Raw genomic sequence first — 144,179 nt, 5'->3', positions numbered from 1 at the left:
GTGCCATCATTTAGTTTAAGTTCAGTAGCACATGCTTCCAGATGTTGCTCTATACAAAATTTTTTAGTTTCTAAATTTTTTACACTGTGGAAGCTTTTGACATATATGGCAACTCCTCCTCTCATCGTATTATCTCTACTTACATGTGCAGCTAATTTCTACCCATTGATGCTAACCTTTTGCATATCAGTGACAATGTGATGCTCAGACAGTCATTATTACATTCTCGGTTTCTATATCTTCTAAACAAAACAGAAGCTCATCAATTTTATTCTTCATCCTCCAATATTTTGATGAAATATACTAACATTATTTTTCACTTTACTTTTGTGAGTATCTTGAACTTTTTTAACATCTTTAGTACTTGCCTGGCTGAGTTTCCCACTGGACACTGATCTTACACTACACACAACATTCCTGATTGACCCAGCTCTTGGGCTACGCTACAGGCTAGGCTTTCATCACAACCAAGACTTCAGGACAACATGGACAGACAGTCCAATAAAACACTCTGACAAGTATTTTTTAGTAACTGCATAACAAAATAATTGGCAAATAAGACAGCTAAAACAAGAGGAGAACAGAATTTTCATTATTTACTTTCAGTTTAATACACATTTCTTTTTCATCAGTTTTAAATTCAGAAAACGACAATATTTAACTGAGAGACCAGTAATTTCTATTCTGGAAATAGAACATTACTGATGTTAATACACACAGCATTCCATACTGACATAGAGCCTTGGCAATGCTACAGGTTAGTCTGTCATCACAACCAAAATTTCAGAGCAGGATGGACAGACAGACCAATAAAATAAACTGACAAGTTTTCATCAATAACTATGGGGCAGCCTATTATCTTGTATGATTCGCTATATATATATACAGGGTGTTTCAAAAATGACCGGTATATTTGAAACAGCAATAAAAACTAAACGAGCAGCGATAGAAATACACCGTTTGTTGCAATATGCTTGGGACAACAGTACATTTTCAGGCAGACAAACTAACAAAATTACAGTAGTTACAATTTTCAACAACAGATGGCGCTGCGGTCTGGGAAACTCTATAGTACGATATTTTCCACATATCCACCATGCGTAGCAATAATATGGCGTAGTCTCTAACTGAAATTACCCGAAACCTTTGACAACGTGTCTGGCGGAATGGCTTCACATGCAGATGAGATGTACTGCTTCAGCTGTTCAATTGTTTCTGGATTCTGGCGGTACACCTGGTCTTTCAAGTGTCCCCACAGAAAGAAGTCACAGGGGTTCATGTCTGGCGAATAGGGAGGCCAATCCACGCCGCCTCCTGTATGTTTCGGATATCCCAAAGCAATCACACGATCATCGAAATATTCATTCAGGAAATTAAAGACGTCGGCCGTGTGATGTGGCCGGGCACCATCTTGCATAAACCACGAGGTGTTCGCAGTGTCGTCTAAGGCAGTTTGTACCGCCACAAATTCACGAAAAACGTCCAGATAGCGTGATGCAGTAATCGTTTCGGATCTGAAAAATGGGCCAATGATTCCTTTGGAAGAAATGGCGGCCCAAACCAGTACTTTTTGAGGATGCAGAGAAGATGGGACTGCAACATGAGGCTTTTCGGTTCCCCATATGCGCCAGTACTGTTTATTGACGAAGCCGTCCAGGTAAAAATAAGCTTCGTCAGTAAACCAAATGCTGCCCACATGCATATCGCCGTCATCAATCCTGTGCACTATATCGTTAGTGAATGTCTCTCGTGCAGCAATGGTAGTGGCGCTGAGGGGTTGTCGCGTTTGAATTTTGTATGGATAGAGGTGTAAACTCTGGCGCATGAAATGATACGTGGACGTTGGCGTCATTTGGACCGCAGCTGCAACACGGCGAACGGAAACCCGAGGCCGCTGTCGGATCACTTGCTGCACTAGCTGCGCGTTGCCCTCTGTGGTTGCCGTACGCGGTCGCCCTACCTTTCCAGCACGTTCATCCATCACGTTCCCAGTCCGTTGAAATTTTTCAAACAGATCCTTTATTGTATCGCTTTTCGGTCCTTTGGTTACATTAAACCTCCGTTGAAAACTTCGTCTTCTTGCAACAACCCTGTGTTCTAGGCGGTGGAATTCCAACACCAGAAAAATCCTCTGTTCTAAGGAATAAACCATCTTGTCTACAGCACACTTGGACGTTGTGAACAGCACACGCTTACAGCAGAAAGACGACGTACAGAATGGCGCACCCACAGACTGTGTTGTCTTCTATATCTTTCACATCACTTGCAGCGCCATCTGTTGTTGAAAATTGTAACTACTGTAATTTCGAAAGTTTGTCCGCCTGAAAATGTACTGTTGTCCCAAGCATATTGCAACAAACGGTGTATTTCTATCGCTGCTCATTTAGTTTTTATTGCCGTTTCAAATTACCGGTCATTTTTGAAACACCCTGTATATATATATAGCGAATCATACAAGATAATAGGCTGCCCCATAGTTATTGATGAAAACTTGTCAGTTTATTTTATTGGTCTGTCTGTCCATCCTGCTCTGAAATATATATATATTAGAGGGAAACATTCCACATGGGAAAAATATATCTAAAAACAAAGATGATGTGACTTACCAAACGAAAGTGCTGGCAGGTCGATAGACACACAAACAAACACAAACATACACACAAAATTCAAGCTTTCGCAACAAACGGTTGCTTCATCAGGAAAGAGGGAAGGAGAGGGAAAGACGAAAGGATGTGGGTTTTAAGGGAGAGGGTAAGGAGTCATTCCAATCCCGGGAGTGGAAATACTTACCTTAGGGGGGAAAAAGGACAGGTATACACTCGCACACACACACACACACATCCATAAATTCTCGTCTGTAGAAGGAAAAAAGGCGGACATTGCTTTGATACCGGCGGCATCAGTAATTCGGTGAGTAAATTCGATAAAAGGCAATCATGATGTCCGATTCATTCACATCCTCTGTGCTGGGATACAGGGGCCCCTACATAGCGGAGGGGACGTTTGTGTGTGTTGAAAGCAGGAAGGGTAACATGCGATAGAGGCTGTGCCTCGTTAGGTCCACAAGGGAGACTGCATTCAACGTTATTCTGCGCTATTTTCGTAAACAGGTTCTGTTAGGGTAAGAATTTTCTTGCATACAAGCAGAGACATCAAGAAAAACGAGCATTAACAATTTCTGGGACATTATACAATTTCCGTGAGGTCGGCTCAGTTCTTATTTTCACATAGTCGTGTGACATGAGTATAAGGTTGAGAATGTTGTTAGAAGTGCTTGCGACAATCGGCCCCCGTCTGTGCTTAGACAGTGATCTATTTCCAAACAAGGAGAACGCTCTTACTATTAAGGGTGTTTTCAGAAGCGTGCCACGTTGTGGCGTCTGTGCTTTGAAAATAGGTATTCGCTCCCGTACGATCGCAGCATAACACTTTTATAGACCAAGATAGGTTTAATAACATAAATTCTTGTCCTGTTGAGAATGGGCTTTCCGATCATGATGCTCAGCTAGTTACAGTATATGACATAGCTCCATTCAGTAATTCAAAACTATCCTCCAAAGTTGTGCATTCAGTTAGTGACTCAACAATTAGAAATTTCATAGAAAATCTTCAGCAGCTAGACTGGGATGTGGTGTACAAAGAACTTGATGCTAATTTAAAATATAACTTATTTCATGATACACTTGTAAGAGAATTTGAAAACTGTTTCCCCAATAAAGTAGTTAAATCTAATTATAAGAAACCATGCAAAAAGCTTTGGCTTACCAAAGGAATAAAAATATCTTGTAACCACAAAAGGGAACTGTATCTAACAACAAGAAAGAGTAATGACCCAGAAACAGCCAAATATTATAAAAACTATGGTGCTACATTAAGAAAGGTCATTAAAAAGTTCAGAAGCATGTGCATCATGTCTGAGATTAAAACCTCTGAAAAAAAATCAAAACAATTTGGAATATTATTACAAGGAAGACAGGGCAACCAACAGTGCTGGATGTCGGCATCACCATCAAAGCGAATGGAAACTTGATAAACAACAAGCCGGAAGTCGAAAACATTTTGAATAATCATTTTTTAAATGTTGTAGAGAAAATAGGATCTAAATGTTCATTAGAAGAAGCAAGGCAGTTAATGGAAAAGCCCTTACCCACACCATTTGATACAATTGAAATTCCACCCACCTCTCCTTCTGAAATTAGGAAGATAATAAACTCTCTCAAGAATAAAAGCTCACATGGAATTTATGGCATTTCCAGCGGGATAATAAAAGCTGGTCCCCAAGAAATAAGTGGGATTCTTAGCCACATATGTAATAGCTCTCTGAACAGGGTATTTTCCCAGATAGACTGAAGTATGCCATTGTTAAACCACTGCATAAAAAAGGGAATACGTCTGATGTCAACAAATACTGCCCAATCTCTCTTCTGACTGCCTTATACAAAATTCTTGAAAAAGTAATGTATTGTAGCTTCACACCTTTGTAAAAATAAAGTTTTAACAAAATTTCAGTTTAGTTTCCAGAAGGGTTTTTCAACGGAAAATGCTATATATACTTTCACTAATGAAATATTAAATGCTCTGAGTAACCAGAAGTCACCCGTTGGGATTTTTTGTGATCTATCAAAGGCTTTTGATTGTGTAAATCACGGAATACTTCTAGCTAAGCTTATGTAGTGTGGTATGAATGGGACAGTGCTCAAATGGTTTAAATCATACCTAAATGGAAGAGTGCAGAAAGTTGAAATAAGCAGTTCACATAATACATAAAAAACTGATGATTTCTCAAACTGGAGAACAATCAAGAATGGGGTGCCGCAAGGTTCGGTCTTGCGTCCTCTGCTGTTCTTAATATATATTAATCACTTGCCATTCTATATTCACGAAGATGCAAAGCTGGTACTTTTTGCTGATGATACAATTATAGCTATCACACCCAACAGACAAGAATTAACTGGTGAAATTGTAAACGATGTTTTTCAAAAGATCATTAAGTGGTTCTCTGCAAATGAGCTCTCGTTAAAATTTGACAAAACATAGAATATACAGTTCCACACAGTAAATGGAATGACACCATTGATAAATATAGACTTTGATCAGAAATTGGTAGCTAAGGTAGAATATTCAAAATTTCTAGGTGTATGCATTGATGAGGTGTTGAACTGGAAAAAACACACTGAGGATCTGCTAATACGTTTGAGTTCACCTACTTACGCTATTAGGGTCACTACAAATTTTGGCGATATACATCTGAGTAAATTAGCTTACCACGCCTATTTTCATTCTCTGCTTTCGTATGGCATCATATTCCGGGGTAACTCATCATTGAGTAAAAGTGTGTTCATTGCACAAAAGCGTGTAATCAGAATAATTGCTGGAGCTCATCCAAGATCATCCTGCAGACACTTATTCAAAGAGCTAGAGATCTTCACTGTATCCTCACAATATATATATATTCACTTATGAAATTTGTTATTAAAAATCCAAACGAATTCAAAAGTAATAGCAGTGTACATGGCTACAACACTAGGAGAAAGCATGATCTTCACTACTCAAAGTTAAATCTAACTTTGGCTCAGAAGGGAGTAAATTACAGTGCCATAAAAGTCTTTGGTGACTTACCTAACAGCATCAAAAGTCTGACAGATAGCCATATCACGTTTAAAAGGAAATTAAAAGAATTTCTTAATGGCAACTCCTTCTACTCATTAGATGAATTTTTGGATATAGTAAGTGGATAATTTTCCCAACCCCCACAAAAAAAATAAATTAAAAATATTGAGTGTCATGCAATATTTTGTGTAATGTATAGACACCTTTTATTAACCTGACACATTCCACATCATTATGAAGTGTTGTGTTGATGATCTATGGAACAAGTACCAACCTAATCTAATCTAATATAAGAAAGTGGTCGAACAGATGAGAAGGATGATAGTGCCCTCTGGTGCCAGTACTGTGTACTAGCTCAGTTGGGCTCTGGACCTCGTGGCGAACACACTGGACGACTGTAGTGCCTCAAATTGTTGAGATACAGACTGGTGCTCGATTTCGACAGTTGGTGATTAACAATCACGTTTGTAGAGTCTTTTAGTGATTCACGTGTCTGTAGGCTGTGTAACATGATCCCAAGCATGTCAGAGGGTGTGTTATGTATCTGTGTAATAAATATACTCCATCCCTAAATAAATTGTTCCAAAATAAATAAAGTACACTCCTTCCTCTCTGCACCAGCCCAGTGCAGGCTGAGGCTTTCTTCCACGAATCCCGAGGAGAAGGTGGCGGTCAGATAACTTAGGTTAGCCCAATTTTCTTAGGGTAGCAGAGGTAGCCCAATTGACCTATCTTCCCGCCAAAATTCAAACTTCCCACCAGCTCCTAGGATGAGGTGGCAGGTTAGTGGAGGTAGCCCGAGTGACCTATCTTCCCGTGATTTTCTTAGGTTAGTAGATATAAACGTGGTGTGATGAATTATCCTGTTTTAATTTGAACTTCCCGCCATTTTGGTGAGGGAGGGAAGCGTGGCACTTTCCCGCCAAATTTCAAACCTCCCGCCAAGGGTGTGTGGCAAGGGGTGTGGCACTTGCGTCATCTGGAGTCTACCTACTTTGGGGTGACGTCCTGGTCTGGGGTGAACTACTTTGGGGTGACGCCGGCCTTGGGGTGATGTCCCCCTTCGGGTGATGCCCCCCTTGTCACCCTACTGGCAGGATGTTAGAAAAGGAAGTATCAGAAAAATCTGAGTCAGATCCAAGAATTTAAATTATTTTGTTATGCGAGTGCATTCTTGTGGTTGGTTGGTTGGTTGTTTCGGGGAAGGAGACCAGACAGCGAGGTCATCGGTCTCATCGGATTAGGGAAGAACGGGGAAGGAAGTCGGCCGTGCCCTTTGAAAGGAACCATCCCGGCATTTGCCTGGAGCGATTTAGGGAAATCACGGAAAACCTAAATCAGGATGGCGCATTCTTGTGTTTAAAATGTTTATTGAAGGCTGTTTGTCACCAGTTTTCTGTTTTATTCTCCCACCCAATTCCACTAGTTTATATCGTGGTTACGCCCTTCGATTTCACATTCATAGGGACAAATCGTGAGGTTATTCTCCAGAGCAGATTCTCAGAGCAAAAAAGTATTCACTGATAAAGTTTGCAGTTTCATACGAATGAAAAATTGGAAGCGTATTCTCCGACGAGAGAGTTTCCTCCCCCCTGCCTCCCCACCTCCCTGAGAAGGTTCTCTGTGTGTGTCGTCCGCCGTGTCACGCACAGAATGCACGCATAACGCCAGACTTCATTCAGCTCGCTCAAACAGGCTAATCATTTAGTGTACAAAGATGGAACTGGGATCAGTGTGTTCTGGAAGAGTTCCACTACGATCGATTTCACTTTTACCTGGGGCAACGAACTATTAAGACGATTAATGACAATTTAGAAAAATGCGTTTTCTGCGACCTTATCGAATTAACGATATGCGGGAACCTCTTCTGTTACTGAAGTTAAGTGAACACATTATGTAAATGAAATCTTAAAATTACTCGATTTTTCATCTACTCCAAACCGGAACTGTGGCAGAGCTTACTAACACGAGATAATTTTGATTGAATACGACGCGGAACGATCTGCTCGCGTGTCAATGACGCAAGCGATCGCCTGTGGGGTTCGTTACGAGAAACAGATCGCTAGGTTTGTAATCAACCAGCTGATAATTCTTCTGATTCGCCTACATTTCTAACGTAACAAGATATTAGATTTATGCTGTGAGAAGACATGATTATGAATATGCGGAAATGTCAGCCGCACAGTTGTTCTGTGTATACCAAAGTCTTCTCGTACATCACTTTGAAAAAATGTTTTAATTTTCACTTCGTTTGGAAGGTCACCCCTCTCTTTTTTCATGATTTTCTCGAAGGAAATGCGCCAGGCAAGTGATGTTTTTTATTGGGAAACCCGTATAAGCTTCAATAGTTTTCCTCTTCTTTATTTCTTCGGGTTACGTATACCTTCATACCTTCCAGGCAATATAAACTCTGCCTTTACCGCCAAAAAGTCGGTAAAAATTAACCTCAACAGAACTTACTCAGTTTGATGTATGATACAGAGATCACTTCAAATAACAGAGAATGTTCTCGACTTGTGATAGGCTCCTCTAGTTTTACTGATACGAAATTTCTTTGTTTTGAGCGACCTCCCCCACCCCTTTACTCAAGCTGAGGACGTTCTCGGACGGTGTGTATCGTCCAACTCGCTGGGAATGTTCTCCAAAGTTTAGAATATATAGTAGACTCTCCGTCGTATTCATACGACGGAAGGTCGCGATTTTGTAAGTTGCACCAAACCATGATGACGCACACTCATTGAGGTAATTCGGCTCAGAAAGTTTTCCTACTGGTTGGCAGGCGATACCGGACTTGCAACAGTCTGTTTCAGAAATTGTTACGTTATTCACTCTGAGGCTGCAAATCGAAATGTATAATTCTATCCCAAATACAGCAACACTACTTGTGACCAACGTATACCCCACAGGATGCAATGTACTTTTTTCCGAGGTTTATACCTTATACCTGTGAAATTCTGCGGGCTTTTGGCCGAATCGCGTGGCACCAAGACTTACTTAGGGTCTTTTCAATTAAAGGTGCCCAACACTGGATTGTCAATCAGCAAAAACGTCGTGTTACATAGTGCTTCCGTGTTTATTTCTGTTCCTTTTCTCTTTAACCTTCAATCCTTTCACTTTGGGTTGTCGAGATCAACTTCTCTTCCATTTCCCCCACCATCGGCGTCCCTGCAACAGTGCCACTATCACTCCAGTCTCACGACTGGAGAATTGAAGTCGACGTCTGAGCGAGATCTCTGCCACGACTGGAGTTTAGCGAGGAATACGACTGAGCAAGTTCTGCCAGCCCGAATTATGCACAACTTTTCTCCTGTTTTTTAATTTACGATTTCCAAAGAGCATTTACAATTAATTTTCAAAGTTACTACGACCCCATATCGTGATTAAAGTATTTTAAAGAGAAAGCTTGTAATTCATTTGGAGTTGTGAATAATAACAAGTCCAACACCACACTGCATTCGAGCACTGCAGATGGGGGGCGCCACGAACTTGTAAGTCATTTTCAGCCAGGTATCGCGATACTTTTGACCACATAGTGTATGTGAAGGCATCGTCAAGATCTAAAATGGATGTTCCAGCATCCAGAAAGTGCAGAATTGTCCAAGTCTACGACAGACAGGTAGCAAATATGTTTTCCAGTCATTAAACAATCGAACCACAGAATGAGCATCAGTACAGTAGTTACAAGCGTAATGAATTTGATCTGAAAATATACTACGGAAGAAACTGGTTGACATGGCCAAAGATGAATAACATGTCTATGTTGGACAATCCATGTTCACAGGAAGGTCATAGATACATAAAATCAAACATCTTTGGAAGAACTATGTTATCTGTGAATACATTTATAAATAAATTCATCTCTGGAAGAACAGTGTTATCTGCGACCGCAAGGTGTAAACAGTATGTTTGCAGAACAAGAATATGACATCATCCGGAAAAGAATACTCACGTTGTATACAGGTTTAAATGAGAAACACGTCCATATGTCATACATACCATGCTACAGAGAGCTGCGAAAGTTTGCTATTAAAATATTTTGCGTTGTAACCAATATGTTGCAGACCACTAGAGTGTCAGGCCTGTGGCCTGAATGCCAAAGTTGATAGCGAAATGAATCAACATATTAGTAGCTCAAATTCGCGCAGTCTGTACTAATTCAGTTCTTGGAAGATGAGAACCCAAGATTATGGGACAGTACTGCACTGGCGTTGAGGATGAGAATTACATTGGCACAAAGACGATAAAGACACCCCATTTAATGGTAGATTAACAGAAAAAAATGAATAAATTCTAGTGTCCGATTTCACCCCTGGCTTTGACCACAGAGTGAGGATTCAGATTCACAGAATTTATTTTCTATTGTCGACATACATTGCCACATGTGATCTCGGGGTGGCGCAGGTTACTCCATAAAACGTTCTATAAATTTTGAATGCCGCCATATCGTTAGTACAGATAGGTTCCCTTCGTATGTGTTGTGTATTTGGGACAGGTGTTTTGTAGACACCTTGCCAATTGGAATTTGATACCTAGAATAAACTATTCTCACAGCATAATGAGCGGGCAACACGTCACAGAAGCGTCACATCAGCATGTATTCACACTGTCTCTCACATCATGTAACGTCAGCTCACTTAGTCCGTGTCAGAGTGTAGTATTGCAACTGAGGAACTACGGTCATTAATGGCCAAACCAAACCTCATAACGTATGTTCTTGATCAGTTTTGTTTGTTGAAATACTGAGACGTGAAACAATATTTCAAAACATCGACATTTCTGTGCTATGGAAAAGAGGGCGTCTGTTCTGTTATTGTCATACCTGAATAATTTTTCGCTTCCAGATATCTCACATTCCTTGTGTTAAAACATCCAGTGGAAATACTTCTAAACATTTACAATTTGCCACGAAAACAACGTACAATAACACAATAAAGATTAAGAGGATACAAAAGCACAAGATCAACTACTATAACACGAGCGAGCGCCGCAAAATAGGTTAACTTACGATGATAGCAGACGATGATACCGTCGACACTTCCTTGCGGGGAAACTTTGGCCTGCCGTGACGTGACGTGACGGTCTGTTTATGACTTGTCTGAATGCCGCCATTTCAAATGGATTGCGGAATGTTATGACTTGACATTACAGGGCATCACGGCCAAGGTGAACTGGTCTTAAAAAGAGTCATCCAGAGATCATGTGACAATTTCGGCTTAATGTTGACAACATGCGCAGCACGAAATGCACACTCCAGAGTTTTCTACTCTGTGGCTTTGACCGACGTCATATCTGAGTCACAGACGCTACTTAGAGGCGACATATGAAGGCAATGAGATTTATTCCTAAATCAAAGAAAGATAATACACATACATACAATAACATCCCATTGCAGCTCACGCGATTAATTACATTGTCACAAGTTACATCGGAAAGAAACTGGGGTAACAAAAAAGAAAGTAACAACATAAAAAACGTACACGCATTAAATAAATTATTATCACAGTTTAAAGGAGCAAGTGAAAGAACCATAGCTGGCCTTCAAAGTCCACTACAATATCACTCGTAGTAAACTCGTACTCTACATCTACATGCCGGCCGTTGTGGCCGAGTGGTTCTAGGCGCTTCAGTCCGGAGCCGCGCTGCTTCTACAGTCGCAGGTTTGAATCCTGCCTCGGGCATGCATGTGTGTGATGTCCTTAGGTTAGTTAGGTTTAAATAGTTCTAAGTCTAGGGGACTGATGACCTCAGATATTAAGTCCCATAGTTCTTGGAGCCCTCTACATCTACATGGGCACTTACAAATCACACTTACGTGCTTGGCGAAGGGTTCATCTACCCACCTTCACAATAATCCTCGATTATTACAATCACGAACAGGGCGCGAAAAAACGAACGCCTATATTTTTCCGAGCGAGCTGATTTCCTTATTTTATGATGATCGTTTCTCCGTATGGAGGTCGGTGTCAAAAAAATATTTTCGCATTTGGAGGAAAAACTTGGCGATCGAAATTTTGTGAGAAGTTTCTAGAACAACGAAAAACGCCTTATTTTTAATTATGTCCTCCCGAAATTCTGCATCACGTCTGTGTCACTCGCTCCCCTATTTCTTGATAGTACAAAATGTGCTGCTCTTCTTTGAACATTCTCGATGTAGTCCGTTAATTCTATCTGGTAGGGTCCCACCCCGCACAGCAGCGCTCCAAAAGTGGACAGACAAGCGTAGTGTAGGCAGTCTCTGTAGTCAATCTGTTGCATCTTCAGCCAGTAAAACGCTATCTTTCGTTCGCTTTCCCCCACAACATTTCCAGTGTGTTCTCTCCATTTTATGTTGTTCGTAATTGTGATTCCTAGGTCTATCTATATCTGGATCCCGCTCCAGCTACTGCCAGTTCTGGGTGCTGACGAGTCCTCTCCATTTGGCTTGGTCCTCCCACCACTTTTCTTCCTCCACATGCTGTCAGGTCACACCTCTCCTTTCCACAGATATTTTCACTCCCGTTTTCCACCGTGTTCTTGGGCGCCCTCTAGGTCTTTTTCCATCCATCTTTAGTTCTTCCATAATTTTGGGGAGTCTCTGCCCACACATCCTCTTAACACGCTCGTACCATCTTAATCTCTTTTCTTCAGTTTCTTCTCTCATACATTCTTGTTGAAGGTCCTTTCTGATATCTACGTTCCTTACTCCGCCCATTCTTGTTTTTCCCATAACTGCTCTGAGAAATTTCATTTCCGCTGCTTGCAGTCTGCTCCAGACCCTTCCTGTCATTGTCCATGTTACTCCTCCATAAGTAACAATAGGGAAGTAATAACTCTTATACATAAGGAGTTTTGCTTTTTCTGAAACTTTCTTATTCCATATCAGGTGTTTTATTGTTTGGTATAAACTGCCTCCCTTCTGTAACCTCCTACTAATTTCGTTGGTTATTCTTCCATCACTAGATATTTCACTCCCAAAATAAGTGAAACTGCCTACCATTTTGAGGGGTTCTCCATTCAAAGTAATACATCCGTTGATCCCTCGGTCTCTTCCAAATACCATTACTTTACTCTTATCTTTATTTATTTTTAATCCCTACCTTTTCATTATTTCCTTCCACACATCGAGTTGTAACTGTACATGTACCACTTTATCACCCCATATTACCATATCATCTGCAAAAATAATCTTTTTGTCTTTTTCTTTTACTATATCTTTAACGCCCTATTCATTTCCTCCATCACAACATTAAACAGTGCAGGAGATAGAACACTTCCTTGCTTAAGTCCTTGTCTTATTTCGAAGTATTCAGAGTTTCCCAATGATGTTCTAATTCTACAATAGTGTCCTTTGTACATTGTCTTCATTACATTAATTTATCCATCTTCTATATCTATTTTCTTCATTTCTTCCCAGAGTCTTTCCCTGGTAAGTGAGTCATATGCCTTTTCTATGTCGATAAAAACCATTATCACCCTTTTGTTATATTCACAACTTTTTCCTATCAGTTGACAGATAGAAAATATGAGGTCAGTTGTGCTTCTTCCTTTCCTAAACTCATGCTGTTCTTCACTCAGCTCCTTTTCTATCTTTTCACATATTCGATTTAGTAAAATTCTTTCAAAAATCTTGGCTGTATGATTCATAAGGGTTATTCCTCTGTAGTATTTAGAAAGCCTTTATTGCCATTTTTGAAGATGGCAACAATGTCTCCTCTTCTCAAATCGTCAGGTACTGTACTATTTCTCCATACACTTGATAGTACTCTACACAGCCACTGCATTCCCAACAGACCTGCTGCTCTTATCATGTCGTCAGGTTCTGCGGCTTTCCCCCCATTCATCTTCTTCACAGCTATTTCCATTTCTTCCTATATAATTTGTCCTAATTCTGCTTCCCAACTTCTCTCAATTTCTCCATTATTTGCTGTTACCTCGTGTACCTGCTCCTCAGCGTTTAACAGTTTCTTAAAATGTTTTTTCCAGAGGTCTTTTCTATTCCCTGGATCTTCAACCACAGTAACTTCCTCTGTTTCCATCTTTACTGGTACTTCATAAGCCTTCCTTTATTTTTCATCATTTTATAGAACATTTTCTTATTGCTCTTCACATTTTCTTCAAAATTTTTTGTAAAATCTTCCCATGCCTTTTTCTTTGCTGTTTCCACTATTTCTTTGCACTTCTTTTCCTCTTTATATTGAAACGTCCCCTTAGAACAATTTATACACGACTGTGCTGATAAACCTCTTACACTATTTGCTTTTCAAACAGCTGAGCAAAACTGAACGTACTCATTCACTAAAGTGACACACAATACTTTTAGCGCAACGCAATCTGACTATCAAAGATCCCTGCAAAAGAATGGCCCTGAGTAACTTTAACCTATACCTTTCACAAATCACTTACCTCACAAAAATCTTCGTTACTCGAACTACTGCAATACAGCGAGCGCCACTATTGCCAGCTAAATAAAAGATTCAAACTACAGAAGGCACTAACTACTGATAGGGATAGTTAGCAAATGAAAGATATTAATAGAGAACAAACAATGTATTTACCTTAATAGTCATAATATATATAACAGTTCATGACAAATTACAAAACTCCGCCATCTCTCTCCTCACATCCACCACTGCTGGCGGCTCACCTTCAACTGCGCAACGCTACGCGCTGTTCACATCCAGCTGCCGCTGCCTAACACTACAATGGCAGACAACAATGCAAACTAGCCACAGACTGCACACAGCACAGCCAGTGATTTTCATACAGAGCGCTACGTAACATTGCCTGTAAGAAAACATAAACAGCCTACTTACATGCTCCCCAAAAAAAAATTTTACAAAATATTTTTGGGCAGTGGCCAATAATGATTTGATAAAATTTTTCATAATTACAAAAACAAAGATATCAAATGCACACACTTATTTATACAATGTTGGTCAAAAGCTAAAATTTTCTCACAGTCCATAAAGACAGTCCAGATTGTTCATCACAGTAAAATTTCAGTGTTTTTTTCTAAGTCTGAGCAGTAAAAGACAATGCACATGGAAGTAGTGGATTTCCATGCAGTCTTGAAGAAGTAGTGTTGTCCTTCCAACTGAAAGACAGTGCTGACTCTTGACATGCTGACGGGTAATGGGGCACAACAGAGCAAACCCACAGCAGAGTCAGTCGAAGTTTTGAAGAATATTGGTAGGTAGGTCATCACAGAGCAGACCCACTGTAGTCCTAGTAGAGATTGTGGTATTGGTGGGCCACCAGAGGTGTAGACCCACTGCAGTCCTTGTAGAAATTGTGGACAGGCCCACTGTAGTCCTGATAGAGAGTATGGTATAGGTGAGTCAGCAAAGGTGTAGACCCACTGTAGTCCTTGTGGAAATAATGGTACTGGTGAGTCATCATAGGTGTAGACCTGCTGTAGTCATTGTAGAGACGGTCAGCAGCCATCTGTTGCGACTGTGCACGTGCACAATCACCATTGAAGAGTCTTGCGGACAATATAGCAAGTCCATAAACCACCACTTGTGCACTCCCAAAGTTTTTTGGAATTGTATTTAGAACCAGCAATGCTGTTATCCAGTCCCTTGCTGAATTATTAACACACGTGCAAACACTAACAGTCCCAACTTCTTACATATTGTCCATATAGTATGACCAACAGAAACGTGTGCAGTGAAATGGTACTTACAAGTTACTTAATTTGATTAACTGGTGTCAATTACAATATTATAACATGAGAATACAATTACAAAGGTACAAAATACATCATTAAAAACATAACAATACAGATAACATTTGTAGTACAGGCTTTACAAAAGAATTGAAAGAACATATACATCAGTGTTACAGGAATTATGACATGAGTACATACATAAAAAATCAGAATAACTTGCGAAACATCAACTTCACACATGAGCATTAAAACAGAATAAATAATGTCTAAACATCTTTACAAAGTAAATAACAGAGTATTAGAAAAAGTCTACAATATAGCTCTCATCAGCTAAACACATAAAGACAGGAAAAACACAAATACACAAGGGTACACAAACATATAGCGGAATAACACAAAAGGAAAGGACAGGGTTTGTTTTACTGCAGTATTTTGCATGGAGATCTCCCTTCGTTCATCATTATTCCCAGAAGTCCTATTTAAGCTTGCTTTTTGTATTCTGTTCACATCCTCTGTCAAAAATAGTTTTTCTCCACTGTACAGTATCTTTTTTTTTTTGTTGCCCAAACCATTTTCATATAGCTTCTCAATACATTTCTTCCAAGTCATCATAGTTAGTGTCTTATATAGTCTACCCCTCTTAAGCTAACTTAAATCTACTGAGCTCAGATATATATACCAAGGGACGAGGCAATGCAGCAGCATACAACAAATCAAAACAAACAGCAATGACAAAAAAATGCCAATTTGAAAAGCAAGCAGCAGTAAATCTAAATTAACAGATAAAATGCAAAATTACAACTAATATGAGCCAATGTGCAGCAACAAGAAAAGCTTAACAGAGTAATACAAAGTTAAATTTAGCAGCACTATGCCTGGCAAACAGCAGCAGGAAACATGACAAATCTCAAGCAGAAAAAATATTACAGTAAAGACAACAATGCAGAAAAGGGAAATGTCTATTCACATCTTAATGTCTATGTAATTAAAATGGTGCACCACAACAACTTATTGTAAAAAAAAAATATTACCATGTACTTGAAAAGAAAATTATGTGTCCAGTTACTGTTACTAGTCCCTTCTTATTGTTCTTTCCTTTACAAGTGCTCCTTTTTTTTAAAGAATGTGGATTACAAAATTATTATTTAATAGATCTGTTGACAGAAAGTGTTCATATTAGCAAATGCATTTTATTTTATAAAACTAATGCTGCAACACAGCTGGAAACCAAATATTAAACAAAATGAGCAATCTCTTAACTACAAAGACAATAGATGTAAAATGTTTCTAATCATTTCATTAGGCATTCTAGTTAATATCATATATTACGAGCTCCACAGTATGCTTTCAACAAGGAAATGTCAATAGCGAGGATAATGGCCTCCCTTTTTTTTTCTACCTGTGCTTCCGAAAGGCACTAATGGCTTTTTTTCAAGGCGGCTGGCACACCTGGCCGCTCACAACGCATTACGTGCATGTGGTCACTTAACTTTCTTACGGAAATATTTACGACAGCAGTTTCCGCTACAGTGACAGTCTCATATACAAAATATTTCACAGGTCAAGAATTTGCGTTACAAATCTGTAGAAACAAAATGCTATTGATATGACAGTGTCCAAAAAATTTTCGCCTGCATTGTGATACATTCACGCATTTACACACATTTCATAACTCTTAAAGTACGATTCTTGGTTTCCAACATCCTTTTTCAGAAGTCAAGAGTCCCTAACTTCCATTCATTATTCATATACATATAAACACGTAATCACATTCCTCATATATGGTACCATCATCTTATTGACATAAACATACCTCAACAGCAAAATACACATCATCATCGTAAAAATATCATAACAGCTCAGTCAATTCTCAAAACCGTCGTAGCTTCCTGCAATAATTTCAAAACCTAAAGAAATTCTCTGCTCATGTCAAAAGTGTCATCTTCCTCAAACGTACCTTAAATATCATGATCTCATACCAAATACATCATTCAAAGCTCTCATAGTATCACAATGGTTCTGAAAAAATATGAACAGTTCACAAAGTACAGACAAAATACAATTTCTTAAGTGTGAAGTTATCCAACGGTGTAATTACGGAAACATCTGTCACTGATGTAGTAAAAAAAATGTTTATCTCTCAGTTAAATGATCAGATAGCTGTGTAATTTGTTTTAGAGAAATATGGTACCGATGTGTAAAGTTGTTTAAGCAAATACCATATTAGCTAGGGTTCCTTGTGCTTGCCAAACACATGGTACACAAAGTAAGCATGTACCCCCCTGAGGATTAATGTAATTATACCCTCAGGTGTTACAGATTACAGCAATGGAATGAAATGTTATCACGAAAAACTTTCTTTGTAATTCAAAAATCTTTAAAAATAAATGTCTTAAGTACAAAATTAATCACTGAAATGCGTGTCCTGTAGCGCTAAAGGTGCATCTTGTTGTAAGATAATCTCTGTGGAAGTATCGTAGTTATTTTCCTCCGAAAGCTAAGTTCTGCAGAAGCCAATGTACTTACCTCATGATAAACAAAAGTGAAATGCTTGGCGTAGAGATATCTTAGTTATTACGCTTATTGTTGTGATGATGAAAGTACTGTGCTGTAACGTATTGTTGTGCTATGGAAAAGGCTGTCTCCTTGTAGCTATACCACAAAAGTTACTAATAAAACATGTTTTGCTTTCCAGAAGAATTCAGAAAAACCGTGCAGATATAAAACAGATACTCCAAAAAAGCAACAATGTAAATTGTGTCACACTTTAGTAGTGTTGTAATATAATCGTGTAGCTGTCACATAAACTAACCACTGTGTCATCTGGTATCTCTCAGAAAGTACTTTAAATCCAGAATGTATTTTCAAGTGAACCAAAATGTTGCATTAAAATCTCATTAGCAGTACCAGGTATGTTCTAAGTATGTGAGCCTTATAGTCGTTACGTAATCGTGCAACTAACAAGCAAGAATGCACACACACAATAACACTGTGACGTCTGTTCACAATAACAATGCATTCGTAATTTCTGTTTAAATAAGTTCTCTTGGTTCTTGACTGGATATTTAACTTCAAACATTGTTACTGTTGCATGGTAACAGTTTCTAAAGCATACTAGTAACGTGAAGTGAAACGTTTTATGGCAAAGACAAAGTTAAAAGCAGATTATCTTTCAATAAACGGTTTTACATGTGAAATGTGGTGTAAACCTTTACTCTTCCTACTACGCAGAGTTTCAACTTCAACGCAATTATCATGTGGTATACGTCGGATTCTGTAAGGTCCATTGTAAACTAGAAAGAATTTGTGACTCAAGTGTTTCTTCTTATGTGACAATGAATGAGCTTTAATGAGAACTTTCTGACCAATATACAATTTCTTTGCATTTGCTTTACCGTGTAGTTTTCTCCTTTTGTCTGCTGCAGATTTTATATTTTTAAGAGCCAAATCAATTAGGTCTTTGTGTCGAAGTTTACGTGTATTCGGGAAAGGTACAAGCTCTCTGATTCTGTTCGGTGGTTCTTCATTCTTCAGTACAAGAGTAGGTGGTAAAGCAGTGGAGTCATGAGGCATTTCATTCAGCACGTTTTGAAATACACTCCTGGAAATGGAAAAAAGGACACATTGACACCGGTGTGTCAGACCCACCATACTTGCTCCGGACACTGCGAGAGGGCTGTACAAGCAATGATCACACGCACGGCACAGCGGACACACCAGGAACCGCGGTGTTGGCCGTCGAATGGCGCTAGCTGCGCAGCATTTGTGCACCGCCGCCGTCAGTGTCAGCCAGTTTGCCGTGGCATACGGAGCTCCATCGCAGTCTTTAACACTGGTAGCATGCCGCGACAGCGTGGACGTGAACCATATGTGCAGTTGACGGACTTTGAGCGAGGGCGTATAGTGGGCATGCGGGAGGCCGGGTGGACGTACCGCCGAATTGCTCAACACGTGGGGCGTGAGGTCTCCATAGTACATCGATGTTGTCGCCAGTGGTCGGCGGAAGGTGCACGTGCCCGTCGACCTGGGACCGGACCGCAGCGACGCACGGATGCACGCCAATACCGTAGGATCCTACACAGTGCCGTAGGGGACCGCACCGCCACTTCCCAGCAAATTAGGGACACTGTTGCTCCTGGGGTATCGGCGAGGACTATTCGCAACCGTCTCCATGAAGCTGGGCTACGGTCCCGCACACCGTTAGGCCGTCTTCCGCTCACGCCCCAACATCGTGCAGCCCGCCTCCAGTGGTGTCGCGACAGGCGTGAATGGAGGGACGAATGGAGACGTGTCGTCTTCAGCGATGAGAGTCGCTTCTGCCTTGGTGCCAATGATGGTCGTATGCGTGTTTGGCGCCGTGCAGGTGAGCGCCACAATCAGGACTGCATACGACCAAGGCACACAGGGCCAACACCCGGCATCATGGTGTGGGGAGCGATCTCCTACACTGGCCGTACACCACTGGTGATCGTCGAGGGGACACTGAATAGTGCACGGTACATCCAAACCGTCATCGAACCCATCGTTCTACCATTCCTAGACCGGGAAGGGAACTTGCTGTTCCAACAGGACAATGCACGTCCGCATGTATCACGTGCCACCCAATGTGCTCTAGAAGGTGTAAGTCAACTACCCTGGCCAGCAAGATCTCCGGATCTGTCCCCCATTGAGCATGTTTGGGACTGGATGAAGCGTCGTCTCACGCGGTCTGCACGTCCAGCACGAACGCTGGTCCAACTGAGGCGCCAGGTGGAAATGGCATGGCAAGCCGTTCCACAGGACTACATCCAGCATCTCTACGATCGTCTCCATGGGAGAATAGCAGCCTGCATTGCTGCGAAAGGTGGATATACACTGTACTAGTGCCGACATTGTGCATGCTCTGTTGCCTGTGTCTATGTGCCTGTGGTTCTGTCAGTGTGATCATGTGATGTATCTGACCCCAGGAATGTGTCAATAAAGTTTCCCCTTCCTGGGACAATGAATCCACGGTGTTCTTATTTCAATTTCCAGGAGTGTAAGTGTAAATATCTGTCCCAATGCTGATGCTTTCTGTGACAATAAAGTCTGTAAAGCTTAATTATTTCTTTCATAATCCGTTCAGACAGGTTACAATGTGGTGAGTACAATGAAATAAAAACAGGTTTGATTTTATGATTCCGAAGCATGCGTGACCAAACAGCAGATCTGAAATGACTTTACTAACGTGTCCAACTTCACGTAAGAAATTTTTAACAAAGGCGTTGGATATGGACCGTCCAGTGGCTTTACGTAACGGAGTGAAAGAAACAAATTTTGAAGTAAGTTCAACAGCGACTAGAACGTACGAATATCCATTCGATGTTCTGACAAGGGGTCCCAATAGCTCAACAGCAGCAAATTCTTTTAATTTGAAGGAATAATAGGAAACAACGGAGCACGATGTGAGATAGTAGATGGTTTCGCCTTTTGACAAAGTTTACAAATAGACAAGACTCTTCGAATTCGCTTTTCCATATTGTTAAAATAACAAGTCGTTCGCCGAATATAACATTTTCGTGGACCAAAATGTGCGTAGCTGAAATGAATGTACCAAATGAGCTTATTAACAAAATCGTCTGGAATGCAAAGTACCCATAGCTTGTCATCAACAGTGCAGCGTTTGAACAGTATGTTGTTTCTATGTAAGTAGGCTGTTTCACTAATTACTGAAATGGGACTGCCAGAGTCAAGTATTGCCGTAAATTTTACGTCATTTACAGTAATGTGAATCACAGGATATGCAATGTTGTTATGTTTTACGTCGTGTTCCTGGAGTAAGATGTCCCTAATGTCTTCCATTTTTACGTAATTACTAGCTACGGCAGCTGCATTGTCAGTTTCATAAGTACGTTTTGTGGCTGCCAGCGGTGTGAGTCATTGCCTATTGTCTCTTTGTTGGCGCGCGTCGTTATTGGAATTTGGAGACCTAACTTCTACAAATTCACGTTGCCCAGAGGGCCCAGCCCTGTTTAAACCCCGCCAGTTCTGATACAATTCAGGTCTGTCGTTACGATCATATCGTCTGTCGTCATGTCAGTAGATTCCATAGTTTCTTTCTTGTCAGTCACGTGGTGGAGAATTTCTCCCTGAGTCGTAACTGCGTGCTGGACCGTTGCGTCTAAAGTTATTCTGTCTCCCTTGATAATAATTATTTTGGTTGCCATATTGTCTGTTTCTCTGATTGTCTCTGTGATAGTCATTACTGCGGAAAGGTGATCTTTCCCTGTAACTATTACTCTGCCAGTGGTTGTCATATGGCTGGTGTCTGTTTTGGTCACGATTTTCGTTGTAAGAATAGGTCTTGTCGTGGCCATTTATTGTTTCTGTTGTCACGGAATTGTGACGGATGTGACCTGTAGTGATTGTTTTCCTGTTTTCGCATCCCGCGACTGTCTGTATCAATTTCTAATTCTTGTAAGAGTCCCTGAAAAGCTTCAACGTCGTCTTTGCAACGTCCTGCCAAAATAATATGCTGTAAATGTTCAGGTAATTTGATTAAGCAAATGAGGATGAGTTCTGAGGGGCTGTATGGGTTTGACAGGTACTGATTCTTGTGCAACATGTCTTCAAAATATTTAACAAGAGTGGAAAATTCAGATTGTTCAAAGTGTTTCATCATCATGATGCTATGTTTTACTCGGTCTTGTGTATCTTGTGACCAATATGCCGAGAGGAACGCATGGTAAAATTCTCCTTCACTGTGACAATCGTGAATGACCGATCGCATTCTTACAGCTGGTTCATTCTCCAAGTAGCCACACATAAATTCTAACCTGTGCTCCAATGACCAGTTGGGAGGAAAACAATGAGAATGTCGTTGGCAGAATTCTTAAACGTTTTGAATTTACGTGTAGTAATGAACAGCTTATAGTCAAAATCATCATGTCGGCGAGTAGCATGCCGGTCATTGTTACGTCGTGTCGGCGGTTCCATCTCAAAATTCGGTGCACATTGCCAATTTCTTTCATAACTTCCGAAATGCCCTGTGTTATTATTTTGTGACTGTTCCGTATTTCTATGTCCCTCTTCCCGTATTGGAGCGCGAGTGTCCTCTGAAACAGTGTTTTTACGTCATTACAGACTTTTTGACATTTCGATTCAACGTTAAGTAACTCAGTAGTTAAATCTTCCCGTGTTTGTTCAAGCGTGGTGTCTAACTTTTGAAGCTTTTGCTGTGTTTGTCTCTGATTTTGTTCCATTGTGTGTAACTGTTGCTGTGTTTGTTTCTGGTGTTGTTCCATTGTGTCTAACTTTTGAAGATTTTGTTCCATTGTGTCTAACTGTTGCTGTGTTTGTTTCTGATTTTGTTCCATTTTTTGCATTAATTGCAATAATAATGTATTAGTGTCTGGAATCTGTTTCTCTATGCTTTTTGGCAGTGCGTTTTCACCGGCAGCATTCACATTTTGACAAGCAGAAAATGTGTCTTGACTCATTTGAGAAAAGGGTGAGGACGCAAAACCTGAATCTACAGTATTTGCAAGATTGTGTCCTGTCATTTCGGATTCCTGAGGCGAGCTGTTGCCGACCGATCGATCGATAATGCTTCCGTGTTCACTAATTGTTTCACTGCCTACACCATTATTTGACGCCCGCTCCATTTCCCTATGCACAGTTACCAAATTACTACTTTGAATATTTGTTAATTCATTACATGGTGGCGTTAACACACTGCTTTCGTCTTCACTGTCATTTCTCAGTTTACTTTGGAGCCTAGTATTACGTTTTTCACACGCCATTATTGTCACAATATTTCACACTATAACACCGAAAAACACAATTTGAAGAGCAAAAATAAGAGAACACATTAACATAGAACTGAAAATAATATTTAGTTAATTGCAGCTGCGAAATACTTGTTGCAAATCTACATGCATGCCGCAACTGTTTTACTGTGCAACAATGAAAAACCACAACTACCAAGGAAATTCTCTCTATAATTACGCGCTAGCAATAAACAAAAGCTACACTAAATACACAAACTACAAGAAAAAATCAGAAGATTCCAGTGAGTTATCCTAGGCTAAGGGTCGACATATGAAACGTCCCCTTAGAACAATTTATACACGACTGTGCTGATGAACCTCTTACACTATTTGCTTTTCAAACAGCTGACCAAAACTGAATGTACTCAAACATTCACTAAAGTAACACACAATATTTTTAGCGCAACGCAATCTGACTATCAAAGATCCCTGCAAAAGATTGGCCCTGAGTAACTTTAACCTATACCTTTCACAAATCACTTACCTCACAAAAATCTTCGTTACTCGAACTACTGCAATACAGCGAGCGCCACTATTGCCAGCTAAATAAAAGATTCAAACTACAGAAGGCACTAACTACTGATAGGGATAGTTAGCAAATGAAAGATATTAATAGAGAACAAACAATGTATTTACCTTAATAGTCATAATATATATAGCAGTTCATGACAAATTACAAAACTCCGCCATCTCTCTCCTCACATCCACCACTGCTGGCGGCTCACCTCCAACTGCGCAACGCTACGCGCTGTTCACATCCAGCTGCCGCTGCCTAACACTACAATGGCAGACAACAATGCAAACTAGCCACAGACTGCACACAGCACAGCCAGTGATTTTCATATAGAGCGCGTCGTAACGTTGCCAATAAGAAAACGTAAACAGCCTACTTACAATATCTTATATGACCCTCGTCATTTTTGGTTTTCCACCACTTTCTCTATGCTCCATTTTTTCTTCTAACCGCTTGGATTGTGGTATCATCCCACCAACTTGTCTGTCCTGCTTTTTCTTTTCCAAATGTTCTACCACATACTTTTTGTGCTGCTTCGACTAAAGTGTCTTTGAATAAACTCCATTCTTTTTCTACATCGCAGAAATCTTTTTTTGGAAATTTTTGTGTGATTAATTCTCTATAATTGTCAGCACGTTTACTCTCCTTCAGTTTCTAATTCCATATCCTCATCACTGTCTACTGTTTCTATTTTTCACACATTGATCCATTTTCCATTGTCCCGCCAGTAATCTATGGTCTCCATCTGCACTCACACTAGAAATTATCTTCACATTTGTTACTCTCTCTCCCCATTCCCTGTCTGCTAGGATATAATAAATTACACTCCTGGTTCTTCTATCTGAACTATATCTGGTGATAACATGACTTTCTATCTTCATAAACTAGCTGTTTGCTAGTTTCATTCCATTCCTCTGGCACAAATCCAGGAGTCTTTCCCCCTCTTCATTTCTGCCTCCATATCCAAAACATCCCAACACTTGCTCAAATCTCTTTCTGTCTTTGCCTACCTGTGCATTAAAATCTCCCATCACTATATTCACACTGTCTATATGGTTCTCTAACTCATTTTGAAATACCTAGGTATTTAGTTCAATTTACGAACTTTAGATTTGAATGATTTATCGTCTAAATAAAGTTTGACAGAGTCCTTTTCGCACTCATGTAGATGAACTCACATTTTTCATCATTTAGGGTCAACTACGAACTTTTGCACCATATCGATCAACTGCCAACTTTCGCACGATATAGATATATTTTCTAAATCGTTCTGCAATTTTTTTGATCTTCTGATGACTTTACTAGATGGTAAATGACAGCATCATCTGCAACCAACCTAAGAGGGCTGCTCAGATTGTCTACTAACTCGTTTATATAGATAAGGAACAGCATAACCATGGGAAACACTGGAAATGACTGCTGTTTCACTCAACAACTTTCCATTAATTAGTATGAACTGTGAACACTGTGACAAGTCTTTGCAATAGCACTGCAACTATTGAGAAATAGTCTACTGCTAAGAAACACAACGTCTCTCTCTCGACCTTGTGTTTCTCGTGGAATATAATGTATCCATACAACTTACAAGAATGCAGCTGACATCTTTCACAATCTCGTCTATTTCCAAACGTAAACTCCCAATCTCTTTGAAGGTACAAATGCCGGAATATTGGTGGCTGACTAGTACATCACCCAACTCTATTACCGTTTGTTGTTTGAACCAGTCCCCTACATTATCAGCTTACTGGAAACTATTTGCTGGCAGCATGTATGGTCCTATCTTAGATTGGTGTAAACTGCACCATACTCAATTTACTGACATATAAGCTGTGCAGCTAGAATGTATTTTCAGTTTTGATCTCAGACTGAATTTACTTCTGTGTCTCTAGCACACATACACTTTTTGTTTTGAATTACAACGTCACATTGGTAGCAGTACTTATGTCACATCATGCTCACATCATCTGCAGTCATCTTACTAGTTTGTTTAAATAAAGGGAATTGAAGAAAAACCTAATATGCTTCCTTTCCCGCAAATCTGCCATGCTAGTCGTACAAAACAAGCTACCATCAAAATTTTTCAAATGGCGCTGAGCACTATGGGACTTAACATCTGTGATCATCAGTCCCCTAGAACTTAGACCTACTTAAACCTAACTAACCTAAGGACATCACACTCATCCATGCCTGAGGCAGGATTCGAACCTGCGACCATAGCAGTCGCGCCGATCTGGACTAAGCGCCTAGATCCGCTCAGCCACTACGGCTGGCGACTACGATCTCTCAGAGGATTATACACAACTGTGCACAAGAGTAAGTCAATTATTATCCACAATTTAGTCATAGTTTTGTTTATTTTGGTACTACTGTCGCTTTACATTGATGATGCATGAGTTGTTTATTTATTGTTATATGTTTGCAATTATCAACCTGCTAGGTTAGCTTCGTTAATGCTGCTGCGCTGTTAATCATGGCTGCTCCCTTTCTATTTGCACCAAAGAAGAGCAGTATTGGGACAAAGGGAATACAGTGCCACTCTGCATTGTTGCCATATATATGCAAGATGGCGGCGATGACGTCATCCAAGATAGCAGCGTATAGACTTGGCAACAGGGCATGAAGTCATACAAGATATCGGCAATGACGTTATCCAAAATGACGGATTTTGGTGGGAAGTTGGAATTATGGCGGGAAAGTGAAACGGCCCCCTCCCCGAGAAAAATGTCGGGAAGTTCAAATTCCAACAGGATAATGCATCACACGGCGGTTATCTCCACTAAGCTAAGAAAATCGCGGGAAGACAGGTAACTTGTGCTACCTCCACTAACCTAAGTCACCTGCCGCCACCTCTTCCTAGGGATTGGTGGGAAATGGACTACGCCTGCAATGGGATGCTGGAGAGATGAAGGAGTGTACTTTATTTATTTTCGAACAATTTATTTAGGGATGGAGTATATTTGTCAAAGCTATACAGAACACATGCTCTGACATGCCACACAGCATACATACTTCCAAATTACTCCTAAATAACTCATGTATAATGATCTACACTTGCACTTCCTAATTGCAAACTGTCAAAATAATGCATTGCACAGCCCACAGACATGCAAACTACTCGTAAATAATGCAGTACATTTACGTCCTGAGAGCCAAACAACTCGTAAATTGTCAAAATAATAATCCATCTAAAATACTCTGCAAACATGCTTGCTAATCGTCAAGTATCGAAATCATGCACCAATCTTTATTTAAACAATCACAGACAGCACCACCATCCAGTGTGTTCGCCAGGAGGTCCGCACTCCAGCTGACCTAGTACACACTACCGCCACTGGAGGGTGCTTTCCGAGATGACAGCCATTACATCAGCTGATGATGCAAGTACAGTTATCCAAGATGGCTTCAAACAGTGTGTTCACCACTAGGTCAGGAACTAGTACTCAGTACCACCACCAGAGAGCGCTGTCATCCTTTTCATGACACAACCCAAGATGGTGGGGATAAATTGGGGGAAAATGACTCTGCCTGTGCGGGACATGAGTTTTTATTTTGCAAGCAGTGTCTCCGCTATGAGATCTAGACTCCAAGTGAACAGTACACATTAGTGTCACGAGAGGGTGCTGTCATCCCTCCTGTGACGTAATCCGAAATGGTGGTCTGCAGGGGGAAAATGGCGCGAAAATGACTCAGCTTGCGCTGGGGAGAGTAAGGAAGGAGTGCACTCTGTTTTGGAATATTTTATTTAGGGATGGAGTATATTTATCACACTGACAGAAAACACACACTCTGACATGCCTGGGGTCACGCCGCACAGCCCAATGAATTCTACTCTGTAAATGATGAAAGTCTATATGAATGCAGCTTGCCGCTAACTTGGTGTAATGTTTTGTCTGTACAGAAGTGTATCTGTCGCCTTTATCGCTCTTTCACCCTCACACATAAATCGGTACAATAAAGTCAGGGCTTCATGTGGATTTTTGGGATAAAGCTAAGTGGAATGAAGAATTCCAGAAGAATCAGGTGCTTGTTATGACGGCACAGATCTTATGCAACATTATAGTCCATAACATTCTTCCACAGCCCACAGATCTGTAAACTACTCCTAAACAACGCCCTCCAGACACGCAAACAACTCCTAATTTACCAAAACAATTTCAGTACAGACATGCAGACTCCTCCTAAGTAATGCAGCACAGTGATGTGTAGACATGCTCAGTACTCGTAAACTGTCCAAATAATGAACAGGGCAGCTCACAGACTGGCTCGCAAAATAATGCAACAGACACACAATCAACGAGCAGACACTGCCCGCCACCCCTGTCCAGTAGAGTGCACAGGAGGTTAGCGGCAATCCCCGCTAAGTGATGCGGCCGTCAGCTGTCAAACTGCACACAGGTGCCCTCAGGCAAGAGGTCGCGACATCCCTTTCATACTTGACACCAGAGAAATTCCTATCCAAGTACGTGTTCAGCCAGACACAGGGGCTGACACGACTGGGTGAGAGCGCAGCCGCAATCCGGTGCCGGACACAGGTGAAAGCTGCCTCTATTTCCGAGTATACAGTCACTGTTATACCGACCTAACAGAACTCCAAGGTGCAGCCCCCATATGCGAGACATCTGTGGACAGCACTTGTCTTTACTGCTGATGACAGAATAGCACAGGCTGCTTCCTCCTAATGGAACACATTAGCTGTGTTCAGCTGTGCATACCCGCCCCAGCATGTCTGGCACCTCACCGTGAAACGTTCGCATGGCGACTCGCCATCTAAAACGTTCTCAATGTTATTCTTACATCACATGGCTTTGTAAAAAATAATAGCCAAGCCAACCTCTCGGGAATTGGAAACGAGAGAAAATTTCTGACTGATGACCTAGGATAGAGAGAATACTAACTGCTGAGACGCTTTAATTTTCCACATCAGTTGCTGCTGAGAACTGCACACCGTACTCGTTTGAAATTAAAACTGCATCATATTCGTCTAATTTTGATTCGGTTTGTTAAAGAAAACTGCTAAAAACAAGTGAGGAGAGTTGTTCTCTGAGGAAAACCGCAGGTCTGCGGCTCTACGTCTGCATTTAAAGTGTATACGGCAAGGCACCTGATGGTGTGTGGTGGAGGGTAGTTTGTGGACCGGTGTCGCTTCCCCCTTTTCCTGTTCCAGTCATGTATGGTTCGCGGGAAGAGAGATTACCGGTAGGCCTCTACAATCTTATCCCGGTGGACTTTTCGCGAGATATACCCAGATGTGGACTCTGACCACAATCTATTGGTTATGAACTGTAGATTAGAACTGAAGAAACTGCAAAAAGGTGGGAATTTAAAGAGATGGGACCAACATAAACCGACTAAACCAGATGTTGCAGAGAGTTTCAGGGAGAGCATAAGGGAACAAATTCGACAGTAGGAAAAGGGAGAGAAGGAAACATAGTAGGTGAGTATGGATTGCGGCTAAGAAATGAAAGAGGAAGCCGTCTGATAGAATTTTGCACAGAGCGTAACTTAATCATAGCTAACGGTTCAAGAATCATAAAAAAAGGTTGTATACATGGAAGAATCCTGGAAATACTAAAAGGTATCAGATCGATTATGTAATGCTAAGACAGAGATTTAGGAACCAGGTTTTAAATTGTAGGACATTTCCAGGGGCAGATGTGGACTCTGACCACAATCTATTGGTTTGAACTGCAGATTAAAACTGAAGAAACTGCAAAAAAGGTGGGAATTTAAGGAGATGGGACTTGGATAAACTGACTAAACCAGAGGTTGTACAGAGTTTCAGGGACAGCATAAGGGAACAATTGACAGGAATGGGGGAGAGAAATACAGTACAAGAAGAATGGGTAGCTTTGAGGAATGAAATAGTGAAGGCAGCAGAGGATCAAGTAGGTAAAAAGACGAGGGCTAGTAGAAATCCTTGGGTAACAGAAGAGATACTGAATTTAATTGATGAAAGGAGAAATTACAAAAATGCAGTAAGTGAAGCAGTCAAAAAGGAATACAAACGTCTCAAAAATGAGATCGACAGGAAGTGCAAAATGGCTAAGCAGCGATGGCTAGGTGTAACATAGATACTGCCTACAGGAAAATTAAAGAGACCTTTGGAGAAAAGAGAACCACTTGCATGAATATCAAGAGCTCAGATGGAAACCTAGTTCTAAGCAAAGAAGGGAAAGCAGAAAGGTGGAAGGAGTGTATAGAGCGTCTATACAAGGGCGATGTTCTTGAGGACAATATTATGGAAATTGAAGAGGATGTAGATGAAGATGAAATGGGAGATAGGATACTGCGTGAAGAGTTCGACAGAGCACCGAAAGACCTAAGACGAAACAAGGCTCCAGGAGTAGACAACATTCCATTAGAACTACTGACAGCCTTGGGAGAGCCAGTCCTGACAAAACTCTACCATCTGGTGAGCAAGATGTACGAGACAGGCAAAATTCCCTCAGACTGCGTTAGAAAAAAGTGAAATAATCAACACAGAAAACAATGCTGTACTGCTTCATTTTGTTGTGTGAATGTTGAGGACTCTAATGGCTCGACACATTTACATAATAAAACGGTCATTTTGTTTGTTGCTTAGATACCTTTGGCCCCATGGTGCTATCCACCACCAGATTGATGGTGCCTGACTAAATAAATAGTCGGAATTTCATTAGTTTTGCTATAGTTTTTAACTTCTACGTTTTTATTCACACAATTGTGATTGACATTTTATTGGACACATCGTTTCTGGAATAATTACAGGGCTTGAATTCTCTCCAGTGTCGAGAGTCGCCCTCTCCAGAGCAGGCGAGCCTCCAGCAGAGCTCCGTGGCCACTGGGGCGACACCCGATGCCACCTGCCGCGATACCCCCTTTGCCGCTGAGCGCTCAGCCCTGCCAGAGGAAATCCAGGCCTGGCCGCAAAGCTACTCCGTCGGGAACAGCTCTCAAGTCTAACTCTGAAACGTATTCATAAGCCTGCGACTTATCCAGTATTCGCTTTGACTTACTGTCTCGAGAACAGATCGTTCATAAGCTTCAGGAGTTAGATCTCAACTACAACTTTCGGTGTTTATATCGAAGCACTGGCCTGGACGAAACAGTCGGTCCATAGACATGCCGTCGTCTGTCGCAGAGCAACAGCAGACCAGCAACAAAGCTACGATCATTCTTGAAAATGTCCTCCCCACATGGGGACGAAACGTCGTGCTTTAGAGTGAAATCCCTTCGATCACGGCATAATAGCCCGGAATATTTAATTAATTATGACAATTACGGGCGTGGAAGTTTACATTTTGCAATCAGATTAAAATGTTGGCCCTGAATCTTGTTAATCCTTATCTTTGGACTTACAAACGATCACTTTACCAGAACTGTTATTGTAGTTATAGAGCAAAGGAACATAAAACGTAAGACATCTGACTTTGTGTTACAACAGTTTGAAAACTCACAAGATAACAGCTGTATGAAATCATTTGCTGATTAGAAACCTCTGAAATTACATGATATTTTCACAGATACATTGCGACAGTCACTGTGCATTACAGTGGACATGAACTCTGATGGTAATTACATTTGTTGGCCTACCTGTGCGAATGGAACGTTCGTCTGCTCTGCAACATATTACTATTAAGGTTGGTTGGTTGGTTTGGGGAAGGAGACCAGACAGCGTGGTCATCGGTCTCATCGGATTAGGGAAGGATGGGGAAGGAAGTCGGCCGTGCCCTTTCAGAGGAACCATCCCAGCATTTGCCTGGAGTGATTTAGGGAAATCACGGAAAACCTAAATCAGGATGGCCGGACGCGGGATTGAACCGTCGTCCTCCCGAATGCGAGTCCAGTGTCTAACCACTGCGCCACCCCGCTCGGTCTACTATTAAGGTAAGGATGAAACTGTCAAAAACGAAATTTCATTTACCGTGCTTGCGAGCGACGTGCAGTACAAGAGGCTATCTTATCAGTTTTCATAAAAATGTTTCTGCAGCGAGTATGCAAGCGTATCCATAAAAGTCAAGAACGAAATATGAGGAACTGAAGTTAACGACTGATAAATGAGGACAAAGGCTCCAGGTACAACTACGCTTCATTAAGACTGGGAAGGGATGATTATACGCATACCAGAGGAAACACGTGGTGAGGGCCGTCGGTACAGAGTCGGGCTGAGCACAGCACTGCAGCACGGGGGCGCCTAAGCGAACACTCTGCCCGCTCTCCATCATGTGCGACTGGAAAGGGGAAAACTTGTAACAAGTGTTACGGTGCCAAGCACTCTCTGCCATGCTCGTCGTAGTGGTTTGTACGTCGATTCAGATGTAGATATGACGGTGAAGACTCGGTTTTAACCAATATCTCAAGTATGTCTACGTTGTGACGCCACAGTTGTCTATAGTGGTGTGGGGCGTTCAGCGATCGGCAGAACAGCCTACACAGGGCTTCTGTGGAGTACATGTCTTTCGTCTGTGTATCGTTCCAGATGCTGGTTAGACGGGCAGGAGTTGTCGGCGCCACGTACGTTGTCACTGCTGGACGACCCACGTAAACTCATTTGAAAATGCGAAGTAATACTACGAGACTCGAATACGTGTAACGCAACTAAAGCATAGGCAACAGTAAAATCTCGGAATCGTCACATATTTCTAACATTTTCAGTAATTTGCTACGTGACTAAACTAATTACAACAATTCACACTACTGTCTTAGAAAAAATCATTTGCAGTAGTGTTATCAACGAAATACCGAGGCATACGTAATAAAACGGAATTACGTTTTCTGTGACCAGAGACGCCGCACAAAACAGATTTCGCAACAATATAGTTCCAGCTTGGCTGCGGCTATTGTCTTATCGCTGACTGAATACAGAGAAATTCGCCGGAACGTATTACGTCTCCGTGTGTGGGAAAAGCGTCGCAGACATCGACACCTTCCCTGGCAGTAATGCGGTCACGGAGAAAAAGGCGGTGCAGTTTTTCGCCCTGATATCGATTTGTTACTCGAGCTCAACGCGGCAACGACACGGACAGCTTCTGACGCAACAATGTCGCCGCGAGCAGCTCCGTTCCCAGCTGTAACGGAATTCTCGGCCCACAGCTGTTTTCGCGGCAGCTTACAAACTCCGTGTCATTTTAATTGTTCGTTCGTCTTCTTGACTCCCGCAAGGCGTTCGATACAGTTCCCCACAGTAGTTTAATGAACAAAGTAAGAGCATACGGACTATCAGACCAATTGTGTGATTGGATTGAGGAGTTCCTAGATAACAGGACGCAGCATATCATTCTCAATGGAGAGAAGTCTTCCGAAGTAAGAGTGATTTCAGGTGTGCCGCAGGGGAGTGTCGCAGGACCGTTGCTATTCACAATATACATAAATGACCTTGTGGATGACATCGGAAGTTCACTGAGGCTTTTTGCAGATGATGCTGTGGTGTATCGAGAGGTTGTAACAATGGAAATTTGTACTGAAATGCAGGAGGATCTGCAGCGAATTGACGCATGGTGCAGCGAATGGCAATTGAATCTCAATGTAGACAAGTGTAATGTGCTGCGAATACACAGAAAGATAGATCCTTTATCATTTAGCTACAAAATAGCAGGTCAGCAACTGGAAGCAGTTAATACCATAAATTATCTGGGAGTACGCATTAGGAGTGATTTAAAATGGAATGATCATATAATGTTGATCGTCGGTAAAGCAGATGCCAGACTGAGATTCATTGGAAGAATCCTAAGGAAATGCAATCCGAAAACAAAGGAAGTAGGTTACAGTACGCTTGTTCGCCCACTGCTTGAATACTGCTCAGCAGTGTGGGATCCGTACCAGATAGGGTTGATAGAAGATATAGAGAAGATCCAACGGAGAGCAGCGCGCTTCGTTACAGGATCATTTACTAATCGCGAAAGCGTTACGGAGATGATAGATAAACTCCAGTGGAAGACTCTGCAGGAGAGACGCTCAGTAGCTCGGTATGGGCTTTTGTCAAAGTTTCGAGAACATACCTTCACCGAAGAGTCAAGCAGTATATTGCTCCCTCCTACGCATATCTCGCGAAGAGACCTTGAGGATAAAATCAGAGAGATTAGAGCCCACACAGAGGCATACCGACAATCCTTCTCTCCACGAACAATACGAGACGGGAATAGAAGGGAGAACCGATAGGGGTACTCAAGGCACCCTCCGTCACACACCGTCAGGTGGCTTGCGGAGTATGGATGTAGATGTAGATGTAGATATCGACGAATTACAGACCAGTGAAAGATTTTTTCCTTTCTATTGTCAAATCGCAAGACTGTTCTCTCTGGATAAAGGGAGAGAAGACAACGCCGTTTCAGTCAATTCCCGAAGCACTGGAACATAGAAACAGAATATTTAAACGAGTTTGTCAAATTGCTTCATCGCTTTGTTTGTAAGGGCGACGTGGCTTGATAGCGTCCCAAATGAAGCAGTACACACAGCGGGAGCTGAATGACAAGCACAAAAATTAATGAGACGTCGTTAAACATGGTGATATCAGGCGGTTCTATTTCTTTCTCGTCTCAATATGTAGTTACAAGAGTAACGTAATCTGTGTGGCGTCGTGATGTACGTGCGCGAGCGGTTACGCATAATCTGTCGGAACAAACAGGTGCTACCAGTTTCTTATGACCAGAAGACAACGTAGCTTCATATGTCACCAGTCTTAACTAAACTAAAACCTGCTAAATATTGCCTCAAGACGGATATGTGGATAAGCTCGACAAAACTTTACTAGCAGCTGGAAGTCGAAGCACCATTCCGAACGAAACAAGAAAGTCGTAGTATGCGTCATTCACAGAACTGCTGTGAATACCAGAGACGCTTTGGTACATAAAGTCAGTATACTAAACAGAAATTAAAGATTTCAGTAGTGCACAGTAGTTCTAGCATAGCAATTCTGTTCGCACTAATCGCGCCAGTTCCTAGTAGTTTTCTGCTATGGACTAGTCAAGCACTTGAGTGCGTCACCACATTTCATACGAGCGGCTACTAATTATACATTTCTCCTCTGCCGTCATCAAGGCTACTACGGTTCTGTTTAAGTACGTGGCCGGAATGTGTAAGATGTCGCAGCGGGAAAAAGTGACTGCAACGAAAATAGTTTGGCAACAGAGATTGCGGGATTCGATTGTCGAGGCTTGTCACCCGGCGTATTCCAAACGATGGATTACATGAACACCATTTACACGTTTTAAAAATGTGTTAAAGCTGTAGCAAAATAAAAAGTACGACCTTAAAATGCTTAAACTTGATAAACGTTGCGAGTTGTTGTAGTGATAAAAGTTTAAGGACAAGTTCTGTCGATTGTAAGGGCTTCGCACGTGTGGCGTTGCAAAGTAGGTCGTATTGAACACGACGCCTGTGTCGGTGTCATGACGTCACGGGTCTGTACCATGGAACGAGGGCTGCCGCGGCGTGTACGGAATGTACGTAAATTTTCTCAAGCAGGTGTCTACACTTGCATATCGCGCGTCTGCAGGGCTGGCTTGGCGAAGCTGAGTCGGCACTGTATATGAGTGTGGACGAGTGTGCCAGCGCTGCCAACACAGACGTTCAGCTGAGCGGCGACGTGCTTGACGCTGACCTTTCGTTTACCTCGAATGAGAGTCCGCACGTTCGAATGTTGCAGGAATCACAGCTGTGCGTGGCCGCCCGGCCGCCACACGGGACATCGGACGGGTTTGCGCAACTTCGCTGTGAAGACGACGGACGCCTCGCGCGCCGACTCCCCGTGCTTTTGTTCACTGCCAGGTCTCCGTCAGTGGCGGCTCTGGGCTGGGAACGCGCCTCCGTTCCAGACGCCATTTTCAAGTCTGCGTATCGTACCACCACCTGTCGCAACTCCATGAAACTGTGACGGCTGAAGCCGGAGTATTCCTCGATTCCCACAATATATTCTGCATCTTTTTTTCAAGCGAAACTGGCGGAGAAAAACAAATGTGTTGCATTACTTACTTAACGCCTCTGGTTAACCCTAAATTACAAATACTGTAATTACTCCGAAAGTACTAACTAGATTTTGAAGAGCGAAATGCTGTAGACTTGGTCTCTTTCAGAACTACGATACTAACAACAGAAACTACAACATTCCTATTGCAAAAAGCGAAATTGATACCTATATCCCTGCGATTAATATAACTATGAAAAGAGACTATACGTCGTTCACTGAAGCCTTTCTCACAGTGTTTAATATGGAGGCAAATCGTATTACAGTATCTTAAACGAGTCCAGAAATGTGACTTGTGGTGCTCAGCTGTATCACTGTGTGTCTTGGGATGAATGATCAGTGTGCTGCAGGTGGCTTCACTCGCTCTATGGCCGACTGTCGACAGCTCCACATGTGAGCGATCCTTCGGTGATTGGAGGCAAAGTGACTCTGGCGCCGGAAGGCTGCGGCCTCTGTCATTTAATCACTAACACGTATTATGCACTTTGCTTTCAAATCCTCACGACACAAAAGACAACCAAAAAACCCAAGATCTGCGGAGTACATGACATTCCCTCAGAGTCACTAAGATGCTTGGCTACGCCAGCCAGGATAAAACATTCCCCCCCTGTTGTGCAAGACATATGAGGCAAGCAACGTATCCTCAGACTGCAAGAAGAATGTAACGATTCCTGTCCCAAGGGAGGCAGGTGGTTACAGGTGCGGAGACAACGAAACTTCACTTACCCGACCCTCCTTAATTCAGATATGTCGCTCATCTGAATAACTATATAGTATTGGATACTACAGAGGGAACAATCGATGGTAACAAACATTAAATTTAAATACAGCCACTGGCATACAGAGATCCAAGCACAGTGGCAGTTAACAAGTGAACATCGAGTTGTGTAGTTTCCTCTATTGGCCCATCCGTTGCGAGTATAGAGGGCCATCAAAGAGAAGGAACGTGCTTATGTCCACGGTCAACAAGATAGTTGTCTTGCAGAGGATGGATAAAGTAGAACTGTTGAACAAAATTGTTGTTTAATTTGTTGTTGGAGCTTCAACGGTGTCACATAGGAAGAGGAAACGGAAAGAAATTGAACACCTTTGTTTCGAAATGGTGAGTCCTTATGGGGATATTACTTCCTTTTGTTCTTCGGCCAATGTAAACAATTGAGCAGGGACACCTGTGTGGTCCTGATGAGCACAAATAATGTACGAATACGTCTGAAATTAAATCCACCGGTTATTTCACCGTATAAAAGCCACTGTACTTCTTCCGTATCTTGGCAAAATTTAAGTGAAAATAACTTACAATTTGTGTGTTGCAATGAAAATAAATTTAACGTGTTTTAATGGCATTTAACCAATGTGTTCTAACTGTTTCTCTCATTTCCGGTTTACCCCTGTCCCACCTACATACACTCATGCGTCCGCACGACTGCTGTGCAATTCACACTTAAGTGCCTGGCAGAGGACTCGCCGGACCGCCTCCGCACTCTGTCTGCACCGTGCCCTTCTCGAACACCACGTGGATAAAACGACCACTTAAATGTGGTGTGTTGTCTCTTAGTTTACCACGGCGATCATTTCTCCCTGTGTAGGTGGGCGTCAACAAAATATTTTCGCCTATCATATCCGTGTCACACTGGCCCTATATCGCGATAACACGAAATGAGCTGCCCTTCTCTCAAACTTTTCGGTGTCTTCCGTCAGTCCTATCTGGTAAGGGTCCTATACTGCACAGCAACACTCCAGAAGAGAACGGACGAGTTTCATGCAGGCATTCTCTTCACAAGACCTCCTGCATCTTGTAAGCGTTGTGCCAATAAACGCTGACTTTAGTTAGCCTTCCCCGCAACATTATCGATGTGATCGTTCTAGTTTAAGTTGTTCGTAATTGTAATCTCTAGGTATTTAGCAGAATTGACGTCCTCCAGATTTGTGTGAGGTATCGTCTAACAGAAAACTACCGGATTCCTTTTAGTACTCGTGTGGATCGTGTCAACTGCCGCTTCTCGCATCAGACAGATATTTTGTACTTTGCACCTTCGTGCGGCGAGAGTTTCAAATTGAAAACTTTTGTTTATCGTAACTTCACACAAGCGGATTTTTTCCGATAGCGTGAGAGATGTTGAATTCTTGGGCAGCATTTATACTTGCTTTGGGCTACATGCGGCTCGTGCACTGTGCGTTGGACAGCCCTGATGTAGATTAACGACAACAGTGGGCGTTGTAACACATTCTTGGGTAACGCCAGGTAGAACATCTGTTTTAGTCGATGAAATCACGAATCCAGTCGCTCAACTTGGACGGTACTCCGTAGGCGTGCAGTTTGATTACAAACATGGTGTGTGTTCCAGAATCCTGTAGCAAATCGACGTCAGTGATATGGGTCCGTAATTCAGCGGATTATTCCTGTTCCCCTTCTTATGTACTGGTGTGACGTGTGCCGATTTCCAGTCTTTAGGTACGGGTCTCTCGTCGAGCAAGCGATTGTATACGATTGCTAAGTACGGGGCAGCTACATCTGGAAACTGGTTGGTGTACGATCTGGACCTGAGGACCTGCCCTCATTAAGTGATTTAAACTGCTTAACTCCTCTGAGCATCTAGACTTCAAAGTTTCTCATATCTGCAGCTGTCATTGACTCTAATTCTGGAATATTTACTTCATCATCTTCGCTGAATTTGGGAAACCGCTTACAGTGACTGTCATAGGAAACATCAGAATTCCTATCGCAGAGTGCGGGTGGTGGCTGTGTCTTTGGGCTGGTGTACTTTTACTACGACCAAATCTGATTTTCTGCCAGTTTTCGAGACACACTTTCTTTGTGGGAACTGTTAAACTCATCTCGCGTAGAAATTTCCAGCTCCAGTAAGGACATCGGCAGTCATGATTTTGCGTTTTTTCTGTGTTGCGACGTCCGTACCACACTTCGTAGTTTTCATGCACCAACAGAGTACCTGTGAAGTGAAGATGTCCATGACCTTAATTATTAGAAAAGGCAGTTAGTCCTGAGTACACATTACATTTTTACCGTTTCTGTTTGATCAATGTAAACCGTATGTGAATCGTCTGATAAAGAATAGTGCCATCAAAAGGATGTGAAGAAAGGCGGGAGAGACGTCAGACAATTTACACCGAATAGCTAAAAGGGTTGTGACTGAGACGATACCTCAAAGTAACTCGTACAAAAACTTTATAATTCAGCCCAGTTAAAATCTCAAGCACTTTGGAATTACTATAAAGGTCCCCTAAAGTTTGGGGAACTTATCTAGAATCGACTGGAAAATCACCTACTTATCCATGTCAAAGACGATGGAATACACAACATAACCACGGGACCTGTGCGAAACATGCTCGCTGTTACAGTTTTAAATAATGTCAGAATTTCGAATAAGTTTAGTCATTGGTGTAAGGGTAGTTGTGGGAACAAGAGGAAACATTTTTTGCATTCGGACTGTTTGTCCCGGTTTGTACGAGTGGCAGAGGTCAGGGACTGTCAGAGCATCCACGTAACCTGGAACTTCCTCTCGAGAGACATTTTCAGTTACAGTAAGAACGTTAGATCATGGTGGCTGTAGGTAAATCAGAATTGAAGGTGGCAATGGCAGATATGTCTGTCGTTTCAGAAGGTATACTCGATTAGGAAAGTCAACTTGTACAGTGGCAGATATAGTGGATAACTGCAGCGGTCACAGACATTATCTGTTACTGGGCTGTATACAAACTGTCCAGTTAATAAGTGCTTTACAACAAATAAAATTATTTTTGTAGCAAGGTGGTATGAAGAGGGAGACTGTTATTCCTGTTTAATAACTTAGCTTCGTAGGCTATAGGTATGATGCTCGCCATCCGCCACACCCTTTTGCGTGTGACAGTTGAAAGTCTCCTTTAAGCTCCGCAAGTAGCAAAATTTTAGTGCAATACTAATATAGAATGACAGGAGCCGGTTAAAAAACTTTCTAACGATACCTCATTTACCCCCGTACGATTAGTATGCGTTGAGAAAAAGAGATGTTGGCTTGTCTACTAGTATGAAAAATATGTCTTAATTTGAGGAAGAAATTTCTTAGGGTTTAAGTTTTGGAGCACAGTTTTATATGACCGTGAGACACGGACTGTCTGAAACCCAGAACAGAAGAGAATAGAAGCATATGAGACGTGGTGCTACAGAAGAATGTTGATAATTAGGTGGACTGATAAGGTAATGAATGAGGAGGTTCTCAGCAGAGTCGGCGAGGAAAGGAATATATGGAGAAATTGTAAGTAGGCTGTTTATGTTTTCTCTATGTAAGTAGGATGTTTATGTTTTCTTATTGGCAACATTACGTAGCACTCAATATGAAAATCACTGGCTGTGCTGTGTGCAGTCTGTGGCTGCTTTGCATTGTTGTAATACTCGCTATTGTAGTGTTAGGCAGCTGGCTGTGAACAGCGCGTAGCGTTGCGCAGTTGGAGGTGAGCCGCCAGCAGTGGTGGATGTGGGGAGAGAGATGGCGGAGTTTTGAAATTTGTCATGAACTGCTATATTTATATATGATGATATCAAGGTAAATACATTGTTTGTTCTCTATTAATATCTTTCATTTGCTAACTATCCCTATCAGTAGTTAGTGCCTTCAGTAGTTTGAATCTTTTATTTAGCTGGCAGTAGTGGCGCTCGCTGTATTGCAGTAGCTTTAGTAGCGAAGATTTTTGTGAGGTAAGTGATTTGTGAAAGGTATAGTTTACTGTTAGTCAGGGCCCATTCTTTTGTAGGGAATTTTGAAAGTCAGATTGCGTTGCGCTAACAAAATATTGTGTGTCAGTTTAAGCACAGTCGTGTATAATTGTTCTAAGGGGAAGTCTCGTGTATAAATTGTTCAAAGGGGACGTTTCATATGTCGACCCTTAGCCGAGGATACCTCACTGGAATCTTCTGATTTTTTTCTTGTAGTTTGTGTAATTAGTGTAGATTTTGTTTATTGATAGCGCGTAATCATAGAGAGAATTTCCTTTGTAGTTGTAGTTTTTCATTGTTGTACAGTAAAACAGTTGTGGCATGCATGTAGATTTGCACCAAGTATTTCGCAGCTGCGCTGGCAATTAAGTAGACATTATTTGCATTGCTATGTTATTTTATTTTGCTCTTCAAATTGTGCTTTTCTGTGTTGTCGTGTGAAATATTGTGACAATTATGGCGTGTGAAAAACGTAATACTAGGCTCCAAAGTAAACTGAGAAATGACAGTGAAGACGAAAGCAGTGTGTTAGCGCCGCAGAGTAATGAATTAACTGATGTTCAAAGTAGTAATTTGATAATTGTGCATAGGGAAATGGAGCGGGCGGCAAACAATGGCGTGGACAGTGAAACAATTAGTGAAGAGGGAAGCATTATCGATCGATCGGTCGGCAATAGCTCGCCTCAGGAAGCCGAAATGACACGACACGATTTCGCAAATACTGTAGATTCAGGTTTTGGATCCTCACCGTTTTCTCAAATAAATCAAGACACATTTTCTGCTTGTCAAAATGTGAATGTTTCCGGTGCAAATTCACTGCCGAAAAGCACTGAGGAACATGTTTCAGACACCAATGCATTGTTATTACAGTTAATACAACAAATGGGACAAACACAGCAAAAGCTTCAAAAGTTAGACACAATGGAACAAAATCAGAGACAAACACAGCAAAAGCTGCAACAGTTAGACACAATGGAAAAAAATCTTCGGAAGTTAGACACCACACTTGAACAAACACGTGAAGATTTAACTACTGAGTTACATAACATTGAATCGAAATGTCAGAAAGTGTGTAATGACGTAAAAACACAAATTTGTGAGCATTTTCAACCTATTTTTTTGCGGCATGAAAATGCATTACAGAATCACGAAGCAGCCATAAAAGAACTGCAAACCATTGTTCATGAAAATCATGAGACCTTGTGGGCTAAAATTGACTCAGTTGCATCTACGGATTCGGTTACACAACTTGCAAAAACTCAGGAAAACTTAAAGGACACAGTAGATTCGATTTCAACACAAATGGACACTCTGAAGCTTGGTTCAGAAAAACACACTGAGGAAATGTGTTCATTATCAGAGAAAGTAGTTGAACTTTCGGATCAGCTAAATAATTTATCTACGAAGGTAGATGATAATCTGAATGACACAAAACCGGTAGTCTTTAATAACACAGAAGAGAGCGAACAAATTAGGAAACTGAAACAAAATCTGAATCAAATTGATACGCAACACCAAAGAGAAATCCGGGAAGTACAAGATCAGCTAACACAGGTAATACAAGAATTACGTATTTCAGAGGACACTCGCGCCCCAATAAGGGTAGAGGGACATAGAAATACGGAACAGCCACAAAATAATAACACAGGGCATTTCGGAAGTTATGAAAGAAATTGGCAATGTGCACCGAATTTTGAGATGGAACGGCCGACACGACCTAACAATGACCGATATGCGACTCGCCGACATGATGATTTTGACTATAAGCTGTTCATTACTACACGTAAATTCAAAACATTTAAGAATTCTGGCAACGACATTCATCCACAAGCATGGCTCCATCAATTCTCTCATTGTTTTCCTCCCAACTGGTCGTTGGAACACAGATTAGAATTTATGTGTGGCTACTTAGAGAATGAACCAGCTGTAAGAATGCGATCGGTAATTCACGATTGCCACAGTGAAGGAGAGTTTTACCATGCCTTCCTCTCAGCATATTGGTCTCAAGCTACACAAGACCGTGTAAAACATAGCATCATGATGATGAAACACTTTGAACAATCTGAATTTTCGAGTCTTATGAAATATTTTGAAGACATGTTGCATAAGAATCAGTATCTTTCAAACGCATACAGCCCCTCAGAACTCATCCGCATTTGCTTAATCAAATTGCCTGAACATTTACGGCATATTATTTTAGCAGGACGTTGCAAAGATGACACTGAAGCTTTTCAGGGACTGTTACAAGAATTAGAAATCGACACAGACAGTCGCGGGATGCGAAAACAGGAAAACAATCACTACAGGTCACATCCGTCACAATTCCGTGACGACAGAAACAATAACTGGACGCGGCAAGGCTATTCTTACAACGCAAATCGTGATCAAAACAGACACCACCCATATGACAACCACTGGCAGAGTAATAATAGTTACAGAGAAAGATCGCATTTCCGTAGTAATGACTATCACAGAGACAATCAGAGAAACAGACAATATGGGAACCAAAACAATTATTATCAAGGGAGGCAGAATAACTTCAGACGCAACAGTTCGGCGCACAGTCACGTGTCAGGGAGAAATTCTCCACCACGTGACGGACAAGGAAGAAACTACGGAATCTACCGACATGACGACAGACGATATATTCGTAACGACAGACCTGAATTGCATCAGAACTGGCGGGATTCTAACAGAGCTGGGCCCTCTCGGCAAGGCGAATTTGTAGAAGTTAGGTCTCCTAATCCCAGTAACGACGCGCGCCAACAAAGAAACAGACAATGACTCACACCGCAGGCTCAGAGAAAAATAACATTGACGCTAACCTTGAGCAAAATTCCAGTATTCTTTACGGACGAATACCGCATGATAATTGCATTCAAGTTGAAATTCTGCGTACTAGGAAGAGTAAAGGTTTACACCATATTTCACATGTAAAACCGTTTATTGAAAGATAATCTGCTTTTTAACTTAGTCTTTGCCATAAAATTTTTCACTTTACATTACTAGTATGCATTGTCAGACTTAGAATCTGTTAACATACAACAATGTTTGAAGTTAAATATCCAATCAAGAACCAAGAGAACTTACTTAAACAGAAATGACGAATGCATTGTTATAGTGAACAGACGTCACAGTGTTATTGTGTGTGTACATTCTTGCTTGTTAGTTGCACGATTATGGAATGACTATAAGGCTTACATACTTAGAACATTTACCAGTACTGCTAATGAGATTTTAATGCAACATTTTGGTTTACTTGAAAATACATTCTGGGTTTAAAGTACTTTCTGTGAGATACCAGACGACAGAGTGGTTAGTTTATGTAACAGCTACACGATTTTATCACGACGCTACTAATGAGTGACAATTTACAATGTTGCTTTTGCAGTGTTTCTGTTTTATATCTGCACAGTTTTTCTGAATTCTTCTGCAAAGTAAAACATGTTTTAGTAGTAACTTTTGTGGTATAGCTACAACGAGATTGCCTTTTCCGTAGCACAACAATACGTTACAGCACAGTACTTTCTTCATCACGGCAATAAGCGTAATAACTAAGATATCTATACACAAAGCATTTCACTTTTGTTTATCATGAGGTAAGTACATTGACTTCTGCAGAACTTAGCTTTCGGAGGACGATAACTACGACACTTCCACAGAGATTATGTTACAAGACGCACAGTTTAGCGCTACAGTACACGTATTTGAGTGATTGATTTTATACTTAAAACATTTATTTTTAAAGATTTTTGAATTACAAAGAAAGTTTTCCATGATACATTTCATTCCATTGCTGTAATCTGTAACACCTGAGGGTATAATTACATTAATCCTCATGGGGGTACACGCCTACTTTGTGTACCATGTGTTTGGCAAGCACAAGGAACCCTAGCTAATATGGTATTTGCTTACACAACTTTACACATCGGTACCATATTTCTCTAACACACAAATTACACAGCTATCTGATCATTTAACTGAGAGAGACCAACATTTATTTTACTACATCAGTGACACATGTTTACACAATTACACAGTTGGATAACTTCACACTTATGAAACTGTATTTTGTCTGTACTTTGTAAACTGTTCATATTTTTCGGAACCATTGTGATACTATGAGAGCTTTGAATGATGTATTTGGTATGAGATCATGATTTTTAAAGTACGTTTGAGGTAGATGACACTATTTAAATGAGCAGAGAATTCCTTTTAGGCTTAGAAATTATTGGAGGAAGTTACGACGATTTTGAGATTTGACTGAAGTTTTATGATGTTATTATTACGATGACGATGTGTATTATGTTGTTGAGGAATGTTTATTATGCTACGTATTTCTCACGATGAAATATTGAAGAAGTATCGACGAATATGTATATGTATAATGAGGTAAGGAATAATGAGTAGTGTTTAGGGACTCTGATTTATGAAAAGGATGTTGGAAACCAAGAAACGTACTTTAAGAGTTATGAAATGTGTGACTGTATCACAATGCTGACGAATATTTTTTTTGGACACTTATATTTATAGGATTTTGTTTCTACAGATTTGCAACGCTAATTCTTGACCTGTGAAATATTTTTATATGAGACTGCAACGGTAGCAGAAACTGCTGTCGTAAATATTTCCGTACGAAAGTTAAGTGACCACCTGCACGTAATGCGTCGCGGGCACCCAGCTGTGTCAGACGCCTGGAGAAAAAGCCATTATTGCGAGCCCTTTTCAGCGGCCCAGGTAGAACAAAAAAAAAAGGGGAGGCCATTATCCTCGGAAATATTCTTACATCTGCAAACCTGATAATGACAAGTGTCTTTCTACGAGAATTGAGAGCTACTGACTTACGAAATGCCACATAGCTATTGAATGATGTTTTTATGCTTTGGTTTGCGTAATTGCTTATTTCATTTGATATCTGGTTTCCAGCTGTGTTGCAGCATTGCTTTTATAAAATGAAATGCATTTGCTAATGTGAACACTTTCTGTCAACAGATCTATTAAATAATTATTTTATGATCCACATTCTTTAAAAAAGGAGCACTTGGAAAGGAAAGAACAATAAGAAGGAACTAGTAACAGTAACACATAATTTTCTTTTCAAGTACATGGTAATATTTCTTTTTACAATCAGTTGTTGTGGTGCACCACTTTAATTACATAGATATTAAGAAGTGAATATACATTTCCCTTATCTGCATTGTCGTTATTGCTGTAATATTTTTTCTGCTTGAGCTTTGTCATGTATAGATATAAGTTTTATATTTTTTATATTTTTTATATTTGCTGCTGCTGTTTGCCAGGCATAGTGCTACTGAATTTTAAATTGTGTTACTCTGTTAAGCTAATTTTACTACTGACTTATTTTTCTTGCTACTGTACATTGGCTCATATTAGTTGTAATGTTGCATTGCTTGGTAATTTATATTTACTGTAGCTTGCTTTGCGATTTTCCATTTTTTTTATTGCTGTTTATATTAATTGTGTTATGTGCTGCTGCATTGCCTCGTCCCTTAGTTTAGCATCTGAGCTCAGTAGATTTAAGTTAGCTTAAGAGGGGGTAGCCTCTAGGAGAATGAGTTGCGATGAATTGGAAGAAATGCATTGAGAAAACAGGTTTAGGTAGGATTTTCTTGGAAATAAATGTTGAGGTAAGAAATGTGTGAACATATATATACAGAAAGCATGCTTAGATAGAATTTTTTTGGTGGAAACAAAGGATGAAATAAGAGGAAAGATATATTAAGTTTTGGGTTGGACTGCAGTACCAAATGTTACACTGAAAACGAACCCTGTCCTTTCCTATTGGTGTTATCCCACTATGTGTTTGTGTACCCTTGTGTATTTGTTTTCTTCCTGTCTCTGTGTAGTTTCATAGAATTTTTTCTTCTTTTAATATTAAGCTACACTCACCATGATGAGGAATACTGTTATCCTCGAATATAATTGGCATTAATAATATGTTATTTACTTTGTAAAGATGTTAGACATTATTAATTCTGTTCTGTTTAATGCTCATGTGTGAAGTTGATGTTTCAAAAGTTATTGTGATCTTTTATGTATGTACTCATGTCATAATTCCATTGATGTATATGTTAGTTCGATTCTTTTGTAAAGCTTGTACTACAAACGTTATCTGTATTATTATGTTTTTAATGATGTGTTTTGTACCTTTGTTATTGTATTCTTATGTTATAAAATTGTAATTGTCACCAGTTCATGATATTATTAACTTGTTAGTTACATTTCACTGCACACATTTCTGTTGGTCATAGTATATGGACAATATGTGAGAAGTAGGGACTGATAGTGTTTGCACGTGTGTTAATGATTCAGCAAGGGACTGGATAACAGCATTGCTGGTTCTAAGGACAATTTCAAAAACTTTGTGAGTGCACAAGTGGTGGTTTATGGACTTGCTATATTCTCCGCAAGACTCTTTAACGGTGATTGTGCACCTGCACAGTCACAACAGATGGCTGCTGGCTGTCTCTACAAGGACTCCAGTGGGTCTGCATCTATGATGACCCACCATGCCATTATTTCTACAAGGACTGCAGTGGGTCTGCACCTCTGGTGGCCCACCAATACCGTAATCTCTACCAGGACTACAGTGGGACTGCTCTGTGATGACCTACCTACCAATACTCTTCAAAATTTCGACTGACTCTGCTGTGGGTTTGCTCTGTTGTGGCCCATTACCTGTCAGCATGTCAAGAGTCAGCACTGTCTTTCCGATGGAAGGACACTACTTCTTCAAGACTGCATGGAAATCCACTACTTCTGTGTGCAATTTATTTTACTAATGAGACTTTGTGAGAAAAACACTGCAATTTTACTGTGATGAATCAGGACTGTCTTTATAGACTATGAGAAAATTTTAGCTTTTGACCAACATTGCATCAATAAGTGTGTGCATTTGATTTCTTTGTTATTGTAATTATGAAAAATTTTATCAAATCATTATTGGCCACTGCCCAAAAATATTTTGTAAAATTTTTTGTGGGCAGCATGGGGGCTATGTAAGTAGGCTGTTTATGTTTTCTCTATGTAAGTAGGATGTTTATGTTTTCTTATTGGCAACATTACGTAGCACTCAATATGAAAATCACTGGCTGTGCTGTGTGCAGTCTGTGGCTGCTTTGCATTGTTGTAATACTCGCCATTGTAGTGTTAGGCAGCTGGCTGTGAACAGCGCGTAGCGTTGCGCAGTTGGAGGTGAGCCGCCAGCAGTGGTGGATGTGGGGAGAGAGATGGCGGAGTTTTGAAATTTGTCATGAACTGCTATATTTATATATGATGATATCAAGGTAAATACATTGTTTGTTCTCTATTAATATCTTTCATTTGCTAACTATCCCTATCAGTAGTTAGTGCCTTCAGTAGTTTGAATCTTTTATTTAGCTGGCAGTAGTGGCGCTCGCTGTATTGCAGTAGCTTTAGTAGCGAAGATTTTTGTGAGGTAAGTGATTTGTGAAAGGTATAGTTTACTGTTAGTCAGGGCCCATTCTTTTGTAGGGAATTTTGAAAGTCAGATTGCGTTGCGCTAACAAAATATTGTGTGTCAGTTTAAGCACAGTCGTGTATAATTGTTCTAAGGGGAAGTCTCGTGTATAAATTGTTCAAAGGGGACGTTTCAAAATCAATGACAACAAGAAGGGACAGGATGGTAGGACAGCTGTAAAGACATGACGGAATAACTCGCACAGTACTAGAGGGAGCTGTAGAGGGTAGAAACTGTAGAGGAAAACAGAGACTGGAGTACACCCAGCAAACAGTTGAGGACCTGGGTCGCCTGCGCTACTCTGAGGTGGAGAGGTTGGCACAGGAGGGGAATTCGTGGCGGACCGCATCAAACACAGCAGTCAGAAGAGTGATGAGTGAAAAAATGAATAAATAAACGGTACGGAGTGTCGAATAGTGGTGAAGAGAGCGATGATGATACTCAATGACAATGACTCAGAAACGGCAAGATGTGAAGGGGACGTCAGACAAGAAGTGATAACTGATTACAATGGTTCCGGTTCGGCAATTTCGTGGTCCGCTAATTGCAGTGTAGGTAGGAGTAAATTCCGTTCGACACGAAATCTAGATGTAAAAATTTCTTTGGAGATCCTCCACAATCGTTTAATAGCATCACTTTTTTATGGGAGCTTGCTAGCAAAGATGGCGAGCGAGACGAACAAATGTGCTGAACATTTCATAAACGCACACGCAGGACACATTAAAACAGCGATCGTGTGTTCGCAAATGGGTAGAAAAAAGTATTGGGGAATTGTAATCTTTATTCGATATCTTATTCCTCTCAGGGATTATTTAAAGACTGAATTTTGAAATGTACTGTTTGAGGTTCCTTCATTTTAATGACAAGAGTGTTTATTCAAAATGACCCTGGTATTCCCGCTGAATTGTGTGGATACAGATCTGTCATTGATCATCTATAGAAAACATTTGAGGAGGCTTTTTACTCCCGGACACGAGTTATGCCATCATAAATCGCTGTTAATTGTGGAAAGGGCGGGACGTCTATCAATCTCGCTTTGACATTAAATAGTTTCGCTTGTGTAAAGCAGGTAGCGATTCTTTGTGACGCTTTGTAACTTACAGTGGAAAAGACATTGTGTTTAAGCCACAATATAGTGAATATCCTCTAGTGTCTAAAGTCTTAGCTTCACGGATGTTTTAACAATGGATATACATTGTCAATATTATTAATGAGCGGTTCGATTTTCTCGTTTCTAAAAGCAGTGGCTGCATTGGAACTGTTAGTATTAACGGGAAAGAAATGCCAACAGCTTCGAAGGAGGCAAAACTCGAGAGAGGTAAATGTAAGACCTCTTACAGAGGGAAGCTGATGGCAGTGCTGTGGCGAGACAGCAGAGACGTGTACACGCTTCCCTGTGTTTACAGCGGCGAGCTGCGGCAGACTGAGGAGATAAAAGTGCAGTGGAAACCTGCAGTGACCCTGGAATGAACGGACAGAACGGCTGGCGTTGATTCAGCTGACCAAAACAGGACCAGTTATTCGGCGACGAGGAAACGTCTTAGAAAATATATATGCAGCGATTTGGCCATTTCATGGACGTAGCAGGTCTGAATGCGTACCTGTTGTACAACCAACTTGGTGGAAAATTCCAAAGAGTTGAGTTTCAAATGAACCTCACAGAAAGAGGCAGTATGGACGTCAGTTGATCCTCTCAGCACGGAACCTTGACAGGTGTCAGAGCCGACACGTCTGGTGGGACGACATCTTCCAGAATCACGCATACGACCTTTCCGCGAAAAATCAGGCGCCAACGCGAAAATGCCGTGTGTGTTGCCAGTCAGCAATAAGCGAGAAGAAAAGCACGTTTGTATGGTGAAGAGTGCGAAGTTGGGGTTTGTGGAACACGATGCTTTGAACTGTACCATACAAAAATTATTTTGTAATTAATTTGTTCGACAGAGCTGTACATGCTCTGATTCCACCGATATAATACTCCCTCAGAATATCGAAACAAATACCAATTATATTTATTTTTATAAAAAGATCGTTATTGTGGAAAGCTGGAAACTATTTTCTGATAACAGTGGCCCGGTCTGAAAAACTCGCGCCAAAGCGCCGGCCGACGTGTCGCGGCTCTGCACTTTACGTGGGGCGAGGCGCGGGAACAGTGCTGCCAACGGCAGCGGAGTTGCTTCATATCCACGGCTTTCCGCCAGAATGCTGAAATTGTAAAAAAATATGCTTGTAATTCAATTTCTTTTGCCTGAAAGTAAAACCCTCGTAAATTTTCATTTCAAAGTACAAAAATATTTAATCCAGTATTACGTTAATTTTGGATCTTCAGTAAGTTAGAGAATAATACACATTTAATATGTACCCTACTCTGCATGTTGGGTACAGTTTAATCTGCGCGCTCCCATCTTCATTTTGACGAACAATGTGTGTTTTCGAATCTTGCTAAACTAGCAATAATAATACTAGTGTTGCGGCATTGCAATGCATATATTGAACGGGCGTTCCCGATGACGACAGATATATAAAACTACAAAACATAACAGCCTAAACCCTGAAACTGTAACAAAGTGTCTTAAGAGTGCGACTAGACATGCAAAACAAGCACTATTGTAGCATTTTGCACTCACTCACGGAAAAACATATTCTTAAGTTCACACAGGCGAACAGGTGATGGACTCGTCTGATGGAGAGTTCTACGATAGCATTATAGTTCATTTCTTTTATCTTGGCGGCTCGCGCATGCCCGCCTGGACGCGGGAGATTGCTGCGTTGCCAGTGCCAAACGACGCACGCGCCAAGAGAAGCACCGCCATAGTATAGTATAGTTCGCAAGCTTACGTTTAGGGGGGAGCGCGCAGTTCATGAAGTAAAGCCACCATGGCCGCAGTAACCCTTTCGCTGCTACAAAGACGTGCCCCCTGCATTCCGCGCTGTGGGCGATTTTGTCACTGCACTGCTCGCCTGTGCAGACACATTGTGTTCCGACTGCTTTGACACACTATCATTCGATTCCATAAAAACTATTTGGCTCAAAAATTAGATTTTTACCTATCTTCTTGACTGATACCTTCCCCCCATAAATGACTTAATTTTGTTTCGATGTTCAACGCAGTTATTATGCAGCATTAAATACAGTAAACCATTGCACGAAATTTTGAAGAGTTTGCAGAGGTTAAGTCCATAGAGTATACTTTCCGGATGGTCGATTTTAGTTGCCACAATGTTTAGAATGAAATGTGGACAAGATACCTATATATTTCATTTAATTTAAGTACCACATAAGTGTCGTATGTAATATTGAGAAATATTCCACCTTTCGCGACAGTAACGAAAGTTTTACTTACACTGGGCACGTTTGGCTTTATTTTGAAGCATTTCAATCAATCAAAAGGAAGTAGACAAAATACATTAAACAAAACTGTGGACTTACAAAAACATTAGGACTTGAATATACCGTCTGTCAGTCAAATATAATTTTGTGTGTGGCACACACAAACAGCATTTATTTGCTAAAACACTGATGAGCCAACACAAACGTTGAATATTGTGCTACCGCAGCACAAAACTACGAAAGGTGACTTGGCAATGGAGGACACAAAATACAGTCCTCTTATGATGCTTCAAAAGAGAGAAACGCGTCTGGTCTAAATAAGTCGCTTATTACAGTTGCAGAAGAGGGATATATTTCAATACCATTGGTAAAACTGCGACTGTGGAACAAAAACAAGAAATAGAACATGAATACCATTGTGTATGTGCCATAGCTTTCACCGATGGAAGTGCTTTAAAATAAAGCCAAACGCGCCCTGGGTAAATAAAACTTTTATTACAGTCGCGAAAGACGGAATATTTCTCAATATTACATACGACACCTATGTGGTACTTAAATTAAATGAGATATTGTTATACAGTAAATATCATATGAAATTTAGGTATCTTGTCCACATTTCGTTCTCAACATTGTGGCAACTAAAATCGACAATACGGAAAGTATACGCTATGGACTTTTACCTCTGCAAACTCTTCAAAATTTCGTGCAATGGTTTACTACATTTAATGCTGCACATCAAAACAAAATTAAGTCATTTATGGGGGGAAGGTATCAGTCAGGAAGAGGTGTAAAAATCAAATTTTTTGGCCAAATAGTTTTTGTGAAATCGAATGATAAGTGTGTCAAAGCAGTGGGAACGCCATGTGTCTGCACAGGCGAGAAGTGCAGTGATGACAAAATCGCGCACAGCGCGGAATGCGGGGAGCACGTGTCTGCAGCAGCGAAAAAGTTGATGAAGAGTCAAAGCACTAGAAATTACATTAAAACGAATAAAATTCGTGAAGTAAGGCACTCCAATATTGTTTTAAAATAAAGAAAATATTACACACCACACAAGGTTTGAACTCATAACCTTCCGCTTGGCAGCCCAACACCTTAGCCGTTCCGCTACCGCAGCTCATAGTACAGTACAACTCCATAAGGAGTTTAACACTCACGCAACTACTTATAAACACTGTTGGTATGACTATGAATTACTCACGCTTCGTCGAAGTACAGTAGGAAATAAACAATTACCGCTGTTCTTTATTGCGAAAAAGCAGTTCGTGAGATTGAAACAAACACCTTTCCTTGCTATCGCTTGAATTAGGAGTCTTATTGCTTGTTTGGTTTAATTACTTAATAGAATATGAAGCAGTTGGTATAAAGAATGCTTTTTCCAAACTTTCTATAAATGAAAATCTGCTATCAAGACATTGCTTTTGTTCTATTACTTTATTTATGACTGAACGTTTCTAAAACTGAAGTTTGCTGCCGGATCATAAAATGAGGTTGACTCGATATTTGGATCGCCGAAATATCTAGTCAAGTTGATTTTATGATCCGGCAACAAACCCGAAGAGACTTTCATCATTACACTCTTAAAATACAAAAAATAGCGATAATGAATAACTTCACTAAAGAAAGCATTGTATTAAAAATAAGTTGAGGTGACAAGTAAATGTAATTGTATATTGTCCTCAATAACATGTGTACTGTATATTTCGATACCCATAAAGTAGATTCACCAGAATTCTGGCAGTCAGTTTTATCACATTTTTCTTTCTCCACAGAGAGCGAGAAGCTGGACAGTTTAAATGTATACAATTCTGCTGCGGTACGTAAGACAAAAATCTCTACCGTTGTTATTCCTGAATATGCTTAAGTTTTGGAAATGTATCACTTCACGGACAAACATAATCAGGTGCCACAAGGTGAGCAAAATATTGCTACATTTACGGCCTTATTTAATTCACTGACACTTTTAAGAGACATTAAAACATTTCAGAGATTTAGCTAACAAAAGCCCCTTGCCAATAAATGCGTTACATCTTCGCAAATTCAAATATCACACAAAGAGGAAGGTGCCTGTTGCATCAGACTACAGTTGCTACATTAAGAGCGACGTTGTGAGTGAGCCACGATCTTCAGGTTCGTGCTTGGTGCCGCTGGTCGTGAAGCGGCCGGCTAGAAAGGCACGGAACGCACCTGTTCGCAGTTGAGGCTCCTTCCTCGGCCTACTCGCCGTCGCTGACTTGCGCGGGCTGTGCGGTGAGCTGCAGCTGAGGCCGCAGCGCCCCACACAGGAGGCCCTCCCCCTGCCGGCCACAGCGGCTGCCCGCCTGCGGGGCTCTCACGCCACTCGTCGCACTGCAGTGCCGGCCACAGACTGGCGCGTGCCCCCAGCTGCACTGTCTCGCGGGCACAACACTCTCACCTACCGAGTGGGTTGGGTTCTTTTGGGGGAGGAGACCAGACAGCGACGACATCCGTCTCACCGGATTAGGGAAGGCTGGGGAAGAAAGTCGCCGTGCCCTTTCAGAGGAACCATGCCGGCATTTGTCTGGGGCGATTTAGGAAAATCACGGAAAACCTAAATCGGGAAGGCCGGACGCGGGATTGAACCCTCGTCCTCCCGAAATTTCACGTTGTTTTTTTTTTTTTTTTTTTTTTTTTTTTTTTTACGGATTCCAGTTCGAATTTCTCACTATATGCCGGTGTACCACTTCCTCCAAAAATGGGTCAAATGGCTCTGAGCACTATGGGACTTATCTTCTGAGGTCATCAGTCCCCTAGAACTTAGAACGACTTAAACCTAACTAACCTAAGGACATCACACACATCCATGCCACCATAGCGGTTGCGTGGTTACACACTGTAGCGCCTAGAACTGCTCGGCCACTCCGGCCGGCACGATTTCGTCCATTTTAGCGTATAAATACCTACAATAAACTAATGTTACTTAATAACGTTCAGTGGCCACTAGAAAATTTGTCCCACGGGGGTTAAAACACACAAGTCAAATATGGCACATTAGCATCACAATGACGAATTCACAGTCTGCTTTTCACCAGCCAATCGCAGCATAGGTGGCTGGCTGATAGTCACCAATGACCGCTAAAAATAAGTAAAAAACGAAAATCAACACCAAACACACACGCACACAAACACAACACAGTGGAACGAGACTAGCGCACCTAGCAGCGAGAAAACCAGCCGTGAGATTAACGTTAGTTTTTAATAATTTTTCTACTTAATTAACGAAATGGTTACTCGACTGTTGCATCCAAGCATTAGTAAATTAGCCAGGGACGTGAATGGCGGTGAAATAAATGTCAAAACAGCCGAATTTCACTGATTCTGTGACGTAAGCTACAATTTAGTCGTGAGGCAATAATTTGTATAACTGCAGCTTGCTCCTCTTAAAGGAAGACAACGCAAACACATGTTTGAAGCATGAGATACAGATATCTCTGTTGCTCTCTGTTCTTGTTATGATGGACAGTCTCTTTGAGAAGTAACAGTTCTGTATGGAGTTTAACCATTCACAGATTCTTACACCGCAATCGAGTTCCTAATACAGGAATATTTCTTTCAATGTAACTGTTTTTGATTCAAGACCAAATGTGTTGTAAGATTATTGCCGTTCTTGGTAGAGATGTAGCAACAGTTGTGGAATTGATGTGATCCGTGTTGGAAAAAGTTTCATTGTTTTTTACGTCTTATTATCACATTTGTGTGTTTTTCATTTCATAAACAGTTGTGGTGGCTTATTTGGTACCTTACGTAATGCAGATATTGCATTCCATACAAGTTTCCCACGTTCCACGTTCATTCATCCGACTGGAAGTGTTGTGAACAAAACTTCACGTCGCCGAATAAATATACGATGTCTCTCTGTTGAATGTCAGGTCTTCTGCTGTTTACTAGCCATTTTTCTTCTCGTTGTAAGAAAACGATATCCTTCATTAAATATATGTTACTTACAAGAGAATCGTAAGTAAAATGTCCCGAAATGTACCACTTCATAGCTCCCACAGTCCTTATTAAATTAAAAAAAAATGAGATGTAATTTTTTAGTTACTGCAGATTTTTACAGCATTACAGACGCTCCTTGTTGAAAAACTGTGTTACAAACGAATATAAATGATGCTATTCGCATTCCTCGTATATCGCATTCAGAACTATAGCTTAGTGTCCGCTTGTAGCGCTGCTGTCAGGGGTGTATAGAGAGCGGGAAGGAGTGTCGGCAGTGTGTGTGTGCCGGACTGTGGGGACATCCACCACGAGGGTGGCAGAGGCGGGGGCCGCCCCCTGCACGCGAATGAGGCGCTTCTGTCTCCAGCTCTGCCTCCCTCCCTCCCTCCCTCCCCCCACTTTCCCCGTCTCTGTCCATCTGCCTGTCTATCTGTCTAGGTATCTGGAGGACGCAGCATGGTATCTCGGAAGGAGACATACCAACAGGTGTGGGAGTAGCTTGGGACACGCCTCAGCGACGTGTGTTGCATGCACTGCTGTCCACATCGTATGCTAATGACCTTGCAGGCAATGTTAACAGTAAGGTTACAGTTTGTGGAGATGATACATTCTCTATAATGAAGGAGTGTCTGAAAGAAGCTGTACAAATATTTATTCATATGTTCACATGATTTCAAAGTAAAAGAGGCTTGGACAAATTACTGTAAGCGGGAAGAAATGTAAGGCAAATCGTGTGATGGTGGCTAGACGAACACCCTGCCATCCACTTCAGTCTGTTTGGCAGAGAAATTACGTACAAAATTGTGCACTTAAAAACTAGCTGAAACGTCGTATTCAAAGGTTGTTGTAATATTAGTGAGTCACTTTTGGAATGAGTCAACTTATAAAAAGACCTGGGTGTGGCACACTGAGGTGATATAAAATGGAAGTATCACATAGTCCCAGTTGTAGGTAAACTAGATGGCAGAGTGGACGAGATCACTGGATGAATGCGGTGAGTCTACAAGGGAGACAGCTTACGAAACACTCGTGTGGTCCATCCTAGACTATCGCTCGGGTGTGTGGGACCCATTACAAAAAGAAATAACAGGGAATATTGAACGCGTACAGAGAAGGGTAGTGCGAATAGGCAAAGTAGTGTTTGCGTGAAAGCCTGCTTACAGGAAATTCCAGAGCCAGCAGTGGGTGAGCAGGGCTCAGCCGGCGTGGGGACGTGTGGCCAAGCTCTGCGAGGGGCTCTCCCCCCTCCCCCCCAACCTCTCAGCCCCTCCTCCAACACAGCTCACACACCTCCGTGACGTTCAAAAGAATTCTAACTTCCGTTATTAACGTAGTACCAGTGCATCAGCAGACTGTTACTGCGCCGACCGCTACGGTCGCAGGTTCGAATCCTGCCTCGGGAATGGATGTGTGTGATGTCCTTAGTATAGTGTCACCGCCAGACACCATACTTGCTAGCCTTTAAATCGGCCGCGGTCCGTTAGTATACGTCAGACCCGCGTGTCGCCACTATCAGTGATTGCAGACCGAGCGCCGCCATACGGCAGGTCTAGAGAGACTCCATAGCACTCGCCCCAGTTGTACAGTCGACTCTGCTAGAGATGGTTCACTGACAAATTACGCTCTCATTTGCCGAGACGATAGTTAGTATAGCCTTCAGCTACGTCATTTGCTAAGACCTAGCAAGGCGCCATATTCAGTTACTATAAGAACAGATAATATTATGAATCATGTACCGTCAAGAGCGACGTTAATCATTAATGGATTAAAATTGAGTATCAAACTAATTTCGTTCACTTTCTGAATTCTCATTCCTTGTCATGTTCCAGACCTCACATCAGTATAGTCTTTCCCTCCTCACGCCAGCCTGCGTGAGCTAAAACGCGTGCATTTCGGCCTCCACTAGCAACACGGTGCTGGTGGCTCTTCTGCCAACACAACACTTGGGTTAGTTAGGTTTAAGTAGTTGTAAGTTCTAGGGGACTGATGACCTCTGATTTAACATCAGTGCTCACAGCCATTTGAACCATCTGAACTGTTACTACAGGATCAGTATGTTCACAAATTATGTTCGAGATATACGCTTCAATGATTTCATCACTCGACTGTGCTCTGTGTTCACAAGATATTAAATGAGTTGTAGGTTATAAACACTAATGGTATTCACACTTTGCACAGAACTTCTTTTCCACGCTTTTTGAAGAGCAAGTTCATGAATAATATCTTCAGAACTTAATTGTGGAACTACGGCGACAGTTACTGGCACGCTGGCAAAATTCTGTGGCCGATGTAAATGCTGGGAAACGGGTATGCAGCGTCATTCGAGTATTGCAGTATTAACGTAGGAGTTTTCACGTCATCGGGCACCGTTTGTCTGAGCACATTGTCTGACAAGAAATATGATGCAACAATGTCTTTCGAACATTCACAATTTGTGTTTAAAGTTAGCTTTTTCTCAAGGTTTTTAGATAGCATTTTCAGTTCTTCGTCCTGTACACATTTTTAAACCGTCTCGAGAAAAAAAGCCGAGTATTTCGGAATACTTAGCCAGTTGCCCAAACCTTTCTATCAAACTTTTTAACACTGTCTCAACGACAGAGTAGAGGAAATCGATTCTATGTTTCTCCTCTGAACGTTGAGCTCTGCAAACCATGTCGTCACCTTTATAATCAAATTGCTTCGCCTTCTGGGCAGATCTCCTTCCTCCAAATTTTGCTTACATCTGTGAAGTTTGAGCTATCTCTTTCGCTGTTAACTGCACATTAACGAAAACTCCTTCGTGGAAATTCCCAATAAACGTAATTAGACTATCGAGAGATTTAGCTGCTACTTTCACGTCAACGTTTGCTGCTTGAACTGCCTTAATTGTTGCGCTAATGGCAAAGAGAAGACCATACTATACGACAACGCCTACAATAAACTCGAAGCTTTTCAAATCGTCCACAGCAAGCGAGTGAGCTCCGCTCTTTGTTTTCGATTCAACAGCGCCGTCGCTCACCTCAGGCAGGGCGCCTCTGACTTCTCTCGTCTGGCACTTTAACAGCTTTGACACTCTACACCATACTCTGAATCTGAAAGATTCGTCGCTGTTAAAGTTGGCCCCCTGTACAATAAGATTTCCCATCTCTGAGTGGACGCACTGAAAATAACGTATATCCTTTGAATTACACCAGAAAATCTGATTGCTTTTGTGCAGTAGATTCCGCCGCATCTAATAATATAAGATTAAGACTGTGGCTGTCACATGGCATATAAAATGCTCTTGGTTTGCACCTTAATATTCTGGCTTGAACACCAGTTCGATAACATTTTATAATCGATAACGTTGGCTTCTGCAATCATCAATATCCAGCACTAGTTCATCTAATTTCGACAAAACGGTTTCATTCAAACTTTCTGCTGTTGTTGAAGTGGCGCTCAGGAAGTCGAAAAAGTGTTCTTCTACAGTCGCTGTGTCTTCTGATAAACTTACAGACCTAACAATCAGTGTCATTTGTTCCTTGTGGCATGTGTCAGGAGTACAATCAAGCACATCAGAAAAATATTTACTTTCGATTACAGAATTAACAATGCTGTTTTTTACTTTGTTGGCAAGCAAATTTATGAGTTCATTTTGAATGTTATTTTCCAAGAAAATGGTCGTGACTTACTTGAGCCTTTACCCACCTCTAATGTTCCTGCAAAACGGGGTCAAATTCTGCTGTCATTTCGATCAAACCAAGAAAACTACCATTATTTCCCTGATATAGCTTATCGCTGCTTCTCTTTAAGGCAATATTACTTTGAACTAGGTACCTCATGGTGAGTATAATTCATATTAGAATGTGACGCTAATGTTCTTTCTCTTTTTCCAGTAGTTCAACGTCAGTATGATTAACACCACTTTGTTGTTTCAAATTACCTCGCATTCTATCCACTTTCTTGTACTGTTTATGTTGTTAAATTATTGTTCACGCTCTTGAATCCGATTTCCTAAATGAACCCAGCCACAGAGTCCATCGCTTGATATCTTGTTTGAAGGAGATCGAATATGTTTACAATAAAAAAACAAAGAACTTTGTCGGTAGGTTTCGAATACTTAAGCCATTTACGAACATTGTTTTTCTCAATTTGGTAAACTTCTTATATTAAAAATGAGTTGAAAATTTTCTTTTTTTCTCGTTTAAAGGTTACTCAAAAGTTACAATTTTAGTAGGGCCTTTATGTAAAATTTCATTTATCATTGTGGATGTTAACCTATTAGGCCAAGTGCCTGGGTCCAAACTCGTGGCTGCTTCACAACTGCTAGCAGTAGGCCTACCCGCATGTGGGACAGCGGGAGGTCCGTGTTCCAGTGCTTGTGTTCACTTGCATCTGAAGCACCACACGATGAGAGGCTGCTGTTAAGGACATGGCTTTTTAAGCACGCTTAAGTCTCACTGTCTGACGTTGTTGGTAGGAGAAATTTTTCGGAAGCGCCTTCTTGTGAGTTGAAAAACTGTTCAGTTGTAGCTTTTTCTTGATCTTTTGAGCACGTGAATCGTATTTTTTAAATCTGTGCCTTTCAGGAAAGGTTTCCCTATTGGCACTTTGAACTCCACAGGACAGGGAAAAACACTGTATCTTCACACACAGTGCACACACAACACGTGAAGTGGGAAAGTATGGCAGGCATATGTTTCAACTGACGACAATAAAACAATCATTCTGTGGGAAACAACCTGCTGACGGGTGGGATCTAATGCTTGATTGTTATCCACAGCAATGAGTAGAAATGGCGCGGAGAGGCAGCGAGCAGCAATGAATCGAATTGACGCATGGGCAGCGGCCGTGTGTTGACAACAGATACTGCTGCGGCGTTCTGAGAGGCACTCAAGTGGCCACAGCAGTGTCACAGTGAGCGTAGAATTGGATTACATTACGTTAAAAGTACATTTAGAAACATGTTACTTTATTTTTTTCAGCTTGTCCGCAATAACAAAATTAGGACGACAGTCTTCGTATTACATTCGCATGTTCCGCGCGGGGCAGTTGGTACCTGCCGGCCTCGCAGCCGTTGGCAGCACTGACTGCGTGCCACAGCCCAGGCGTCTGTCGCATTTGTAGCGAGTCGTGTCCAGTGTGACGTTCTGCGTTGTCGTTTCGTGCTGCTGTTTCTGCGCCGAGAATTTCTTCTGCTACACCCACACCCTTGATAAGGTAAGGACGACTGTTTTCATGCGTTCCTGTAGTGTTGAAGTATTTTCTTTGTTTTCTTTTGGTTTGTTTTTGCAAAGTCACGGTAGCTGTAAGGTTTCATTTACGTTCACTATGGAGACTATCGCGTATAAAGCAAACCGCGTTCGGTTATTACGCTCTCAAAATATTAACGAATTTCGTATTACAAATCTTATTATTTTAAAGTCCTGCCGACATTCCTATTAATTCTGCTGTTCTACGGACTTTAGGCATGAGAGAAAAGCATAGGCTCGGACGAGATTTCTACTCGTATTCGCGCCATTTTGTTGAATTTTTTTTTCCAAAATATAGGTTCGTATTTGTACACATGTGATCCATAAAAGAATTATTGTGCTTGTTAGGAATAACAGAACAGAATGACGGAACACTGCTTCTGCAAGTAGATAAGATGCTATGGCAACTTCGACTATTGAGGAACTAAACAATTACTTTACGTCAGGATAGTGCATAGACCTAAGGACAGTCTGATCCTATTGCTAATGGTTTGAAATCAAACCAAGCTAGACGCATTTTGACAGTTCGATAGTGGAGCATTGAATCCGGTATTTCCCGAAGCAGTCAGCTCCACGAAAACTGCCGAATTTAGTACAACTGATCTGTTAGCTTCTTCCTCCGAGTCGTGCTTTAGCAATCGTCAGCACGTTAGGTCACGCAAATGTTTTTTAATACAGAACGCTGTTCCATTGAATTTCGATATCTTCACTTTTCTAGAGAAATGTTTTTGGTGACAAGGTAGTCTGTTGGGTAGTCAGTAAGACTATATGTGTAAGTGCAGAAATTAATGAATTATTACGTTGACCTAAAATTGATCCTCTTGCTAGAAATGTTGTCAAAATTCCCATCGTTACGGGCTTAGTCTTCACTTCTGTTAATAATCGTGCATCTCCAGGCAGTGACTGTGCCGTACACTTACCAAAAAACTAGTCGGTTTTCTGCTAAGGGCGTATCTGGATGTGTGAAGCAGTGCCCCACGTAAAGGACCAGTACTCAAACACTTTGGCAGTAAAACCAGCCACCCTCAGAATCTTTTCTGATAAGTGTTTGTCAGTGCTCCGAACGATATCAAGATACAGAGTATCAGCTACAAATCTCACTGCAGAACTCAACTATTATATATATTCTTGATGGAACAGTCCACAGCTGTACTTTCGGTTCATAGCGTTCCCGTTGGACACTACGAACAGGCAGTTCACCTGTGGACTGTTCCATCAAAAAATAAGTTGGGAGAAACTGAAGATTCACATACGTGTTCTTGTCAAACCAAACGGGTGCTCCTGAGTAATACTTTATTAGGACAAATAAAGAATTATTAAACTGTTGCGGCTTTAAGAAGAACGCATTGTTACATCTGTAGTTGCCTACAGTATAAAGTGTGTTGCTGTTGCGTAGAGAAAGGAATACACAGTTTATATCACAGCAAGCGGATCTCTTGACATTAATACGTTAAGAGTAATTTCATCGTCTTTTGTGGAAGTAAATGAAATATAGCAATGCAGGTGGTTGTAGACAAACTTCCACAAAGAAGGGCCGATACGATAGCCACCTCCTCACCTCCCTGAAATATGGGTTGTGTTGACAAATTGGTCTGCATACATACATACATACATACATACATACATTGATCCTTGTTGCATAGAGCATTAATACATTTCGTAATGATGTGGGATGTGTCACTTTAACATAAGTTTTCTTTATACAAAATAGTAAATATTTTTATAGTTAATACTTCATGTCTAAAGATTCATCTATTCAGTAGGAGCTGTCATTCAAGAATACTTTTATTTTCTTTTAAATGTTGTTTAGATATCTGCCGGATTTTTAATGCTATTTGGCAAATGACCAAATATTTTTGTGGCAGCATAATTCACACCTTTTTGTGACAAAGTGAGATTTAATCCAGAGTAGTGAAGATCTTCGTTTCTTCTTGTGTTGTAGCTATGCACTTTGCTGTTATTTTTGAATTGGGGTGAGTCATTGACAAATGTCATAAATGAATATATGTACTGCGAAGGTACTGTGAATATCTCAAGTTCATTAAATAAATGTCCGCAAGGTCATCTTCGGTGGGCACCAGCTGTTAGCCTGATGCTATGAATACTTTTCCTCTTAGTGACGAACTGCCCCAAATACGATACCATGTGTAAGCAGTGAATGAAAATAGGCATAGTAGGCTAATTTAATGATGTTCATCACCAATATTTTGCAATAACCCCAGCAGCATAAGTAGCTCAACCTAATCATTTCAGCAGATCATTGATGTTTCTTCAAATTCAATTTCTCATCAGTGTACACATCCAGAAATTTTGAATACTCTGCCTTAGCAATAGACTTGCTTTCATAGCCTATATTTATCAATGGTGTTACGCCATTTACTACACAGAATTGCGTACACTTTTTTCTCAAAATTTAATGAGAATCCATTTGCAGAGAACCACTTAATAATTTTGTGAAAGACATTATTTACAATTTCCTTGAGTGTGATTACTGTACTTGTATCATTAGCAAAAAGAACTAGCTTTGCATGTACTAATATATATTGAGAAGAGTAAGGGACCCAAGACTGAACTCTGTGGGACACCATTCTTGATACCTCCTCAGTTAAAGGACTCTGCTGATTTTTGCAGACAATCTGTAGTGCTAATTTCAGCCTTCTGCATTCTTCCAGTTTAATATGAATTAAACCATTTGTGCACTGTCCCACTCATGCCACAGTACTTAAGCTTGTGTAGAAGAAATTCATGATTCACACCATCAAAAGCCTTTGAGAGGTGACAAAATATCCTAATGGGTGATGTTTGGTTATTCAATGCATTTAATATTTGATCAGTGAAAGCATGTTTATAGCATTTTCTCTTGAAAAGCCTTTCTGAAAACCAAATTGACATTTTGTTAGTACTTCATTTTTACAGGTACGTGATGCTACTCCTGAATACATTACTTTTTCAAGACTTTTGAATAAAGCTATCAGAAGTGAGACTGGCTGGTAGTTGTTAGCATCAGACCTATCTCCATTTTGGAAATACGCAAGCGTCCGATCCCGCCCATCTGCTTTGACGTCACAAATATGGCGGAAACGACCATAAACCACGATTCCAATATGGCGCATATAAAGTCGTTACGTACGCATTATGAGGACGAAAATACATCGAAAAACAAACACACACACACTTTCCACAAAAAGCCTAATGAGACTAACGGGACAAGCGCGGGAAATGGGGTGTTTTTGGGTGGGGGCAAACTAAATATAAACTAATTTAGACACCCACCCCAATACAAAACAACACAGAACTCTCCAAATACCACTAAACACAAATCATCTGGAATCGGAAACTTCCCTTGACCTATATAGCTCAACAGCAGCTCCCGATCCCATAAATTAGGATCAAACACTTTACTTGGCTTATATAGCTCGAAAAACATCTCCCGATACCAATACCAACATACGCAGCCACACATTGGGATCGAACACTTCCCTTGACCTGCGCACTGTTAATTTTATCCGTCATATCCATTCCTGAACAAAAACAACAACCGATTAATTTTACTAAAATTACCACACGATGTACAGCGAACACTAAATTAACTTTCACACAAAATCGTTAACTCACTGAAACGAATTCCACCACAAACACAGCCGACACTCGAACAGTTCTGGATAATGATCGAAAGCAAACTGAGCTCATTGCACCACACAAACGAAACCCCTGAACATACCACCAGAGAGCACAACAAATCACAACACGACGACATCTACAAACACGCCACACTCACAAACAAAACTCCGCGCCGTCGTGACGTCACACACGACACCCTTACGTCACGGGTCAAAGCCGACGCGTGGGATCGGACGCTTCTGTCGACCCCTCATTTTTACGCAGTTTTTGAACAACAGCGTATTTCAGTCTATCAGGAAAAATACATATCTGGCTGAGACTCCTACTTATTTGTTGGGAACAAGATTTCAGTACTCCGTAGCACAGCGAGAGGTCTAGATTGGTGTGGAGTAAGGAGGTATGGCTGTGAGACGGGTAAGACAATGAACGTGAATGCGAAATAAAGGGTGGGGCTACGGGGTTCGTATGTAGCATGTACTTCATCATAAGAGCAAACCAGATGTAAACAAACGCAAGCGGGATGATTGGTCAGCAGCCGTAGCTCTCTTAAACTGATGGTATTCCGCTCTTGGAAGTAGGTCCAACTTAAGTGTTCGGTAGTTTATTAGTATGTCAGTGCGGAATAACCTTTCAGACATTCTGACGTATTAACAGCCATCAACGTCTGTCTTAATCGTACTTTACCTATGTAACTTTTATCTCAAAAATTGTGTGCAGTCACAGTCTCTCTGTAACCAGTACTTGTGCTCTGATTGTCTCGCTGTTCATACGTACCGCGAAAATGGAAGACACTGCTTCCTGCTTCGTAGTGAAACACGCGCCTGGAACACCGTTAATGGCGAGAAACAAATATTTAATGTTCTTCACAAGATTACATACAAAAGTCAGCTGTTGACCTTTTTCGAGTAGGACCATGTATCAGAAATAAGGGAGGTGTTAACTACATGCGTGGCGTGATAGACAGGGTCGTAGACTGGCCATCGTGTGTGCCGGCGGGCGGTGGTTCTACGCTCCACGTGGTGCGTAACTTTCTTTGTTTGATTTGAATACCTAAAGCATTTAAATATGAAACTCATCACATCTACATATACATCTATATGGTTACTTTGCAATTCACACTCAAGTGCTGGGCAGAGGGTTCATCGAACCATTTTCATACTACTTTTCTACCATTCCACCCTCGAATGGCGCGTGGGAAAAAGGAACACCTATATCTTTCCGTTCGAGCTCTGATTTCTCTTATTTTATTATCATGATCATTTCTTCCTACGTAGTTGGGAGTCGACAAAATATTTACACATTCGGGAGAGAAAGTTGGAGATTGAAATTTCGTAAACAGATCTCTCCTCAATCAAGACTGCCGTTGATTCAGTGGCTCTCAGCCCAACTCGCGTCTCATATCAGTTACACTCTCAGCCCTGTTTCGCGATAACACGAAATGAGCTGCCCTCCCTTGAACTTTTTCGATGTCCTCCGTCAATCCTACCTGGTAAGGATCCCCTACCGCGCAGCAATATTCCAGCAGAGGATCGACAAGTGTGATGTAGGCTGTCTCTTTAGTGTCCTGCCAACAAAGCGCAGTCTTTGTTTCGCCTTCCCCACAATATTATCTATGTGGTCATTCCAATTTAAGTTGCTCGTAATTTTAATTCCTATGTATTTAGTCGAATTGACAGCCCTAAGATTTGTGCGATTTATCGTATACCCAAAATTACTCGGATTTCTTTTAGTACCCATGTGGATGACCTCGCACTTTTCTTTGCTTAGTGCCAATTGCCACTTTTCTTACCATACAGAAATTCTCTCTAGGTCATTTTGTAGTTGGAATTGATCGTCTGATGACTTTACTAGACTGTAAATTACAGCGTCATCTGCAAACACTCTAAGGGGGCTGCTCAGATATCTCCTACATCATGTATGTAAATCAGGAACAGCAGAGGGCCTATGACACTACCTTGCGGATCGCCTGATATCACTTCTGTTCTAGTCGATGATTTACCGTCTATCGCCACGAACTGTGACCTCTCTCGGAGAGGAAATGACGAATCCAATCACACAACTGAGACGATACTCCATATGCACGCAATTTGATTAATAGTCGCTTGTGAGGAACGGTATCAAAAGCCTTCTGGAAATCTAGGAATATGGAATCGATATGAGATCCCTTGTCGACAGCACTCATTACTTCATGGGAAAGTCATTTTCTTCAAGGTGATTTATAATGTTAAAGTACAGTATGTGCTCCAGAATCCTCCTGCAAATTGAGGTAAGTGATATGGGTCTGTAATTAAATGGATTACTCCTATTTCCTTTCCTGAGTATTGGTGTGACCTGTGCAACTTTCCAGTCTTCAGGAACAGACCTTTCGTCAAGTGAGCAGTTGTACGTGATTGCCAAGAAAGGCGGTATTGTGTCTGCATACTGTGAAAGGAACCTGATTGGTATACCATCTGGACCGGAAGAATTGCCTTTCTTAAGTGATTAGAGTTGTGTCGCAACACCTAAGCTACCTACTTTTATGTCACTCTTGCTAACAGCTGCTGTGGTTTTTCAGAGGCACCACCATCGGCAACTTCTCCATCGCTATCGCGCAGTGGCGGTGTCGACTGTTTTTTGCCACTGCTGTACTTTACATACGACCAGAATCTCTTTGGGTTTTCTACCGTGTTTTGGGACAATATTTCATTGTGGGAACTATTAAAAGCATCTCGCATAGACGTCCGCACTAAATTTCGAGCTTCCGTGAAACTTAGCCAGTCTTGGGGATTTTGCTTTCGTCTGAATTTGGCATGCTTTTTTCGTTGCTTCTGCAACAGTGTTCTGATGTGCTTTGTGTACCATGATGGATCAGTCCCGTCTCTTATTAACTTCGACGGTATGAATCTGTTGCTGTCGATACTGTATCTTTGAATTTGAGCCATATCTGATCTACACTTACATAATTAGCTTGGGAGGAATGGAGGCACTCTTAGGAAGGCATCAAGCGAATTTTTATCTGCTGTTTTAAATAGATATATTTTGCGTATATTTTTAGAGGTTTTGGTTGATATGGTTTTGAGCCATATATGGCAATTAACTTGTGCATCACCAATTTTAAGAAAAATGCACATCTTGTAGTTTACAATTACATATCACACGAAAATTTCTGGTTTTCATTCCAAGTATACATTCTTAATTAGAGATATATTATGAAAGATTGCAGAAGATGGTTGAAGATAAAACATTACGCGATTAAATTTTATGGAGAAAAATTAAAAAGTACTCTGTTCGAATATGCCAATTGTTTTGTAGGACAGATGTGGTCTCACATGAGCCAGAGTGATAAATGTCTCAGAAAGATGGAAGGCAATTTTGATGGCGTCGAGCACGCTGTACAAATGAAGCATTTTTAGAGTTATGGTCGTAACACTGCAGTCTGAACGCGACAGAACTGATATGGAGCCAAGTTAAGGGATGTGTCGCGAGAAATAACAAGACATTACGCTGTCAAACGTACTGCAACTAATGCGCGAAGCTTTGTGACACGTCACTGCCTAACGATGGCGAACTGCAGAACAGCACGTCACGAAAGAAGAGGAGGAAATGTGAACTTTATCTGGCTTGGGGTTCTGTCTCTGATAGACTCGTTATCAACCTAGCTGTACTGAAGTGTGTTCAGCGGTGTGAGATGTGGAAGGAGTTCAGAGATTATCAGACAACTGACTCCGATACCTTCATTGGCTTACATATTTTACTACATTGCGGTACTACAGTGCACCTTTACGCCACACACAGCTCATGTAGAAAAATTACTTAGTCACGAATTTTTATCACTCCTGCTTTTAATTAAAATACTATGTTCGCTAATATCGATGGCATGTTATATTTTCCGTCCGGTCACCTAAGGAGAAAATCACCCGAGTTTTACAATATATTATTTCCTTCTGTTTAAAAATTCACATCCAAAGCTGTATTGTCCTCTGCTCGTCTCTTTCTACGTCTGAACCGCCACTGCTCACACCAGTGTACGTTAGCTGGACCACTTGCTCGGCCAGCGCTGTCAAAGCTAAATGCGCCGGTAAAGCTGTTGTCCCGTATTACAGCACAAGTCGATACGCACAGCATAAAACGAAACCTCATCATCGTACATGATTGCACTTCTGACCGCTTGGCATCTGCTCCTCCTGAAACTAAATCCAAAGAGGTTCCAGCAAACGCGGAAGAGTACATAGTGTAATGTTTACATGAAGTTTAATGTGATGAACGGAGTATAGTCCGATGTCCAGATTTGCAATGTATTCAACGCACTTTGCCGTATGTATCATGCCTTCCAAATGAAAACCTAACACTGCTAGGGCACAACCACGTACCGTAAAACAAGACTCCCCACCGAGTGTCCCAGCGATGCCACACACTGGCTTTGACCTGTGTCGTGATTTCACGGGACTCTCTCTCTACTCCCAGTACAGAGGCAGAACACAACACTGACGTTTGTTTCCCTCCCACGTTGTTGCTTGGAAGGCAGGGTGTGCTGACACGTTTCTGCAGCTGAGACTGAAAGGGCAGTTTGTCATTTGGTGAAGTGTATGAATGTGCTGTGATGGAAACAAACTAAATAGTCCTTCTTACTACACGTATTTTACGCATACTGCATTTTGGTGAGTCGTTTATCCGGCATTTTCGTCGTCGGTCAAAGAAGATGGGCAGCGGTAGCAACAGGTGCAGTATTTTCTTATTCCTAGTATGGGCACATCTCGTAGAGTACTGGTCCGTATTTCCTTTCACGAAATTCGTGCAGCAAGAATCGTAATGTGCTGTTAAATGTGCATTCAGTCTGCGTCGGAAAACAATATCTTTACTATTCACTCTTTAGGTGTTTCTTCTGATCATGTGATCTTCTGATGCAAACCTGTAAAGTACTATATGGAACCCAGAATTCAAATGATGGTTCACTCACCAGTATAAAAATCAACAAACAGAAATAAATTTGTCATCTGGATGGAAATTTCATTTTTAGCTACGTAACGCATACGAAGTTGTACGGAGAATTTTCCCGTCATTTACAATTAGCGGGAAGTCAGTGAATTCTCCCATGACTTCAGTTGAGTCGTGTTGTGGTTGGTGGGAAACAGTAGTCGCAGTAGACGCCAGGTTACATTCAGTTTCCTCGAAGCTTAAGTGGTGCATTTCGTAGTCCTTACTTACTAAATTGCGCGCCTCGAAACTCTTAGTGACACGTTTCAGGGTACATAGGTATTGGAAAACGGAAACGTCCTTCGCAATTGTGCAGTCCAGGCATGCAGTACGGAGCATTGGACAGCGTCTCCAGTACTTGGAGCTGGAACAACGGTTCTGCTCGCTTGGTCGGCTGTGTTCCTGTGAAGACAAACAAAGGAAATGGCGGAAGATGTGGATTGATGCGGGCCGCCAAGACTGGTTAAAAAAAGAAACTCATCACACTGTTACCCCGTGAGTTGACGACATTTGCACATGACCGTTATAATTATTTATCCATCAAAAAAGTAGTAATTTGTCATGGCTGCTACTGGATATGAGGTCCTAAATTCCGTATTATGAAACCACACCGTTTCAAGGCAACAGTACATGGAAGGTATATGAAAACACTTCACTTTCTTTCTGATGTGTTATTATCATGCGTCATATAAGGACGTATCGGCTGCTAAGGCCTTCATTACATTCAGTTTACGGTGCGGGGGCTGATCTTCCAGCGGTTGATTGTGAGGCAGCGGCTGTAAGCGTTGAGTCACAGAGCAGAGGGTGGCTGCGGAGGTGACTCGCGTCCTACCATCTCACCTTCACGTTTGCAAAGGCTCTGGGACTTCTTTATTACGTTAATTGCAGTTAGTTCTTAAATATTCGATATTGTGTACATATAGTAGTTCCCTTTCTCTGCCGGCCGGAGTGGCCGTGCGGTTCTAGGCGCTTCAGTCTGGAACCGCGTGACCGCTACGGTCGCAGGTTCGAATCCTGTCTCGGGCATGGGTGTCTGTGATGTCCTTAGGTTAGTTAGGTTTAAGTAGTTCTAAGTTCTAGGGGACTGATGACCACAGATGTTAAGTCCCATAGTGCTCAGAGCCATTTGAATCATTCCCCTCTCTCTCCGGGCCTGTGCGTATCAGCTCTGCGTTGTCATTGTCAATAATTTAAAAATCTACATATTAAGTGTGAAACTCGCAAATGCGAATAAATATTCACACTTTGATCATCTGGCAAAGCTAATTACCATTCAAAATAAAAAGCATAGAACTGACTGACACATTTGCAACAGAATAAAAAGGTGGCGTAGTCTCAGCTATACATAAAATTTAGCCATATGTGAAGTGTACAAAATACAATTTACCGGCTAGTTTTTCTAGGCTACTTCTTTCCCAGACAAAAATCTCCCATTAAAGTACTTCTTCAACCACTTACATTACGCTTTTCTTGATTTTATTACACCAAATGTTACAGACAGTGACGTGTTTTCGAGAGATGCTAGCTGTGTTATTTCGAAACGGCTCTACTTACTGGACACGAGGTAAGTGAGCTGATGGTTTACCTCACTTGTTAGAATGGCTGCGCCCCCCCCCCCCTTTTTTTCTGACTATGGACCAACTTCACACATCAGTTTTCAGATGTTTTAAAAATTTTATTTTCTTGAAATACTTGAACGAGCAGGATATTGGAATCTGTGCAGGCTGGCTTAAGATTCTTTTTGCTTGTAAATCAGTTATTGGCCTCACTTTTGGTGTTGATGAAGGCGTATTAGCAAAAGCAGTTGGCACAACTTTTTCAGTAAGTTTCGGAGCTAATTCTTGCCAACATTATAATCTCTCCCTTATCCGCAGCCCGGTCCACATGAATGCAAAACTTAGGGCGTCAAAATAACGTCACGTTTGCAGAAACTCCTGTGAACTGTAGGTTGCCCTTAACACAGCTGCAAGATCACACCGCAGCGCTAACTCTACGGAAGACGAAATACACTACTGGCCATTAAAACTGCTACACCAAGAAGAAATGCAGATGATAAACGCTTACTCATTGGACAAATATATTATACTAGAACTGCTATGTGCTTATATTTTCACGCAATTTGCATAGATTCTGAGAAACCAGTACCCAGAACAACCACCTGTGGCCGTAATAAAGGCCTTGATACGCCTGGGCATTGCATCAAACAGAGCTTGGATGGCGTGTACAGGTACAGCTGCAACACGATACCACAGTTCATCAAGAGTAGTGACTGGCGTATTGTGACGAGCCAGTTGCTCGGCCACCGTTGACCAGACGTTTTCAATTGGTGACAGATCTGGAGAATGTGCTGGCCAGGGCAGCAGTCGAACATCTTCTGTATGCAGAAAGGCCCGAACAGGACCTGCAACATGCGGTCGTGCAGTATCATGCTGAAATGTAGGCTTTCACAGGGATCGAATGAAGGGTAGAGCCACGGGTCATAACACATCTGAAATGTAACGTCCACTGTTCAAAGTGCCGTCAATGCGAACACGGGGTGACAGACGTGTAACCAATGGCACCCCATACCGTCACGCCGGGTGATACGGCAGTATGGCGATGACGAATACACGCTTCCAATGTGCGTTCACCGCTATGTCGCCAAACACGGATGCTACCATCATGATGCTATAAACAGAACCTGGATTCATCCGAAAAAATGTTTTGCCATTCGTGCACCCAGGTTCGTCGTTGAGTACACCATCGCAGGCGCTCCTGTCTGTGATGCAGCATCAAGGGTAACCGCAGCCATTGTCTTCGAGCTGATAGTCCACGCTGCTGCAAACGTCGTCGAACTGTTCCTGCAGATGGTTGTTGTCTTGCAGACGTCCCCATCTGTTGACTCAGGGATCGAACAGCCATGCGGATAAGATGCCTGTCATCTCGACTGCTACTGATACGAGGCCGTTGGGATCCAGCACGGCGTTCCGTATTAACCTCCTGAACCCATCGATTCCATTTTCTGCGAACAGTCATTGGATCTCGACCAACGCGAGCACCAATGTCACGATGCGATAAACCGCAATCGCGACAGGCTATCATCTGACCTTTATCAACGTCGGAAACGTGATGGTACGCATCTCTCCTCCTTACATGAGACATCGCAACGAAGTTTCACCAGGCAACGCCGGTCAACTGCTTTTTGTGTATGAGAAATCGGTTGGAAACTTTCCTCACGTCAGCACGATGCAGGTGTCGCCACCGGCGCCAACCTTGTGTGAATGCTCTGAAAACCTAATCGTTTGCATATCACAGCATCTTCCTGTTGGTTAAATTTCGCATCTGTAGCACGTCATCTTTGTGGTGAATCAATTTTAATGGCCATTAGTGTATTAATAATAATAGTAACCTCAGAGTTCTTCAGATGATCCAGTTATCTGTAATGTATTGTCTGCAAGAAGCTGCATAAATATTCAGTCAGATGTTGATAAGAATTCAAAGCGGTGGAAAAACGGCAACTTGATGTAAATATTCATAAATGTAAGACTGTGCCTTCACAAAACGAAAAGAATTGTATTCTATGACTATAATATCAACGAGTCACTGTTGGAATCGGCTGACACATAAGAAGTACCTGGTATGAAATGGAATGACGACATACGCTTAGTTGTGGGTAAAGCTGGTGACTGACTTCCGTTTACTGGAAGAATATTGGCGGAGATCAGTCAGCCTACAAAGGACTTTGCTTACAAACCACTCGTACCACCGGTTCTAGAATGTTGCTCAAGTATGTGGGACCCGCACCAAATAAGACTAACAAGGGATACTGAACTTATACAGAGAAGGGCAGCACGAATTGTCATGGATTTGTTTGATCCGTGGGAGTGTAACGGAAGTACGCAAGGAACTGAACTTCCAGACTCTTTAAAGACACACCCAAACTATCCCGAGGAAGTCTATTAACAAAGTTTCAAGAACCGCCTTCAGATGGTGATGCTAGGAATATACTTACAACCGTCTACGTACCGCTCACATAGGGAACGTGAGGATAAGATTACAATAAGTACTAAGCGTACAGAGGCATTCAGTCATTCTTCCCGCGCTCCATACGTGACTGGAACAGGAAGAAACCCTGACAACTGGTACTGTGGGACGCACTCTCTGCCACGGTCGTTTGCAGAGCATGTAGATGTAGATGTAGATGCAAATGTAGATGCTGTTTAGCATCGTATTATCACAGCGTCTTCCGTAGTTTCGGGCAATTCTCGTTGTCTTTTTCTTTTCTTTTTTCATCGCAGTGCATCTTAATTTTCGTTTCATCACAGACGCAGCAATTCTGCTGTAGATTTCTTCTGCACTTTCTCGAGCCGGCCTATACATCCACAGTTGTTCCTACTTGTACTTCGGTCGATTCCAAGTTGAGCTCCCATTTTCTCTTTCAAAATTATCAAATATTGTTTCTCATTTCAGCTCGCAAGTACTGTGGATTCCTATAAAATTTTAATGATTCCAGTGTAAGTGGATTGCCTGTAGGTATTTGTTATGATTTGCCTAAGGCTTCTGTGCATGTACTGTATCTCTGCAACATCGAGCGTTTCCTTAACTGTACTTTCCAGTTCCAAAACTCCTGCTGTTTATTCGCTCCCAAGTGTCTCGATAATGTCCGTACTTGGCGTACATACAGGGTGGCGCACGAAATGTTTTACCATTTTTGTTTTTGAATATAAACTGTGTCAATACAATCTGAAAGGAACATATACTACAATGAGGAGCCGTCCATGGAGATTTGTTCTAACTGAGCACATGCTCAATATGTGCGCCATTGGGGAGCCAATTTTGTCCGTCATTGAAGCGACCTGGAAGCCTGAGTGAAATGATCCGCACGTCGAAATGCTCATGTAAAAACTCATAGTCCAGACCTCAATCCACGTGACCTTCTTCTTTGGGGGTTCCTAAAGGAAAAAATTTCCCCGAAACGTCCACAAGATTTAATGGAGCTCAGAAAACTTATTTTTCAAGCTTGCACTGAAATTGCGGAAGACATGTGCCGTAGGTAATCACTAACTTCAGTATTCGTTTGAAGAAAGGTCGGATACGAAATGGCGGACATATTCAGTATGCGCTGAGTTAGAACAAATCTCCATGGGCGGCTCTTCATTGTAGTATATGTTCCTGTCAGATCGTATTGACAGTAAAGTTCATATTCAAAAACAAAATGGTAACACATTTCGTGCGCCACCCTGTATGTTGCCAGTGAACATCGGCATTCGTTTTAGTAGATTAAAGAATTCCCTATGATCACCATCAGTCACATCCCCCATGCTCCTGTTCTAGCCACCTGGTAACCAGCCTTTCCCGCTCACTCTTTCCTGTTCTCCTTCTATCCCACTTAACCTGTTTCCTGCCTCTCCAAGTGCCGCGAGGTTTGAGGCGCCGTGTCACGGATTGCGCGGCCCCTCTCGCCGGAGGTTCGAGTCCTCCCACGGGCATGTGTGTGTGTTGTTCTTAGCATAAGTTAGTTTACATTAGTTTAAGTAGTGTGTAAGTCTAGAGACCAATGACCTTAGCTTCTTCAAATTGCGCAGTGTCGTCCTTGATTTTAAGTTCTGAACGTTTCTTCCATATCATCATCAATTTCTGAGCTCAGTGATTCTACTGTAGTCGTTAAGGTGCCATATTCGGCAACTAAATGTCAGTTCAGCTCCTCCTTTGACGCCAGCAAGTCTGCAGTCTGCCTTTAACTCTTCGCTGTGTGCTTATTCTTTTTATCAGCGTGGCCAAATTGGCCAATCATGTTCTGCTCAGAGCTACATGCTCTGCTGCCCTCTGTTCACTTATCGTTGCTTCAGCCTCACCCGCACTCACACTTAGTAAATTGTGCACTCGACCCGAAACACTGCTAGCTGTGAGTGGAACAGGCTGTGCACGTCCTAAATCTAAACATCTCCGCTGCACCACTGAAGTCTGGCTCACTCATTTCTCTCGCATCGGAGGAACCTACTGTTTCATTTTGCACATTTTCGTGGCTAAAATTGGGGAGAATCTATCTCCTACACGCCTCTGTACCTTCGCAGTCTCTTTTTTGGGCATTTCGCATACTGACTCCTCACCACCTTTTTTCTTTTCTTCGCGTACTGCTTTTGGAGCGACTAACGTAACTATTTTCGAATAACGCAAATGAAAATCTTATACAGAAAAAACACTACCTGAAACACACTTAAATAACATGCTAAATTTTTACTAAGTTCATCACACTGGCTAAACAAGAGTATTCATCACAAGCAACCTGATAGAATAAAAATGAGCTTCACACGCAATTCCCAGCGCAAAATTATCGTCACACGAGCATTAATTACATTTAAAAAAACTCCCCAATGAAAAGGATTACGACGAAAAGCTCCCAAAGTACCATAAACACACTTCACACAAAATTCAAAACAGGCATCAAAGACGACACTGTTTCATAAAGCAAGCAACAACGCTGATCAACCACAATGAAGTAATTGTGTGAGATCTGTAGAAAATAAAATTTACATGTTAGTACACCCTAACAAAGTCACAGCATCAACGTAAGATCGCTGGGGTGACTCGAAATCCTGTGCAAAAGGGTGTCGCCATTATGAAGGCTACCTGTTCTCCGCAAAATTCAGATTTAATGGCAAAGTCGGTGTTCCGAATGAAACCTGTTCCTGACTTCAAATACCAACAGCCACCAGGCAAACAGAGGTTATTTTCGTTTTCGTTTCATTGAGCACGCACCAGACACACAAACTTAGATTGTGGCTGAAATTCGTTCAAGTACTGGAAAAATAGCAGAGAAAACCACCACCTGTCAGGCTGTTGTATGAGCTAAGGAATGAAATATCCTCGTACTGGATACACAACACAACATATTACAATTTTATTGATTGATCGCTATTAAGGGAGGATAAGAACTGAATGATCTGAGGGAGCTTGACTAGAAAGCAGAGTGGCTCTATGAGGTAGTGTGTAAAGAGCCACTCGACGTTTATGTCTGAATTAAAACACACGAAAATATTAAATGGTGCTTAAACTTCGACATATGGTACGTGTCTCTCGAATGCAGCCTCCAAATGCGGAACCCAAACTGCCAAATATGGGGTAGGATTTACTTGATGCAGACACTGATCATCCATACATTATACAGTTTTGAAGAATGCTTGCTTGTTCTGCTTTTAAGTACACTGGGACAGAGAGCAACTACTTTAGACAGTCAACTTCTGAGGACAAAGACCCGTTGCAAGAATTCACTATAAATCCAATAATTAGACAGTACAGTTACCCAATAAGAACACCTCTACTCTGTGCGTGACAAAGAATTTTATGTTCGTTTTTGGCCTCTAATATGAGACACACTAACACATGTGGGGAATGAAGTGGTTTTGGCGCTACACATTCCAGCTTCCAAAGGGACTTCACAGTTGAAAATATTCTTTCCACAACAATATTTGTGTATAGTACAGCAGGAGCAAAACTCACAAGCGTGTCTATATTTTTACACGAAGTACCTATACTTCTAAGTGTATTGAAGACATCGCACAGTCCCATCTGTTTCCAAATTAGCTTTTTCCAATTCCTCAAGTTTCTGGGATACAATGTTGTTCACGCATCCTATCTCGTCTGAAATGTTGCACATGAGTCGACTGCCTTAAGAATTATCAGAAAATTTAAAATTTCAGCCCAAGAAACAGTATTTTTTTTGTGTTATCCAATGAGATGATTTCAGAGGTTGAGGTGGAGAACTCTACTTTTCCAAACAAGTCACAAAAGTGTCTTAGAATTGGTAAAAGGCTCGTATTTTGACTGAGTGAAAGTACCTTCTTTTCCAAGTTAATTAAAATGGTATTATTTCTTGAAGCAAGCTGAAACCGTGGTTATTTCCAACTTTGGGATAGAATTTAAAAACATTTTCAATGGGCATTGTGTGAAATGAAGCCAAAGAAGTGACTGTCGGTTCTCGAAAATTTGTTTCAGCAACGTGGGACACCTATTCTGAGATAGAAAACAAGATTTCAAAGGTTCATACATGTCAATAACTTTCGTAACTCCTGGCAACAATGACAACCATCTAGTTTTAATACTACCCAGAACTTTCCCGTATCCAGTATCAACGAAATCACAGAATGATTTTAGTTGCTACACACGTTTGAGGGTAAATGTGTGTCGTGCTCAGTGTAACTTGTTTCAAGTTAGAGTAAGTAGTACGTGAGCCCAGGCACCGATGACCTCAGCATTGATATCCCTGTAACCTTCTTTAACGAAAACTTGTCACACTCGTCCGTCATTTCTGGAGTAGCAAATGATCGATACGAATCGCGAAGCTCGCACGTAAGTCACTGGCACTGAGCACGACGACGGAAGATGTTGTGTTCACACCTCTCCTCATCCCGTGACCAAAATGCGGCGTCTTTGTTCCATCTTTGCGTTCACCAAAAGCGGTACTGGGAAATCGGTTTACAAAATCCGGTTTTTGGGGCGCCAGGCGACGGGGGTGTGTGTTGCCAGCAGAATAGCGCGGTTCGAGATGACTGACTGTGACGTGGATGGGACGCAGCCGGTCCGGCAGTGCCGACACAGACGTAGACGCCCTGCTGCAGCCGTTCCCTCGCCTGCCGCGCGAGCTGGCAACGCCGCCCCGTGACGTCAGCGCTGGGTGGGGCAGCCTGCTGTCTGTGCGGCCCAGTTGTGACGCAGCAGCCTGGAGGGAAGCAGCGTGCCACGTTGTCCTGCCTGCCCAGACAGAGCTCGTGTATCTTGTGTCTCCACGGGAATACCTCAGAAAGGTAAGGCAGGAATTTATGGGAGCGGCGGATGTTCTGCACGCTTTTGTGTGGTTTTTGTCGCGTAACTCACTTACTGCTCTTGTCTAACACTTTGTCATACTTTGAAAAATTACGACCGCTACGAACAAAGGGGGTGGCTAACAGTGTGTTAAATTACCGTTTTGAGTGTTCAGTGATTTATTGGTCGTTACTTATGGCCTTGCTCCAGTCCATGAAAACTTGAGCGAGAAGAACGTGGAACGAATGGAAAATAACCCCACATTCAGTCGGGTAGTGTGTCGATGTCCCAGTGTAGATTTTCACAGAATTCACGTAGAACAGGCATTTAAAATGAAAACCTCGCGTTTTTGATTATGTTCGTAGGACGCAAGTTTACGAAAACCATCAAACGCAGAACTTTGCAGTAAGCGAGTTTTAGTGCGACAAGGCGTGTAGCGGCTTGCAGGCGTGGCAGAAATTTATTTTTTAATGTTTCGCGTAATGTGGCGGAATTCAGACATCTGAAATGTTGTCAAGATGTACTCATTCAGAGGTATAATCTTAAATTGCGGTTGTCACACAGTAAGAGAAGTACCGAAGTTGGAAACATTGCGCGTCGCGAGGTAACGTGACTAAGGGCGCCGAAATACGCCGACGTTAGTCGGACAGTATTTCAGAATGAGGGCAGTTACCGACTTCCAAGAAACTGCACGCAAGACTACGAGAACTGGAGAGATTTTTCCGCTACCCCCCTACTCCGGCCACGTTGTCGCTGTTCATGGAGTCAACTTGGGCATCAGACGTATCGTTGTAGTCTGTCGGTACCTAGCTATTCGCGACGCAGTTTGCAGACAGTATCCCCACACCCTGTAGGGTATCTGCAACAATTACATCGTCGTACGGCCCACACTTCAGTAGACATGACGTGTCGAAAATTTAGACGCCCGATAAACGGGCTTTTCTTTAAAAAGCAGCGCAAATTAAGCAGACTGTGTTTACCCAGTATTTCAGAATGAGCACTTGCTTTCGAACACACATTAAGAACAATTTCAAACCGTTTCTAAACTTTATCTCGCTTACATGCTTAATGTCAGATGTTACACACGTAAACTCGTCTGCAAAGTAATGAGACGTAGGAAGCTGTTTCGTGCGTGGGCGTTGCGGATCCTGAAATCCGTTCGCGAATCACAACTCGTGGCGTGACGCCGACACGCTTGTGGCGATGAGACGCAGCACTCGCGTTCATTTCCGTATTTTCACAATGTTCTGGAATTAAGGTTATGGTCAACGAGCAATCTGTAGCGTTCCCCAACACCCTCATTACACAGAGGCGACCATTTGCGTAGTAGTTGGCAAATTCTTGAGAATTTATCGTAATGTTTGTGCTTCACGAAATAAACATTTCGTATTTTTTATCGCTCTGTCACGTCTCCTCGTTTGTGATTTGCTGATGAAATTTTTTTTAGCGCTCTGCAACGCTGCATCGCTTTGTTGGGCTGTTCTCGTGTTACTATTTGTCTGATGAGAGAGCCCGGTGTGTCGACAAAGCAACGCGTCAGCGACCTGTGAGACGCGCCGTGTTGTGTGCGGCCTGCGCTTCAGTCGTGTATTATGTGAGGGAGGAATGAATGTCGGTGATTCTGACGCCGTCACTTACCAGCTTCTTCATTTCACGTTCAAATTACACGATTAAAGTGCAGTGTAGATTTCTATGTGCAGGCACTAATGGCGAGAGAACCTAGATTTAATTTGTGCCATTTCCAGTGCAACAGTTGCGAGAATCGAGATAGATTTGTTGTTAATTTTCGTCAGAGGGCTGAATCACGTCAAAATTAAAACATTTGTGGGGGCATTTGCTAATTGTTTGACAGAAACCTACAGTAAACATTATTTCGTTTAGCCAGGTACTGTTACAGAAGCCTTACCCGTTATTGATTGTAAGTCACAGTTTCGGAATCGTGGGTGGCCACTGACGTCGCATTTACAGACACTTCGGCATGACAAAGTACTGAAGACGACCCGTCTTGAAGAGTTCAAAAATGCCATGTGTCAGTTAGACTGCACATCGTCGTAAAACGCAAATTTGAATACCAAAACCATAAAATTGACAATTTTATCTTCGGAAACAGGTAGATCAACACGACGACTGTCCAGTGTCCTCCCCTTATCCAATGGCAGCAAAGAACGCGTGTTGTCACGGAAAAGTGACTGTCGTCACACATGAGGGACAGGATGATTTGATAAAATTTGCGCGAATTTTGTGTGTGATAAGTAACCCGGAATCGGTGCTCTAAATGCCCTTCACTTTCGTGACGTGGAACTGTGTGTGGTGGTTTTCGTATTTATACTCGCCTATCACAAAATATACAACGCAATTGATGCACACCGTGTTAAAGACCTGTTCAAAATGTCTCGTGTGTAGCGAGATTAGTTGTGCTGAATTGTCGGAAACTGACGTTGACGGATGAACAGTAGCTGCAGTCAAAAGTTTCCTAAAAAGGCCGCCATTTAATCACGAATGTGTGGAATCCCCGTTTTGAGTCACACATCGACTGCCCATAATAAGGTAGCCACATCACTCGTGACTGACGAGTGTCTACAATGTTTCTGGGTGCTTTCAATTCATTAGGTGTTCTGTCCACCAGTAAAATATGTGATAGCTGCATAATACTTGACACTGTGGTGTCTCACATGATACTTGGGCCGGCAGTAAACGTGACTCAACGTGGAGACGGTGGCGAGGTGTCGCCCTGACACCTGGCTGAGGGTAGCCTGCGTGCAGGAGGAACCGTGCTCTACCACTGGCTGCTTGCAGTCTCAAGTTGAGCCACTCGCAGAGCTCCATCGTGGGCTGTGACTGCTGTATGGCAGCGAAACTCGGTATGCTAATGCGCCCTTGCGGAACCGATTTACACTGGAAAGAAATGTTCCCATATCTAATGCATTGGGAACGGAATGTGGACAGGAAGGGACAAACAAGTGAGAAAGGCGGAATGTCGATATTATTATCCGCCACTTGCAGAACTTGTTCAGTATGAGCACCGGAGACTTCCGTGAGGTGTTGCACAGTGACAGATTCGCACCTGCTAACCAACATTGGAATTGATTTCCTCCGGCGCAAACTGGTTTCGCGTTAACGCATTAGCACGTCTACAGTGTTTCGCTGCCATACGACAATCACAGACCACAGTGGACTTCGGTCAGTAGCTGCATTTTACTTATGAGCACCCGGTACTTCAGTGTCTCAGACGGAGAAAAAACGGTTCGCGAAAATTTCGCTGTCGCCTTGATGGCCCATGTGGTCATAAACGATTTAGTAGTTAATCAGTTAAAAAAAAATCTACAGTTTTCTCAGACTTCCGTCGTGTTTTTCACTTTTCTCAAAGCATCAAGGCTCTGCAAGTACCCGTATTTCCAGTACAGGCGGCTGCCTAAACTGGAGCAGCTCGCAGCTGCTGATAGCGGCCGTCCACATTGACCCGTGGCGTAATGGTGTGCTGCGTGACACACTCACGGATACAACAGAACGCGTGGCTGCTATATTATTTTTTGTAAAGTGTGTTGTGGAGAAGTGGTCCGTTGCTTAGCCAGAGTTCTGGTACAGGTTGTCAGGATACAGTATGGTTGTCACTCAGCGGAGCCAAAGAAATGAAATGTTACAGTAACAATTTTTGTGTGGCACGTATTTCACGCATGTTAGCTTTCGAAGAGTGTTCTATGTCCGTTTTGGTGATGCACAGTTGGAATCGGCAGGTTCAGTGCTGGGCACCGTTTGTTCCTAGTGTGAAGGCACGTATACCTGTGCAACTTTGCGTGTGCGAGAGACGCACGCAGCCTGTGCAGTAGAGGTGGCAAAAAATAACGTAACTGATAGAAATAACCGGTTACTGAGAAGTAACGGTTACTGCCATAACCGTTCCTCTGATTCTGGCAGTTATTTCAATAACTGTTTAGTGTCAACAGTGCCTCGCGCCATCTGTTGACCGAAGATCGTACTGCGCATTTGGAGGCGTTCTATAGACCATGGGAATAACTGTGAGACTGCGCGCCATCTGTTGATAAGAACTGTGTACTATTTCGTGGGCCTTCGTTACTTTTAGCATAAACAGTTAAATAAAGTTAATGTTCGAGCCGTGGCTGATAGGAGCTGCAGTACAGGCATTAACAAGTACGGTCGTTCCCTTAAGCCACCGCCTTACGTGTTAATTTAGCTTGGACGGATAGTACAAGGAAAGTTACTAAGGAATTCGAGCGACTATGGAAATAACTGTCAGAGCCGGTATTCTCCTCTGGCAGTTATCGTTATTGGCTCGTAGTTCTAGTTCTCTGGTAGTTATCGGGCTACCACCACAGATAACCTGGAAGCTGGTAACGGAATAACTGTGTGTCTAGACGTTCCTGACTCGGTGACTCCAGTTAAAGGTCGTAGTTCCAGGTGATATTTCCAGAGAGGATAGTAACTGGAGCGAACAAATATTTTCGTACTGCTACGGAAATAGCCGCTGGCCATCACGAATGACAAATAACATGTCAGAAAGTATAACATAATACAGTGGAATATAATAATTATCCTCATCATTTGTCAGGAGATTGTCAAAATACGTGAATATATCACAGTAACTGCTAATATTTACAGAATTGGTACACTGACAGAATAAAACACAGTTACGTACTTTTAATAAATTTATCGTACACAGAATACCCGATCTTGACTGTTGCAACCAAGTGCTGTCAAAACTGAAATATAGCAGAATTTTTACCTAAGCTGGTCTATCAGTCTCTGTTACGATATTCATCTACAGAGTAGGAGGGGTCACTGGAAGCGTCTGATTCCACCCGTCTGCTTCGACGTAAAGGTGTTATGGAGTGTGAATGTCATTACGGCACGGTGTTTATGAGTTGGTTTTTGTGTGTGTGTGTGTGGGGGGGGGGGGGGGGGTTGCAGTGCCGGAATTTGCTGGTGGTAATTAATTTTTTTTTTTTCTAGCTGTAATGTTTTGTGTATTTATGAAGTATTGAGTGTGATTTAATTTATGTAGGGATGATTGATTTGTGGACTTTTGGGATTGCGGTTTTATTTTTCGCAGTTGTAGGTGTTGGTTTTTTGGCATCAGTAGCTGTGGTGGACCTACATAGGGCACCAGATAATGACCGATTCCCATTCTCATAATTGTGTGTGTTGATGTTTTAGTATCGTCATCTGAGGTTGACCTATGTAGGTCAAGAGAAATGTCTGATTCCAATTTTCGTACTTTTAGTTGTGGGTATTGGTGTTTTGGTATGGTCACCTATAGTTGACCTATATTGTTCAAGGGAAGTGTCCGATTCCTGCAGATTTTTGTTGGTGTAGCAGAATGCTGTATTTTTTTCTTTTTGTTCTTCATTTTGTGTTTTGGGATCATGGTGTTTTTTTTACTAGCTTGTCCTCACCCTAAAACCCCCAACTTCCCGCAGTTGTCCCATTGGTTTGATTGTATTTTTGGTGGGAAATGTTATTGCATTATTTATATGTATCTTCGTGCTTGTTGCCATGTGTATGTAGTGACGTCATAGACACACTTAAAATACATTTCCGGCATATTGATGATGGGTGGAATCAGACACTTATGTATCAAATAGTCATTCAAACACTCTGTAAACCGTGCCTTATCTGAAACCAAGTTTTTAATGGTTGCTGACTTGCTGGCAGCTTATTGAAAATGCATGTTCCTGAATATTGGACCTCTTTTGGACCAAGGTAAGTAATTTTAGATCTTTATGTAGATTGCTGTTCAAAAATGGCTCTGAGCACTATGGGACTTCACTACTGAGGTCATCAGTCCCCTAGAACTTAGAACTACTTAAACCTAACTAACCTAAGGACATCACATACATCCATGCCCGAGGCAGGATTCGAACCTGCGACCGTAGCGGTCACGCGGTTCCAAACTGACGCGCTTAGAACCGCACGGCCACACCGGCCGGCGTAGATTGCTGTTCCCATTTCTAGTACTGATATTATGTATTAAGCTATTGGTTGGAAATACTTGTAACAAATTTCATTAAGGAATAAATATATTAGGAAGCAGTGGTTAGAATACAAAGTTCCTTGAACAGGTTCCTACATGATGTTCTTTGAATTGATACCACAAACGATTTTTATTACACGCTTTTACATGCGAAAAACTTTTGCTACGTTTGATGAGTTACCACAGAATATGTTCCCTTATGAAATAATAGAATGAAAAAATGTGGTATGCCCTTCCCAACTGAATTTCTTATCGAGTTGTAGTCCCAGAAATGTAACACTGTCAACCTTTTCGATCTGCATGTCTTCATATGTTATAAACATGCTGTCGCTGGAGAAATCGAGCAGTTTGCAAATATGACATAAAACTTGGATTAGCGTACTCACACTTTCCCCAATAGGACTAGCTTTTACAGCACAGGAGTAAACGAATCTGTGACATTACGTATATTTTTTGTTGTATTACAAGGCTTTATACTTTATTCTATTATGTGAGCAGCACAAGAAATTAAGCTTCGAATTTAACCTACAGTACTCAGTTTACATATTACTTCATACTTAAAAACGCACGTTGTTAACATTTTACTTAAACAGTGCTTTGGCGAAGTTCCGCGTACTTTCTGTCGCAGCTGCGAAGATAATATTTCTAATAGCGACCGATAACCTACAAACATATAATCTGAAACACTAATAATCGTTCTAACATCCACTAAAATGTACCCGGAGTTAATAAGCTGAGGTTATGACACGATTCATACGACATTCCTGCTATTTCACACTACTCGCAGTTATACTGATAACTAAACTGATGGATTCCAACTATGTCGTTATTTAACTGTCGGAGTTATCGGTATTCGCTAGCGAAAAATAACTTGGCAGTTCTTAATAACCGTTAACGATAACGGTTATCAAAGAATAACTGGAACTGTGATAACGGTTACTCCAGAATAACCGTTTGGCCCACCTCTACTGTGCAGTCTGTGCAGCCAGCCAGCCGCGCACGCCCCCGACACGTGAGCACGGCGCCCCGCGGCAGCCCCACTCTCCGGACGAGTACAGACCGCGCTCTCCCGCCCGCGGTGTTTTCTTGTCTGTTTTTTGTACTGCGTCTCACGGTTACTTTCCTGTGTTTCGCGCCCTTTCAAATTTTCGCAAGCCCATTGGCTGAGTGGTCTAAAAAGAAACAAAATGGCTCTGAAGATCATCGTGCATACATACCTGTGACGCGAGTTCTCGGTAACATCCATTATGGCCTCTACTTTGTGTAGTCAGTGATAGAGTGGCCTTCTGCTAATATTTCAAGTTCATTTGAGTCAGCCACAGTGCAATGAAACCCTATTTTAATCGCTAGATTTTCGAAAATAAATATTAAGAGAGACAGGGCTGTAGTTCAATCATAAACATTATGACTTAAATATAGGAGACAACCGCAATTACGACACACACAGTTTAATTCCACAAACCCGTGACCAGTTTCAGATTTTCAAACATCCATTGTTAAGTGCTTTTGCAAGCTGATCAGCACTTGGGTTAACCGCCTACGGCGAATCCAGCGATGCGAAATTTCGTCGTTTAGGTAGCGACAAACATCGATGCTCCCTGAAGGAATGAGTAGTCGAAACAACTGCAACATATCGAGATAAGATGTACCCGCCACAGTTGTCTCACAGTATTGAAACGGCCCATTCAGCTTCGCCTGTCATACTGCACAGGAAACATTAACCCTCGGTGAATCGCGTTCATGGGCCGAAATTTGGTGAGGATCTTCAGTACGGCACACTCTCACATTCCGGAGACCAACTTTTTCAGAAAAGTGTTAGTTGCTTTGTCGCTGAATATCAGCGTGGGGGCGAAATGTCCATCCGCAATTGATCCCTGCAATGTGGCGCAAATGTGGAGGCGCCGGCCGTAACAGTCCGCTTTTAATTGTTGTAAGGGATCCAGACGGTACGGTTTGAAGTGTAACCGCCGACGCACTGTCTTCCACACACTTTGCTGCGGTGTTCAGAGTTCGTGGCTTCTGCGTGCTGTTGACTTGTGTGGACTGCGTACAGAAATCTCGTTTAGCCCCCCCCCCCCCCCCCTTACACGGTTTTTTGCAGCTGCCACATTTGGTCAAATACCTCGCATGTTCCAACACATGGAAAGTCTTGCCGTGTCGGCATTTTGGCAAGGCGCTGAATTCGTAATGGCATACAATCATATTCGTACATCTAATACTTCGGAAAAATGTGAATTCTGGAAACGAGTGAATCGTTGATGGTAGCCCTCTGTCTCGCCTTTTACGCGTCGTCTTCAGTTTCTACACCAGTACGGTGCTGAGCAGCCCAACCCGTGATCTCGATCCCCTTGCTCATTTTACACAAGGCCAAGAAGTCTTTAAATTCTTAGTCAGTCTGGTTGACAACATTGCATTTACGAATTATTTCAATAACGTACGTAATATCTGTACACGTAACGTGCCTGCATTTACGAATTATTTCAATAACGTACGTAATATCTGTACACGTAACGTGCCTGCATTTACGAATTATTTCAATAACGTACGTAATATCTGTACACGTAACGTGCCTACAGGAACACCCGCGAAATGTTAACCATCAAAGTACTTCTGTGCCCTTACAATTAATCACTGCTGCGCCTAATACAGGGCGTTTCAAAAAGAAAGAGCAGATTTCAAACATTTATTTCTCAAAAACTACAAATGATAGAAACACAATTCCAACGGTCCTTCACTCAATATGAGTACCAAATGTTACACAACAAATATCAAAACTGTACCTCAATATGAGCACCATTTGTTACACGACAAATATCAAACCGGTATCTCATTTCTTGCCACACACGACGCAACTGGTCTTTAGTTACCGAATTCACGGCCGCAACAATTCGATGTCGTACCTCTTGAAGAGTAGCGGGCATAGGTGGGACATAAACACAGTCCTTTATGTACCCCCACAAATAAAAATCGCAGGGAGTAAGGTCTGGTGACCTGGGAGGGCCACAGACGATGACATTGATCTTGTGCTCCTGCTCTTCCAATCCACCGTCCTGGAATGGTGTTATTTAGGTACCGTCGTACAGGTTCAGAGAAGTGTGGTGGGGCGCCATCTTGCATGAAGATGAAGTGATTTGAATCTTCCTGAAGTTGAGGAAATAGCCAGTTTTCTAACATGTCCAGGTAAATGGTTCCTGTGATAGTTTTCTCCATGAAAAAGAAAGGTCCATAAACTTTGTTTACCGAAATTGCACAAAAGACGTTAACCTTTGGTGAGTCTCTTTCATGTTGAATAACGTCCCTCGGAGTTTCACTCGCCCAAATTCGTACGTTATGCCGATTAACTTTACCAGAAATGTAGAACGTTGATTCATCTGAAAAAATTAATCGGTTCGGCAAAATTGTCCTCTTCCATGTCCTGTAGAATTGCAGTTGAAAATTCGAACCTTTTGTTGTGGTCGTCAGGACGCAATGCTTGCAATAACTGCAGTTTGTACGGCTTCATGTGCAGACGGCCTACTCAGAACGCGCCATAACCGTTGTTTTAGACATGTTTAGTTCGTGACTTGCCCGTGCCGTGGATTTTCTAGGGCTCCTTTCGTAAGCTGCACGGACACGCTCGACATTTTCATCCGATGTGCGTGGACGACCCGTGCTTTTTCGCTTGCAGATGCAACCATCTTCTACGAATCTGTGATGCCACTCATAAATTTGCTTATGACGAGGCGGCTGTTTGTTGAATTGACGGCGGAATGCACGTTGCACACCAACAATGGACTCTAACTTTGCAAATTGCAGCACACAAAATGATCGTTCCTGTGGTGTCGTCGCCATTTTCCTACAAACAAACGCCAGCGCCACTGCGGATTTGCATGGAACTTCTGCGCGGACCATTGAAAAACTTTGAACCTTTCTCTGACAAGAAACGTTTGAATTGTGTTTCTATCATTTGTAGTTTTTGAGAAATAAATGTTTGAAATCTGCTCTTTCTTTTTGAAACGCCCTGTATTTAATTCACAGAATCTGGTACTTTCTGAAGGCGCTTGGTTACACTTCACGTGCTGACTTTAATCCCAGTACATACACTGTGTACCTTAGTGTCGGGAATCTTTCCGTAAGCAATGATGAGTATATGCCTACTTCTATTGCACCCATATTACTCCTCTCTGGTACACAATTTAATTATGTACGTACATGTAACCGATGCAGTTCCGCGTGTAACTGACGTATACAAAGACGCAGGTATCGTTAATACGTCGAGTGTAAGTGTTTGAATTCTAAAATTGGATGTAGAAGTTCGTTATGTGGAGAGCCGAGTACGAAAAACACTGCATCAATGGCTTTATTCTTCTTTCAAAATAATAATGAGAAATTTATACACAAGTGCTTTCTAACGACTAAATACCTAGTGTATGGTGAGCTGTCAGTGTTGCTGTTCATTAACTTGTAATTCACGCCCTACCTACCCTTAGTTCACTTACAGTATCACTGAATAGTCGTTCCTTTCCGTAGGTAAAACTGCGATTACCAGTTACGAAATGCCACAGTAGGTGAAGTAACGTCCTCTATAAAGCACTGCAGGACCTTTGCTTGTCTCTGAGTTGCACAGCTGATACAATGAATTTTCGTTACCACTCACGAATAATTCCGTCTCTTTTTTTGTTTACGATTAAAATGCTTAATACTTGGGCAAATCTGCTGATAGCAAATATCGCTCTCCTTACTGTTTATCAAAATATGTCCCCGACCTTCCATGCCTTCTTTCTTTCGTCGTGTAAATTGTGCCAACTCGAAGGAAACAAGACGACCGGCAAGTCAGGGATTTTTGTCTCCTTATATATGAGTTTCAAACAGCTGTTTCTCTTTCTTTTTCTCTTACAGAAATTAGTATTGCGTATTTCTTTATACTTACCGCGTGTACAAATTATTTCCTCTTTTTTACTTATTTACATAACAATATGCAAATAATCGTTACCACCTAGATGGACGTAAACATGAAAATTATATCTATGGACGGTTAGTCTCTAAATTGGCTAAAAGAGAATTAATACCATTTTTGTAGCCTCTTTTATGTAGGCGCTTCAAAAACATATTCATTACATGATGAACGGTGCAGTTTTTTATAAACTCACGCAAAGATTTATTAACGTGACTTGACTCGACCGAAATATTTCACAGGACTAAAGAAAACGATGGCGTCAACTCGTGACAGTTTTTGTGTAGTGGTCCACAGTGCGTACCTTACTGTAGTTAGTTTCTTATTGTGCTTAGTTTGAAGCGTCAGAAATTAAACTTGGTATTTGAACCTAAAGTAAGTGCAGCTAGCGGGGATGACGTCATACAGCGGTATTCTGCGCGGTTATATTGTAAGAATTCGTACCTGTAACTACGAGATTTCGAGGGATTTTTTCCTTGCTCTTTGTTCAATACAAAGCCACAAAATGTCACCAGTGCTCCGGTAGTATATAACCGAATACGGCGACCGGTCAGTCTCTTCTGCATCAACGAATCAGAGCGCAGACAACAGCAACTTACTGGGAACTGTTGAAAGTGACCAGCCCAAATATATAAGGGTTACTGCAAAAAACAGCCGCCACAGAATAAGTTCCGGCCAGCGTACTCGGCGCAGCACAAGGGAACAGACAGGAAAAATTTAGGTTCCTCTTCCGCCCACGAATGGCGCGTGGGTGGCGTGATCCTCGGTAAGGCGTCTTTATTGGCCGCAGTTTCTCGATTTTTCTCGTCATCGTCGTCGTCATTTCGCTGCAAGCCTGGAAGCTTAGAGGAGACGCGGTGGCACGGCGGAACAGCGGTTTGTGGGCAGGAATCGGGCGTCCGCGCAGTGCAGATAACTGCGGGTCGCCTGTCCAGGGTCAGCGGGTGACGTCACGCGGCTATGCTGGTGGAGACCGGCTGCTGCGAGCACACCGGTGTGTGGGGGGGGCAGCAGCGAGACTGACGTCACGGCGCAGCGAAGAACGGCTTCGGTGAACAAAGTACCCACCACGACATTCCGCAAAGTCGTCTCAGGTTTGGATCTGTAGGTGGTTACTTAGTTTCACTACATGCCCCATCACGATATTAATTCTGTGGTGCTTATGTTTAGATTTGATTGATACACGAGAAGTGTGTTGGAAAAGAGCACTGTAACGTATTACGGTTATGCACATGACGATATACAGTTACATTCATGACGGTGCATTTTGTGTGCTTCATATCGTTTGAAAGCGATGTTTCACGCTGAGCCGGAAAACATTGGCGCGTAAAAAATGTGTACGCCACAGGAAGTTTTCAGGCAGAAGTACGTTTCCTTCAGCTTGGCCGATCTGCTCGGCGGTGGAGATGACCCGAAGTTACGGGGGCGACGCAAACACCGAGAGAAGGTAATCAGCGACTCGGCCTGGAATCGAACCTGGGACGCTAACCACGGACTGCGGACACTGCTGCACTGACCGTGAACACGACTGGGTCTGGGATACGCTGTGTAGGGCTCACCACCTCTCTTTCCTGCTAGTAGTCAGTGTTTCGAAATTCTTCCGTTCGTTACCGCCTCAACAACGTCGCGTTTTGTCTCTGGAGTGGAGGGGGGGGGGGGGCGCCAAGGGGGGGGGATGTGAAGATGTTCTACAAAACAAAAATCTACTCGCATTTTGACCTAGAACATGCGAATTTCTTCTCAGATGGGTCTCTGATAAGAGCCGTGCTGTCCGTTCAACGGAAAGAAAGATTGTGTTTTGCGGCATGGAATATCCGCTGACAAACTTCGGGGTCACGTTATTATGTTTACACTTGTTAATAAATGAAATGGCCACGCTAGTACTCGCAATTATATAGGAAAATTATATTACAAATCGCCTACTTTCAAAAAGAAATTCATAGCTCAGATCCTCAATAACAGAATTGTGGTTGTGGAATTGCATACAAAGAGAGATTAATTAAACGAGAAAGCTTATTTGTTGTATCTTGAAATATTGATGCACTATTCGAAGTCTTCCGATTATCAAATAGATGATTTTTGGGCACAGGCCACTGATGTCATTGCCAAACAGAAAGAAGAAACACGCTGCAAGGCATGCGAAAAAACTGTCAAATTTGTCCAAGGGTGTTATCAGAGGTAACCAAGAAGGATGTTCCAATAATACAGGTTTCACACCCACGTTCTGTGAACGTGTTATTAATAAAACTTCTATAATGTTTTCAACAGCTAATACGCAGTTACTGTCCAAAGCGCTGAAATTCAATATCGCACCTGCGATTAAAGAACCACACGTGGTAGACAACTTCATAGTAGGCCTTAAATTAGGTTTGGAGTGTACCAAAACGCCAAAGAATGTTCAAACGCGGTTTGGCTAATCCTGTAAAATCTTAGAAAATGATCTGTCGCTCAATCAATGCATTACGTTATAGAACCGTGAAAAGTATTAATCGTAAACTGGAGAATAATAGCGCCCTAATTACGAAAGCCGATAACGGGAACTCGTTAATTATAGCTTCCAAAGCGGAATACATAGATAAAACAGCCATTTTTTCGATCAAAATGGCATTACTTCCATCGAATCAGATCCTACTCAAGCGTTACATAAAGAGATAAGAACAGGTTTGCAGAACACTAATAAATTAATAGGAGTGTTTCTAAAGAAATGACTCCTGAATATGAACCCGAAGCCTCCCAGACTAACGAGACAATTCAAAGTTCACAAAAACTTCCATGCGATACGTCCGATCGTGGACAGTACAAATAGTACGTACCACAAGCTGGCTATCTGTTTACATTACAAAATTAAGGACAACTTCGCTCTCCAGAAAAATTACTTCCAGAAACTCTGTCGAATGGTAAATGAACTGAATAACGTAATCTGCCATGCCACATCCGAGCTGGCTCCCTTTGAGGTTTCCAGCCTCGGTACCAACGTACCTGTAGATCGGACTTATACTTCCATAAGAAATTGTCAGATATTGAAATTGATGTGCTCATGAACCTCCCGCGCCTTGTTTTGAAATACAATTACTTTTCTTTTAATGACAAAATATACTCACAACTGTACGGGTTAGCATTGGGTAGCCCTCTAGCAGGGATTCTTTCCGATATATTCATGGATACGATAGAATCTCAATTTTTTGTTAGTAATATATAGATGGCGGAGAAAATAAAGTTGTATGCCGAGATACATGGATGATATTCTCTTGGTAATTGACTCATCCCAAGAAGACATAGCTCAGATACTTGTACTGTTCAACGATCTCCACGAGAAAATTTTTACTCTTGAAAACGAGTCACCCAGTATGACGTTGTAGATCTTAAGTTATCTATAGTCGATGATCACATAGAATGTGACATCTTCATCTCCAGGAAGCATAAGTTTTCTGAGAATGTCATACCTGCCGATTCTGCACACCCGCTGGCGCATAAAATGGCACTTTCTCGTTCTAGTATACATAGAGCGATATCCATTCCCCTATCCGCAGAAGCCTTGGAACACGAACTGGCAACCCTTGAAACAACAGCCCGAAATAACGGTTACGAGCTTGAAATGAAGAGACGGCTCTAAGACAGGAAAGTAGATAATAATGGGACTAAAAGTTCCACGTTAGGTTATCGTGCTGGAAGTCAGTCCCTTCATAGGTAAAGTTTCATATTAATTAGGGCGTCTTCTAAAGAACCCGGGGTTCCAGACAATTTTGCCTACTAATAGTAGGCTGCAGAAGAACCTGATTCACACTTTGAAAAAGCCTAAATTGTCATTATCCGGAGTTTACAAGATTGCATGTGACAATTGTCCGAAATTTTACATCGGCCAAACAGGAAGAGCCTTAATAACGAGATGTAAGGAAGGAGCCTATCCCTACTTAAATTGCGGATGGCAAGCGTGGTTCGACATTCGCCGAACACTTGGTGCAAACGGCTCACGCAGTCAACCCTCCGAATAATACTCAGCTCTTGCATTGCGAAGTTCACGTACTACATGACAAAAAATAACCTTCTTAACGACCAGCTGCAGGTGCGAAGCAAAAACTTTTTTGAAGATGTTCAACCTGTGATGTTACAAAATAGAAGTGATGTTGTTATTCAATGGAAAGTTGGAAATTGAGATTTAACTTACTGTTTTATCAATCACAATTGGCGTAATAATCATGGATTGACCATTGTCATAAAATATTGCATTATGAGATGTGAATAGTTTTTACTTGCAGTTTCGCGTGGCTTGAAGCAGTCACAACTAGCGTGCTATTGATTAAGAAATTGCGTTATCGTCTTTCTAATTACTTCATGATAGTAGATACGATCATACCCGGTTGTGAAGTTATTGTTATGACAAAACAATTTCCTAAGGGACCAGAAAGTTCTTAAGGGCGCAAAAACAACTGTAACATCACACAAAAGGGAAATTCAATATTAAAGCTGATGCAAGAAGACGATAAAACAGTTTTCTTTTTATCAATGTAACACGCACATTGGACTGCTGATCTTGGTGTCTGTAATATTAGCAAAATGCATAATTAAAATGAAAATAATACTGAGGAGATAATAGAAATGAGCACTGCTAAATGATTCAGTATTACCAGAACAAATATTTATTATAACTAAAACATATATCGTACCTTAAGCTTAATACAACAATGACGGTTGATTTTTATGTCCATATCATGTCCATTGAGCGCTCTTTTATATAGCCATTGTCCTTTTGAGTCACCCGTGCGTCGTCACGATAAGTTTTAACAGTTCTTCTTACACTTCACTCAAACTTAGACATAACACGTTTATATACATTTAGTAAAAATTAGATCAGACTACCACAAATCTGCGTCCGTCTTACTCGAGAAAAACAGTAAAAGTCTTTTGCGCTCAAGGCTTCATTTGTTCTCCAGCGATCAAATAGTGAAGGATCGCATATCTATCCGTACTTTTCTGTTTATATTGCCGCCCAAAGACGACGAATTACATTATTTAGAAAATTCCACCGTCGCCATGCGACGCCTCATTATACATTAATCATTATTTATAAACAAGTATTTGCCTTCTGGCTGAAAGTGTTAACTACACGTATTTGCTGTTTTAATGAAGTAAAAAAATAGCGAATATCACAAACCGTTATTCCATCCGCCATAATCGTAGGGAGTAATCAACATGTTTTAGCACTCCCGTTTCGCCCAATAGCTGGGATCATCCGGTATTTCAAACACGTAGTTATCCCCAAGCGGTCAAGTTCGATGTTTAGCTCAAATATGCTAGGTTGGCTTAAAATAGTAAACGCATTGGTCCCTTCACTTTTGACGTCCAACAAATTATTACAAATGTTAAGACAGTCGCTTTGTCTGTGCTCCTTACTGGACAACGTGTACGTCAATTTCGTTAGCCGCACCTAGTTGTTCATATAATTTTAAGTTCAGGAGTACACGTTGGTACGAGTGTCAACACACACTGTCGCGCATGCGCTCTCGAGGCTGTGGACAGTACCAGTACAACGTCCGTTGCTGCCGTACAGCGGTCGCGGAGTGGGGCCGTGGCTGTTTCCCGGGTAAGTTATTACAATGTGGCGACGTATTTCTCTATTATAGTTTTTAGTTTCTGACGTTGCCCTGTATGGACAAATCGTAGTTCCTTTTATTCTGAAGAAGGTTGGGTTGTCCCAACTGAAACCTAGGTAAATCTACGTAAACATTGCAACTGAGGCTGTTGTTAATTTCAAATTAATATTTATACAGCTTCTGACAGGGCCGCGAAATGTTGAAAATGTTATAATAACGTCATCTCCTGTTCATTACTGCTGATACATAAGCAGCTTATTTTCTGGAGTTGGGCTTTAAGAGCGTCGTTGGTGGCTGCTCCACACGCCGTGCTGGGCGGCGTGAGACACACACAGATTGTCCCTACAGCTGAAAGCAGCGTCGTGCCGTATTCGCGGTGCGCACTAAAGGCTGCCGACACAGACTGCCGCATATCGGCGGCCATATTTGTCTGCACGGCATGCAGCCCGTCTTGTTCTCTGGAGTGCGTTAGCTTTTTCACAAAAACGTGATACCTGGTTTTGGTAGTTACATTCGGACATCAGTTTGAAGAGGTACGGGCACAGACAAATTTCGAAATCACCGATACCGGCTGTGTTTTACACATAAGGACGACGTCGTTTTGAGATCTCGTGATACTAGAAGACAGGAATGTGCAGTTACCTGCTGAGCTCGGAATAGAAATGAAAGAAAACTACAGGTTCCCCTAGAAGCGTCCTTTCGTGCAAGAAATACAACTGCGTCTTTGCAAAACAAAACGTAAGCTAATCCTACCGCTTATGAAGAAGAGAGCATACTTTTAAAGTGGGCCAAGCCATAGCTCCAGTCTCGTATTTACGCCGTGACAACAGTATTGTGGGAAATCGTAACCCATTAGTCTCCGTCAATGCACGATAATTCCAATTGCATATTCCAGTGTACTCAACGAGATTCTAAATCGAAATACAGTGATACGTAGTTCTGAAATAAATTCAACTCCATGTTTGCAGTGTACGTGTTAATTCCATCTCCGGATCACACTTCAGCGCCCTTGAGAGATGCAGACACACTCTTCTCACGATTACAGCTGTGGTAAACATTACCAAATGGTTTCGCGTTTTACGAACCCGGATTGACGTGAGCTGTGGAAGTTTGTGCGGCATTCGGGTTAGAGTTCAGAACCGGCCCAAATTTTCGTGTTTCGCAAACAGCGGCCGTGTGTCCGGCTTCGCGAAATTTGAATACATTACCCAATAAATGTAAAACTGTTTCCCATCTACACGAACCTACCGTTATATATAGGGATATGTTTGTCAAGCCCTAACAACTTGTATATCGGAAAAAAAATCAGAATAAATGGCGATTTCGTAAGTTTTTCGTTACTGTCAGATGTTACGCTTGCACATGTTCTGTATAAAGGAGATAACCTAAAGTGAATCGTTACCACTGCCTGGTTGCTTGTACTGTTGTAAAACTTGCTGATACTTTAGTTTTGTGAAGCACGATGGATGAAGCTTGCGTATCTACACATGTTGAAATTTGTGCCGTAAGGCGTGGGCGGATACCTCAGCTGGCAATAGTGAAGCTTCCACGTTGGCAACCTCATGTGGGGCGTAAACGTCGCAACAGCCAGAATACGCGGGTGTGGTTGACGCGTCGCTGATAGGCGCGGAGGCAAATACTCCGGCTGAAAGGCTGAAACACTGAGGAGACACACAGCCACTGCGAGAGAGAGAGAGAGAGAGAGAGAGAGAGAGAGCGGTCTGCCACCGGGGAGCGGCCAGCCCAGGCTCCACAGAGGCCGGGACTTCCCCGGGCAGCTGGCGCAGTGCGGCCACACCCGCGGAAAAAAAGTACCTGTTGCTGTGTGGGAGAGGAGTGTGCGGCAGCGAGGCTGACGTGGCGACGGAGCGCAGAATGGCCTTCCTGCCCCAAGTACCCTCCGCCACACACCGTAAAGTGGCCGGAGGTAGCTGTTCTTTTTATTTTTGGATCGCACTCCAGCTCAGGACTCATTTTGTACTGCTAGATGTAGAATGTCGTATCAGAATCAAAGTTCATCGACGAAGTATGTTCGTCATAAACGATAGTGAAATTTAGATATAGCTCTGTCATTGCTTAAAAGAGCTATTTTTGTTTCAATTAAATCTTAAGGTAGCTTTAGTAGCTTGCTAACTGTTGACTTTGCTTTAAAGTGACTTCACATTTTTTTCAGTAATTACAAAAATGGTTCAAATGGCTCTGAGCACTATGGGTCTTAACTTCTGAGGTCGTCAGTCCCCTAGAACTTAGAACTACTTAAACCTAACTAACCTAGGGACATCACGCACATCCATGCCTGAGGCGGGATTCGAACCTGCGACCGTAGTGGTGGCGCGGTTCCAGGCTGTAGCGCCTATAACCGCTTGGCAACCAGGGCCGGCTATTTCCTATTGTACTTCGACGAAACGTGAATAATTCATAGTCATACCAACAGTGTTTGTCGGTATTTTGCGTGATACTTTAAAGTCCTCCAGGAATTATGTTGAATGACGAGCTGCGTTAGCGTAATGGTGAAGGTGCTTGGCTGCTAAGCAAAAGGTTCTGAGTTCAAACCTTGTGCGGTGTTTAATGTTTTCTTTATTTAAAAACAATATCGAAGTGTCTTCATGAATTTCATTCGTTGAATGTAATTATCTGAAATTTCTAGTGGCAACTAAAATCGACCATATGGAAAGTATACGCTATGGACTTTTACCTCTGCAAACTCTTCAAAATTTCGTGCAATGGTTTACTACACTTAATGCTGCACAATAACTGCGTTGAACATCGAAACAAAATTAAGTCATTTATGGGGGGGAAAGTATCAGATGTGTTAAAATCAAATTTTTGGGCCAGATAGTTTATGTGAAATCGAATAAGTTTGTCGAAGCAGTGGGAACACCATGTGTCTGCACAGGCGAGCAGTGCAGTGATGACAAAATCGCGCACAGCGCGGAATGCGGGCAGCACGTCTCTGTAGCAGCCTTGGTGGCTTTACTTCGTGAACTGCGCGCTCCCCCCTAAACGTAAGTTTGCGAACTATACTGTACTATGGCGCTGCTTCTCTTGGTGCGTGCAACTGGCAAAGCACCAATCTTCCGCGTCTGGGCGGGCATGCGCGAGCCGCCAAGATAAAAGAATTGAACTACACCACAAATCGACACAATGAGGTTCTTGGTAAGCTATTGAGCTCTCTGGTCGCCAATTACTTGTTTAATGAGACACTCTTTCAGAATTCTTTCAGAGTAGCTGTTCCAAAAATGAATGCTAAAATTATAGTGTGTTTTGGCAAGAAGTACACTTAAACCGGTCAACAAGAGAAATGTGACTGTTACTCACAAATAGTGATGCTTCATCGAATGAGAAAAGATTAACAATTCACACAAAAATAAACCGCCAATGCTGTTGGAATTGTGATTGAATCCCATAACCCATCGTATTTTTAACACTGAGCGACTGGAATGGAAACTTAACAAAGAATTTTATTCCTTTCCTTCATCTGAGGAGTATTAAAATAATGACGAGCGTAGCCGTCGGGCAATACGAGACGCACACGCCGTATACTGGTTACTGACTTACGGCTTGCAAACGGACAAAATGCGATTCGCGAATAAAACGGTTGTTGCTGAGAAAAGTAAACAGTTGATAGGCGACACAACACATTGCTCAGTGAGCTGAGAATAATGCGCGCGACAGGAATACGGTAGCTGGCCGTGTGTGCCTTGCGAGAGGAAGAGATCACGTCGTTCGAAAGACATCGCCATGTAATTAGATCTGCCTTCATTGGCAATACAGGTCAACAAGTTAAATACATCAAATCACCACAGACTTCCACGATACTCGTACTTTCGAAAACATACCGACCACTACTTCATTTGTGTAGCCTGTTGTATAATTAGTTTATTAATGCTGATTGTGTGTGCGTGTGTGTGTGTGTGAGTATTGTCGTAATGCATGCGATCTAATGCGTAGGATTTGTGTCTAAGAATGTAGTCGCTGTCATGTTGACGCCAGCTACACTCAGCTGTGTAATGTCCCTGAGCTGTCGAAGTCATTCCTAAAGCTGAAGACAGCGTCGCGTTTTATTTCGAGGCTCGTCTAAATGCGCTCGGACCTGCAGCCACAGAACATCGCGTATCCAGTGACATACGTACTGTTCTGTGAAGTGAGTAAGCTTTATTTTGCAGTTGTTGCCGGTAGTAATACCTTGAATTCAGTATAAAGTGCGGCAAAGTAGAGACTAGTATTACAATTAAATAGCCGCCCAGAACAAGATTGTAACAGACAAAACTAATTTCCTTTTTCAGGAAGAAGGAAACATTCTGTTGCACACAGGTTTATACTGCGAAAGACAAAGTTACAATGAAACAAGTGTACTGACCTCGTTATTTGACTAACAAGCACTTGTAAGGGTCACATGTAGATTAAAAAAAGTACTTGAGAAATAATCTTGCTCTACATACCTCATCTGGTGACTTTGCCACTATTAACACCCCTTCTTTGATACTTCTGTACACTGCTGGCCATTAAAATTGCTACACCACGAAGATGACGTGCTACAGACGCGAAATTTAACAGACAGGAAGAAGATGCTGTAATATGCAAATTATAAGCTTTCCAGAGCATTCACACAAGGTTGGTGCCGATGGCGACACCTACAACGTGCTGACATGAGGAAAGTTTCCAACCGATTTCTCATCCACAAACAGCAGTTGACCGGCGTTGCCTGGCGAAACGTTGTTGTGATGCCTCATGTAAGGAGGAGAAATGCGTAACATCACGTTTCCGACTTTGATAAAGGTCGGATTGTAGCCTATCGCGATTGCGGTTTATCGTATCGCGACATTGTTGCTCGCGTTGGTAGAGATCCAATGACTGTTAGCAGAAAATGGAATCGGTGGGTTCAGGAGGGTAATACAGAACGCCGTGCTGGCTCCAAACGGCCTCGTATCACTAGCAGTCGAGGTGACAGCCATCTTATCCGCACGGCTGTAACGGGTCGTGCAGCCACGTCTCGATCCCTCAGTCAACAGATGGGGACGTCTGCAAGACAACGACCACCTGCACGAACAGTACGACGTTTGCAGCAGCATGGATTATCAGCTCGGAGATCGTGGCTGCGGTTACCTTTGACGCTGCATCCACAGAGAGGAGCGCCTGCGATGGTGTACTCAACGACGAACCTGGGTGCACGAATGGCAAAACGTCATTTTTCGGATGAATCCAGGTTCTGTTTCGGCATCACGATGGTCGCATCCATGTTTGCCGACATCGCGGTGAACGCACATTGGAAGCGTGTATTGGTCATCGCCGTACTGTCGTATCACCCGGCGTGATGGTATGGGGTGCCATTTGTTACACGTCTCGGTCACCTCGTGTTCGCATTGACGGCACCTTGAATAGTGGACGTTACATTTCAGATGTGTTATGACCAGTGGCTCTACCCTTCATTCGATCCACGCGAAACCCTACATTTCAGCAGGATACTGCACGACCCCATGTTACAGGTCCTGTACGGGCCTTTCTGGATACAGAAAATGTTCACTGCTGCCCTGGCCAGCACATTCTCCAGATATCTCACCAACTGAAAACGTCTGGTCATTGGTGGCCGAGCAACTGGCCTGTTACAATACGCCAGTCACTACTCTCGATGAACTGTGGTATCGTGTTGAAGCTGCATGGGCAGTTGTACCTGTACACACCATCCAAGCTCTGTTTGACTCAATGCCCAGGCGTATCAAGGCCCTTATTACGGCCACAGGCGGTTGTTCTGGGTACTGATTCCTCAGGAAAACATAAGCACATGTCAGTTCTAGTATAATATATTTGTCCAATGAATACCCGTTTATCATCTGCATTTCTTCTTTGTGTAGGAATTTTAATGGCCAGTAGTGTATTGTTTTCCAGCAGCCGTGAGTCGTTTACACTTCACGTAACGCCACCCACTGACACGTTGTTTACACAGTTTGCCTCTGTTCGTGTGTTCCTGACAGTGATCTTTGTAATTCCTCGATGTTGAACTTTCTGCTGTTACATCGTGCCAGCCGCAGGTGCTCGTATTTCGTTTCTTGTCAAACTGCAACATGGCTGCTAGGAAATGTCACTAGAACACGAAAAGAAAATACTTCCGGAGTTCGCTCCCACATCTGGCTATTACATCACATGTTGACATCAAGTTCAAAACAAGAAATGGGTCCGCAATTCTTTATCACCTTCAGACCGATGGAAATATGTTTGCCAAACTACAACATGGCGGACGATGCAAAGCACATGAATCGGCAGACACGCTACAGTTCCATACTCAAGAGACCAGACCTCTACAGTCATGTTGTATAGAGGTGACCGGTTTTTGAGCACTGACCGTAATAAGTGTACCGGTACTTGCTGTGTCCGCCATCTTGCGTATTGATACACCCTCGTTCTGTGCAACGCAAACTTGGTAATCTGGCGCCAACAAAAGAATTGGTAGACAGTTCCAGTATCCCTACCTTGCGCCAGTTACTGTTAATAACCTTTTTCCATGCAAAACCCAACTTCTGTAAAAATGAGGGTTGCAACCTTGTTCTGGGCGACTATTCTATGTGCTCAGTTTAATCTCAGAACGAACGATTGTGCTCGTTGTTTTGGTGATACCACAAGGCAGGGACATGCGGCTTTGACTTTTATACAGGTCATGTAGGTAGGATAGATTCAGCTTGCTATTAAGTGGCAGAACAGAAACGAGAGAGAATTACGGGTTCCCTCAGAAATGCTTTTTTACGAAACAGATGTTATTGTACGTTAAGAAGCCGAACTATGACAGTGTTGACGATGAAATAGGTAACAGTTTGGAGTACGTGCTGACTGAGTAAAATACCCTCGTATTTCTGGTCCATCCGTGCCCCAGAATGCAGCCGATGTAATACTGCAATAATTATCAATGGAGGGGGAACCCTGTCGGTTTCGGATAGTATCAAAGCGGGCTTTGGTGCCAACTAAAATACTGATCTCGACAAGATTTCTCTTGATATTGTCTTTTCACTCCTGTTGCGCTCGCGAATGGCGCGTGGGTAGGGTGATCCTCGGTAAGGCGTCTGTGTTGGCCGCAGTTTCTCGATTGTTCTCGTCGTCGTCATTTCGCTGCAAGCCTGGAAGCTTCGAGGAGACGCGCTGGCGCTGCGGAACAGCGGTTTGTGGGCGAGAAGCGGGCGTCCGCGCAGTGCAGACAACTGCGGGTCGCCAGTCCAGGGTCAGCGGGTGACGTCACGCGGCGAGGTTGGTGGAAACCGGCTGCTGCGAGCACAGCAGGGGGGGGGGGGGGGGGAGGGGGAGAGCAGCGATACTGACGTCACGGCGCAGCGAAGAACGGCCTCGGTGAACAAAGTACCCACCACCACATTCCGCAAAGTCGTCTCAGGTGTGGATCTGTAGGTGGTTACTTAGTTTCACTACATGCCCCATCACGATATTAATTTTGTGGTGCTTTAGGTTTAGATTTGATTGATACACGACAAGTGTGTTGGAAAAGAGCACTGTAACGTATTACGGTTATGCGCATGAGGGTATACAGTTACATTCATGGCGATGCATTTTGTGTGGTTCATATCGTTTGAAAGCAATGTTTGACCCTGAGTCGGAAAACATTGGGGGCGTAAAAAATGTGTAGACCACAGGAAGTTTTCAGGCAGAAAAACGTTTCCTTCAGCCTGTTAAAATGATACAGAAGTTGACACGTTGGCGTAATTAATTGGACAACAGTAATTGTATAAATTTTGCGTTCCGGTATAGATATCGTAAAAGTTGATTGCCGATTGGCGCGGACACACACACATACACATTAGAGTGGTCCTACAAGGGTTTAGTTTTTACCGACTGAGCTGCGGAGCCATGGAAACGGACTGAGGTGGCGGTGTAGGCCGGGAGATTTGCACCCGGGGTTGCTCGGCCGGTAGGAGAAAGCCGTCCCGTTTCACGCGACTCGGCCGATCTGCTCGGCGGTGGAGATGAGCTGAAGTTATGGGGGCGGCGCAAACACCCAGACTCCGAGATAAGGAATTAGCGACTCTGTCGGGAATCGAACCTGGGACGCTAACCACAGACTGCGGACACTGCTACACCGACCGCGAACAAGAGTCGCTGTAGGATGTGCTGTGTGGGACGCTCCTGGCCTCTTCCCTGCTAGACGGGGTCAGGTCAGATAAGGTGAGGAACTCGAAGTCTCCAGGGGGTGCGGACCTTACACTGTACGCGTCGTCTACGAAGGCAGTGCCCCAAATTTCAAACCGGAAGGGGGTGAAAAGGGGAATGAAGGATATTCTGAAAACAGGAATCTGCTTTCTTAGTCAGAAAAAAATAGAAAAATACATATTTCTGTTTTGCTGAAAATGCAGCCCCGAAGGGAATCAGGTTGTTGTTGTTGTGGTCTTCAGTCCTGAGACTGGTTTGATGCAGCTCTCGATGCTACCCTATCCTGTGCAAGCTTCATCTCCCAGTACTTACTGCAACCCACATCCTTCTGAATCTGCTTAGTGTATTCATCTCTTGGTCTCCCTCTACCATTTTTACCCTCCACACTGCCCTCCAGTACTAAATTGGTGATCCCTTGATGCCTCAGAACATGTCCTACCAACCGATCCCTTCTTCTAGTCAAGTTGTGCCACAAACTCCTCTTCTCCCCAATTCTATTCAATACCTCCTCATTAGTTATGTGATCTACCCATCTAATCTTCAGCATTCTTCTGTAGTACCACATTTCGAAAGTTTCTATTCTCTTCTTGTCTATTTACCGCCCACGTTTCACTTCCATACGTGGCTACACTCCATACAAATACTTTCAGAAACGACTTCCTGACACTTAAATCTATACTCGATGTTAACAAATTTCTCTTCTTCAGTAACGCTTTCCTTGCTATTGCTAGTCTACATTTTATATCCTCTCTACTTCGTCCATCATCAGGTATTCTGCTCCCAAATAGCAAAACTCCTTTACTACTTTAAGTATCTCATTTCCGAATCTAATTCCCTCAGCATCACCCGACTTAATTCGATTGTATTCCGTTATCCTCCTTCCGCTTCTGTTGATGTTCAACTTACATTCTCCTCTCCAGACACTGTCCATTCCGTTAAACTGCTCTTCCAAGTCCTTTGCTGTCTCTGACAGAATTACAGTGTCATCGGCGAACCTCACAGTTTTTATTTCTTCTCCATGGATATTAATGCCTACGCCGAACTTTTCTTTTGTTTCCTTTACTGCTTGGTCAATATACAGATAGAATAGCATCAGGGAGAGGCTACAACCTGTCTCACTCCCTTCCCAACTACTGCTTCCCTTTCATGACCCTCGACTCTTACAACTGCCATCTGCTTTCTATACAAATTGTAAATAGCCTTTCGCTCCCCGTATTTTACTCATGCCACCTTCAGAATTTGAAAGAGTATTCCACTCAACATTGTCAAAAGCTTTCTCTAAATCTACAAATGCTAGAAACGTAGGTTTGCCTTTCCTTAATCTTTGTTCTAAGATTAGTCAGAGGGTCAGTATTGCCTCACGTATTCCAACATTTCTACGGAATCCAAACTGATCTTCCCCGAGGTCGGTTCTACCAGTGTTTCCATTCGTCTGTAAATAATTCTCGTTAGTATTTTGCAGCTGTGACTTATTAAACTGATAGTTCGGTAATTTTCACATCTGTCAACTCCTGCTTTCTTTGGGATTGGAATTATTATATTCTTCTTGAAGTGTGAGGGAATTTCGCCTGTTTCATACATCTTGCTCACCAGATGGTAGAGTTTTGTCCGGAATGGCTCTCCCAAGGCTGTCATTAGTTCTAATGGAATGTTGTCTACTCCCAGGGCCTTGTTTTACAGTGCTCTGTCAAACTCTTCACGCAGTATCATATCCCCCATTTCAGCTTCATCTACATCCTCTTCCATTTCCATAATATTTTCCTCCAGAACATCGCCCCTGTATAGACCCTCTATATACTCCTTCCATCTTTCTGCTTTCCCTTCTTTGCTTAGAACTGGTTTTCCATCTGAGCTCTTGATATTCATACAAGTGGCTCTTTTCTCCGAAGCTCTCTTTAATTTTCTTGTTGGCAGTATCTATCTTACCCTAGTGAGATAAGCCTCTACATCCTTAAATTTGTCCTCTAGGCATCCCTGCTTAACCATTTTGCGCTTCCTGTCGATCTCATTTTTGAGACGTTTGTATTCCTTTTTGCCTGCTTCATTTACTGCATTTTTATATTTTCTCCTTTCATCAATCAAATTCAGTATCTCTTCTGTTACCCACGGATTTCTACTAGACCTCGTCTTTTTACCTACTTGATCCTCTGCTGCCTTCACTACTTCATCCCTCAGAGCTACCCATTCTTCTTCTACTGTATTTATTTCCCCCATTCTTGTCAATTGTTCCCTTATGCTCTCCCTGAAACTCTGTACAACCTCTGGTTCTTTCAGTTTATCCAGGTCCCATCTCCTTAAATTCCCACCCTTTTGCAGTTTCTTCAGTTTTAATCTACAGTTCATAACCAATAGATTGAGATCAGAGTCCACATGTGCCCCTGGAAATGTCTTACAATTTGAAGCCTGGTTCCTAAATCTCTGTCTTACCATTATATAATCTTTCAGAAACCTTTTAGTATCTCCAGGGTTCTTCCATGTATACAGCGTTCTTTCATGATTCCTGAACCAAGTGTTAGCTATGTTTAAGTTATGCTCTGTGCAAAATTCTACCAGACGGATTCCTCTTTAATTTCTTACCCCCAATCCATATTCACCCGCTATGTTTCCTTCTCTCTTTTCCTACTCTCGAATTCCAGTCACCCATGACTATTAAATTTTCGTCTCCCTGCACTAGCTGAATAATTTCTTTTGATCTCATCATACAATTGATCAATTTCGTCATCATGTGCAGAGCTAGTAGGCATGGACTTCGTGTCTATCTTGGCCACAATAATGCGTCCACTATGCTGTTTGTAGTATTCTACAAACACTCCTTTTTTTATTCATTATTAAACCTACTCCTGCATTACCCCTATTTGATTTTGTATTCATAACCCAGTATTCACCTGACCAAAAGTCTTGTTCCTCCTGCCACCAAACTTCACGGATTCCCACTATATCTTTAACCTATCCATTTCCCTTTTTAAATGTTCTAACCTACCTGCCCGATTAAGGGATCTGACATTCTACGCTCCGATCCGTAGAAGAACGCCAGTTTTCTTTCTCCTGATAACGCCGTCCTCTCGAGTCGTTCCCTCCCGGAGATCCGAATGGGGTGCTATTGTACCTCCGGAATATTTTACCCAAGAGGACGCCATCATTTACCCATACAGTATAGCTGCATGCCCTCGGGACAAATTACAGCTGTTGTTTCCCTTGCTTTCAGCCGTTCACAGTACCACAACAACATGGCCGTTTTGGTTAGCGTCATAAGGCCAGATCAGTCAATCATCCAGACTGTTGCCCCTGCAACTACTGAAAAGGCTGCTGCCCCTCTTCAGGAACCACACGTTTGTCTGGCCTCTCAACAGATACCCCTCCATTGTGGTTGCACCTACGGTACGGCTATCTGTATCGCTGAGGCACGCAAGCCTCCCCACCAACGGCAAGGTCAATGGTTCATGGGGGAGGGGGGGGGAGAACTCGGGATAGAGACTAGATATAGCTAGGTGTTTTAGATACAAGTTATGTGTCAAATGGGGCCACGCATTGCTACTAATGGCCGTAACTGTGAACGTCATTTGGTGGTTAAAGTGATTTTTTAAAATGAAATCCTAATATTGGAGTTAGGATTAGAAACATTTAACGTGGAAAATGATAAATTATTGGTCATGGCAATGTTCAGTGCAGGTCGAACAAGCAAATAAGTCTTCAGATCTAGCATGGATTAACTCTGAATATAGGAGGGATACAGCAGAACACAATGTTAGATACAAACCAGAAGAGGTGTCCTGAGGGAAGACAGGCGAGGGACTCGCTCAGCGACTTGCAAACCAGTGATCTCAGGTTTATTTATACATGTTCTGTCTCCCAAACGTCCAAATCACATTTATACTTGATGATACATTTATTATTTCCAATAAACACATTAACTGAAACATAAAGGCCAAGTCTCTTCTCGGTTTTCAATATCCATCGTCACTAATTGGAATTTCCATGAAACAAAACACAACTTGAGAATGATCTATAATTATCTTTAATACCTTCATTATAGGCAATGATACATGATTCTTTATGCGCCTTCCAGTTTGTATCTAACATTGAATTTTGCTGCATCTTTCGTATTGTGAATTAATCCATACTAGAACGAAAAACATGATTATTTTATCTTCATTGAACCTAGCCACGACCTTGAATTATGTGCCATTTCATTCCTCAGACCCTGCAAAACACTTAAATAACCAAAACACGATGAAATAATTATTTTCCAAACTACTTTTTATTTGAAACTTCCTGGCAGATTAAAACTGTGTGCCCGACCGAGACTCAAACTCGGGACCTTTGCCTTTCGCGGGCAAGTACTCTACCAACTGAGCTACCGAAGCACGACTCACGCCCGGTACTCACAGCTTTACTTCTGCCTACTTTTTATTTAGTCAGAAATCTGTGGTAATGAAACGAAAGAAAATTCCAGACAATTAGATCTTATGGACCTGTACTTCTGGTTGTAGTTTCAATTGATGCTATAGATGAATCCATCAGTCGTCCCTTAGCTAAAAATTTATATCTCCGAAAGTACTGAAGTTATTCACTGGAAATCAGCTGTGCCAGCGTGAGAACCAAAATTCTGCTCTCCTCCCAGCTCCGTGGTAAGCTACGCTTTCGATGTAAGATGACAATTCGTAATAATAGCTACATTGAAAACCCAGAGTGTGGTTGAAAAAGTGTTGATATAGCTGACATGGCCAGTTTCATCTGGTTGTTTCATTCAACTGATAAAACTGACAGAGTGAGTAAACAGTTGACCAGCCACTCACGTCTTGCTGCATCAGTGACCTGCCGTCATCCGTGTACTGCTTGCCGTAGAGTGCATCCTTCGTTGGACCAAACAGACGGAAGTCGGAAGGTGCGAGATGCGGGTTGTTCAGCTCTGAGTGATCCACCGGTCACCTTGAATGAGAGCACGTCCCCACATCGCAGGAGTCACAGCCGTCTGCAGCTGACCGACACGCGGAGGTCGGCCAGATATGCACAGCCTTGCTGCGACGATGGCGCTGCTAGGCCAGGCGTTGATCACCAGTAAGCCCTTCTGACGATGACAGACACCTCGCACTACGACTCGCGGTGCTTCTGTTCACTGCCAAATCGCCTCAGACATTCTGCAAGCGGGTATGAACATCTCCGATGCTCTGGTTTTCATCCGAAAGAAACTCGGTGACCGCTCTCAGCTTGGGTCGCACCTCCTTTACGGACGCCATTTTGGAGGCTACATACGGTGCTGCCAACTGATGGAATTCCATGAAGCTGAAGCTGTAGGGGCTGAAGCGGGAATATTCCACGATGTCTCACAAATTTCTCATTTTTCCAACAGAAATTGGCCGAGAAAAATGTGTAGCGTTGCAGATCGAATGCCCCGTAGGTTTATAATTATCTCAGTTGGACGATGATTGTGCTTATGTATTGTAATCTGCGTCCTTGAACTTGATGTGGCTAGATTCTTCACAATGCCTGTCTTCGTCTCAGCATCTGGTAGCAAGAAATGCGTGTGTTTGAGACTAGCTCCTCCTTAGATTTCTCCGTGAGGTCACTGGAAATTTGTTTAATATCGTTCTCGGCCGTTCTTATTGCTATCTGAGCTGCACAGTGAAGTCGCTACCACAGCCAGGACAGACACACAGCCAAACCAGTTACAGAAGTACTGGCCTGCACGTCAACTGGTTCCGAAAATGACGAAGAGATTAAGGAAATGCATTTTGAGAGAAAAGAAATTGGTCAGATCGTTAAGCGAGATGAAAACTTGTGATGTGGCACTCGAAATCGATAGTCGGAATACGAAGTGGAAGAAAAGTTTGGGGAGAAAAGAACTGAAGTAAGGGAATGAAAGGGGAAGCTGTCTGGCAGAATTTTGCACAGAGCATAATTTAACCACTAACAGTTGGTTTGAATGATGAAAGACAATTGTGTACATGTCAGGAGTCAGAATGCATCTCACTATTTGAGACATACTATATAGTCCTAATATTTACTATTACTTAACAAATAAAAGTGTGCTCGGATGGAACCCTGCTTCAGCTGGAAATTTATTTCCTGAACCAGAGATTACGAGTTGCAATTTTCATTTCAATCAACGACGTGGAAAGAAGTCCCCCTCTTAAGAAAAATGAAGAAAGACATTGTTATCTAACAAACTATACAGAGTACGATATATTGTCTTAGAAATATTGGATCATGGTTGGCTGTCTATTCAGAAAATACTGTCTGAAAAACTAGTTTCGTCGATTATTTGCGTATTTCTGGACCAGTTGGTTGATAAAGACCAGATGCCATCAGACACGTGGAATCACAGTGGAAGGCCCCATCACATCAAAAACGCCTCTGAGGGGTGGAAGAAAGTGATACACTAATATCAAAAGCTGTCAAATGTTTTCTCATTAATAAAAAACCTTCGAGAGGGCGTCGAGTGCTTTCGCTGATTAATTTCTAATTTGGATGGAAAAAGAATAAAGAAGTCTGCAATTCATACTAATGAGACGACTGTAAAGATTCCAAATTGATGGCAACGTGAAATCGTTTCTGACTTGTGTGACCCACACACGGAAATTACACTGTAGAAGAAAACATCGCCACCACTGGAAGTTATACGAGGGCAGTTCAATAAGTAATGCAACACATTTTTTATCTCGGCCAATTTTGGTTGAAAGAACCGGAAATTTTCCCGCTCGTCTCGTATAGTTCCATTGACTTCAGACAAGTGGCAGCGCTGTATGGAGCTGTTAAAATGGCGTCTGTAACGGATGTGCGTTGCAAACAACGGGCAGTGATCGAGTTTCTTTTGGCGGAAAACCAGGGCATCTCAGATATTCATAGGCGCTTGCAGAATGTCTACGGTGATCTGGCAGTGGACAAAAGCACGGTGAGTCGTTGGGCAAAGCGTGTGTCATCATCGCCGCAAGGTCAAGCAAGACTGTCTGATCTCCCGCGTGGGGGCCGGCCGTGCACAGCTGTGACTCGTGCAATGGCGGAGCGTGCGAACACACTCGTTCGAGATGATCGACGGATCACCATCAAACAACTCAGTGCTCAACTTGACATCTCTGTTGGTAGTGCTGTCACAATTGTTCACCAGTTGGGATATTCAAAGGTTTGTTCCCGCTGGGTCCCTCGTTGTCTAACCGAACACCATAAAGAGCAAAGGAGAACCATCTGTGCGGAATTGCTTGCTCGTCATGTGGCTGAGGGTGACAATTTCTTGTCAAAGATTGTTACAGGCGATGAAACACGGGTTCATCACTTCGAACCTGAAACAAAACGGCAATCAATGGAGTGACGCCACACCCACTCCCCTACCAAGAAAAAGTTTAAAGCCATACCCTCAGCCGGTAAAGTCATGGTTACAGTCTTCTGGGACGCTGAAGGGGTTATTCTGTTCGATGTCCTTCCCCATGGTCAAACGATCAACTCTGAAGTCTATTGTGCTACTCTTCGGAAATTGAAGAAACGACTTCAGCGTGTTCGTAGGCACAAAAATCTGAACGAACTTCTTCTTCATGACAACGAAAGACCTCACACAAGTCTTTGCACCCGAGAGGAGCTCACAAAACTTCAGTGGACTGTTCTTCCTCATGCACCCTACAGCCCCGATGGCGCACCGTCGGATTTCCGTATGTTTGGCCCAATGAAGGACGCAATCCGTGGGAGGCACTACGCGGATAAAGAAGAAGTTATTGATGCAGTACGACGTTGGCTCCGACATCGACCAGTGGAATGGTACCGTGCAGGCATACAGGCCCTCATTTCAAGGTGGCGTAAGGCCGTAGTATTGATTGGAGATTACGTTGAAAAATAGTGTTGTGTAGCTAAAAGATTGGGGAATAACCTGGTGTATTTCAATGCTGAATAAAACAACCCCTGTTTCAGAAAAAAAGTGTGTTGCATTACTTATTGAACTGCCCTCGTACAAATATTGAAAAGTAGTTTAATGCACGTCGTACTCATTGGAAAGCTTGTAAACAACTTTAATGATGGACGAAATGAGACCACTTCCTCATGGATTTCCTGGGAAACGACACACAGACAGCTAAATACCTGTTGCAATTTGTGGAACATCCGGTAATGAAGACCGGTAGGGCTACCTTAAAGGTCATGCCTCTCCTAGGGCACCACCACGACACTCCTATTGAGACTCCATGAAGAAAAACCAGTGTGGGCGGACAGCAAACAGAAAACCGGTGCAGAAGACACAAATGACAAGCAGCCACATCCACTGATTCACCCTCTGTCTGAAGACCTGCTGCGGACCACTGCACGGTGTGTGGTCGAACCACTGTCCTCCCGAATGTGAGCCCAGAGTGTCTCACCGCCGCGCCCTGCATATCCAGTCCACTACTTGCATTTCACGCACGTTTCTCTGCCGGTTACATGGCGCAGACTCGCACGAAGATTGTGTCTCCAAAATATGCTGAAGGTGATCGGGACCATGGCTCTCTGTCTACTAATAATTCAGACACGATCCCGCTCAGTATCTTGGCAAATTTGTGATTACCTAGAAAACCGTTTGAGTGAAAGAATCTGCGAAAGCTCAGTGTAAACTACAGTCGCATTGAGTGTGTCACAATAAAGTAGAATACTACACCACTGATCTCGGGATACATTAAAGATTTACCACTTCGTTTATTGACATGCAGCACCACTTGGATGTAGGAAAATACGGTAACAATACCTGTAAACAACAGTGAAAAGTCGTTCACTGTGCGATTACAACGCCAGTGTCAAAAGTTTTGAGCCTATAACATTGAGTGCATATAAAACGACAAAGCAATATAAAACGGAAAAAAAGTGCACAATTAACTAACGAGGGATGAGAAAGGAAGACTCGGGTTGGTCGGGTGGCTTCCAGAAGCCTGCAGTGTACGTGTTGGCCTGCGACCCTGCGCTGACCTCCGGCGCTACGCTCTGTACAGCACTGCCTCGGCGTCTCCATCCACGTCGAGCTGGCGTGACAGAAGCCTTGGGACGAATTCTCAGGCGCTCTCCTGGCACTGTAACGGCCCGGCAGACGTCTTACGCTGGTGGAATGGAGGTGCTAAGTCGGCACGTTTCGAAAAAAGTGGATGCCGTTCTCGCGAAACCCACTTGTCTGAATTTAGGAAACCAGTTTACACTGTAGGGTGTGGAACTATTTCACTGAGTCCATCGTTTGCCCCCTCATACGACCAGCAGAGTCAAAAGTGTTGTCGGAGCTGTGATGGAGCTTACTTTGGTTTAGCCATGACGTATCTGTCATCTAATAAGTATCTGAACGTTCTGTGGTGCAAAGATGCTATACAAACACGTCCACGGCAAAAGGAGATATAAATATATATTTCTGCGAAAGTTCCACAACACACGTCCTGGAAGTGGAGGCACCGAGTTTAATTCCTAAACTGCTCAACCTGGAAATACCTGGGTACACCATAGCTTGCAACATTCGGATAAAATGGCGACATGATGTATTATTGTATTATGCAGCATTGTTTACGACGGAGGTGGGCGCTGAATCTTTTTCTTAAGAAAGAAGACACAGATATCAATGTGTTAAAAGGAGAGTTAAACTTACTAATGAATTTAGACTCTTACAGTGGTTCAGAACGGTTCAAATGGCTCTGAGCACTATAGGACTTAACATCGGAGGTCATCAGTCTAATAGAACCTAGAACTACTTAAACCTAACTAATCTAAGGACGTCACACACATCCATACCCGAGGCAGGATTCGAACCTGCGACCGTAGCAGGCGCGCGGTTCCAGATTGAAGCGCCTAGAACCACTCGGTCGAGCCGGCCAGTAAAGTTTAATCGTGCCTAACCTGAGACATTCACCGAGGAAACCGATTTCTGCATTACATGTACATTGCTTCTGATGAGGTGTTACGGATCTGTGGAACCTGAGATAAGGAGGAAGAAAATTTTTCTCAGAGGTGCCACGAGCTTGGATTTAAATATAAGTCCTGTAACTTTAGGGCTGAAAGAAGTTTGTTGCTTTGCCAATTTTTTTGCTATGACATAAATAAACCATCTTTTGACTGAGAACGATAACATTTTTAGAAGGTGAAAGCAGTCTATCGTAGCACTGCGCTGGTAGTTACAAACCTTAGGTGATCACGAAGCAGTACGGACCCTTGTCATTTGAAGGAAACTGGTGACGTTGCAATCGATTTAGGGTGTACAACACTTTAACAGCTGTTGTTTCATACAGGTATGCATGCGCCTCGTACAAGTGTTGAGGGTGCAGTGTGAGGGCTGCTCAGTGGCACTGTGTTTCAGGACCACCCACCATGTCGGCAGTTACGGAGGTTCAGAACAACACAACCGAGGCCCTGGCCGCCCTGCTAGACGGGGGTGAAGACTCCCTGGTGATGTTGGTGGCGGGCGAGACGAGGGTGGCGGCTCACAGGGCCGTGTTGGCAGCTGCGAGCCCAGTGTTCGAAGCGATGCTCGCGCACGACATGCTGGAGGCCAGCTGCGGCCAGGTGAGCATCGACGACGTGGAGGGCCCGGTGCTGAGGCTCCTGGTGGCCTACACGTATACCCTGCAGGCCCCCCAGCTGCCCGACACGGCCGCCCAGCTGCTCTCGGCGGCCGACAAATACGGCTTGTCGGCCCTGAAGGCTGCCTGCGAGCGGCAGCTGATCTCGCAGTTGGCCGTCGAGACCGCAGCGGCGACGGCCGTCAGGGCAGTGAGGCACTCGTGCCCGGACGCCACCAGGGCTGCCGTCGCCTTCATAAACAACCACCCGCAGGTGATGGCCACGCAGGGCTGGGCGGACGCTGTGCTCGAGTGTCCACAAGAAGTCAACGAAGTCATCCGTCAACTCCGTGAGCCACCAGCAGAAGCCAGGTAAGCACGATCCCTTTAGGCAGCGCTAGTGTGAATTTGACGTCGTCCTTGCTTTGTTCGTCATGGGTTTCTTTGCTGCCTAAGTTGCATAGAACCTTAACGTCATCTACTTACTGATCGTCAGTCACGATGCTAAGTCTCTCGCTGTTTTCACTTCTACTGCTTCTTATCAATTTCGCCTTTCTTTGATTTACTCTGATTCCATATTCTGTACTCATTACACTGTTCATTCCATTCAGCAAACCCTGTAATTCTTCTTCACTGTCACCGAGAGAATCAGTCATCAGCAAATCTTATATCATTTCACCATGACTTTTAATTCCACTTCAATCTTTCCATTATTTCCGTCATCGCTTCCTCGGTATATAGATTGAACAGTAGAGGCGAAAGATTACATCTCTGTCTGACACCCTTTCTAACCCGAGTGCTTCGTTCTTGATCTTCAACTTTTATTTTACCTTCTTGCCTCTTGTACATATTGCAAATTACTCGACTTCTCCTCTGGCTTACCCGTATTTTTCTCAGAATTTCAAACATCTTGCAACATTTGATATTGCCCAACGCTTTTGCCAGGACCACAAATCCTATGAACGTTACGGAACTTCAATTTTCTTTTCCATTCTCCTGTGTGTTATCCTTCTTAGCAACTGGGATGCTTGAGCTGTTAAGCTGATTGTGCGATAATTCTCACGCTTCTCTGCTGTTGCAGTCTCCCAAATCGTGATGATTATATTTCTCTCAAAGTCAGATTGTATATTGCTAGACTCATACATTCTACACAACAGTGAGAATAGACCTTTTGCCACCTCCTCCAATGATTTTAGAACTTCTGATTGAATGTTGTCTATACCTTATGCCTTCTTTGGTCTTAAATTTTCCAAAGCACTTTTAAAATCTGATTCTAATCACCAATATTTTCCATACCGACTCCTGCTTGTTCTTCTGTCACGCCATCGGACAAGTTGTTCCAATCAGAGAGGCCTTCAGTGTACTCTTTCCAACTATCTGATCTCGCCTCTGTATTTAACACTGGAATTCCCATTGTGCTCTTAATGTTACCACGCTTGCTTTTAATTCACTGGAAGAGTGCTTTGACTTTTATATATGCTGCGTCAGTCGTCCCAAGAATCATTTCTTCTTTGATTTCTTCACATTTTTCGTGCAGCCATTTCACCTTAGCTTCTCTGCACTTCCTATTCATTACATCCTTAAGTGACATATTTTTCTATTACTGAATTTTCCTGAATATTTTTGAATTTCTTTCGTTGATTGATCAACTGAAAGATTTCTTATATTTTCCATGGTTTCTTCGCAGTTAGCTTCTTTGTACCTACATTTTTCTTTACAACTTCTGTTACTGTCGTTGTTAAAGATACCCATTCCTTTTCAACTGAACTACCTATTGAGCTGCTTATTATTGCAGTATCTGTAGCCTCAGAGAACATAAATCTCATCTCTTCTTTCCTTAGTACTACTGTATTCCACTTCTCTGTACATCGATTGCTCCTGACGAGTCTCGTAAAATTCAGCCTACTCTTCATCACTGCTAAATTGTTATGAGTCTATATCTACTCCTGGGTATGCTTTACAGTCCAGTATCTGATTTCAAAATGTTTGCCTGACAATAATATAGTGTGACTTTAAACCTCCCATATTTCAGTCCTTCTCCAAGTATACCCCCTCGTCTAGTGATTCTTGAATAGACTATACCAGCTATTACTAGGATAAATTTACTGTAGAGCTTAACTAGCCTTTCTTCTCTCCTATTCCTATGATCAAGTACATATTCTCGTGTAACCCTTTCTTCTACTCCTTCCCCCTACGATTGCGTTTCAATCCCTCCATGACTATTACATAGTACCAAATTACCTGTTCAGTATCCTCATACTTTTTCTCTCTCTTCACCTTCAACGTGCGACGTCATCATGTATAGCTGAACTATGCATGTTGTTGGTTTGCTTTCGATTCTCACGAGAAAATATCTGTACTCGCTTTCTGCCCTGCCTTTCTATTGATACTGAATCCTACTGCTGTTGCTACTACCCTATTCTCATGTGACCAGAAATTCTTTTCTTTCCTTTCCACGTCACTGACACCCACTACAGCTAGATACGTCCTCAGCATTTCCCTTTCCTTATTTTCTACCTTCCCAACCATATACAAATTCCTTACTTTCCACATCACGATTCAAACGTTATCTTTTGTTGGTTACTCAACCCTTTTCCCATGGTCACCTCCCCGTTGTGCCTCCTCGCCTGGAGATTTGAATGGGGGACTAGTCTTTTGCCAATGGAGAGACCATTATGGCTCTTATTGAATCACATGCCACATGTCATGTTGATGCACGTTATGCATATTTACACAGTGGTTGACATTGCCTTCTGTGTCCTCATGTTGTTGATCATTGCCAATTTTTCCTCATTTAGGAGCAGTTTCCAGCCTCAAGGGAAAGAGAGTGCCCTGAACCTCTGTCGGCCCCTCCGCCCTCTTTGGAAAGGCTGTTGGCTGAAAGAGGGTGACACCTTATGCTGGAAGTCTTCAGACACCAATGCTGATGATTCTTATTCAAAATTCAAGTGACGGTGAGGTTCAAACCTGGGACTGAGGATTTTGCTGATTACTAAAAAAGACGCTACCCCTAAGTGACTGGCCCCAAAGAGCAGGGTATGACTCCCTGAGATATCCAGTAAAGCAGGAGCTATGGACACTGGGGCTATTCATGCACACTGGGGCCAAACAAGAAGAGAATAATGCAGCCAGCACAATAATATTGTCACACTTAATGCTGTGCCTTACCATCACATTTCCTTCTCGTCTCTGTTCAGCTATCGCCCTGAATATTTTCCGTGCATTCCCTTTTACAAAGCAGACACGAAATCTCTGCGCCCCCCCCCCCCCGTCTTGTTCGAAGTTCCCTGTGGTGTTACCAGAGGTCGTCCACGGAATCCTATGAGGTTTCCTGCTACTGGTATACAGCAGATTATATTCGCTGTCCACCTACAGGTGTACGACGTATCTCCCACAGTGTCAGTATAGATGTGACGTTTTCATCCAGCTATCATTTGTTGCCTCTGTCTTTTGGATACATATGCTCCATACAAGTCTATTTTGTTTCCTTTTCAATTAAAAAAAAATCCATATTCAATAAACTACATGTTACTTCACAAGTTGTAAACGTTGTCCTTAATACAAAATTGCATACACTTCGTAACCCATTTTTGTCTTTTAATGGTGGACTCTACTGCAAACTGCTCAACACGAAAATTGTTGTTTAAGAAACACATCACCACTGCTGTCTTTTTCAATGAATCGAATTGTGGAGACATTACATGCATATATACAGTTCTATTTGCTTTACTCAAATGCAGATTTTTGAATATACTCTCGATAACTTTTATAGCATAGCTCTTGTAATTCTTGTCCATCTTCTTCATTCCCTCGGGCTTCACATCAGAGTGAAGGCATATCCATGACCATATAGTTTAAACAGTAAGTTGATACCCCAACTTATCAGTTTGTTTCTCTCTCTCTCTCTCTCTCTCTCTCTCTCTCTCTCTCTCTAAGTAGCAGCCAGTTCACTTTAACTGCTTCTAAATTCTGACTGATAGTTGTTCTGTTAGGGCAGCAAAATTGTTGGCCCTTATGTTTGGGATTTGGTTTATGCTTCATTGTGAACAATTTGTTGTTTCGCATCTTAAGCTACACCAGTGGGGAATATAGCAGAAGTAGTGCAGAAAAAGACAAGTTAATTGGTGGTACAGTCACGTTATGTGAGAGGCTGGTGTTGTTGGCACTGAGTGTTCTGTTGCCCCGGTGGACAGTCCCTCAGCTGTACCGCCTGCAGTGAGCCCCTGTGTGAACACGCCCACCCACACAGTGTTTCTCCGCGCAGCTCGCCGACCGCCACAGGGGGCGGGTCCACCCCCAACTCTGACCGTCAACCCCACAGCGGCCACAGCCGGACTCCTGCTGCAGCTGCGCCTCCCACGTCTGCCCGACACACCCCTCCACCTGATGACGCAGCCGTCTCGCGCTTCCGGTGAGTTGTGTTGCCACACGTGCCCAAGTCTTACCCTCACAGTACTGCTTATTTAGGCATGATCCAGCCGATATAGTGAATAAAATAAAATACAGATTCCTTCAGTTTTTGGATAGAGGTTACAGATGCCATTAAACATTACTCCTTTCTCACTTTTTTGGCTATGATATTTTGAAGATTGAGCACATATGCAGAAGATTTCTCGTTCTCTGTATTTGCAGTGAGAATTACGTTCAGTTCAGTCACTCAACTGTAGTTACGTAGGAAGTGTCCCATTCAAATCATACCCATTCCCAAAGATTCTTTATATATTGATGTGTTGAATCTGATTTTGTTTTTAGTGACGATTGTGTGTCTTACAAATTGATTCTGAATTAAATGGGTGTGGAAACAGGATTTTTCACACAATTCCTCTCAACAAAATCTATGTGAATGGTTGTAGATATAAGTTGTTGAAGACACTGAGTAAGAAATGGCGAAAATAAGGTAAACAGAAATACAAGTAATAATGACAAAAAGTTAATATTTAGTACAGTAATGAGGATACAGCTTGTTTTGGGTATGTCTTAAAATGTAATTCGAATATTCCTTAAATGGTTCCCTGGTCAGTTACATCTGTAGTGGCTATTGGAAATCTGTGCCGCACTGTAACAGGAACCCAGATTTGCTGCTTATTGCAGGCAGTCTCCTTGAGCAGTCGGTTGCCTGAGCACACCTCCACTTCTGACTCAGCTTCTCATCGACACTTGCACTAGAGTTTATCCCGGGGGACTTCTGGGAAGAGTATCAAAAGGGAAATCTAATCGGTGGATGTTATCCTACTTCAGAGGATGTACATGAGAATCTCTGGCGGTAGTGTTTGCAAACCATGGGTAAAAAGATCATCCACAATGGCATTTCCAGTTACGCCAGCAAATGCACTCAGCTGGTCTAATGGTTGAGGTATCTGCTCTCTAGAAGTGAGAAATGCAGTGGGTGTGGCTGAGTGGAGATGCGTACAGCACTGTATGGCTCGTCACTCGTAAACAAACTCCTGTATTCGATGGATGATGAAGGTCACCAGGTGTGATGAGTAGTGGATTTGATTCACCGAGGAGAAGTTTTGCATAATTCCATGGTATAGTTAACTTTTATTTTTAGAAAAGGGCAACCGACGTGGGCAAAGATAGTTGGACCTACTGTATATATATATATATATATATATATATATATATATAAAACCAACAGCAGAGTTTCCACAATGATGATGGTGCCACTACAGCGGAGTTACTAAATACAGTTTTCCTCAATTCCTTCACGAAAAAAGGCAAAGTAACTATTCAAGAATTCGAAACCAGAACAGCTGTTAGCGTGAGTGACATAAAAGTATATATTTTAGGTGTTGTGAAGCAACTCAAATCACTTAAGAAAGGCAAGTCTTCTGGTCCAGATGGAATACGAATCAGGTTCCTTTCAGAGTATGCAGACACAATAGTGCCTTTCTTAGCAATCGTATACAACCGTTCACTTGGCGAAAGGTCTGTTCCTAAAGACTGGAAAGTAGCACAGGTCACACCAATACTCAAGAAAGGAAATAGGAGTAACCTATTGAATTACAGAGACACATTACTGACCTCAATTTGCAGTAGGATTTTGGAGAATACACTGTACTCGAACATTGACTCACCTCGAAGAAAATGACTTATCGATACATAACCAACACGGATTCAGAAAATATCGTTCTTGTGCAACACAGCTAGCTATTTATGCCCATGAAGTAATGAGTGCTGTCGACAAGGGATCTAAGATCGATTCCATATTCTTAGATTTCCAGAAGGGTTTGATACCATTTCTAACAAGAGACTATTAAATGGTGTATACGACCCGGGGCGCCACCATCTAACCGTCTAGTATTGCCCCGGTACGAAATATCATAGATCCAGGGTTGATGCGCAGATCAGGTTGACTTGTAGTGGGGAGGGGGGGGGGGTGATCTGTGTTCACATTTAGTGACTTTGCTGTTTCCTCTTTGTTCACTGCTGTCATGTCAAATGAAAGAGAGTGGTTTCTGTGGCTGGGAGATATCAAGTGAATTAAAATTCATTCACACAATTACGGAAGATTAAAATATGTCATTAGTTCCAGATTTTAATACAATTTCCACCTATCTGACAGTCAAGCATTAATTATCTTGCAGAACAATGAAGTTACTTTTGTCGCTTTGCTGAAGTAATTCGGCTTTTATTTATCTTTTCCGCTGAGGCAGCCAGTTTGTTTGAAACAAAGTGTTCAAATCCACACTATTGGCTAGTTTCAACTGTTCACTGCATTTCAAGGGCACGTTTTCATCTTCTACAGGGTGTATACGACCCGGGACAACCGGGAGATCTGGGAAAAACCCGGGAACTTTTTCATCCAGGAGAAAACCAGGAAAAACCCGGGAATTTTTTAGAATTCTGGGAATTTTTCATTGTTTTAGTTTTCAGTTAAATTTTTGTAATTTTGACTGGCAAGAACCGTTACTCTAACAAATGATATTACTGTACCCCACAACTGCAGAATAATACTGCAACAATGAAACTTAACGAGAAAAAAAAACCAAAATAACTTAAAATGCAAATGAAATGCGCCATATACGACGACACAGTCCTCATGCAAGCGTCTGCCAACAGTAAAACGTGTCAAAGGCTTTAGGAAGACTTCATAACAACAAATTCCCTCCGATGACCATGAAGTCACAACTGTTTACATTACATTCGTGTTAGCAGTTACGAGCGAGCTCATGCGCATGCGCAGCTGAGTCGTGTTTGAGAAGCCTATTCTCCCGCTTCTGGCTACAGGAATGTGGCTCTCCGCTGTGCAAGCAGTCACAGCAAACAGCTAGATGGTACCGGGAAAAGGGGGCGCCAAATTCATATTCTCAAGGAAAAACTTATTTCACAAAGCGCCTAGCATCCAGCGCACGTTGATCTATCAATCATTTATATGATTTTGAAACGCATCCTTGTTGGTTTCTGAACACATTTTAAGTTCATTTCTGAATGAATCGTAAGTTGGTTTTTGAATGCGTGCGTAGTGTACGTGATGTCTCTGTCAGGAGAATCCTAATCGCATCTAGAAAATAATCTTTCTGCAGACAAAAGGGGATGGGGCCGTACAAGCTGAGCGGAGTAAAGCCGAACGGATAAATGCCAGTCGCTGTCTGATTGGGTTTTCGAATGTTCAGCTTTCTTATAATTCATAGCGAAATCCATAGATTCAGCCTACCAGAATGGAAATAAACGACTGCAGGAATAACAAGTGGGTAAGATAACGTATTATCTTCTCGTTGTATCCAAGAAAATGAAATTTTGACAAACTTTCTGCCCAGATTGCTACACTAGTAAGGTCCAGTTGTACAGTCCCCGGCTAGCAGCCGCTTAAGTTGTGATTCGGAAGTAACGCAGAAAACGTTTTGTACGAATTTGTAACAACGCCTAATGGCAGAACAATTTAGGGGTAACTAAACCGGTGATTCTGGCAGGGTTACTGAAGTTAATCGTCGAACAAATTTTGACAGTGGCAGGAATGTCCACAGAATTGGTGATGACAAGATTGTTAGAACGAGGAAGCAGAATAAACGGGGACATCACACAAATTATGGAAGGACGAGACTATTCCAAATTTATATAAGAATTTCGCAATACTACTTTCTGATCTCATGCTTGAGAAACTGGTGCGTATGAATGAAATGTGAAACTATTTCCTAACATAAAGCTTTTTGCTTGTTGTAGGCCTAATAGGCATTTGATATATGTACTTAGTGAATTATATTCTATCATGTATTAAAAATGACTGTGTGCCAATACAGTCTCGCTAATTTGGTGTGTGTGTGTGTGTGTGTGTGTGTGTGTGTGTGTGTGTGTGTGTTATAAAATTTGCTACAATATTAGAAAGGCCTGTTTTGTTTTATTTAGCATACATCGACAAAATATATGTAATCAGATCCAGAAACCACACCAGTCTTAGCTATTATTTGTATTAACAGCTTTTTCAGTATTAGATAACGAAATTTCGAATTTTCATGCAGCAAAAAGTTTGACCAACTTTGGTGAGGTAATAGATTCTTGTGCAGAAAGCAAAAGCACGCCATTTAAAGCTGTAGCAAGATTAGAGAGAAAAAATGCTAGGAGGTAAGTATTGAAATGTGTACTTTCTTGCTTGTCTCTTGTCTATATTGGTTTTATGCATCCTATATTTTACTTTTGTCACACAAAACAGGAAGTTATTAGCTATTAGGCAATAGAGTCCAAATTTTCTGAAGAGATCTTGTTCTCCCGATTACAAATAATCCCATCCGCTATTAATGGTGAGTTTTTTTAAAAAATAAAGAGGGGCAGGCTGTCAAACTGGCTGACTGGGAGCAGGAGAGGCAGCACAGGACATTTCTGTTTCCACAGTCCTGAATATAGTTTAATGTCATCGCTTACAAAATATACACGTTTCAATTCCACAGAGTGAAATACAGTGACGTGCGATAGGAGAACGCTGTACGAAGAGGCGTGGCACTGCACTTTGGCACACTTAAGGCCAAATAACATGTCTAATATTTTCTCTAACACGTATGTTTTTGTTTCAAATTTTTCAGAATGATGTGTTTTACAAGATGCACATAGGGTAATTTTGAAAATTGGTTTTTTTTAGTATTGACCCAGTTCGCAAATATCGTAGATGCGAGGCTGATACGGAGAGAAGTCCGAGCTATAGTGGGCAGTCTCCACGTGGCCCGTGTTAACGTTCAGTGGTTTTGCTGTTTCTCCTTTGTTTACTCTCGCGTCAAATGAAAGCAAAACGGATATCTTTGGCCGGGAGGTATCAAGTGAATTAAAATACATTCACATAATCACCGAAGGCTGATATACGTTATTAGTTTCAGATTTTATTTTGTTTCCACCTTTCTGACAGTCAAGCACCAATCGCCTTGCAGAACAATGAAGTTATTTTTGTCTGTTTGCTAAAGAAATTTGGGTTTTATTAACCTTTTCCACAGAGGCATCCAATGTATTTGAAACGAAATTTTTAGTTCCACAGTACTGGCTAGTTTCAACTGTTCGCTGCATTTCAAGTGCAAGTTTTCATCTTCTAGCACGTACGGCATTATGCCATAATAATGAACCAAACATAAGATTATGCAGTACTGGTACTCCAAGAAAATTTACATCTGAATCTGGACACACGAATATGCGCTTTAAGTTGCAGTTTAAATGTGCACATTTTAGTATGGTTCACGAAATTCTGATCTCTTGGAGTACCCTGGGACGTCTTACTGCTTTTACAACGTAATGTAAGATCTTTTAATGTTATACGTGTACGTACATACTGGCTTCCTACATAATGATAGCTGCTCAAGCGCGGGCGCCTCTTACCTGGCGCTCTCCGGCAGCTGCTGGAACGAGCCTGTTTCCAGCAGGTCGTGGAAAAATATTGCGAATGCTGGTTTGAAAGGCGTTACTTTCAAAGTAAATATCCTTTAACGTAAGTTGGACTATGCGCGAGGGTGTACCATGGAATTCTTAAATCACAGTGTGTTTGACTCCATTTAAAAATCAACTCTTTGATGACAAGCTATTTAGAAGAATTTCAAACCCTGGAGATCAGACATTTATGTCATCATTAAAAATTTTACTGCCACATTTGTGTGATGTATCTTAAAGTGTAACACGCGCAAAAATCAACATTATATCGAAAGATTAGCTTCTCTTGCAGCTTATTAACCTTTGTGACCAATATTATATGTGGAAGCTTTGCTTTTCTTGTAGCAACACTATGTATATTAATGTAAGCCATTAACTCGTGTGTTACTGCTGCTTAACAGGGATGTTGCTATTGACTGACTACATCACGCGTCCTATGCTCTGAATACTTGCTGTCATGAGCTGGCGAGATCACGTGACATGAGCTGTGGCTGGCTTACAAAAGCCTATCGCAATCTCGATTTCAGTGATTCGGAAAGTAACATGCGGTGTTTGGTGGAATTCCAATGTGTGCTGTCGTAATACGAAAATACGCAACGTACGTGTTGCTGCACATCAAAGATATTTCCAAAATGTGTCTTTATCCCTGAGTTTCGTTTTCTAAAGTGCCGGGAAATTCTACACCCATGTCCAAAACCATAACCATTCAAAGGATTGATAAGTTTTGCACTTCTGAGGGAAAAATATACTGTCACTTAAGACAGAAAGTGTTTTCACGAGGGAGAAAGTGTATTTTTAAGCGGGAAATCCGGGAATTTTTTCGTTGTCCACGTATACATCCAGTATTAATCAAATTTGATACATATGAAGTATTGTCTCTATTGTGTGACTGGATTCTTGATTTCCTCGCAGAGATGTCACGGTTCTTACTGATAGACAGCAAGTCATAGAGTAGAATAGAAGTCATATACGGCGTTCTGCAAGATAGTGTCATAGGCCCTCTGCTGTTCCTGATTTACATAAATGATCTAGGTGATAATGTGAGCTGCCCCCTTAGATTGTTTGCAGAGGATGCTGTAATTTACCGTCTAGTAAAATCATAAGACGATCAATTCCAATTACAAAATGATCTAGAGAGAATTTCTTTATGATGCGGGAAGTGGCAATTGGCACCAAACAAAGAAAAGTGCGAGGTCATCGACGTGGGTACTAAGAGAAATCCGTTAAATTTTGGGTATACGATAAATCGCACAGATTTAAGGGCTGTCAATTCGACTAAATACCTAGGAATTACAATCACGAGCAACTTAAATTGGAATGACCACATAGATAATATTGTGGGAAAGGCGAAACAAAGACTGCGCTTTGTTGGCAGAAACTTGGAAGATGCGACAAACCTACCAAAGAGAGCCTACATTACACTTGTACGTCCTCTGCTGGAATATTGCTGCGCGGTGTGGGTTCCTTACCAGGTACGATTGGCGTAGGACAGCGAAAAAGTGCAAAGAAGGGCAGTTCGTTTCGTGTTATCGCGCAATATGGGTGAGAGTGTCACTGATATGATTCGCGAGTTGGTGTGGCAGTCACTGAAACAAAGGCGGTTTTCTTTGCGGCGAGATCTGTTTACGAAATTTCAATTGCCAGCTTTCTCTTCCGATGGAAAATATTTTGTTGACATCCACCTATGTAGGGCGAAATGATCAACATAATAAAATAAGAGAAATCAGAGCTCCAATGGAAAGATTGAGGTGTTCCTTTTTCCTACGCGCCATTTGAGTGGAATGGTAGAGAAATGGTATGAAACAGGTTCATTGAACCCTCTGCCAGGCACTTCAGTGTGAATTGCAGAGTAACCATGTAGATGTTGATTCCCTCCTGTATAGAGATTCAAGTACTTTCTGCTTTGATTGACCAAGATAATCAGCTGCAGATTTGATCGACTTTGGAATCCACTGAACATTTAAAACCCTCCTGCACCTCAGGCAGGCAACAGAAGCACACCCATTTCCACTCGCAGTCATGGAAGACAGAGAGAATTAGTGTTGAAATTATATCAGGGGCAGGCAACAAACAGAAATTTTTCAATTTTCCTGCATACAAATCATGCGGGTAATAACGCGTAATTTAGCACAGGAAGTACATACCTACAAATAAAAAAATTTTAAAAACGCTACATATAAGATGACACACACCTACATGTGCTACATGCACACTGAAAACATCATCGACAGTGTCGAATTGTATACTTAGTGTCCAGGATAATAGTATTAATAATGCAGCACATGCTGATATCAAAATCAGTATGCTCCGTAGAGAATGTGAAACAAAGCAGAAAAAAATAGAACGCCAAGATGACATGCAAGACTTGGAAAGGTAAGAAGTGGGGAAATGTTTGGGATGCAAACACGCCGGCCGCGGTGGCCGTGCGGTTCTAGGCGCTACAGTCTGGAGCCGAGCGACTGCTACGGTCGCAGGTTCGAATCCTGCCTCGGGCATGGATGTGTGTGATGTCCTTAGGTTAGTTAGGTATACTTAGTTGTAAGTTCTAGGCGACTGATGACCTCAGAAGTTAAGTCCCATAGTGCTCAGAGCCATTTTGTGATGCAGCGTCAAGGGTAACAGCAGCCATGTCTCCGAGCTGATAGTCCGTGCTGCTGGAAACGTCGTCGAACTGTTCGTGCAGATGGTCGTTCTCTTGCAAACGTCCCCATCTGTTGACGCAGGGATCGAGACGTGGCTGCACAACCCTTACAGCCATGCGGATAAGATGGCTGTCACCTCGCCTGCTAGTGATAAGAGGCCGTTGGGATCCAGCACGGCGTTCCGTATTACCCTCCTGAACCCACCGATTCCATATTCTGCTAACAGTCAATGGATCTCGACCAACGCGAGCAGCAATGTCGCGATACGATAAACCGCAATCGCGATAGGCTGCAATCCGACCTTTATCAAAGTTGAAAACGTGATGGTACGCATTTCTCCTCCTTAGACGAGGCATCACAACAACGTTTCACCAGGCAACGCCAGTCTACTGCTGTTTGAGAAATCGGTTGGAAACTTTCCTAATGTCACCACGTTGTAGGTGTCTCCACCGGCGCCAACCTTGTGTCAATGCTCTGAAAAGCTAATCATTTGCATGTCACAGCATCTTCTTCCTGTCTGTTAAATGTCGCGTCTGTAGCACTTCATCTTCGTGGTTTAGCAGTTTTAATGGCCAGTGGTGTATTATTCAGACAACATTCTGCATCACTAGAAATACGTCTTCTCGCCACGGCAACTAAAGGCAGTCTCTCTAATTTAGATTTTTTTCACAGTTTTCGGAAAATATTGAAGTAGCTTTTTTGAATTTGTACTGAGGCATAATTTTACTTTCACTGTGTAAAGGAGTGTTGTCGCTTTTTGAACTTTCACCAGGTCCAGTGTTTAATTTTGACTATGTGAGGCAAGTATATGTGACACCCATTGCCCCGGGGGGAGGGGCGGATTGAATGGAATATCAAATGCGAAGAAACAGGACACCAGTTGCGTTACACAATTTTTATCGAAACTAGTGTGCTCTTTCTTCACATAGACATTCTTCAAAAACAGACGTTGAAAATGAACAAAAATCTAAACGACAAAACTGGTCGCTGCAGTGGACTCGGGGAACTGCTGGCGTAATCGGCGCCCAGCGCTACCAACAGAAATGGCAAACGTTTAGATTCACGACCCAGTTCTGGCGCTACAGCTTGAGGGTTGATGGCGTTTGCAGAAATGAAAAAGCAGGGAAGTCGACGTGAAGTGTTGCGGACAAATCGGATACGTGACGATACCAGACGATGGACCCACGAGACACCTTTCAGTGTGCCACTTACATGCAGTTACCGCAGCTCGCACGGTGGTTGTCGGGAGGCGTGAACATCCGTCGTTTTCCTTTCAGTTCTTGCTCTGAGGGGCATAGCTTGTTGATGTACAGAGTATCCAATAATAAATCAATACTCCAACGAACAGCTCTAAAACCGGGAGTGTACTTACGACGTGCAGCCCATATTTTTATAGGCAGGCACGTTGATGATTTTGCTCTGATATATCCATACTTTCGTCGATACATGGAGAGCAGATAACGGTATTTTATTTTATGTCGATACATCGGATACTGTACATTTTAAAAATATCAATTCATAGGCAAGCTCTATCATTCCGCAATCGACGTCTGTTAAAACCCGTCGTGCGGCCATCAAGACGTCGGAAAGCCTTTCCGAGGAGCCATCTCAGTACAGGTGACAGCGGCGCCAACACGCCGCCCTTTTATACCTTGCGAACGCGATACTGCTGCCATCTGTATGTGTAGATATCGCTATCCCATGACCTTCTGTCAGCTCAGCCTGTCTCTGCCTGGAAGCACCCGGGTGGTTCTACAGCGCAAAAGACCTGCTGTCAATTTGAAATCAGAAACTACTCGAAATTGTACGTAGACGGAATAGATTTTAAATAAGCTAAACATTTATTCAAAATAACTGATGCCTTGTCATCCACAAACTAAATACTTTCCTTAGTGAAGTGTGTTGTTACATTTTAATTAAGAATATAGTCAAATTGTACACCATCGACTGCTAGGCACATTTGGAATGGCTGTTTGAGAGAGGGAGATGAACTGCACAAGCTACATTGGATGATAGGTCGTTGTGTGGTCTGGCGCGCATCATCTGACGTACCTGGGGTTCATGACAGACTCTATCTTTCAGTGCTCCCCGTAGAAGGAAATCGAGTTGAGTCATATCAGGGTACCTGGCTGTACTGCAGCATTCCGTCCCATACAACGGCCGGGAAACTTTCCATTCATTGGTCGCTTTGGAGCAGGGGAGCGTCTGGGCAGCGGCCGTGTTCGATCCACATACACTGTTGCTTGTCCACGGAACTACCTGTAGAAGAACAGTTAGTAAGAATATGTGCATAGATATTTCCATTTAATCACCCCGTGGATGAAGTGAGGTCCCACAATGCAATTTCGTATCGTGCCAAATCATACATTCATAATAAGAGCCTGTTACTTCAGTTCTGATGATTTTCAGAATCGTCTGCCATGCACTGCAGCACAGGAAGACAAAATTTTAAGCCACGTTCGAAATCACGTCCTCAGGAGTTCCCACTGGAGTGTCAGATGGTAAGGGTGGCATCAATATAAATGCGAGGTGGGAGTGACTCTAGTCTGCTGACCCCTCATTCCTTGGCTATACGTGTGGTGCCACTGTGCCAATGGATAGGCATCGCAGCCAGAGCGGCTTCCTCCAGTGCCCTGTCGGCTGCAGCCTTCGCCCTCGTCCTCTGGGAGACGTCGAAGCTGCGTCTTCGCACTGCTGACCTAATAATGCGTGCAAGGGTCTGGCGCGATGAACGACGACGGAAAGGACAGACATTCCTGTTTCGACAGAATTTCTGTGACATTCGCCATATAAAAGCAGCAGTGTAAATTCACCTCATTAGTGTACACGTCTGCATGCAACGTAAATTGTACCAGAAATGACCTGCATATAGACGACACAGTTGCTTGGTAGTTCTGCAGAGCAGACAATTAAACAGTGGAGGGGTCTGGTACAGTGGCGTAGCCTAGCCTGGCCGTGTTTTGTTTACAGCGGAGTACCGTGTGTCTGAAACCTCGTGAGCGAGCGAGCGAGCTAGAGAGTGCCCGCCCTTCCTACCCGGCCACGTCACGAGGTACTTCTACGGGATGTTCCGAAACATGGGGGGGGGGGGGGGGGGCGGCACTCAGGCGAAAACGCTTGCTATTGGGTGGAGCGCAGTGACGTCACGAGGACCCTGACGCGGCGCAGCCGTATGCTTACACGGCAAATGCGCCGCAGCACAGACTCGGTGCCATGTTACTCGTTCATTTTACTTTCGCTTTCGTTCGATACGCATCTGTACAAGTCAAAACAAGGGGCATGACAGGTTTTGTACACATTAACAGTAAATAAATGATGATTAAGTTGGAAAATAACTCGCTCGTTTGATGAAGAAGCAGATATGAATATAGTCTGTTTCTACTGCCGTTTACCAGACGACGATGCAATCCATAACTGCTTCCTCTTTGCAGCACATTTCTTCATTGCTTCCAACTTTGCTTCTTGATTGAGATGCCTAATCCTTACAAATGTTCTCGTTTTTACATAAAGAGTAATAACTGGTTCATGGACCTCAGGAAACTTTTGTTTTGTAATAGAGCACAGAGACTTTACATTTTTTTGTTTACACAGTCCATTTCCGTGAAAAGCAGCAAATTCATCTTCAAACAGCAACACTGTTGTTTTCCCATGCTGGCGTTGGAGTGTAAAGACCACCACGAGATGTAATTGATATCCAGTCTGCAGCATGATCTCCTTCACTTTTTGCTCCTGGAAAGCCCAGTGATTTATCAATGTTGTGGCACTTAAATGCAATATAGCCTGTACTGTATTGTACCGCATCTGGAAGAACATCTCACATTACAGAGTCGTCCCCCATTGCTACCACATCTGTCAGTTAATTTTCTTCCACATTCACAGTTTCTGGGATTCCTTGTAGCAGCTCTTCTTCAACAACATACACACAGAGCTCACTGGTAATGAAACTTGGGGATGCAGGATCCGGGTCGGGTCGACGCCACACTGGGAAGACTCCGTGTTTAATTCTTTAGTAACCGGCGTGTTCCCAGAGAGAGAGAGAGAGAGAGAGAGAGAGAGAGAGAGAGAGAGAGAGAGATCACTTGCATTACCTGTCAGTATAAGGAGACTTACCCTGTTCCTTACTTAAATAGGTGTAGGATTGTTATGAAATATACCTAATCCTCATACCCTAGGAAAAAAACTTTCCACGCAATCTTGATTCAGTCTGTAAGTTAATATATAGCTAACTTACACACTTCTCATACTTCCGAAAAGACCAAAGAGAGACATTTTATTGTAGTTATAAAACCTTTTTGGAAAGGCTACATTCTTTCTTTCTCACCAACGCGCATTGCTGGACAGATATCTAAGAATCTGTTCAAAGTATTTTCTCAAATTGAGAGATTAATTCCAAACCCACTACACAAGGATGAGCATTCATATTTTGGAACTCTAGAGTTCAAGGCATCAAAGATGTCGTTAACGAGTTCAATAAAATTACTTTCAACGTCTTCATGAAGAACATACTTCAAAGCCTGAGCTGTTTGTCGTGAAAATAGTCGCGCTGCCATCTGTACATTCTGCCTTGCTTGTCGAGTTACGTTTAAGTGCGCTTCAGTAATGTGGTGTGTTATCGTTAAGTCACTCTTCTGATGCTTTAAAAGTTCCTGTGTAGCTGCCTTGGATATTTTGGATTCATCAGGTAGCGTAATGCCTGTATCCAAGAAACGGTTCCGTAATAACTTTAACAGGTGTGGTACATCGAAGAAAACCTATACATTCGTGGTGTCGTCTGCTTGATTTACGAAATAAGTTCTCTCTGTATCGACAGACAGTTCCTTCCAAACTTTTATATTTTTTCCGTCCATATCACACGTCACAGCAACAACACCGATTCCTGATGCCTCAACTACCTTAATGATGCTCTGAAGCAAATTACTGGTAATCACAGTGTCGAAATCATAGTAAACTGGTTGTTTCCACTGCTTACACAACCCACGTATCGTGCAAACTTGTACATTGGAATGTGGTCCGACTACTACGTCTTCAGACGAATCGTAACATGTGCGGCCATCAAAATTGATTTCGTCAAATGTCAGAACTGCTTGTCTCTCTCTCTCTCTCTCTCTCTCTCTCTCTCTCTCTCTCTCTCGAGTAGTAAAAGTGTGTGACTTGGCTTTCAATAAATGCAGGATATCTTCAAGAATACCCGGTCTGTGTTTAAATTCCTTCGTCCGTTTCTGAAGGGTTGGCCTGCACGGCAAAGGAATTTTTCGCTTTCGCAAATAAGTGTATGCTTTAGGTGACAGAGCTCTTAAAGTTAATGCATGGGATGTGTCCTCTGAATTCCACTTTACCCTTTTATTTTCGTTTAATAGGCATCTTATTTGCGCCAGTGTAAAACAATTTCACAATACACTATTTACACTTTTGTGCAATGTTGCTTTTTCTTTCACGTCAGATGACTTTTCTGCCCGCTTCAGCGAAAGAACACGTCGGAGATCTTTCGTTTCACTTCGTAAGGCTGCATCACATTTTTTAGTGCCGCTTCTTACTGTGCATTCAATCTCGGCCCTCAGTTCCTTAATTTCCGAATTCTTATTCAATAGTTCAGTGGGTGCATGAACGCAATCTGTACATGTGCTTCGGTCGACTTTCTTTTTTTTCGGTGACACAGTTTCTAAAGCCGTCAAAGCTCGCTTTTGCAAACTTCTTGCTCCACAGCGTTGTGCACGACTTCCGGATCCCTAAGGAATGAATTTAATTTCAATTTTATTATTCCTAAAATTATTTACTGAGTAGGCCTACTCTTCCTAAAATTTTTGACCAAGTACTATGCAACTGCATTAATTTCTCACTAAAAATCAGATCAATAGACAAAAGCGATTATATATCACCGGCATAAGCGGCTACAATAGCATAGTTTGATAAAATGTAAAAATACAATGTAAGAGGAAATACAGTTATACGAACCCATAACCTCCAACATGGGAGTCAGAAACCATACCACTACGCTGCGAAGTCAGCTGGTCAGCATCAGCTATTGTTACAGAAGTAAATGTAAACAAATTACGCGAAATATGCTGATTTTGTCATTTGAACTACACTCCTGGAAATTGAAATAAGAACACCGTGAATTCATTGTCCCAGGAAGGGGAAACTTTATTGACACATTCCTGGGGTCAGATACATCACATGATCACACTGACAGAACCACAGGCACATAGACACAGGCAACAGAGCATGCACAATGTCGGCACTAGTACAGTGTATATCCACCTTTCACAGCAATGCAGGCTGCTATTCTCCCATGGAGACGATCGTAGAGATGCTGGATGTAGTCCTGTGGAACGGCTTGCCATGCCGTTTCCACCTGGCGTCTCAGTTGGACCAGCGTTCGTGCTGGACGTGCAGACCGCGTGAGACGACGCTTCATCCAGTCCCAAACATGCTCAATGGGGGACAGATCCGGAGATCTTGCTGGCCAGGGTAGTTGACTTACACCTTCTAGAGCACGTTGGGTGGCACGGGATACATGCGGACGTGCATTGTCCTGTTGGAACAGCAAGTTCCCTTGCCGGTCTAGGAATGGTAGAACGATGGGTTCGATGACGGTTTGGATGTACCGTGCACTATTCAGTGTCCCCTCGACGATCACCAGTGGTGTACGGCCAGTGTAGGAGATCGCTCCCCACACCATGATGCCGGGTGTTGGCCCTGTGTGCCTCGGTCGTATGCAGTCCTGATTGTGGCGCTCACCTGCACGGCGCCAAACACGCATACGACCACCATTGGCACCGAGGCAGAAGCGACTCTCATCGCTGAAGACGACACGTCTCCATTCGTCCCTCCATTCACGCCTGTCGCGACACCACTGGAGGCGGGCTGCACGATGTTGGGGCGTGAGCGGAAGACGGCCTAACGGTGTGCGGGACCGTAGCCCAGCTTCATGGAGACGGTTGCGAATGGTCCTCGCCGATACCCCAGGAGCAACAGTGCCCCTAATTTGCTGGGAAGTGGCGGTGCGGTCCCCTACGGCACTGCGTAGGATCCTACGGTCTTGGCGTGCATCCGTGCGTCGCTGCGGTCCGGTCCCAGGTCGACGGGCACGTGCACCTTCCGCCGACCACTGGCAACAACATCGATGTACTGTGGAGACCTCACGCCCCACGTGTTGAGCAATTCGGCGGTACGTCCACCCGGCCTCCCGCATGCCCACTATACGCCCTCTCTCAGTCCGTCAACTGCACATACGGTTCACGTCCACGCTGTCGCGGCATGCTACCAGTGTTAAAGACTGCGATGGAGCTCCGTATGCCACGGCAAACTGGCTGACACTGACGGCGGCGGTGCACAAATGCTGCGCAGCTAGCGCCATTCGACGGCCAACACCGCGGTTCCTGGTGTGTCCGCTGTGCCGTGCGTGTGATCATTGCTTGTACAGCCCTCTCGCAGTGTCCGGAGCAAGTATGGTGGGTCTGACACACTGGTGTCAATGTGTTCTTTTTTCCATTTCCGGGAGTGTATATACTAGCTTTAAAATAGTCAACATATCGAGAATACTTAAAAAAAACGGCTATTTCTAAGACAAATGTACCTATTATATCCAGGAGGGAAAGCAAATACACTTGAGCAACATTATTTATTGCCTGTACAATATAGCGAGTCATTCACTCCCGTAAAGCAATATAGTAATGTGTGAAAAAGCATTCCATTTATGTGATTTCGTTTGTATTACGGTAATTTTTCAGTTTCTATTATTGAAGGTGTTATGTATATGCAGACGTCTTACCCTTGCGTTTGCATTACCGCTTTCCACAATTTCTTATCCACGCCAGTTCGGAAAGTTTATGCAGGGGATTGCTGCTGGTAATAACTTCTTTCTTGAAGGTAACCCTAGAAGCTCATTTCTCAAATCCCGTTCACAATCTTCTGGCCGATAGTGACCTGACCACACACGTGCAGTTTCCACATTCACTGTGTCCTCGCGTTTGCATCGAACCATCCATTCACGTCGCAAGTGCCCATCCTTGGGAGAAACGTGACAAGTAACGTCCGTCGTCGTCCGAGCACTGTTAATGCAATGTGCCACGGCGCAGTTACAGCGACCCTTGCTCGTGGCTGTCTCAAAACTGAATGCACGGCACTGCAGCCTCCTCTCCGTGACGTCAAGGCGCGCGAGGGCGTCTGCGAGTTTTTTTACTCGCTTGGTGCCGGAATGGCCTGCCTGCTTTTCCTATACGCCTCGGTTCCGAAATGCCGTGCCGGCGTTTCCGCGGCGCGCGCCTCAAATCGGTGGCGACGCACTGTGCAGACCCATCCGGGCAGCGTTCATTTTTAGGTAAGAGTTGGCACCACTGCGAGACAGCACACGATAGCCATCTCCCGAAACACGACATTGTGGAGTAAATTACATCCACACAGGAACAGAAATCAAAAGCCAGGGTTGCTACATCTGTTACGAATATACGTCAGAACGCCTGTTCATCTGAATGCATTTTCGTCTACAATTCCCTCCTAAATGTATGGATATATCCCGAAGCGATTATAAACGAAATGTGGTGTAATTATACCGGACAACTGAGGACTTGCTCTTCCATTGTGTTTGCTCTAAGAGGTAAAAGTTCCCCTTGATTGGGTGGATTGAAGCGCAACCATTCTTGTGATACGAGTAGTGCTCAGAAGTAACGGGAAACTCGCCATTTTACGCGTTTTATTACTCAGATTCATACGTCCTTTTTGTCTTTGTGTGTACAACGTTATGCGTATCGGTTACTTAGTGTGTTGTCAGGTGTTAGAAAGGATACTGGTATTTTAAGAGTATCTGCGACTATTTGTTTACTGTAAAAACGGATTACCGCATTTGTATTAAAATTTGCTATGAGAACGGATTAAAATGCATCGTGGTTTTAGAAATATTATATACCGCTTTTGCTGAGTATACTACGAGTGAAATAGGTGTTTACGACTGGTATAAACCTTTAGAAGAAGATGAGGATGACGAGAAGGTCATAATAGAAGACGAACTGAGAGTTAAACCAAACGATGCGTAAACCAACACTCGATCGACTCGGTGACAGACGGCCAAGACCACTGAAATGTGTTAAGTTTCTGACAGTGATCTCCGGTTTTGACAGTACAGTGCACCACGACTCCTTGTCCCAAGATGAAACGGCCAGTGGGCAGATCTTCTCACCAGCTCAACCCCGATGGCTTGAAGCAACACGGAAAGGTGTCCCGCTTTGTGGCGGAACAGTTCATTGTTTCTGCACTGCGATAACGCACCTGCTCACAGTTCGTTGCCAGCTTGTGCATGTTTGGCTAGAAACAATACTGTAGTGATGTCCTTGGCCCCATGTTCGCTCCATGTGACATTTTGTTCTCAAAAATCAAGACAAACCTTAAAGAGCTGTCTTTTACATAAAAGATGACATTCAAACTGCACCTCTGAGAGAACTAAACGCTACCATAAGGATTGTTCCAGAACAGTTTTAAGCATTGGAAGAACCACTGGAATAAATGTATAATATGTAATAGGAAATATTTTGGTGAAGACGACATTGATGTAGACCAATAAATAAACCCAGTGTTGGATACAACATTCACCGCTGTTGCTTCCACTATCATATTGTCCATTTCGGTGCCAACGTCACGACCCTGTCATAGTCTTCTAACAGGAATGTCGTTGGTTCACCACCCAAGTTTCGTCGATAGAAAAGAGTTCTGTTAATTTCCTGACTTGTATCAAGTATTTGCATCGCCAGTCAGTAATGACTTCTCTCGAGAGAGACCTTTCCTTTACTTAGGTCTGTTGCAAGTAAATCGCATTTCATGCAGTGTCTTACGCTAAACAGCTTTCTTCCAAGGAAAATAATTTTTTTGTTTTTACGGCAACAACTAATTTGTGTAATGTCAGCAGTAGTTTTTAGCCATACAAAAGTCCCTATGGTTGATCAAATTACCTATTTTGAGAAGCTGCCTGCAATGATGGATTTATACTCCAAATTTCGTAGTGCACTTTCTTGGCGGTTCTGGCAAACTGTGTGGTTTATTTTCGGTTGCCTTTCTGATGCGTCCAATAGCGGCAAGGCTGAGTTGTGTGTAAACTACAATCCTTTCTTATTGAGACGGGCAACATTAGCCCCCAGTTCTTTCTGTGCCGACTCTTTAATACAATCTGTGATTGCAATAGAGGTGACTGAGCCATTTTTACCCCAAAGATCGCAATTCTTTGCATTGTGCAGATTTTCCTGTGATGTGGTGCGCTTGTCGATCATCTCTGAATAACATATTCGTACATGTCCACAGAGCATTTCACACGGTGGATTACTGTCGACTGTTGAAGAAGATAGAAACGTGTGGAATAGGTTCCCATGTATGTGAGTGGACCTCAGCTCTTACGTGACAGAACCCAGTATGTTGTCCTCAGTGGCGAGCGTTCGCCAGAGGCAGGAGTTCTCCAGAAAAGGGTGGTTGGACCGCTCTTACTGTCTGTATACATAAATGGTCTGGTGGACAGGTATCTGCAGCTGTTTGCTGACTGTCCCCTAGTGTACAGTAAGATGTCATCGTTGAGTGAGTGTAGGAGGACACAAGGCGAGTTGGACAAAATTTCTAGTTGCTGTGACGAATGGCAGCCATCTGTAAGTTGATGCAGGTGAGTAGGAAAAACAGACACGTAGTGTTAAGGTGTTCCGCTAGACACAGAGGTGTCGCTTAAATGTCTGAGCGAAAGTTCGCAAAGCGATACGAAATGGAACGAGGTTGAGAGGACTGCGGTAGGGAAGGCGGGAGGTCGACTTTAGTTTGTTGGGAGAATTTTAGGAAAGTGTGGTTGGCCTGTAGATGAGGCTGCATGTAGGCCGCTGGTGCGACCTATTCTCGAGTACTGCTAGAGTGTTTTGTATCGGCAACAGGTATAATTATAGGAAGACAGCTATAGGACTGAGAGCTGAGCTGCTAGATTTGCTACCGGTAGTTTCGAGTGACGCAGAGGTATTGTGCAGAAGGTTCAGGAACTCGAATCGGAATCACTGGAGGGGAGGCGACGTTCTTTTCGAGGAACTCTGTTGAGAAAATTTAGAGAACTGTTTTTTGACGCTGACTGCAGAACAATTCTAGTTGTGGCAATGTACACTTGAGACAAGGCGTGTGAAGATAGGGTGAGACGCACTGTTGCTCGTACAGAGGCATACAGGCAGTCGTTTCTGCCTCGCTCTACTTGGGAGCGGAACGGAAAAAGCAGATGACTGCAGTCAGTTGAGAACTTTTTATGTGTACCAGTTACTACTATTGTTTCATACGGTTGCTGCTCCACCTACATTGATTATTTTGTACTGAATGCAGCAGTTTTATTACGTCTGTAGTTTCTAGTTGGTATTTCAATTGTCTTTGGAGCTTCTTACTGGCTCTCTCGCTTGGGATTAGCCTTTAACTTGCATCAGCTGTGGGGAGAGGTTCCCGCGACATTGGTTAAAGTTCAGCAATGCCAGATCTATACAAGTATTTTGATATTTGTAAGTGAACATGCAATAATCAATTAACACTGAGTTTTTCTATTTCTTACAGACACCTGATTTCTTTCTGGCATGATCTAATTTATGCATAGCATTAGATACAGGAAATACAGTACTTTTTTGAGACTGGTATAAAGTTACGGTTTAAGTGTTTGTAGTACTACTGAAAGAGAAATTTTACTCGGAAGCAGCGTAGCTGGTGTACACTTTAAGTTGACTTAGACCTTTTTAAGTATAAATGTAAAGTTTTACGCCTTCTGTAGTGGTGTGTAACTTATTTTGTGTCCAGAATTTTCAGAAAATGCAAAAAGTTACACAAAGTTAACATGAACGAGTATAGTAGTTGTGCAGGATACCGCCTGCCACAGACCATATGGTGGGTTGCAAAGTTTGTAAGCAGATGGAAATGAACGTTCCAGTGGATGTATCTCTTGTTGCATGCATGATTATATGAGCACATGTGACGATTATTATGCAGCAGGTAGTTTGTGTGTGTGTGTGTGTGTGTGTGTGTGTGTGTGTGTGTGTGTGTGTGTGTCAGGGAGAGCCGACCTGGTGCCCGTGTTGTATTTGAAATATTCGACCGACTTATTGTGTACGAAGCAGTGACTTTTATATTTTTTGTCGGTAGGTCAGGAAATTTCCATGTTACTGGTCTGAATCACTTAGCTGTCTGGTGAGGAAATTGTATTTCAGTACTTGCAGATGCGTTTAGTTTCCAGTGTTTTCTTCCTAAGTGATTGAAGGAATTGGTACGCAGAGAAGGTAGTTTTGGGGTGTGTTTGAATGTAGATGAAGGGTTGGGTAGCAACTGCATGCCGAGGTGAAAGGAGGCGGATCTGTGGAGTGAACTATGAGGAAATGTGCCAAATGAATTTAAGAGATGGAGTGCACCTATTTTTAATGGGAGATGGGTGAAGTTTCTGATTATGGGCTAGTTCTGTGCATCTGTCTGTAATACGCTGGTTAACCCGTATCGCAGAAGCGAGATTTCTAGATTTGTGACTTGTCGCTCGGAAGAAGTGTATTCAGAATTGTTGGCAGTTTTGCGGCTGTGACAGTTTCTTTCATTTGGTGTGTGTGTGTGTCTCGATAGTAGAGAGTAAGTGTGTCGATGTTTTGTGCAGGAGCCTTTCTGATGCAGAGCGAGGCAGGAGGCTGAGAGAGGCGGCTGAGTGGGGGGCGGTGGAGGAGGTGCGGGCGTTGCTGGCGGTTGGGGCGGACGTGGCGGCGAGGGGCTGGCACAAGTGGACCGCCCTGCACTGCGCTGCAGGGAGAGGCGACGCGGCTGTGGTGCGGCTGCTGCTCTCTGCGGCGTCCGACCCCAACGCCAGGAATCTGCTGGGGCGGACGCCGCTGCACTTGGCGGCACGGTGGGGGCGCGCAGAAGCGGCGGCTGCGTTGCTGCAGGGCGGAGCCGACAGGGGGGTGAGGGCTAATGACGGGAGGACCCCCCTGGACTTCGCCAGGCGGTACGACCATCACGAGATAGTCGAGATGCTAACAGGGCGTTAATACGTGCCACTAGAGAAAATAACATGTACTTCATTCTACATAACATTAAAATAAAAAATTGAAAAATGAACGCTTTCTCTATTCATTTCTACCTTTTGCAGTCCACACAATTACTCCAGTAACACCACAACTACTGCAACAACAGGAGATATCTGTAAACCAACGTGACAAACCTTCCTTTCGAGAATTCACTACGTAAAACATTTCACAAGCAATTTCTGCAAAAGCTCGGCAACAATTGACAAATACTCCATCATTCATAAACTTCACTTCTCTCTCCCTCTCTGTCTTGCGTTTCTCTTCCCATATACAGTATTCAAACAGCTTACAAGAATACAGCCGACGTCTCTCACAACCGCCTGTATTTCGAAATGTAAACACCCAATCTCTTCCAAGAGACAAATGCGAGAATACCGGTTGTTGTGCGTTAATGTTAGTTCTTTGCACCAGTCTCCTACATTACCTAATTACTGCAAACCATTTGCTAGCAGTGTCTATGTTGCTACGTTACATCACTGCGAACTGCACCATACTCAGATTACTGGCATATAAGCTGTTCACTTAGAATGTACCTTCACTTCCGACTTCACACTGAATTCACTTCTGTGCGTGCACCGCACAAGTACTTTCCACGTTTAACTGTAATGTCACATTGGTAGCAGTGCTCACACCACATCATGCTCACACCATCTGCAGCCTTCTTGCCAGCTCACCTTCAAATAAAGACAATTGAAGAACCACCTAAAATCATTCCTCTCCCACACACCTCGCTCGCTGCTCTTAACAGAAGAAACTACCATCTCTCAGGGAATTATACTCAATCACGTGAGACATGGAGCGATCACTGGAATTATACGGCAGTTTCCCAAAGTACAGTTTTGCATCTCTATAGGTGTTTTGGAAGCAGACCGCATTTGGAACATTCATTCCCCTCTCTGCTGTGATACAATTAGACTTTGCATACCCGTCCGTGCATGTGTGACCAAAGTGACAGACTGCATTCTGAACAAGAGCTTCTGTGGCCCTCACGTGGCGGCGTTACACACGGAAGCTCCTGAACATTCTCTGTGAGGAAGCAGGGACGCCAGAAGGCAGTACTGACTTGGTGAGTGACCTCCACGGCATTGATGAATACTTCAGGCTCTGCCAGTTGATCCTCAACATAAATAAATGTAATATACTGCGCATACACAGGAAAAGAAATCCACTACTGTACAATTACACTACTGATCACAAATTGCTGGAAACAGTAAGTTACCTACAGTAAAATACCTAGGAGTAACTGTCCAGAGCCACCCTGCGTGCAATGACCAAAAATACCAATTGGTAAGAAACTGCGATAGATATTTTCTCAGCGATTCCACAATCATATGTTTTGGGCTCCTAAATCCAAATTTCGTGCTTCCTGCCCTGTAGTATGTCGAGTTCACAACGAAAGCCTCAAAATTTTCCGACTTTTCTCAGATTTTCATTTATTTCACAAAGACCACGTGTTTCTCAAAGTTGAAACCCCAACACAAAATTAAATTGGACAAACTCGTCTACAACATGCAGCAATCAGCAGTGATTTTCTGACTGCGAGTGGTGACCGCGCTAGAGCGTCCTAAAGAAACGGTGACTCCCCAAAATTCGGATCGCGCCTAACGCCATTCACCTGTTGCACTCTGCTATTACGGCACTTTGGAACGGTGTGGCACGCGTCAGCAGACGGAAAACAGCCCAGAACTCCACCTGTGTTCTTCGCATCGTCAAACACAATAGCACTCACGGCAGACATCCGCTGTCGAAACGGACGTCATATATTTTGAAACGTGTTCGTATTTCTTTAAACTAGTGCTTGTAAGTGTGTGGTTGGTATCTGAGAAATTGCTAAAATTTATTTTGATATCGAAATACGTAAATCTCATTCCAGTGCGACAGAAAAGTGTAAAAATTAAATTTTGTTCTGAAGTATTTGAAGCACACGCTACACGATGCGAAATCCAGGCTAGCCGGTACATCAAACAATTCGCCTGCGAGAGAGGAGGTCGTTTTCAATGTAATTTATTTATACCATTTATCTACAAAACAGATAACTCAATTTAAAATATTGGTCCTGAATATTGTAAATCTTTATCTTCAGACTTGTAAACAATAACTGCACCAGATCTGCTATCGTATTTATAGTGCAAATGAAGATAAATTGTAACGCATCCCGTTTTGTGTCAAAACTGCTCCAAAATTCACAAGATAACGCCTTTCTGAAATAATTTACCGATTCGGAAAGTCTGAAATGATAATTTCACAGATACATTCTGGTGTGTGGCGGAGGACAGTTTGAGTACCACAGCTGTTCCGGCCTTTTGCTGTTGCAGTCGCGATGCTAGAAATATCTTTGAACTACTCGTCTATTAAGAGCTCTGAATGGAAAGAAAGAACATCTGGGGTGCATTTCCTCGCCATGTTACAGTTTTAGGTGGAACCTTTAACCTGCCATCTCTGCAGTGGGCGACATAGGTGGCTTAGACTGTTGGCAGGGCCAGGGAATCGTGAGAAACTGATCCAAGTGCTTTACTCAAAAACTACCTCAGGCCATTAATCTGAGAAACGGGTCGTGAAGACAGCATCTTGGACTTGCAAGTGACAAATAGACCCGAACTTTTCGAATCTGTTAGGGTAGAACGGGGAATCAGCTATGACAAGAGCGTTACAGTGTCACTGAATACGACCGTAACCATAAATAGAAAATAAGTTGGGAATATTATTGTGCTTAGCAAGAGCGACGAGAAACAGGCTTCAGCTTTCCTTTCCTTTCCTTTCCTCTGCAGCAGCAACAGCGCGGGTATCAGTGGAAGCAGTTGAAGAGCATTGTGAAATACGCTTCAGACAGGCGTGTACCGAGCAAATGCGTTTCAAGCCCGGTTTCGCAGCGACGAGTTTACGGCACTTGTTTTCATTTAAGTACGCGTCTGCGCACGCGAGATCACGAGACAACAAAGAAATTTCCGAGATCCGAATTTCATCGATGAAAATGACGCCAAAGAAACAGTTGTTTCTGGAAAGAGCACCATATCTGTAACATATTGCATTACTCTCTACATAACGAAAGCCTGTGTAAACATTCGGTCTTGTCTCTTGGGCGAAAACGCTTACAACACTGTTATTCACGTGGAAAACAGCAACAGGTGGCGTCATTCGCGCTTCAGAATTCCCGTCGTCAGACTGCCCGCGCATGTACTAACCCTAAACATTATTCCGATAACAACGTCTGTTACTATTAGTGCGCTAGATGATTTAATACAAGATGTCGCGTTTGATGTATTATTTTTGCAGCAAGTCTCAGCGGCAGCTGTAGGGACATCAGCTGGCTTTCAAGCTGTCATTACTATCGATCCAGAAATGAACAGCGCAATGGGGGATCTTTCGAGGGATGGGTTTACACCTGAAAACGTCCAACTTTATCCCAGCAGACGTGCAATTGCATGTTCTGTCGCTGAGACATTCCGCTTAAATATTTACGCGCCATCCGGGACTGACGTTACACATGCACGGTCGGACTATTTTTTAATCAGAATGTCCCATGTCTTTTGGTTAATGTGTGTATGCGAAGCACACGCTACACGATGCAAATTAGAGGCTAGTCAGTACATCGAACAATTCGCCTGCGAGAGAGCAGGCCGATTTCAGTGTAATTTGTATATGTCATTTGTTTGCAAAACAAATGACTCTGATTAAAATGTTGGCCCTCAATATTGTTCGTCTTCATGTTTAGACTTCATTTACCTGTTTGGAACCTCTTAAATGATATATTTTCACAGATACATTGTGACAGTCACTGTACCTTGCGGTGGACATGAAGATTGATTCTAACTAAATTTGTTGGCCTAGGTGTCCGAACGGAACGCTCCTCTGTTCTGTAACCAGTTACTATTAAGAGAGTGACGGAGCTGTCAAAAACGTACGGTACAGGTCCAGCGCGACAGCTGTCTGGAGGCAGAAAGGGTGCCAGCATCACAGAATCGGCAGAGGGATTCGATACGCCCGCGCATGCGCAGAAGTACCCGTTCTGCTTCTCGCTCGGGTGGCCACCGGCCAACTGCAGAGTTTCGTAATGCAGATTTTGCGCCTTTTGCGGTGAGTAACTCTTCACGAACACAGTAACTAAAAGATGTAGAAAAAGAGTCGGGAGGACGAATTGTGACAGGCGTTGTCAATGTGGTCACCTCTCTAAACCTCTGCACACCCTCCGCATCAAACAAGAGCTGCTAGGGAAAGATTTTTCAGCGATCAGAGTCCCGTATTTTCTGAGACAGACAAAAAAAAAAATGGTTCAAATGCCTCTGAGCACTATGAGACTTAACATCTGTGGTCATCAGTCCCCTACAACTTAGAACTACTTAAACCTAACTAACCTAAGTATATCACACACATCCATGCCCGAGGCAGGATTCGAACCTGCGACCGTAGCGGTCCCGCGGTTCCGGACTGAAGCGCCTAGAACCGCACGGCCACCGCGGCCGGCAATTCGCATATACTTATTCTTAATTGTCACATCAAGGAAAAAGTTCTTTATCAGTCGTCCTATATTGATTTTCCACTTTAACGAAATACAAGACTTGACTGTTCTTTTATAAACCGAAATAACAACTTCTGCCAAAGTGAAACAAAGACTGCTGTGTGCGCATTCACGCCAAAACGGTTACAAGTAAGTCAAAGATTATGAGTCTCACAGAAATGAATACACACAAGAACCGTATCACTGTAACACATCGATACATCGGAGTACCTATACACTAATAAAACCAAATGTGAATATTGTCACAAAAATATGTCTGTTACTTCGCAGAAAAGCAGTACGATATTAGTGGCATCGAGAACTGGGGTTGGAGTGCCGTAATGGTCACGTAAATAAAGAACCATTACAACACGAAAGCCAATTACGTATACAAATTATTTATAAAAAAATGTAAATTAATTTAGTTGTGTATTGCGATATTTTTTAATAAATGCATTTCAGTTTGTTTTTTTATAAAACATAAACCAGTCCAATATTCTTTCTACCTACAATAAATACTGCTGTAAAACCTTTTTATTTTTCTTGTTTCAGCTACAAACTTGCAATAACAGTGTAAACTTAAGTGAAGTTGGTTACTATAATGTGTTACTTGATTTTAAAGTTTAATGTACAAGGTTAAAACGGAACAAGTGCGACGATTTATCTCTAACCGTTCGTGAATTTTGATTTTTTAGGAAAACGACAGAAAACCCCAGTCTGACGAGCTAGAATGTCGTTAAGAGTCCCAGACTTCAAGGTGTTGACTTGTTGCTCCGGTGAGAGGCAACAAGGCCAGGCTGACTCGATTACGGGGCCAGCGTGTGTGGGCGGTGGTGTTGTGACGTCACCACAGTGTGTCGGCAAGAGGCGCCTGCCGCGGCCTTCAGTTGATGACAGACTGAGGCAAAGAAACTGCAGGGAGACTCACTGAGGCCTCGGTGACGCGACACAAAATAACAACTTTTTTCTTTTCCATTATCGTCAAGAGAACTGTAACATTTTCAATATGTCGAACGTAGTATTGAAAGTCTAAACCAGATGTAATCACTTACCAAATGAAAGGAAGAGGTACTGATTTCTGTAAGTTTCATAGCGTCCTTTTGGGCAGGGCATTTCCACTTTGCAAATAAAACACAGTTGTTGACAGAGAAAACGGTGGCAGCCAGAACACATTCATGACATGCTGGAAAATAACAGTGCTATTACTACAATTCATGTGGGGCTCTGTAGAAAACATCTGAGGCAGCAGAATGTAATGTTTAAAACGTTAACCAGATGTAATTTGTTATAAAATCAAAGTAACAAGTACTCATGATCCCTACTTCTCAAAAAGATTGTTCGAGTAGGGCATCTTCCATTTGCAGATAAAATGCAGTCATCGGCAGAGTAGACTGAAAGACGTCCGTTAAATGCTGATAAAGAACAGGAGAGTACCCCCTGTTACCACATTC

The 144,179-nt window shown here is 42.6% G+C and overlaps 1 protein-coding gene across 2 annotated transcripts; it reads left to right on the top strand.

Moving 5' to 3' along the window:
* Positions 1 to 60,114: 60,114 nt before the first annotated feature.
* On the top strand, positions 60,115 to 138,217 carry LOC124554112 (ankyrin-1-like). 2 transcript variants are annotated; one of them, XM_047128179.1, is made up of 4 exons: positions 60,115 to 60,173; positions 112,498 to 113,071; positions 116,964 to 117,110; positions 137,807 to 138,217. In XM_047128179.1, exons 2-4 carry the CDS (start codon positions 112,509 to 112,511, stop codon positions 138,192 to 138,194), a joined length of 1,098 nt encoding a protein of 365 aa, XP_046984135.1. In that variant the 5' UTR covers positions 60,115 to 60,173; positions 112,498 to 112,508; the 3' UTR covers positions 138,195 to 138,217. The 2 variants fall into 2 exon arrangements, with proteins under 2 accessions (XP_046984135.1, XP_046984134.1); XM_047128178.1 differs by lacking the exon at positions 60,115 to 60,173 and adding an exon at positions 76,679 to 77,562.
* The last annotated feature ends 5,962 nt before the right edge of the window (positions 138,218 to 144,179 follow it).

The sequence above is a fragment of the Schistocerca americana genome, chromosome 11, assembly GCF_021461395.2.
Source record: "Schistocerca americana isolate TAMUIC-IGC-003095 chromosome 11, iqSchAmer2.1, whole genome shotgun sequence".
Taxonomy (NCBI): Eukaryota; Metazoa; Arthropoda; class Insecta; order Orthoptera; family Acrididae; genus Schistocerca; species Schistocerca americana.
This window is presented reverse-complemented; position numbering and strand designations above follow the sequence as displayed.

What these genes read in the sequence shown, in the direction of transcription:
- LOC124554112 (XM_047128179.1), top strand. Translation starts at nt 112,509, where the DNA reads ATGTCGGCAGTTACGGAGGTTCAGAACAACACAACCGAGGCCCTGGCC. An exon ending in GAGCCACCAGCAGAAGCCAG is followed by an intron (nt 113,072 to 116,963) that starts GTAAGCACGATC and finishes TTCTCCGCGCAG; the next exon opens with CTCGCCGACCGCCACAGGGG. An exon ending in GCAGCCGTCTCGCGCTTCCG is followed by an intron (nt 117,111 to 137,806) that starts GTGAGTTGTGTT and finishes TGTTTTGTGCAG; the next exon opens with GAGCCTTTCTGATGCAGAGC.